At 40.5% G+C, this 141,887-nt stretch overlaps 2 protein-coding genes across 6 annotated transcripts; one reads left to right on the plus strand and one right to left on the minus strand.

The window, feature by feature from the left end:
* Positions 1-11,443: 11,443 nt before the first annotated feature.
* Positions 11,444-101,264, plus strand: LOC139472522 (RNA-binding protein Musashi homolog 2-like). Of its 5 annotated transcripts, XM_071254996.1 has the most exons (16): positions 11,444-11,603; positions 11,788-11,828; positions 12,265-12,346; positions 13,691-13,775; positions 15,018-15,059; positions 35,832-35,924; positions 48,781-48,829; positions 80,977-81,059; positions 81,519-81,603; positions 82,349-82,411; positions 84,194-84,298; positions 88,086-88,220; positions 89,900-90,103; positions 92,459-92,658; positions 93,742-93,800; positions 95,167-101,264. In XM_071254996.1, the coding sequence occupies exons 1-15, from the start codon at positions 11,539-11,541 to the stop codon at positions 93,781-93,783; spliced, it is 1,374 nt and encodes a 457-aa protein (XP_071111097.1). In that variant the 5' UTR covers positions 11,444-11,538; the 3' UTR covers positions 93,784-93,800; positions 95,167-101,264. The 5 variants fall into 5 exon arrangements, with proteins under 5 accessions (XP_071111097.1, XP_071111098.1, XP_071111101.1 ...); XM_071254997.1 differs by lacking the exon at positions 93,742-93,800; XM_071255000.1 differs by lacking the exon at positions 88,086-88,220.
* A 15,830-nt stretch (positions 101,265-117,094) lies between these two features.
* On the minus strand, positions 117,095-131,543 carry LOC139472210 (major facilitator superfamily domain-containing protein 4A-like). The gene is made up of 7 exons (XM_071254584.1): positions 131,400-131,543; positions 131,185-131,271; positions 130,336-130,414; positions 129,288-129,376; positions 126,870-126,971; positions 118,660-118,945; positions 117,095-118,035 (listed from the first exon to the last, which is right to left on the minus strand). The coding sequence occupies exons 1-7, from the start codon at positions 131,541-131,543 to the stop codon at positions 117,095-117,097; spliced, it is 1,728 nt and encodes a 575-aa protein (XP_071110685.1).
* Positions 131,544-141,887: the final 10,344 nt, after the last annotated feature.

Consider the following 141,887-nt stretch of genomic DNA (forward strand, 5'->3'; position numbering starts at 1 on the left):
TAGTGACTGAGTGAGTGAGTATGGTTTTACGCCGCTTTTAGCAATACTCCAGCAATATCATTTCACGGGACACAAGAATATGGGCTTCACACATTGTACTCATGTCGGGAATTGAACCCGGGTCATCGGCGTGACGAGCCAACGCTTTAACCACTAGGCTACCCGACCGCCCCTGACGTTGTATAACATTGAGATTATGTTAAATGGGTATGACGTTGTATTACATAGAGATCATGTTTTAAGTATATGGCGCTGTATAATATAGAGATAATGTTATCCGGATATGACGTGTAATATAGACATTATGTTTTATGTATATGACGCTGTATAATATAGAGATTATGCTATATGGATATGACGATTTATAATATAGAGATGAGGTTATGTGGATATGACGCTGTCTAATATAGAGATTATGCCATATGGATATGATGTTGCATAAAATAGAGATTAGTGATAAGGATATGATGTCCTATGAGGGCGTGAATAGAATATATAAAACGCTTTTCTTTCGAAATTATCTAATCTGTGATATATTTAACCTACGACATTTGTATTTACTATCTCGCTTATATATCTAAATTATGTGTAAGTGTCTTTGTTCTTTCCTTTAAGATGTTCGTGTGATATCTGGCTAGAATACCTCCTGTAAACTGTCGCCAAGTGTGTTTCTTGTTTATTTCCACGCTCCTCAATATTCTAGCCTAAGCCGACCGTCTTGAAATAACCAGACAACCCAGTGATTAATATTATGAGCAATGGCCAATGTCGTTGGGGTATACGAGGCACGCAATCAACCCTATACCCGTGAAGATCCGGGGTAGAATGGGTCTTCAGCAACCCATGCTTGCTGTAAGAGGCCACTATGCTTGTCGAAAGAGGCGAATAACCGGATCGGGTGGTCAGGCTCACTGACATGATTGATGCATATTATCGTATCCCAGTTGCGCGGATTGATGCTCATGATGAATTGTCAGGTTCAGACTCAATTATTTACAGACATCCGTCATTTAGCTGGAATATTGCTGAGTGCGGCGTTAAACAACAAACAAACAAACAAACAAACAAACCAAACATCCGAACATGACCACCCGATCCATTTAGTCACTCCTTACGGCCAGACAGGACCTACCGTATTTGACGTAATAAGCGCCCAGGGCGCTCTTAAAATTAGGAATACGGGGTTCTTATTAGAATATAATTTTGGTGGGAAAAAAACAAAGTTAAAAGATAATAAATTTCGTTGATTATGCGGAAAATCCTGAAAGATATAAAAGAAAAGTCTATGCGTTTTATACACGACAAACATATTTTTCCAGAATTTAATTGCTCGTCATTAAGGGTGCATATAACACACGAGTGTGTATTATACACGAATAAATAAGTCTTGTGCACATTGATCAATCGGAAAGGGTGCAAATTGGGATTGTTCACCAGCAAATTATTAGCAAATATCACCGTGGGCGCTTATTAGTGCCGGGCGCTTATTACGTCGAATACGGTATTATAACTCGGAACTGTATAGGATCCCCCCTCTGACAAAACGGAAACGTCTAATTAGGTAGCGAAGTGTTCACTGCCGGATTGGGAGCACACTACGTCCGACTTCCCTCTATGATGCAAGCTACAGGTCGAGTGGCTAAACATATTACGTAGAAAATTACGTGTAGAGTACGCGCTACTCGCCCGGGGAATTCTGGCATTCGTTTCGTAAAATCAGTACCACGCGTCTTCTGATGCAAAGCGATAGATACATGATGGCTGAAGGTACAAGAGACTTACTAGACTTACTAGTGGAATACATGAACATGTTTTAACAATCTGCATATTTTCTTTTTCTTATGATCGATCTCGGAAATAACTGCGCACTTTATCGCCGGTTGCTCCTTCGCAGTTATCGTCTAATCTTCAGCTACGAATGCAACCCTTATGCCAACAATATCTTACGAACGTTGAAATTAGTTAATGTTCATATGTACGTGAGTAATAAAGTATCACACCCGCCCTACCAGATGTTGTTTTGGTGCAACTCGTTTTCTGCGTTAAATACGCTTTGTTTGTTTGTTTGTTTGTTTGTTTGTTTGTTTGTTGAACGCCGCACTCAGCAATACTCAAGCTTTAAAGCGGCGCAATGTTTATATTCTAGTCTGAACCAGACAATCCAGTGGTTGATATAATGAGCAACGATCTACGCTCACTCCAATATTAGACAGAGATGTGTATTGAGCTCGTTGTATTTTTTTCCAAATAAGTTATTCACCATAGTTTAATACACCGCAAAAGCAGTATAAAATATGCGAAAACAACTTCCAAATGCAGTCGTTTTATTCCCCTGATTCATGTTAGCGGTGGGCTACTTACTCTTAATACAATCGGGGCCTGGACCACAAAGCATCGTAAACTCTATATTTTAACATAGACTTACGAATGTCGTAACACTACAAACACTTTGTGCATGTGGTCCCACCTCCTTTAGTGCGATGCTACCCCTCTCTGTGCTGTCATAAGAGAATGTTATCGTATCGGGGCAAAAAAATCTGATTTAAATGAGATTGAGCTACGGGAATAAATAAAAGAAAAAAAAATAATGTACTCTCATCAAGCAGCTCTAAATTGCTTTTCGACCCCACATGAAGTTTCAATGCTTATTTCGTATTATTTTAGTCCATTCCTTAGTGAATACTTAACGAAGCAATGTGTAATATTAATTATTAATTATCAAAAAACATGAAAAACGATTCAAACAAAACTCGTTCTTCAGACCCATTAATTTTAGTTTGTTTGGTTTTTTAAAAAAAGAAAAGAAACAACAATACTTCCACTGTACCAAATTAATTTTAAATTGTCATCAGGTTTAACGACCTCGCGAATACATGGTGATTTCAAACCATTTGTATTAGCAATACCTGTTTATTACATAGCCTTAATTTTAAAATGTTAAAATTAGAACTCTAAACACTGTTTTATCGTGTTTTAACTTTACAGCCAACGCTTTGTTAGTAGAAATTTACCTCAAATCATAGCTTCAAAACGTGTTTACATATGTTATTTTGCCTCCCGTGTCGGCTTATAAAACAAGATGATTAAACGATCTGGCCTTATAAATGACTTGAGACTAACATATGTCTATCAGTTCCTCCATTCGCAGTTGTATACATGTATAGATTATGATACCACGAGAAAGTATCTCAACATCCCTCGTTACAGGAGTAAGGCGTTTGCGTGTTTGAACTGCCCACTTGCTCACGAGATTCTACCCATCAACAGGAAATCTGCCGGAAATATGAAATGCAAGCTGGACTCTTATACAGCCTTCCATCTCATTCTGTTTTCGTTCCAAAAATGATTTTGACTTTTAACATTCTTTTGATCGTTGCCGCTCCGTCAACAACTTGTCATTTATCGACATGAATATTCTATGCAAATGTTATTGGCCCCGTCTGTGTTGTATATCAATCTGTAGGATGACAACATTTCCCACATCAACGCAATTCTTTGACGCGGACCTGCAGATAATCTGTTTACACTTTTTTTCAAACAAGGCGGGTGATGCTTTATGAGGCATTTACATTATAAGACATTTTCTTGCGCAATTTGTACTGTGTAAGCTGATGTCGTTCCGCTGTTGTCATGGTAATATAATATTATTTTATGTCAGGCGATCACAAGGTTACGGACGCGGTACACCAGCTGTCACTGGGCTGTCGATATGAAATATATACACCGCATTGATGTGCTAAATATACAGAGTAGAGCCGCGGTACGCTACGGACGGAAAAAAAATAATTGATTGACAGGAAGGTGTATATTTCACTATAAGGGGTAGAGTGGGGATGGATATTCTGTTGCGCTCAGAGGGTTATGCAAAGATGGTGAAAAGTTATATACTAGCATATAGTGTTGTGAGCATTTACCTAGACTTACACAAGTCTCTAAGGCAATAATTATTAGTTTAAATCATATTTTCTAGTTTATGTAAATATAGGAACACGTTTTCCCTAGAAGGGACTGAGTCCTTCCACATATCTAGACTTGCCTTTAGGATAATGGATTATTACACATCCATGGACTTTTCTTTCAGTAGAGCCCTGGAGCAAGGCTAGCATATATAAGCGTTGGTCACAAATTAAACATGTTCTCCGCAGACATTAATATCGTGACGTCATATTGTCACGTGTCCAGCTATTAAGGCATTTTGTTCCTCTGTTAAGATGACCAATTATAGTTTGAGGACATGATTGAAGACAGTACATATACCATTGGCAGTGGCATATTAGCACCCGGTGAGCTGAAATAAAAATGTATACGTTTGTTTGGTTGTTGTTTAACGCTACACTCAGAAATATTCCAGCTATATGACAGCTATATAATCGAGTCTGGACCAGACAATCCAGTGATTGACATCATGAGCATCGATCCACGAAATTGGGATACAATGACAAGCATCAACCACGTCAGCGAGCCTGACCACCCGATGCCGATAGATCCCGTAATTTATACGATTTGATGTTTAGTTTGTTGTAAGTTAATCGATTGATAAAAACATATTAAACTCGCATTACGGATAGTTTTGTTATTTCAAAGTTTATAAAACGGTTGCATAAATACAAAGTTTGAAAGTATAAAATTAATATTGAATTCTTCTAACCTGTTTCGGCTTCGATACCAAAAATATTCTCATTCCACTAGGTGATATATTCAATACATACTATTTATATACACTAGGGGGCTGAAACTAAAGTAAGTGATATTTGATTCTGAATGCACTCACGTTGATCTGATCACTATTTTGGTATTCAACACGCCACTTGCAGTTTCACAGTATTCAGGTGACCACAATGAAACCATTGGTTTCGTAAATAAATATCGAACGGCATTTCCATTGTTTTCCATCTTCGATTGTTTCATCTCGTCATGAATCATGATTCAATATCCATATCAATAAATATGATTGGTTGATGAAGACGGAAACGTAGATGCCTCATCCCTGTACGTACTTTAACAAAGAAACGGGTCAATGTTCTATTTATAGTTTGCCTTCACAATACACGTTGTGAGGTTAATCTAAACTTAATGTGTAGAGATCAATATCTCAGCAAATGTTTGAATTCGTATATTACAGGTGATGGGAAATGGGGTCTAACTTCGCGTTCAAGAAGGGACGTGCATGCACATGTGTGTGTGTGTGTGTGTGTGTGTGTGTGTAGCTGCTATACTATCAGGCAAGGTAACAACAAGTACCATATTTTGGTATGATGTGGACAGGGGATCTCCTTAAGCATTTGAAATGTACTTTATATTTAGCGGACATATATTTTAAAATGAGATAACTTCATTTCTGGGACTATTTGTTCATCTACCAGAAGATCGAAGCTCTACGGCCAGACGTTCTATCCACTAGACCACGCACGATATTAATATACGATTTTTTAATTATAATAAGAGTTTTTGTTAGATATTATCCCATTAAAACATTGGTATTACTAACCTGAATATTTAATTATATGAAGAATACATGGATATTGTGAACAGTAATGCGAAAGTTCTAGATAAATATGTTTGTTTTTTATACAAGTCTAATAGAATAATTAATTTGATGTGTATTTTTATATATTATGGAACAACATGTATGATGTCATAAATACCGTATTTTTATAGATATGTCATGAAAATAATGACATGGATAAATATGTGTATATGTAAGTCCTAATGAAACAGAAAATTGGATGGGTTTTCTTATTTATAGAACAACGTATATGAGAATGTCAAAGATAACTTATTATAACGGTAGTATAGAACACGTGGAAAGATCGCACCTGCAACGTGGCAATATTTTGACTGCTATCAATGAACGGACCAGGTGGCAGCCATGATGTTTAGAACCCTCTCCCCCAACCCCCAACCCCCTTGATTTACTGACTGACAGATATTGACATATATCTATATAGTATATAGATCACGCGCCACTGATGGACGGAAACTTCGCGGCCGGCAAAACGCGCACCTGTCAACACAATAAAAACAACATTGTATTGGCGTGCCTGTATAAACGACTGCTGGACAGTGATTAGTGATTAGAAACCTGACAACACTTATTGAACATCCAGGCATCCCAATCAGAGGGGATATAGATTTCTCCTCTGTACGTACATTAATATAATATGTAGAAAGTACCCCCTCCATTTTCTTCCCATGATTCAAGGCCGGGTGTAAGTAGATTGTTAGTACTGGCTCGTGTTTAGTAAGGGGATTTCAGTACATTTAATCAGATGATTGGGAAATTCGGATAAACAGATATATGTGAACACCATAAATCCATTATCTTATTAAACGATTATTTCTGATAGTAGGGGGCATGCATTTCATGTCGATGCCATGTAGCTACAGATGACAATAGCGTGGGTGTTCCCGCAGAGACGTCAAAATGCCGTATTTCTCAGATCTTCCAAGAATTTAATTCCGTCCGCTTCAGCAACTACCCTAATTCACTAATTCCCGTATGGCGTTCAGCGGAGTCAACATCTCTTTCTCTTCACCTATATTTAATCTAATATATCAATCTGTGAATTATGTAAAACAATTTGTAGTGATAAATATGTTGGTTTTTTTTAAAAATATATTAACTTGTGGAAAAAATAAAAAGAATGAGGCATATTATAAATCATAAACAATATACAAACAACAATGTATCAATAAGAACTGACATTAAAGCGCTGGTAGAAAGGAAAACGACAGCTTTTAGAAATTTAAGAAACGAAAATCTGTAACATAATGAAAATAGAAGAATACCGTTGTGTGTGTGTGTGTGTGTGTGTGTGTGTGTGTGTGTGTGTGTGTGTGTGTGTGTGTGTGTGCGTTGCATCACTTTATCGAATTGATGACTTTTATTGATTATGTGAGTGGCGGGTGATATCAACGGGGCAAGACATGTTTTCCCTTTTCGCGGACACCTACTGTCGTCTTTAATTTTCAGTGATCCATTCACATAACTGTCATCATTATTTAGCCTTATGCGCCCAATGGATTTGATTCATCCGATAACCGAGACTTATTATCTGAAGACGTTTTGTATTTATAGATAACGAAAACCATTAACCCACTACATAAAATTGATTTTACACAACAATCTTAGCGGGATGGTAGACCCGTGGAGATCCGGGGTAGAATAGGTCTTCAGCAACCCATGCTTGCCCTGAAAGACGACTATGATGGTTGTAAGAGCGACTAACGGGATCGGGTGGTCAGGCTCGCTGACTTGGTTGATGCATGTCATCGATCCCAATTGCGTAGATCGATGCTCATGATGTCAATCACTGGATTGTCTGGTCCAGGCTTGATCATTAACAGACCGCCGTCATATAGCTGGAATATTGCTGAGTGCGGCGTTAAACAAGCATCAAACAAACAAATAGTGGGATGGTATGATTGTATACACACACCTGATATAAACAGGACATTAAGTTCATAAACATTGTACATTTATCTTAGATACCAACGCACATGTGGAACCTCCGACCACACCCTCTTTCAAACTTCAATTTCTCATTTGTGACAGCAATGACGGCAAACCCGATTTTACCTTTGATGTCGTTTCACCCAAGGTCAACGACAGTTGTGTATATTCACGAGTCTTTGTGCTACACCACATAGCAAATCAATACAGTCGAGAGCTTACTCCAACACACGACATATAAAAGTCCCGCCATGCTCAAACTCACACCATCGCAATTCATCCCTCGAATAAATTAATAGCCGCGTGTTTAGCACTTGTCTGTTCTTCGGGGTTACCGTGTATGTAGATGTATGTAACACGGCCGCGGAAAGCGGTGGTCACAGGCGTGATAAGCAGAACTGGACGCGGTCATATATCACCACAGATCAATGCTCATATGAGGAGTTACGCACTGGAATCGTCACATGGAGGATGGTGATTGATGGACATCGTATTAACTGTTCATCGGTAGGCGTAATGGTGATGACATACTCGCGGTGTATCACACACGACGTCAACTTGTATTCGCGTATTCGCTAGTGATATTCGCATCACAATGGAAGATAAAAACCCTGGGTGTGAATATACCTGAAATCTACCGATTGAGGAACGCGTCACCTCAACAGATACTGCTTTGTTGTCGCGATCGGGCTATTTTATCTTAGGAAGAAGATTACTTTTCGTGAAGGCAGCCACACATTCTGTTGGGTTGGATATCAACAGAAATAACCACCGCAATTGATTTCTAATAAATCCGGGACATGCGTTGACGTTAATATCCAAACTGAAGGGGAACTGTAGAGCATAAACATCTAAATAATATCAACAATGATTATAAGCTACATAGTAACAATAACAAAATTGATTATTTTTTATGAAAAAAAATTGGAAAACGATGGTTATATTATTGCAAATGATAATATAAGATAATTTTCTTTCGTAATGATAATAATAATAATAATAATGATGATGACGACGACGATAATAATAATAATAATAATAATGATGATGATGATGATGATGACGACGACGACGATGACGATGACGACGATAATAATAATAATAATAATAATAATAATAATAATAATAATAATAATAATAATAATTTAAACGGAAAATCATGTCGAGAAGAAATCCTAGAGAAATTCAAATCCGGTGCGAACTAACCTACATTTGATGAAATCCTTTGAATGATCTAGAGGATGTGTGTCATAATGTTATACAAGTGTAACGAGCGCGGGAACTGCAGCGTGAACTGCGAGGGAATGTCAACATGCGTCACCCTATACAGCGACAGATGGACGCTATTTGTTTTCTGGGCGGGGCGAAGTCCCCAACATGGGAACCTGTCGTGCGGTGCAGTGACTCTCAATTACTTTCAATTACTGTGCAGACACACAAGAAATATATGTCTGCACTTGGAGCATAGTTTGGTTTGGCTATCATCATCATCGTCGATGTCGTAGTCGTCGTCGTTGTCGTCATTCGTCTTCTTCTCATTACTATTATTATTATTATTATCAATATCATTATTGTTATTATAGATAACCACTAAGCAAGGCAACAAATGTGGTAAAATTATACAGTGTTCGATAAAGGCCAATAGCGCGCACTTTCAAATGATATTTTCAACCAAATTTCACGATAACTGAACGCGAATTGCCAAATCACATTAAGCAACCCTCCCTTTCCAAATCTGCTGTATCCGCGCTTGCTAGCATTGCTTGGAAAATATGAGTTGATGATTTTTTTTTATGTGTTAATATCCAAATAAAATATTTTCAATAATTAACTCCTTTGGAATAATTCATTAGTAATCAGATGAAATACTTTGAACTAGGAACATTAGATTGGACGGAGTGTTATGATAGAGTCACGTGATGAAGGGCCGGAGGTGGCAGTATGGTGGTCGTTTCGGAACCCGATAATAATGACAATCAACGGTCATCAAATTCTAGTCAGCTTTACTACATCCATATTAGATTAAACTTTAGAAATAAAATATAGGTTTCTTTTTACATCACATCATTACGTGGTTTAAAATAATCACTAACGATTTAATCACATTATAATGTTTTGAAACACCCAATTATGAATCAAAATTATGGTCTATTCCCCAAGATGTCGATATCCTCGAAATCATGTCTCGTGAGTGATTGCTCGTGGCACGTGCATGTGACGCAGAAGCCCGAGATTTGTTATTGTGATGGACGCCGAGCCTTACTGCTGACAGACGGGATTCGGTTTTCTTTCAAGGTCATTGTTTTGTAGTCAAAGAAGCGAGACTGGTCGAACGGGTGGGACAACAGAATAGGGGGTGGGGGGTGTCGCTGGTGACCTCTAGTTGATTGTAGATCTGAGGGTGCAGAACGCTAACTGTCAGCGTCCACATGATGAGGAGGATACGGGTCAGTGCCCCGCAATACCGACCGGCTACATTGTCCTAGGATATGCTAATTGGGGCATTAACCATCATCGTTAGCCCGCCAATCATTTTGTAAAGAGAATCACGAGCGAAGGTCAAATCAATAATTTGGCCCTTTCACCGTAAATACTAATGTTATGAATAAACGGATATTTCAATCTGGGTAGACATTTTGATAAAGTAAAAGATTGTATCTACATCTAAATACATAGTAGTTATTTATCAATTCACATAATCATTTTGTGAAACATTTCGTGAATTGTGATTGACACGTGGAATAAGCAGATTAATAAAAACAATCTTTTGTAAATAATTCAATTATTATTTTATGATAACTTATTATTGGCATTCTGTCCCATATCAATACAAGATATGTTATTGCACTTGAAAAAATCAACGCAAGTAATTGGATATATATATAATACACTTGTAGCATTGAATGAAGCTGAAAATCATTTATCTGTATTTCCAGTTATACAATGTGTCATAGATTGACATATTGTATCAACAAAGACTGTGGTTTTGTGGTAAAGCTGTGTAACTATTATTTATTATGTTGCATACATCAAAGTGTTAGTAAACAATGTAGTTTCACATTTACAAACAAAGCTATTGAATACGGCTATGTGTTATAGGATTTCGGCAACGTTTAACCACATAGTCGAACACAGAATCGCCCGATGGTGTGCGGTAAATGTAGTTTACACCACATAACAGATTATTTGGGTTTATCACAGCTGGTGAAAACATCTGTGTATATGCCATATCGATTTGTTATGTGTTCGTAAATAGTGATAAATACAAAATCAGAAAATGTTTGATTGTCGGTAGACGCTTGTAGGATGTGTTTAGGCGGAGGGATGAAACATGTTCGTTATGGGATTTACATCTCGGTGTCTGTGTGCAATTCTTCATCTATCGACAGGCTAAACCTTGCATGACAATAGGCAAGAATGCCATCACCAGTAACCTTTGCATGAATTCTTCCTCAAGCTCACATAGACACCATGCAGCAAACCGATCATGCCATTTTGAGATTAATCGGTAATGTTTTTACGGTTGTAATTTATCTATATTTTTTCTCTAGTTAAATTAGCACGCTTGAGTTGGCCAGCATTTCCCAGTACCAGGCTCAAGGGACCCGCTCGCATTGACTAGGGTTTATGTGAATAAATCGTACGGCAGATTATTGCCATTTCTCTCTGCGATCTCGCACAGAGGCAAAAAACAGATGCATTCAATAGGACTTGACGTGTGTAATCAAAGCAAAAGCGCTACCGAGCTTAGGGCCTCGGCTTGTCATTGGCTGCTATTTTCTAACATAAGCATGCGGGGCGGGTTTGTTTTCATTGTGCTGCATAGACTCAGGGCGTAACGACCAGTCAAATATTCCCATGACGTCAGTGTAAACTGATATCAGTTGCCCGGCAACGACCTGACAGCCAATCAGCATATCAGGATGAGGTGTCAATCAGCAGTCCTTCGCGCCTTTGTGCGACGCGCGAAATGCCCACCCACGACGAGCCAATAGATGTGAGCGGGAGACTATCTGGGCAGCAGGAGCCCACGTGCGACTCAGTCAGTCAGTGGAGTAGATAGTTAGGAGTAGCCGGATAGAAATATGAAGATGGACTCTACCCAACAGTCATCACCAAACAGCACGGACGAAATCCCTAATGACCCTGGGTAAGTGACTATCGCCATCTTAAAAACCCCGATCTTGCTGTCTGACAGTTGGCCGACATTGCTCTCTCTTTCCTTGTAACATTTGGAAGATTTCTCTTGATCGAGAACGCTAAACTCGTCCAATTAGGTCAGCGTTTCAACATGGCCAAACTCTCTCGTCACACCGTTTCTCTTTCTTTTACAGGAAGATGTTTATCGGAGGCCTCTCGTGGCAGACGACTGCAGGTTAGTGTGTCTTCTTCTTCTTCTGTTATTGTTTCGCGTGCTGTAGTCTTGTGTACTCGCCCGTCCATTCATGGTGTACATCAACTCAGCCGTCGGCCCGGCACGCCGAGTGATCTCGCCTTCCAAGTTCACCTACACTGAGGCGGTGGGGAAGGGACTTATTGAATTGTGATTTGAGTTCTTTCGGAAGTAAGCCGATCTCTCTCGTTATGAGATGAGGGAAATGGGTTCTGAGAACGAAAAAGCTATTCTACAACCGAGGTGACTTGCAGTTTAACGCAGATAGCGGTCAGAGATGACTATAAACAATTCACTAGCGTGATGCCATCATTATCTCCCATGGTCTGTCTTTCATCCAGCGGCCTGCATCCTTAATATCCAAACTGTCAACGCCATATTTCTGTACGAAAATAACACATGCAAATGTCGTTTTCAGAGGGCCTACGGGAGTATTTTGGGAAATACGGCGAAATCAAGGAAACAATGGTGATGAAAGATCCCGCTACCAAGAGGTCCAGGTAGGGTGCTTTCACCATTTTGCTACTGTGTGCACGTCCATCAGTCAACTGCTCAATGAACGGCTAGAGTCGCCCAGAGGGACCGGGATGCACCTCGCGTCCAGCGGTTAGATTAGAACTGTAGTGTAGATTGTACGAATGCTAGAATTTCCTAGTCAAATGGCCCTTATAACCTTCATGCACTCTGTCCGGTATCCACCCTGACCTTGCTTGTGTCTACGGGACTTGGTCGCTACGCTATATGTGTGTCTGCAGTTACTTACATCACCTTGAAAAATATACATACATTCCCGTGTGACCCCCTCCCTTAGAAATATATAATCATTTCCAGACGATGCATTTTAGAATCGAATGAATATCAATAACAATGCTTACTGTTTCCCTTATCTTTTGACCCCAAACGAAATTTACATCGTGTAAGATTGTCAACTTACATATGCCCATTCAATGTGTCTGGGTTGCCAGATTGTTTACGTTTGGAGCTATACAGTGTTAATGACGCTAGGAGTTCCTTTCTGTCCTAACCTACAGGCAGAGGTTGTTGTCTATGATGTTCCCACAGCAAGGGCATAAAGCGTCAAGTCAAGTGTGAAATGAAGCCGAAAATATCCCGACTGTGTGCTAGCAGAGCGGGAATCCCCTCTCTAATGAGCTAGCTGGAATATTTTCCTCTCACTTCCAAACTCACACTCCGAGCAGGAATTCCTCACCCAGGGCTCACACACCTTCTGCTTTGGACAGGGTTGTTTTGAAAACCGCTTCCTGAAAGCATTTTTTCTGTGAAAATATTTGACCTAAAAATACTTCAACTGTTTCGGTTTCACACCCTTTCTTTTAATTTGATGTTTTTTAAAAATCTATTTTTGTGTTAGGTGAATATCATTTTCTATTTATGTAATGTTTTGACTTTTATGCAAGTCTTGTGTTCTTAGACATAGTCACACATGAATTAAGAATGACTCTGGTTTTAAAATAAAATATCCAATTATAAATAGTAACTCATATTCTCAAATAACGTTTCTGAGAAAAATCTATTTCTAAATGTGGAATTTTTTTATTTTCCGACAGTATTCTCAACATAGATAAATATAAATCCAACAAAAGTATATAGCAATTTTACATGACATTTTTTCAAGTCAACTGTTTCTAGTTTTCATACAAACAGTATATGACTATATTCCCCTGACCATGTGTCCCCTGCATCCTCACTATACCATGTTCTCCACCCCCTACTACTCTGTGCAAAGGCTTGTTGCAGTGTAGCGTGGTCATGTTGCTGCTCCTACGACACCCCTGTGAAGGCCTAGTATTCTGTATACTGACGTGTAGTGGTCTGTTTTTCAGGGGATTCGGCTTCGTAACATACCGGGATCCTGCTAGCGTAGAGAAGGTTTTAGCTAGCGGCCCTCATGCTCTAGATTCGAAAACGGTACAGTAGCTTCGTTCTTCATTGTAGTTGGTTGGACTACGCCACAAAAATATGACACCTTGAAAAAATAGATATATCGACAAAATTAAATTTACAAATTTATATATTTATGCTCATTTTTGGGAATATGGATGAAGCCAGTTGGTCATTCTGATTGCCAAAGATTACGACGCCTTGAAATTATAAGATGTTGACAAAATGACATTGCAATTTTAACTCTTTGGAATAGAGATGAAACCAGTCATTCTGACTATCACACAAAAGTTCTTGGAAATTTATGTGATGTTTTTTTTGAATAATGTGTGAATTTTGTTTCTTAATGAATTAACTTTAAAAAAAATTATGTTGGAATTTCGAAGTAATTTCTGGCTGTCACCATTAATTTGTAGCACTTGTCATGACATATATCACATCATGGCTTATTGCCTTGTTGAAAGGTTAGTTGACTAGAACATAGCATGTTTAGTAAGCCTTCTCAAAGTTGCCATTGATGTAGTTATTTAGCTAAATACTTGATCTTATCCACTGTTTTTGGTGTAGCTGTAGTACTCATATAACTATGACTTATCAAGTTACCGCTTCTTAAAGTCCCAGATACTTATCTTAATTTGCTGTGGCATGTTAAGAGTTTGATTCAGAATAATTTATTCATAATTACGATGTTCATTTTTGAAGCTAAAGGTTTTATTTTTGTGGCGTATAGTCCAGCACCCAATTCGTAGCATTGTCCTCACGATGTATAATCATGTGCTTGTCACCTTTACCTAGAGGCTTCGGTCGTTATCTTGTATCCATAGACTTCATGTGTTTGTAATACCTTCAATTTATACCTTTTGTTATTCACACCTCATTTTAGATAATATCTTATTGATTGTAAACACAACAATTTACCACAGTTCAAATTCTATGTTTATGTGTAGGCCTAGAGTAGTGTTGATTACATCACACCTTATTCCAACTGTGTTAATGATCGTGTATTCAATAGCACAAGCTATAACCGAACCGTATTGACGCTAAGCTTTCTCCAATCTCTGCTTTTGTGCCAGTGTTTGCTTATACCGACCTGGTAAAGAACTTCTAATGGTATTTGCCTGCACCAGAGTGCCTACGCCAGCGAGTAACATATAGCTGCATATTCCATTTCTATCAATCAGTCGGGTAGGAGTAGTCGAACAGGTTTCACATCCATCCTGGCACAGATACTGTATGATGGACAACTATTGTTTTCTTTTCCCCTCACAGGTAGACCCTAAGGTGGCGTTCCCGCGGAAGGCACAACCCAAGGTGAGTTTGTTGGTATATTGATCTTACGGGGAGTCGGGGAATTGTTCAACAATCCCGGGAAGTGTCCACGGGACTGTTGTCTGCTCTGGCAATGTTTTGAGCAACAAAACATTCCCACAAATCAACACCACGCTTTTTGTTGATATGCAAAATCTGAATGCCGAGAAGCCAGGTGTCAATTTTTAGAGCAGGTTTTCAAAAACTGATCCAGTGGATTGATCTGAAATGTGTTCGTCTAATAGCAGTCGTTAGCATGCTGTGAATTATGGGTAGAATAAATATTTGACGGAAGCCACTGACGTCAAAGGTACCATTATGCGGTAGGTCTGATCCGAGATCGGTGGCTGTTTGCTAAGGCCAACTGCAGCGCTCACATCCTTCATTTGCGAAATTACAGCCATAACTATAAACTACAGTGGAATGCATTCCAAACTTGAAGCAGTCGAACAGGAAAGCTGATGGCTTATACGAGAATATTGATTTTGTGCTGTGTCTAATAGCAAACTGTAACTGACCGAGCGACACTGACGACTAGCCGGAGACTAGCCTGTGACTGGGTAGGCACCATTGATATAGTAATCACAACTGCCGGATTGCAACGAAAATACATCGGTGCCACTCGGAACATCCTGGCTCTAGCACAAGGGACTATTCTAAGTAGTAGTGAATATATCGATGTTGGTTTCATGTGATTATGCTAATAGAAGTTAAATGACTGAAATCCATTGCTTAGTTCGGTTTGCATTCTTAAATCTTTTGTAACCATGGCAATTTGATTATCAGTGTTATTTGTATGGGGCAGAAGCCAGGCAAGGCATTTGTTGTTTTTTTAAGATCATTTGTTCCCGAGATGTTTGAACGTGTAAATCGAGAGGTACCTAAAGGATATCATGACGATAGGCTCCCCTTTGATTCTAACAACTGTTAAAGTATACATGGGTTTAAGTGAGGGCAAACTGCCTTGAACGCTAGCACAGGAAGCTATTACCCTCACAATGAGCATCCTTCCTCAATTAATTCACCACGGCCATAACTACAGCTGAATGAAAAGTCCAGGTTGGGTGAAAAGAGTGTCATTATTACCTCACGGAACCACTCCGCCCCAGGCTATTTTCAGTGGGTCAGTTTAATCAAGGTCAAAAGGTCATGTTGATAACCCTAAAGGGTGTGGTGTAGACAATATGAGGCCTCGGGCACCAGCTGTGATGCAGGGTCTTACTTCACGACACAATGTCGACCCAGGGACATTGTGTCGACTCAATATGTAAACAAAAGTTTACAGGGATAGAGCATGGTAGGGGGAGATTATCTAGAACAATAATAGTGCCCACTTATTGTGCACATTGTTTCTTGAGTGTTTGAGATGCTAGGCCTCTGACATATTACTCAACCATCTTTTGAAAAATACAGGTACACCTGTCACTGAAATTTTTGCGATTAATATTTTCGTTGCATTTGGACCCCTGTCTAGATTCTCGTGTCAAAATGCAGCTGTTCATTTACGACATGGTCAGTGAGGGGATACTTGTCAGATGAATTAATATTTAGACTGAATGGTTTTGAAAAACGATACATTTGGTTTTGTATAACTGTTTCTTGTAGTGTGATTGCTTAGTGATGATTAGTGTTGGAAGGTTGAAGGAGTCGGGCTTGTATTGTATCACAAGTTGATATAGAATTGAGAATTAATGAGAAGAATAATTTTTCTCAGAGACGTACAAGCACATTACTTATTTCTTGCCCAGCATCAGCCTTTGAAATTCTTGTTTCAGAGGACTAGTGCAGAGGACTAGTGTAAAGCTTCTTTCACTAGATATCAGAGTTTGTAGCTTGAACCAGACAAAAATGTTTACTATGTTGACACTTTCTGTCAATTTTATTCTGTTTCCAATTGTAAACAAATCAAAGCATTGAGAACTGGTTCAGAATTATAGCCCTCAAATGCCACTAGTCGATGAGGACTCTCTTTGAATTTTTGTCTTGTCCTCAGCACAAATTAGTAGTGTCTGACAAGAAGATTTCAAAGGCTGCAGCATTTGAAACTGCACAATAGCCCTAAAAGTTCTCAATGGGAAAAAGACGTCCTAGGAAAAGTAGAAATTACGGAAATTGGACAGTGTTCCTCATCAGTGTCGCTAGACAAGAGACACTGATATTCTATTGCTGATAACATTAAGTAATTTTGTAAAACGAACAATCCAGATACGATGCAGGGCTGAGTGTAAGAGCTGTACAGGGTTATGCAACTGTGAAATGACTGGTGTATAAGACGGCAGACTGGGTGGACTATTCATCCCCTCTAAGTGCTCCATGTGTACGAACGTGTATGAAACCACCGCCCAGACACCAAAGCAGTGCATGTGGCGGCTATAAAAAACCTGGGCCTGTGATCCAGGGAGGTGTTGCGAGATTAGTCTTCTCACTGGGACCCAATTCACAGTTTCTAAAGAACATTGCACTATTTGAATTGGCTGGAACAGACACTGTCTTTGTGTAGCCTGAGATTTGGAGATGGGAGATGGGGAACAGGTTTCTAAATTAGTGTGGGGATGGGGGAGGGGAGCAAGAGCTGTCTGTGGGGAGGGGAAAGCAAGAAGTCTGTATGGGGGAGGAGGGAGGCAGCAGAACTGCTCTGTGTGTTGGGGGGGGGGGGGGGGATGCGAAGAAAAGAGAGGAAAAACTGGGGGAGGGAGAAGCAAGAGCGCTGAGGGGGGAGGGGGGGAAGAGCACTGTGTTTGAATGAAGGGAGGAGTTGATACCTATATGTATTCAATTTAAGGTGAACATACATCAGTGTTTGTATCACAACTATTGGAAGGTGTTGGTCTGAATTGAAAGTGCAGGTGTTCTGTGAGAACCTGATCATGGTATAGAAACCTGTTCTCAGTGCGACAGAGATGTGACGAGGTTGGAGGTGCATTCACAGTATTTTGAAATAATGAATAGAATCTGTCAGAAAGTGGATTGACTTGAATTTGGAGGTGGCGAGGCTAGTTGCGTGAAGGAGACTGAAATAGAAGTTAATATTTAAAAAGATCTAGTAATAAGCTGGATATGGTGTGATTTGTTGTAGTCGGGATGGTCACTTTTCAATTTAAAATTTTTAGGAAAGTTTATACTAAATATTCCTGTTCAACGTGTATTTTTCAAATCAAGTGACCTGGCATGATAACTGCTATATTAGCGCTGCTGTATTTTCTATGTATGGCCGAGTCTGGTCGGTTCTCTGTATACCCCATTTGTGTATTTATAGTGTGTATACTGTATGGGTATAGTGTGTGATTCTGCAAGTACAATGAATAAAAGAGCTTGGTGAAGAAAAACTTTAAGACCACCAGTATAGGCGGTTGTGTGTTCTTCTAGAGCATGGGGGCAGTCAGCTGATGGTTTGGGCCATGTTTGCTTGCTAGCTGAGTTGGGGTATCAGTACATGGGTGTGGCTGTGAAAAGTCTAACCTTTGACCCAGTGCAGCTGCCAGCCTCAGTTTGGCAGACAGATGCATGGTGGGAAAGAGCTCTTCAGGGAGGAGGGAGAAAAGTTCCATTTCTAAGTAGTTTACGCCTCATTTGTCGAGTTATGAATTCCGCTTTATGAATTGAAGAGCTAGTCTAGCACATGAATCCGAAGGACTACTTCAACTGGCTGTGATTGATGCTTCCATTCAGAGTCCAGTGTCTCTTGTACTCTTAATTTGAGCTTTCTCCCATATATCACCAAATGTGAGAATGTATTGACAAAAATATAACTGAAAGAAATGGTTGGAAGGCAGTTTTAAGTTATGTATAATCTGAGAAGGGTGGCTGTTCGTTCTGTAAAAGTGGGGATGTTCAGATATCCTGCACCACGAACTCATGCATCATACATGTCACCTACGGACAATCACAGAATGGGCGCCTACGGACAATCACAGAACGTCTTTCATTCATAGCGAGGCTATTTCTATATCAGAGTGTGATGTCTGTCAGTCACATGACACTTTCCTGAGCGCTAATTATCTAGATTGGTAACACTTATGCGGCAGTCCAGATGACGTTATCCTCAGCACTAATTATCTACATCGGTAAAGCTTATCATGGCAGGCCTTCCCACCATCACTGCATTGCCTTATCAAGCTGACTAGATTGTAATCACTGGCCCTTTATCTCAGATTAAATCTCAGGGTGATGGAATGGAAATTAATTATGCAGACGATGTTAATGATTATGGTTTGGGGGGGGGGGGGGGGTGATAGGATATCGTCTCTTGGAGGGTAGGGAATAAGAAGGATGGTACACACCTGTTTGGGGAGATATCAGCAGCTAAGTTAATACCCTCATAATGGAACCATTAGTTAACGGACTGGTAGTGAGATAGGATTTACTTCATTTGACTGGAATTTTTGAACAATCAATTAATTGGACTGTCTGTAATTGAAGAGTTTGATTGATGTGTAGCAAGTGGGCTTGAACTATAAGGGCGATTAACGATGAGAACGAACAGCATTCCGTACCCCAGACGGTGTAGCTATTTCGGTGAACTTGTTTCTTTTTGAAGTAGAGTGGTACCTGGAATCTTAGAAACTGATAGGAGCAAGTTTAGAAAGTCAGAGGTGTATGAAGTATCGGTATGAGATTAGCTGTCTGAATATAGCCATGCACACCCCACCCAGTTATATAACAAGTGGTAGAACTGGGGTTATCAGTGACAGGGATAAGGGAGACTGGTAAGCTGGGGTGAGGGTGGTGCATTCATTCCTTACTGGGCATGAGATAAGGTCGGTGTCGTAGTATACAGATAGCAGTTGGACGTGGAAGGAATAGGGGTTCAGGGTCATAGAGGGAGGCATGGGATGGGATATTTACAGGGGGATGACATTATAGAGGCAAGCACCTGTTGTTTATGCTTACCAACATCTAGTCTCTGAAAATGAACATATTTTACACATGATGCAGTTATTACATTATGGTTATGAAATATAATAGCTAGGAGCCCAGAGACTCTTTATTTTCAGAGACTTATCAATGCTATAAGTGCTGCAGTAGCCTAGACTTGCCAGGTATTATCAACTTGCATGGGCTGTTTTGGATGTATTTGTTTCATGGTCTGTCTGTCTGTATTGTATGTAATTTGGGACAAAACTCATCGACAGAAAGTAAGGGGACCCCTTGATCCTGATAATTCAGCCTAGATCCAGTTACAGAATTATTACTAAGGGTGCATGCAGTCCTACCCAGGTCACAAGGGTAAATATGTTAGGTGTCTGAAACAGGAGGGCGTGCACTGTTGCACCCACCCACACCTACACCCACACACACTCCATCACCCCACCCCACCCCACCCCACCCCACCCACGCACACACACACACACCCTTCTCCCCACCACCCCATGCAACCTGTGGATCACTTAGGAGCACACTACAGGTGCAAATTGTCCAGCGTCCACGTTCGCAGGTCATCAGGTCATTGGAGGCCCTGGTTATGACTAGTCTGGTGGAACCCTGGCCTCCTCCTTGGCCTGTCTTGAGGACCTGTAGTGTTGGTAGGAAAGTGTCAAACACACATTATATCAGAGGGGTGATTTATAAAGCACCGGGAGAACAAAGGGCGTGATTGAGATAGCTGTGTGGCTAGGGGCTGTATGTACATATCTGAGGCTGACCTGGCATTATGGGTGGAGTGACTGCCTTTTCCTGTAGAGGGGTATTCCTCTTGAGGTTAGCGTCATTGTTGGGGTGGGGCTAACCTCCCTGTAGAGGGTTGAAGTTATTTAATAGGTGTACTGCAGGTGGTAAAACAGGGTGTAAAAGACAGTTAAACAGGGTGGTACTATAGACAGTTAAACAGGGTGGTACTATAGACAGTTAAACAGGGTGGTACTATAGACAGTTAAACAGGGTGGTACTATAGACAGTTAAACAGGGTGGTACTATAGACAGTTAAACAGGGTGGTACTATAGACAGTTAAACAGGGTGGTACTATAGACAGTTAAACAGGGTGGTACTATAGACAGTTAAACAGGGTGGTACTATAGACAGTTAAACAGGGTGGTAAGTGAAGGTTGTCTCCTAGGGTGGTGCACTTATTACAATTTAATGGGGTGGATATGTCGTGGGGTCAAGTATTTCTGAATTACAATTTGCTGGGTTCAGCAAGTCAGATAGATCTGAGAAAAGGAAGATGGGGTTCACAGTATAATATTCTGACCAGCTGTTCAGCTGTGCTGCTATATGCTTCATTATTGCACAGAATGTGTCCCACCAGACCTCATTATTAGGTGATCAAAAGTGGTATCTCTGCAGAGTAAGACCACATCTAGACTCAAGCATTCCAAGGGCTAGAAACTGCAGCCAAAATGATTACCATAGTTGAATCCAAAGATATTCCAGTTCTGATTATCATAAATATGAACTTAAAATCCTAGTTATACATTGCATTGAATTAAAAAAATATATAAAAGGTTGGAATTCCTTAATAAATAATAATAGAAGCATCTCTTGAAGAAAATCAGTGGGTTTTTTTCCCCTAATTTGCCCACACTGGCATTCAGATTAGGAAACAAGATAAATTCCTGGTATTTCTGGTGCCAGTTCCTAGGTGTCCAAGAGAGTGGGAGGATGTGCTGGGTTACAACATACCCTACAGAAAATCACTGGCTGGTAATTGCCCTATAGATTGAGCACATTTCCTTATGTGATGTGGAGGGTATCACTGTGCCCTGACATGCCTACTGAGCTTGCCCTGAAATCTGACCTGTTTAGGACGAAGAGTCTGAAGGCTTCATCAAGCTGTGTCAATCCTACCGCCACAAATCTGACACTTCCCAAACTGGTGGGACCCCCCTAGGCCATGGGTCTGGCCTAATTAGACTGTGGGGGAGAGAAGGGGGAGTGCTAAGACTGCCAGTTGGATGTTGTGTTGGCCTCTGTTCAGACTCTCGTTGGTGGCGGAGGAGTCCTGCTCATCACAAGTGTCTCCCACGCTTGCCCAACTCATACACTCTTTAGAATTTAAAGAGGAAAAACAGGAAATGAATAAGTCCCATCTATGTTATGCGGGGAAAGAGGGCAACGGGTTATACTTGGACAAAAAGTTGTCCAACGTCACATGTTTCTTGTTCTTATGAATGAAATCAACTGGTTCTTATGAACAAAATCAACTGGTGGATTGTGTTGAAATTTAATCCCATTTTTGGTATTATTTCATCCAGCAGACATTTTATTATACTCTGGCTTGATTTAAAAAACTTGTCGTCTGAGATGTGTCGTGTGTTCCGTGCAAATAGTCGTGATGAACAAATCGGAGTGCATCTTTTAACTGTAGCAGGTTTGTTTGTGGTGAGAGTGAGAAGTCACGGAGTGTCCACACATCCCCGGAGTGCATTGTTGCAAGGTTGTTTACCTGCCTGTACTTAACAGCCCGGCTACATTGAATCTAACAACATCTCCCGTCACCTGTTTCCTTGGCCGTGATGACATGCACTTTTTGTGGATGGCCAAAATTTGAGTCAATAATCATATTTCTAGAAATTGTGTGCTTGTCATGAAGTTTCCAAGAATCCTTGTATTAGCGAATAAGATCTTAATGAGCTCCACAAACAAAGAAATATATTCAGATTTCGGGAAAGGTGAGCTCAGGGTAAAAGGTTGTTGCAATTTCAACAGAAAATAGGTAATTTAACACCACAGAGGAATAGCTGGAATTCCCACGTGTATGCTTCATGTGCACTGGGGACTTCAGAAGCTGAGAGTTGGGAGTAACTCCACTTTCCGCTGATAAGAGGAGGCTCAATTACATGCTGTTAAACAAAAGCAAGTAGTGAGACACTGAAAATATATAATGCCCCAGTTTTTTAGGTCACACTGTAGTTTCACTTATGGGGTTTCTACCTAACGGAACAAATGCCTCTATATCCCTGCTGCTTGTGGTTGATCGTTATCAGTGTTATAACATACTAGGATATAATCACCATATTTGTTATTATCCCTGACGGTCATGTGTATATAATGATTTAACGCATACCGAAAGTTACATTTAGGAACTAGTGTAAACAAGAAAACACAAGGTAAACTTTTGGGAACAGTGTGTAAGTTTGTGCGACATGTAAGCAAGCAGAGTTAGATTTGAAGTGTGCAAGTCTGGTTCTGTTGAATGGAGCCAAGGTAGGCAGGTTATCAGAATCGTGGAAGGGACTTTAGTGGTTGAGGGAGCTCGTGACTTGACGTCTGCTGAATCAACACAGACAACAACTTAGCTTACATGATAACATTGTTCAATACTACCCTCGTATTTGGCCTGCAAATGTTGCTTTGTCCTCTTGAAACCAGCTTTTAATTTATTACTGTGTTTATTGACATAAGATCGCTCATTAACCGAGCCTGATAAGGCCGATATGTACTAACACTACATCGTGTGGGCTGATTTCAGCACTAATTGCCATGGCTAGCTCTGATATTACTATCTGAGATTGAAGTTCAACTGATATCCACTTTGAAGTTCTCACAGACCTGGTTCTTGTCCGGTTGGAGCTGGAACACACCGCTAATTTTCAAACCTAGAAAAACTTGTTCCAACGTCACAGAAGGTCACATGACACGCCCTTATTTGTAGTGTAACGTAGATGCCATCTGAAACAGTCAGGCTCTTATACAGTTTATTCCAAGACATTCAGAAGAAACATCTGCATTTAATATGTCAGGGAGGGTGATAACAAGAACTGGTTATAAGAAAACAGGAAGACAAGGAGCCGTTGAAGTTTTATTTCCAATAGCACTAATCACTACTACATGCCTAATAGGGAATTATTGTTGAATAGCATATGTCATGAGTATTAGTGGTGTATAACAGATCTATCTAGGGAATGTCTATTGTATAGTCTGTGTGTGTGCATATATATATATATATATATATATATATAATTGATGATGATGATGATGATGATGATGATTTTAGTGTTGTAAATCAGATCTAAATGGGTAGTTCCTGTTGTGTGGCATGGCTTGGTAGAAACTATCTGATATGAAGCCCATCTAAGCATCACTTGACTACCATCCGGCACAGGGATAAGCCATGGTGCAAGAAGAGCGTTGTGGAAGCTGATCTCCATTAATGAGAGGTTGACATGACTGTCAATGCATCAATAATTGACCCATGTGAATGTTTAATCCACGTCGGGCTGGACATGTGGTGGCAGGGTGTGGATGTAGCGTGGGAGAGCCTGCTTGTGGGCAGAAGGTGATGGGGTAGACCCCAGCACACAGATTAGGCTAATCTTCAGACAGAGATTTCCGATAGTCAAAAGGTAGCACTGATTAAAATGATGCTGAGAATACTTGAATGATTAATGTTTAACACTTTTGTCCTTAATTGTAATCAGTTCTGTGATCCTGTGAAGATCCAGGCTGGAACTGGTCTTCAGCAACATGCTTGTCTTAAGAGACAACAGTATCAGGTGGTCTGGCTTGGTTGTCATGGCATCCCATTTGTGTAGGTCGATGCTCATGATGTCAGTCACTAAATTGTCTGGTCCAGAATTGATTATTTACAGACTGCTGTCATGTAGCTGGAATATTGCGAATATGACGAAACAAACGAAAATGGGGAAAAAGGATGAACATAGAACCAAGCAATAGAAATGCAGTGGAAACAAAACTGACATGACTGAGTACAGGTTTTCTTTGTAGTAAACTGTATATCTGTCCAGGTACTGTTGATGTTTTACTACACAACTGGCTCTATTACCTGACTATGCCGCCTACAGCACATAGTATGGCATTAGACAACAAACAAACAAGTCTGAGGACTTGCTTCCAGCATCTAGAGACTGAATACACTTGGAGGCTTGTTCTGAACAGTGTCAAGTCGAGCATCATGCACTGTTTGTTATATGGTGTTGCATAACGTTTACTTCACACTCCATGCCAGTGTTCAGTTTTGTCAGTTCAGCAGCTGCTGAAGCTGATCAAATGATGACTTAAAGTAATGTACGAGGATTCGATCCACATGAGCGAGTATAAACAAACTTAGCCTAACGCTACCGTCAGTCAACCGTGCAGCATCGACCACTGCCAGTGTCAACATACCTTCGCTCCGTTTAACTCTGACAAATTTATTTTATGAATAGATTCCCATTAGCAGTAGCTGTTTTGAGGGTAGAGTTGATAAGGCTAAAGTACACCTCAACCTGACGCTCCTACGTTTACTTGTGCAAGGTGACGGGACAGAGTAAATATACAAGCACCTGTACTAGAAATATGTACTCAGCCTTGGGGAATATTCATCACGACAGTCACCTGAATATGTAATGAGTGAAATGCACCGAAGCATGCTGTTTGTTCACTGTAGACCAGTGGATGTCGACGCTGAATGTTGCTCTTTGTTGTAATTAGCAATGACCCTGATGGGATATGGGAATATATGACCTTAGACGTCAACAACCCATCAGGTTATAGTTATTTTGACGCGATAACGTTGTTGTCACAACTTTCTGATTTGTAGCTATTAATATTTCTGATTGAATATCGGGTTATTCTATTCCTGGCATTAATGAACAAAGTAAAAATATATTTGTTCAACTTTTAACAAATTGTTTGAGAGTTTTATGGCTCCAACCATGTGAAATTTGGGCTCTTAGGGCTTAAAAGGGGGTTTATGATAGACATTGTGTCACATTGTTATATATGCAGTGAAAGGGCCAAGTCATCCGTTTCATGGGCCCCGATAATGCATTATGTCTGCTAATTGTTTTGAGGACTAGTGGTCCATTATTGATACACTTGTAGTGAAAGGGCTGAGCGATCATTCTCAGAGGCCCTGATTAGGAATCTTTATCAGCCATCAGCTATTTTGTGCTCTGTTTGGGGCTAGCGGACTGTTGGCGGACATGCTTGGTGAAGCTGAAAATGTACCTGGTTTTATCTGAATAGTGTGTCATCGAGTACAGCCGGGTGTCACATGATGCATCTAAACATGTGCAACAAGACTCGCAAATGAAGCTTTTATTGCCTGACGGATTAACATTCTTGCTCCCATGATTGTGTGATGTGATATTGGATAGAGTAGAAAGTCTGTTAATGCGTTAGTTCAAGAACTAGATATTCATTCAGAATTGAAATGAATTACACTTGAAATCTAAGGGAGGTAACTGTGACTAGTCCATAATATAAGGGCGTCCACCTTAGGAGGTGCCTGTGTTGATATTGCCGTTATCATTTCATCTGTGTGGGATATTCTCTGCTTTATTGTGTTTAGAAAACATGCCCCTGTTTAGACGGCTGGGATTAGTTCACAATACTTTCATGGCAAACATCAGACAAAGAGTCTCTTAACACCTGAAGCTTTTTATAGGTTTATGACTTGTAAACAAATTAATTGGTGGTTTTGATATGGCTGATGTTCCAGTTAGTTGTACTGACAGTAACATCTGGGTTTTGCCATCTCCCTAACAACAAAATGGCTTGTGGCTAAGTTAAGCCACACCCAACATAGAATTGTCATATGACGAGCAGCTGTCAATTAAAACAAAGTAGTCTGTCTCTTTGGGTCTTTGAGGATTTCAAATCGTGGTTGACTTGTCAGTTTCTCATTATAAAGCAACAGGGCCCTGGAGTGATGGTGCCGCTTGACTGACTTTAATGTGAGCATGTCTCGTGAGAGGATGGAATACGGACGTATGCCTGTCAGCAAGATACATGTATTGTTTTCCACGTTATTGGACATGAATGTCAAATTCAAAGTTCAATATTCTGCTATTAGTTTGATGAATCCTGATGTTCTAATTGATCCCAGTAACAGCAGATTTGTTACTATTATCCTGAAGCATAAAATATCCTCAAGATTACTCAATCACTCGAGATAATGCTAATTTAATATTGGGAGGGGGAGGGGAATGTATTTTTGTCTTATTGGCATGTGCAGCAGTTTATCACCTGGGCTGACAGTTTCTGATAAGAGAGGTTGTAAATCTGTTGAAAAAACGGAGCTCAATTTTCTTTGTATTAACCACAATAGAAGTGTTAGGTATGGAGGAATGCCGTGGCCTAGTGTCCGGCACCTGGTGTTTGGAATATGTTTATCTAGGGTCCCAGCCAGGTAGGCATGGGAAGGGATGTTAATTAATGTCGCTAGTTAATGACTGGTTATATAGCTGGCATTGTGCCAATCTTGTAATTGTACTAGCCTGTGGTTCATGGAGTGATGAGGTATAGCTGCAGGGGGGGGGGGGGGGGACATGTTGAAGAATTGTCGTGGAAGTGTTACTTGAATGCTTGTCCCTAGGTCAGAGAATGGTTGGTCATGAGTGTTTTGGTGGTACATATACTATTTAACTTTTGGGACAGGGAGTGTCTTGGTGACAGGTTGCTGCGATATGTAGTCATACAAATAGTATCCGATATGGAAGCATGGGCTGCTTCATTCATACACAGTGCTTGCAGTAAAAGGTGACTACGATTGTCGTAAGAGGCGACTAACAGGATTGTGTGTTCAGGCTCGCCGACTTGGTTGATGCATGTCATCGATCCCAATTGCAAGGATCGATGCTCATGATATTAATCACTGGATTGTCTGGTCCAGACTCGATTATTTACAGACCGCCGTCATAAAGCTGGAATACTGCTGAGTGCTGCGTTAAACAACCAACTAACACAACCAACAACATAAATACACAGTTCAATAAGTTATTACCATATTATGTCACAGTATGAAACGTACCATATGAAATATCTCATATCCTTATCAAATGTTGAGTAGTTTATGTATCTCTGGACAGGGTGTAAGCCTTTCTCCAAGGGTTGGAAAACGTGAAATTGGAGATACTGTTTTCAGTAAGGCTGTTGGAATCAACCACTTTAGGGTAGTGATTGTGGGAAAGTGCACACCCTGTATTTGTATATAACAATGTGTCACATACTCCACCCCATAAACACAATGTGGGTGATAACTGTTTTTAATGAGTACATTAGCATGCGTTAATTGACTGTCAGCTTGTGGTACACAGTATAGCTCAATGAACTCTCCCCTTATCATACTGATCGTCTGAGACAAGCTGAGACTAATTACTGTATATAACACTTTCTGAACTCCAGGAATTTCCCCATCTGGATAGAAAGGGTTAATGTCACCGCCCAGAGCAGCGATGAACATCAAGGGTTAATGGGGAATGCCATTCCTAAGCTAGGTTGGATGCTCTGTATCTTGTTGAGGGTTAAAAATGGGACTTTTATTCTCTGGAATGGCAAGGTGGCAAAACATTAGCAGCAGTTTATTGTCTTTGTGTATTAAAGAATACTTACTATGGATATGCACACTTGTGTAATCGTGTTAGTTAGGTCTGGTTTTGCAGCATTTTTTGAGTTGGTTTGTTCAGAGGATGAAGATAGAATCTGAAGAATGGTTGTAGCTATAGACTGGACTGGGGTTTTGAATGGGGCTTACGGTGGGTTTGAATGGGGCTTATGGTGCTGCTGGTTGTAACAGAAGTAAATTATCAGTCTTTTGTTATTATTGACAAATTTGAGGTGGCGAGATTTATGCTTTTTCTGCAAGTAGTACATTATTGCATTTGGAATTTTCATGAAAGAATACCTTTTGGAAAAACTTTTTGATGTATTGTCTCAGGAATCATTTTGATGTTGTGGCCTGGGTTTGCTTAATGAACTGTCTTAGATATTATTGTTCTAAGTTGATTTTTTTGGAATTTAAAAAAAGGATTTATTTAAGAATGGAGAGACTTGAGAAATGGGCCTTGAGGTGACACAGTCCAGGTGTGGGGTTAGCTGTACAACTAATTATAGTGACAAGCGACATCACTGTTGGTGTCCCATGGGGTAGAGGTTGGAAGTAGTTGTCAAGTTAATCTCATGGGAGCTGATACCCATGGAAACCGACAGTTGATAACTTGCAGATAGTTGTAAGGAACATGTTGTTTCAGAAAGCTGATGTACAGCAGTTTTTGCTTTGAAAAAACTATTTTGTTTTTGTTCCTGATACTTCAGACAGCTTGTTGTGAAAGGATGTATTTTGTGAGGGTTAAGGATCGTAATAATTCTAATTAAAACCAGAGAAAAACCTCTCCGAAGTGTTGGTTTCCACATATCGGTGAAATCATATCATCTCCTCAGCATACTTCAGAAAAAGAGATTCCCCTCAAGAGAAACTTATGATGGAGAACCATAGCTTTTCTTTCTTGGACAGAAAATATTTCAGATATCAATTGCTGACATCCTTGTCAAATTCTTCATTTCATTTCATTGCGATGTGGCTGTGGCACTTGCAGCCCGTGAAAAATCCCCTTAATTATTTTTTTCTCTGATATCAGTGGCATGGAGATGCAATGTGTGGCTGTTGCTATCGTGTGGCACAACCAATCAAATTTAGTCCCAAAGTGACACTTTCCGCAGATTCAATATATAACCTGTATAATGTTGCCGGCAGATACGGTGCCTGCATTATGCAACTGGAATGCAATTGTGCTTGGTGTATTGCCTGGTGGAATATGAAGGTTTATTTGCCGGGCAGTTTTGATTTGTAACAATACTGCTACCAACGAGGGCTGTTGCTGCCAACAAAACATCCCCCAATCAATCAGTTGATATTGGCTGTCGGGAAATTAAAACTTGCATTTGAAAAATCGAAATGATTTCCATTTTTATCACTCATTGATTTAGGTATCAACAGCAGCTAAGAAATTATTCCTTTAAATTATTCTTTTTATTTCTAGAGTGAAAAATCTTGTTCAAACTCAGAAAATGATGTTCATTATATTGTCATTAATATCTCTAGTTTGACATATTTCCCTTTGCATAATGGGGACAGATTAGATATCTATTCAATGAAGGAATACTTTGTCCTCCATGAATAATTCATATACTATCTGCTCAAGTTCCATTATATCCAAGTAAAACTTACGAAAACTTTCTGGACAACACAAATGAAGAAAAAAATATGTGGGTTCTGTATTAGAATTGATTCCACAACTAAACTGGTTGTTAGAAGTGACCAAATGGATCAAGTGGTCAGGCTTCGTGATTTGGTTGATGAGGTCATCGTACTCTGAGGATGTGGACAGTTGCTCATACTATCAATCAACAGTTTGTCTGGTTATTTTCAAGCCGTACCCAACAGCTGAAATATTGCTTATTGAGTGTTAACATGAGGAAAACTAGATAAACATAGAACATAATAGAAACACAGTTACAACGAAAAAATGACACTATTGTGTATACTTGACTTGCATAGGATAGACAGTATGCATGTTATACCACACCACTTGCTGTATTACCTGCCTATACAGCCTACAGCACATAGCAGCAGGGTTCTGATTGGCTGTTATGGCTGCCATACCAAGATATGGCCTCTATTGTAATTAACAGGGTCATGTGTTGGATCTCACACCACGGCTCTAATTAAGCCTTTGTGTATCACTGAAGAATTGCGAGGCTGTTAACGAGATGGTTTATGGCTGGTTCAAGGTCACAAGGGAAAGATAACATGCTCATATACCTGGATATGACATTGCTGAGAATGCGTCAGTCCTTTGTTAGATGGTTTCTGTCTTAAATTTGTGTCTTTTGTTCTGAACACATAGTATCATAAATCGTGAATCGAAACTGTTGTGGTAGGCCATTTGTAGCAGAGATGCCTGGAAAAGTGCAGTATGTCAGTGTCTATCATTTGCTAAGGACCACACCTTAAGTGCTATCTTTGGTTCTTAGCAAATGGTGAGTAGTATATGGTAATAATTGTTTACCATGATATCAATGTATTGCGGAGTAGGACTGTGATTGGTGAGATGATTACGGAAAGTTCTGAGAACTGTATGTTAGGCAGATTGAGGTCCAAGGAACTGTATGATGGGCAGATTGAGGTCCAAGAACTGTATGATGGGCAGATTGAGGTCCAAGAACTGTATGATGGGCAGAACTGTATGATATGAAGACCTGTATGATGGTCAGGTCATAGTAGTCGTCAGGGACATCCTTCACTCCATGATACTAACCAGGTCCTGCTCCCAGTCAGTGTTGGAGTCAGTCATCACAACAGTAGTACTTGGCTAGGGAAACAGTACATGCTTGATGTATGAGACAAGATATCAGCATTGACACTGTGTCACTATTAGCTGTGCTTGATGGGAAACAGTTATGAAACATCAGCATCTGTGGGAGGAGGTGTCTCCGACTAATGTAGTCGTCACTTTCATGATATTTTAAGTAATACAGGATCACCCTGCATGAAAACTTGCATTATCTGGTTATAACTGACAGATGTATTCATGTTCCTTTTTTTCGAAAGAGCAGTATGTGTTGTTTTTAAGCTCATAACTGTATATTTGGATGTTCCGGAACTGTTTTCATGAGTAGAGCTATGACAAAGCCCTACAGCTTTTATTTCTAACACTGATTGAGACAAACCACACTGTCAGAGAAATTATCATCAGTTTTTTTCAACTAACTCAATTCAACAAAAGTAATGTGACCATGGAATGATGAAAGATGGGTTGTCTTGTTGTAAAGGAACACTGCGAAAGCAAAATGTATCGTTGAGGACTGGTGTGCTCTAGATTTCCCCTGGGACTTGATTTGCTGTTTCATATTGGATATAGTTTAAGAATGTAACGCCTTGTGCTGATCAATTATTCAAAGGAGCTGCTACTACAGAGCTGAAAATACTCCAACCTTCCGAATATTGAACAAGAAAACCCTCTTTGCTATCTTCCTGGAGAGCGTCAGTTTACTGCATATAACTGTTTGTTCTTTTGTGCAAGGTTTTGTTTATGTTCTTTGATATTCAATACGGCTGAAATGTGAATTGATCTGGGCTTTGGAGACGTGGAGTGTTGCAGGAGGTGTGACTGTCTTCTTCTTCACTCAGTGGTCGCTTGATTGGCTACTGCAGAAGAGATTATTATGTCAATAAACTTCTCTCATACTTACTGTGGGAGCATGGGTGGCCCAGTCGTCTAAGGCGCTGTGATTAGCTGTGCAGAGTTGCATCCCTTGGCATGCGATAAACTTATAATTGTGGGTTCGAATCCCTGATTATGTTTCTAGGTTTGTCAGCACCATACCCATCCTTGTGTTTCATCGAAGTGGTAAACCTCTAAGACCTGCATCACTTCAGGCTATCCTCCCACATTAAGCTGACACGCTGTGATATAACTGGAATACTGTTAAAAGCGGCGTTAAACCCAACTCACTCACTCACTCTTACTGTACTTTCACTCTCTCATATCCTGTACTCTCATACTCTCTCGTATCCACTGTTTTTGCACTGACTGATATTCCCTCAAGATGTCCAACTCTCTTGCACCTCTTCCCTTTCACCAGTGCATTGTGAGTTTTCGATAGGATACACGATACGTTTTTGCTGTATCAAAACAAGACAATACACTTTCTAAAATAAGTTACTGGCTGCTCCGTTAATGACGTCCCAGTTAATGAGCGTTTTTAACAGTCAAATATTGCAAAATGTATTGTAGTTATCTTTTCAAGATCAAGAGCTGCTACGAACATGTGTCTACAGCTTGCTTTTCCTTGGGAACCTGCTCTGAAATATTTATAGTCGAGAAGTTTCCACATGATTTGACGTAAATATGTGTAGGGCGATACATATCGTATCGTGACCTAGGTTTTGTGATATGTATAGTATCATCCACCATTAGCCAGGCTTCAAACAAAACTCCCCACTAATGTAACAATACCCTTCTGTTAACAGAACACTGCAACCGTATTCAGATAATATTAGGGAAAAAATCCATTTTCCAAACAATAAAAGTGCATGAATTGTATTCTAAACAAGGTGTATTAATATTAGATCTGACAGAGATGCATTAATGAGGCGTATCGGGAAATAACGTGGATTTGACATGGCAGCTGGTTTGTAGGACCCTGACAGTAAAACACAGATTTCATATTAACATAATGATGATTAGGTGCTTCGAGAGACGATAGGGGGAGTGGCTGGAGATGGGGAGCAAGTGAATGTCTCCAGCTCTGTTTTATAGTACAGACCGGAGATGTGTCATTTATGGCTAGGCCGGCAGTGGTTTAAGGGGATGCAATATTCAGAGGTAGATTTGATGATGGATACATGGATATTGACTTGGGTAGTTATTTGTGTATTGGTTGGGTGAGGGTGAGGGTGGGGGGAGGGAGGGGGTTTCCAGGTTGCCAGGTGCAACTGCGAGACAGTAAACAAAAGAGTCTTTACACGGAATATGAAGTATAAATGTCTCAAATGCACCTCAAATCAGGTCACAGTTGGCAGTGTTTGCCCGCCCTTGCTGAGCTCTTTTATACTGAAGGTGGGAAAGTTTGCTGCGACACAAGTCTGAATAGGCACGAAGGGCCTTCTATACAATGTATATACCTTTCTTTTGTTCACTGTTTGATCGGCCGGCTATGTTGAGCTGCGTAGATGAACGGGTTTTGTGTATGCATAGGGGTTGCCAAGGTGATGCCTTTCTCTGCATTACAAAAGGCCCAGCATTTTCCAATAATGTGGTGGTAGCAGTGGGATACACTGGGATAGACATTTCAGTCTGATTCAAAACCACGAGAAGTGCGCAATGTGGGTGGGGTCAGCTAAACCTCAGGTGAGAAAAGTTTAAAAATTGCATTTTTCTCGCTTCATCAAAGACAGTAGTGATGTGTTGTTAAAGGCTAGGTCGGTCTTAGGCCGTGGAGAGCTACCTTTGTCAGGCAGTTAAAGTTATCCTAGCTCGGATTGATAGATCGGAATTCAATCACGCTTGCTAAGATGAATGTTCCTCACATTGGTGATTTACATAATTGAGGAGGTTGGTGGTTCAAGCATTGATAAGGACTGAACGCGGACTTGTCTAGAATTCTCCTTCTCTGTGCGGATCTAACTAAATGGTAGTATTTCTACAAACAACAGAGTAATGCTTCACTGTCAGGATTGATTTTGTGTCAGTGTTAAATGTGTGAGAAATGAATTGTATGCGGTGTAATTCAAGTCGGAATATCATATGTAGAAAAAGTAGCTTTTGATAGTTGTTAAAATAGGAGAGAGGCTGAAATCAGGTTGACACTTTTCCCCCAGCATACTGCATTTTACAGGACGTGATGTATCGCAATGTCAGTTTTTTGTGCAATTTATTTCTCACAATAACAGATTGGAATATTTTAATCCTGAAACAAGCTTCTCCTTATCTTGGGCTCCTTCATCAACCAGATAATAGCCCCAAACCTGAATTATGTTTGTATATTTTGATGCCAAATGGTTTGTATAGTCAATCAGGGAATGTTGCTATCATTTGTCATCAAATGCTTCTACAGAATGCGTGTCAATTGTTAAATGTCTTTCTGCTTCAGTCGTGGAGTTATATAACATATTAATGCTGAGATGAATTTGATTCGAAAACTGTCTTGTAAACAAGCTGGGAAAGCAATGTTCCTCGAGCTGGAAGATAGGTTAGCTGTGGGTAGGGTAGGGTAGGGTAGGAGTTTATTGTACAGAATGTCCTCTTGGGACATGGTATGTAGTTTATGTAATGTATATTTGGTCCAATTATACATTATATATTGATACCAAACTAGACATAATCAGTTCATGTATAAACAAGTTGGAGGTATGTGGAGATACATGGAGTGTTTTCTAATCTGGTAATGTGTGTAATTGTAGATTATGCCGATGATCTTGAAATAAACATTTGGTGTACGACATTTGAAACACTTTAGCAGCAGGAACAGAAATGAAAACATTGTTTTGAGATGTGAATTTAAGCTTTTGAGCGATGATTGTTGGCAAGATCGGAAGGATTGATACAGGAGATACCATTGTAGAAAATGTTCGTCTTCTACTTCACCACTTGTGCAGCTGTGTATCACTGTTAGGTGTCGAGGAATGAACTGATAAAAGACAAGCCATTAAATCTTAAAATGACTTTCTTTCTAATCGGAATTTGATCTGCTGTCGGTTCTCCTGTGAACTACAATCTGTCGATTTGGTTGTTTCTGGAAGAGAAAAGCCAAGGCACACCTCATTCATATGTAGAGGCACGATTGACTCAGAGTGATATTGTGGGTAGGGTAACTAGATGACCCCTGAAAGAGTCATCAATACTTTCACTATGTGCAATGGCCATAGCTGCAATGTTTGAATACTAAATTTTTATGCATGAAGTATTTGTGTATTAAGTTTTACCTTTAACATCAGTCAGGCAGAACAAATTTAACAAAATCCTTTAATAAGAATATAAAAATATTGCCATGTCATCTTCAGAACAGCCATAAAAACCTTACGCAGAGAAGTAAAAAAAGAATTACTTTGAACATCATTTTAGTTTTATTTAGCAACAGTCGTGTGGTGTTATGCTGGGAATGTCTCATTCCAAACTAAAACTGTTTGAGGCCAATTGGGAAAACATTGTTATTTTGTTAGTAAATTCGTAAATTTTGAGTTTTTTTAAATTTGCATTAATTTCAGTAATGTAGCACTCCAATGTAAGCCTCTTCCTCTCTGTTGGTACAAGCTACAACCTTATTAACATGAATTAGGAAATTATATTTCCAATTTGGAAAGTTCAGTTTTTGTTTGCTGAGAATTAGGGACCGAACATCGGCCTCTGATCAGGTCTAGATAAATACCTGGCATATAATGTGTAGCTGATTAAAAAAATAATTCAGGAAGAATGATAAGAAATGAAAATATTTTGGAGTGAGAAATGAATGTCGGATAGTGATGTACGGTTCCAACCCACTATGGCCCTTCTCCCATGATGCTCTTGATGCGGTACTAATTGGTCACTAATGGATCTATTCTTTTACTTCAGATGGTGACTAGAACCAAGAAGATATTCGTGGGAGGTTTATCCGCCTCAACGACAATCGAAGATGTCAAGAACTACTTCTCCAAATATGGCGATGTGAGTACAGAAGTAGCGTGTTAATTCTGGAGACAGTGATGAATGTTCCTCCACATCGGCTGATCACAGCGGGCTCTTTTTCTGCCATCCTGATGCTACTGTCCTATCAACTATGTTCGTTTGATAATATGATGTATATATACCATAAAAAACCCAATGTTTCAATAACATACGCAGATCGGGGACGAGAGTGTACAATTTTATTTTGTCATTTGTGATTAGTTTTCTTTTGGTTATTTGTACTGGGTAATAAAGGCTTACCTATCTTCCCCAAATAATTAGAATAGAATTGTGAAATGTAGGGATTTGAATTAGGATTTAGGTATCTTAAAATCTGTAGTGAAATGCCAGTAAGATCTTTTTTTATTCCCCAATAATTATTAAGTTTTATCTAAAAATGTTTTCCTCAAATCATGAATAATAAAAATACTAATTTCGAAACAGCATTTAATTGTGGTCATGTAAATATTTTCCTTGAGACTAACATCAGTGTAAGCTTGTGCAGGTCCTGCCATCTGGGCTTGTTTTATTTATGGTAACACAGGTGATTGTTAGTTGCTGATTAAAGGTAATGCAGTCACGCAAGGTAACACAACCCAACTGCATGTTTTAACGATAGGCTACCTCTGGCCTTGAAAGTTGTGATTAATTGACACAAAGCATGATAAGCCCGACCCTAAAAAAAAAAATCAATAGATGGTGAGAAGTGAAGCAAGCCATTCACTGGTTTGTAAACTTACGTCATCACACTTATTGTGAGGAGCAGTAGGAAAGTAGTATTTTGACTTGCGTTATGAAGGGGAAACATCTTGGTGGTGGTAAATATATGAAGTAATTTTTTGGGTCCAACGCGTGTACAAGATACTGATTGCATGAGTTGATAACTTCATGAATCTCCAGTCAGAAAATTTAGTTTCATTTATTGTCAGTCTTAGGGAAAATAGTTTATTGTGTCGGCCATCTTTTTGCCCTATTTGGTAGACAAAATACAGAGGTTGCATTGTGTGTTCAGGATACTGGCAGGGCATGACTGCTCTTGTTTTGTGTGAGAACAGTGCCTTACTGTAAGAAGCTCAAATTCATTAGCTGTGCCCAGAGAAGTGTATGGCTTTGAGTTTCAAATAACACACTCAGTTGAAGTTGATTTTTCTAATTATTAAAAGATATTATGTTAACAAAATTTGATTGGGTAGAGTTTGCCTCTCACATATGGTGAATTTTGGACGTTTATTTTATAATTGTCATCATTGTGGGATTTTCAAACAGAAGGGACACTTCTAGTCCCAGTCATGCCAATTTGTTTCAGGAAAGTAGCTTATTTACTCACGGACAGCCATTTTGCATCTAAATTGAAAGAGATAAAATTCAGTTATTCGGATCAGGCCAGGGGCTGCCAACTGGGTATCTCCCCCAAACTGGGTAATGTTCTACAGTTATTAGGGACTTCTCTCAATTAACTCTACTTTGCTTACACAGAGTGCTGCAGAGTGCATGTGAGGCAAAACTAGTCACTCTACTAAATTAGACATCTTATTGAAGAGCTAATCTGGTGAATTGTAACCAGTGCATCACCACCAGGCCAGCCAGGAAGACTACAATTCCAATTCAATTTGTCCCCTGTTTTAACCTCCGAGAGTGACAGTTCTCTGTGGATTAACACTGACATTTAGACATACCATAAATCAACAACTGAGTTCAATTGCGGGATAATTTAATTTATTTTGGCTACAAAAATGTTAAATTTCATTCAGGTCAACTTTCGAGTAATTTACCAACAGTTTCAGATGTTTAAAACTACCATTGCACTAGCACCAGTGAAGTAAAATCAATTGAGCTGAATGAGAGTTGAATTCAATTATTATTTACTGAGGAAAAGTTAATTTTCATCTTCTCCTCCTGTGGTATAAATAGAAGCGGATCAGCCTGGAAACCCAAGAGTGGATTTGATTCACTGCATTTTCCATTGAATCAATAAATGCAATTATTCCGATTTCTGTAGAGCAGCAAAAACCTGGTAGCTCGTGAAATTCTTGATACTACAGTTCTCGCTAGATGTTCCCCTTGATATGGGATTGACTCGGCGCGGTGCCCCATACAGCCAGTCAAAGGAAGGCAATCTTGCTCATGCAAACTTAAAACTCAGTTTGGGAATTCCTGATAAAACAATTTAGCCTTGTCGTATTCGTTGGTGAAACAGTTATGTGATAGTGCAATATTTGACGGACATGTTTGCTGTGATCTGGCGGTTTGTCCTCCAAGTTTTTATTGCAGTGGTTCTCCTGCACTGTAGGTCCTGGTGTGCTTATACAAGTATGATATAATACCCTGGAACTAGTCAATACCTATATTGCTTTTCTTCAATCATAGCTGCCTCTGAAGCTGATCTAAGAGTCTGATTGACCCGTCATTGTTGAGTTATCTCCCTTTGTATTTACACTCTTTATTACAAGTGTCCATTTCCGTGTGGCTCGCGATAGTTTTGTTTTGTCAGCTACGATACTTGGACGGAAAGATTGAATTTCGCTGTGCCTGATGAAGACACGGGGAATAAATTGTCATGAAAGAAAGTAGATTTATCTGTAGTAGAAGTAGCATAATTTTTTGTGACTTGAAGACGTTAGCCATCTGTGCTGCGATATGCACATCAATCACAGTGTCTATCAGGAAACAGGAACACTGTGGTTTTTCCGAAGAGATAAAATGATTAAAAAGGTTTCTGAATGAAGTCGTATTCTTGAAGCTAAGTCACCAAGCAGCCACCTAAATGAAATAATTTTCCAGTATTTGCAAATTTTTCGGTTAAATAATCGTCAAGAAAGCTGACTTCAGCACATTTGAGAATGTTACTTGTATAGCCATCTTGCTCATTTTAACCAGCCAGGACATCTCGTGTTTTTGTCACTGACCTGATTAGTGTGGAAGCACTCCCTTCAGTTTGCCTGTCCCATGAGCCTTCGCTGATCATTCAGTTTCGACTTGATGGCACATTTGGTGAGAGTTCTTCTTGAATTGCCTGATTTCCAACCCTCCTCTATGCTCAATCAGACTCCAAGACTTGTGATGAATTCGGGCTGCGATTTAATTTGGCCATCATTGGATGCCCAGATTGAATGTTGTTGGGTCACTGCAGGGGGCAACCACTTCAAACATGGTCGCCTGGGCCAGCTCAGGAGATGAAACTCCCAACATGGTGGCCATCTTGGACTCATTTTGTTGTCCTTTCATGTGAGCCCATGTTCGCTCTTCTGTCTTCCGTCATTATCAGCGGAGGTAGGGGTTGCAGTTGTGCACTGTGGTGTGCTCCCGCCACTGCCATCATGGACAGCCAATCAAGTGACGCCATCGAGGGATTTGCCCCATTCAGAGGATGTTGTTTTTTCTCAAACGAATTTTCTAATTTGACGAGCAAAATGTGCATTAGTTTATACAGAAATGAGCACTTCTTGTTAAAACACATTCTCCAAATCCACTGACTCTGAAAAGTCATTATTTTAGATTATTTTTTAATGATAAAATTTTGGAAGGTTTACTGGTGGTAATCATATAAATGAATGTTTCCTTTTAAAGATGCAGTAACTGCGATTCTTGTGATAATGAAAATATGCTGAAAATAGATTAAATTTATTGCTCTGATTGTCATTGAAATAAGACCTTTGTGGTGTTGTGAAGTATTTTGTACAATACATTTGTGATAGTCCTTTGGTGGACAAGGGACTGAGGCTAGGGCCCTTGTCTCCTGAAGTGGGCTGATTAGCTGGTGATGACCAGTAGACCCCAGGCTTGTGATGTGCCGACTGCAGTGGCTGAGGGTTAGATGTTCCTTCAAGTGATCAACCAGCAAGTGTCCGTGATTGTTTCTTTGCCAGAGGGGAGGATGTTTCCGTGGACATGAAGAGACCTGTCGGGAGTGTTGACACTGACAGAACAGCTCTTCCAGTCCATTGTCTCTAGGGGAATTGGTTCTCAGGAAATCTGTATGTTACTTGGAAACTATATTATAGGTTGAGGGTAGTCAGATTTTCAGTGTTAGAAGGGAAGGATATAGAAGAAGAAGAAGATTTATTGTACATAAACACCCACAGGGGGCATGGTACAAAACAAAAACATGACTAATTAAAAACATTGATATTCACAATACAAATACAAATATTGCTTTGACTATATTGTGTCAATAGGCGAAATTTTGGGAGGTACTGCTCTGTAGGGTTGTGGCCAGATTATGGGTGTGAGGTGATAACAGGAGGGGCAGGGGCGCGGGATTGGGGAGGGGCTTGTCTGTAGGCAGGCTGTGGTGTGGGGGGAGACAGGCATGTCCGAAGGCTACTGGGAGGGGTGAGGCTGAGGGCGCCCACCTGGAATCACAGCACTAATTGTCCTCATGTGGAAAGAATGGACATAGATTGTTCCAATATCAAACTGAAAGGAAAATATTTTTGAATGGAAATTGCTGCTTAGACTTATTTGCTTGTGGATACTGATCGCCTGGTGTTTAGACGTGTGGACAAGTGTTAGTAGATAGAGAATGATGAAGCTTGTATGACACATGTACACTGCCCCATGAGGGCGTTATGTACAATACAACTGTTCTTTTCTAGTGAAAACACAAATGGGTTGGTAGCATTTTGCTATTATATTAAGCAAACCACATGTTTCAACTTGAAGAGCACTTTAAAGTGAGAATTTGCTTGACTATAAAAAGTAATCAAGACTTTAGTATGAACGTTGCACATAAGGTCATTGCAGTGAGAACAAGGCCTCCGGCAATACTTCACCAGTAAATAAGTTTCAAATTTCAAGCTATCAATTATTCAGTACAATGTGGGGATAGTTAGCTGGAAGGAGAGTTGCTGAACTTTCTTCAAAGTAGGCAGCCAAAAAACACCTTGGAAAAAGATGCTTGTTCAATTCCAGTAGTTTTTGCCAATCTAAGGTGCCCATGCGTCATTGGCGCTTCATGATCACATTCTTAAAGTTGGCTAAATTCAGATTGAACAATAAAGGGCTGATTGTCAGGCTAAGATATAGTGCAAGTGAAGGTATGTTTGTACATGTTATTAATACCGGTGTGTGATAAGGGCCGGTGAATACGGCTGTTAATACACAAGGCAGTGGCTAGGTCAGGGAAGTGCAGGCTGGGAGGAGTGTGCGCCGCGACACACCAATACCTATAGTCTATATTCTCACTCATATCGGGTGTCACCACGGAAACGTGATCTGCGGCAGCAGTTAAACCATTATAACCGGGGAAGTATGGCAGAGCAGGCAGGAAATAGGACTAAAATGCCACCGAAATTACCCCTTGTGATCTTTGAGAAAAAAATGTTAAGGTTGAACAAGGCCCATATTCTGACATACTTGCTACACTGGTAAATATGGAAGCTGATAAAGTGTAGAGCTTGAACATGGACCATGAAGTAATGAGGTTTGTGAGTTAGGCATGAATGGGCACAGAGAGGGTTATCCCACCACCTTGTAAAGGGCTAACACTGGGACACCACCCCACAAGGGTCACATTTGTCATCATAAATTTTTGTCCCCGTTTCATGTTGTTGCTTTATGGCGGGATGCAAACTGCCTCTTTATCATAATCTATCTCTAGTTTCACCCTGACCCCAGTTTATCAAGCTCCATGCAGTGAATTGCCCGGGGCAGTCAGTTAACATGTAGATGTGCCTGTATGCTACTGTATTGTGTGAGGCTCCGTGACATTGATGTCTACATGGTGTTTGTCTGAAATTCACACAGGAGATGAATCACAGCACTTGAGATGTTGTGAATAATTTACAAAGACACTTTACAAATGACATCTTGACCCTCTTTCATGAAACTTGTTATGTTCCCAAAAAACTCATTTATTCAACCCTTTGTGTGAAAATAATAAGAGAAAACTCAATGCCATCTTGACCTTGTGTATATCTTGTTTCATGTGAAAAAAAAAAAAAGATCAACGAAAAAGAAATTTATTTTGCGATAAAATTCTTAAGCAGTCTTGACTCTTGCATATGCTTTGTTATTGTGCCTAAAAATAAATTAACGAATAGAGGAAATTATTATGCCTGTTAACTACTAATGCATCATTGACTATGGATTTTAGATGATTATGATATTGCAGCCAACGTTTGTTTTTCTTGATTCTGGCGAAGTTTTGAATTGTGCCCCATGGGAGCTGCAAGGCCCATCTGTCTAGAGCTCCGCACAGTTGTAGTGCTGTGGCTCTCTGTGAGCGCTTCTATATTTTAGTTTGAGGCAGCTGTTCTTCCCTTTCAGAATATTCATTAATGATCAGGATTCTTTGTAGTTGATCAATATCCTGTCCTTGAGCACACAGGGTGGAAACATAGAGGCTATGTCCCACGAAGGATGCGTCTGAAATGGCCTTGCAATACTGTTCATCAACACAGGGATGATTCCTTAGGATCTGAGAATTACTTGACAATGTGTCCAATTTACATATGCTAAATTTCTCAGTTAGCATTCCGTTTAAGGAACCATATTCGAAACATAATCAAGAAATGGAGCTCATAATTGAAGTGAACAGAAAATTGGGGATACAGTTAAGTTAGGTTTAAAGGTTTCAGGCAAGTTACAGTCAATGTTGACATTGAATAAATTTGGAGGCATTAAAAAAGATGATTTTGATATGAGGCAGGGAGATGGGAAGCCACCTAAGCACTGATTGAGTGCGAGTGCGAGGCCTGTTTAACGTTTGCAGAGACAATAAATAGGAGATCCTTTGAGGGTTATTGGCCTGATGTCATGTCCCTATTACACCATGATAACTACATCGCAATAAGTGGCATAGAAATACTGCTTGATTAGACGTGCATTCATTTGTTTTCAAATAAAAGCAATGTATATGATTTGAGCTAATTCCTGTCAGCTTGCAGGGGATGTCTAGTAGATATTCCGCCATGTTACTTGCAGTCATTTAGAACCCACACTTGTCATTCAATTACCTCCGCAGGAAAGAGGTGGCAAGTTTTTATACGCGACGGTAGAAAACATATTGAATATTGTCGTCCTGTTACTGGTAGCAATGATTGGAGCACTTCAGTTTTGGAGGAGAAATTAGTTGCATAAATTTGTGAGGTATGAGATAAGATTGGAACATGTTCCTTGAAGTGCCTGGTTATTTGGTTTTTGTCTGCTTGTTGTGACAGAGGTTGTACGTCTCCGTCTAGTTCTCGAGAAACCCACACAAGTTCTTGTCCTAGATCAATGCAAAACTTCACAGTGACACATCTATTCTCGAGCATCCAAGAAAGTATTTATTTATTGCTATGTGTTCTGTTCAACCAAACAGTTCCACATTAAATGTTAAAATGTTTGGTTTGACAGAAGAGACGTTTGTTGTGGTAAAAACAACTGACAGATTCCTTCGTACTTTTTGTTGTGCCATTCCACTTCTTATCAAATACGAAATTGATAAAGTATGGAGTTAATTGAAGCAGAATTTTCATTTCAGAATATGTTATAGCCATACTTGCTCACCCATAGTAAAATAAGATTTAACATACCTTAAAACTTATTTTTATCTTGATATCTAACTTGTCAAAAGAGGATAGTTTTTGGCCTCTTTGCGACTAAGATATCAAAAGAGAAGCATCACACGTCTTACACCCTCTGGGGATTCTGGGTTGAAATTTGTCCCCATAAGAATCTGGTGATCTAGGTTGATGACTTGGTAAAATGTGCGTTGTACCCCGATGACGTGGATAGCTGTTGACAGTATTGACCTCTGGATTGTCTAGTCCAAACTCGATTATTTGTAGGCTGCGCCATAGAGCTGGAAAATGCTGACTGTGGCGTTAAACAACAAACAAACAAAACAAAAATCATGTGTCTCGCCTACCAGGTCTTGAGGTGATCACATTAAACACAAAACTGTCCATCTTCCCGTGCACACGTGTTCGTAATGCTTGTTTTGCCTGGTATATACCCCTGAGGTGGTGGAAGTGTAACCGGGGTTATGCTAAGTAATCTGCAAGGTAGTATTGTTTACAAATTCCCTTGGTAAAAAATACGTTCAAACAATGAGGATAAAAACGAGATGCTATCTGTGTGGAAGGTTATTTATGATGTTCCCGTAATGACAGCATTTCTGGGAATAGCAGTAATTGACGTGGCAGTTGGCTGAGAGGTGCATTGTGGGAGTAGATCAGGTTCACTCGGTCAATTGCTGAAGTTCTCTGCATGTACGAGAGTGCTTTATTTTGCATTCATCTCCATCTTAACCCACCCTGTAGGGATTCCAGAGCGGAATAGATCCACAGTACTCATATTTTTGTCATAGTGTTGATTAATATGGGGAAGGAATGGTTTTAATATGTACGTGCCCTGCTGGCTTGTGTGTCTTTGTACTCTGAGGATGTTGGGCGATGGTCAACCACTGGTTTGTTTCGTCAGGGTTTGCCAAAATACAATTGAGTGTACCGTAAAACAATATTCATTCAAGCAATGCCAACAGTGAGAACAGACATAGAAACTTAATAATATGTATTCATTTTAAGTGGAGCAGTGCACACTAATCTGGAACATTTGCAGAATTAGATTTCTGTAGAAAAATGTCATTGAATTATGTCAGTATTAGTTACTATTTTCTGTGACTTCCCACAAAGTCATCGTTAAGTGTCTTTACAATAGTCATCTATACATTGACTTGCTGAACAGTTGTTTGTGTAGAAACCCCTTATTAGTATAAATGAATATTTCAGTTAACATGGCCCGCTTGTTCAAAGCCATCTTGGCTCTGAGATGATCGTAACTCCCAATCTTTAACATAAACTTAAATAGTCTTACTGCTAAGGTGATCGTAACTCCCATACTATAAAATAGACTAAACTAGTGTTAGCACTAAGACTGCTTTGTGCAAGTGGTCCTAGTTGTCTTATGGTTGTCAAAATTGTCTTGTTAGCAGGTTTTGACAAATAAATTGCATCAGTGTTGGCTGGTATATCAGCAGCTCAATCCAGATCTTTCACCTTTTCTATATATTACTCCCTGACCCCATCAGGACAAGTAGATATCATGACAACATTGTCACTTTTATGTCGAGACTGTCTCCTCCGATCCAATCCTTATGAATATGCCTTTGTTCTTGTTGGTTTTAAACGGTACTAAATGTGGGATGTGCTGTTGGGCTTTGAGAAGATCTCAGAGGGATTCATCCATCATAATCTGTCACACGCCTGCCATTTGTGTCATGCGATGTAGGAACAGTGTTGTCACAGAAAAGATCCATGATTAAGCTCCCTCCTTGATGGATTTGTCCATACTCTGATACAACAGTAAGTGTGACTTTGATGTCAGGGACCTAAGCCATATTAGATGCGTTCAAATTAAATGCTCAATAAAATACGGGTTCATTTTGGGTGGGACGATTGTGCAATTGTAATATTCCATGAGCAATATATACAGGTACATGTTTTTGTGTAATATTGAATTCAGTCAGTGGAACCTAATGCTTGAATGAGTGTCAGTATTGTGTTTCACCAGTGCAAGGAATATTAACGTTGCCATGAGCAACAACAAAAATCATTCTAATGTAGTTGGTAGAAAGTAATTGAAAGATCAGCTTTGAATAAACACTGTTAGCAAAGGACTTGGCTTGTTGACTGTGGTGGGAAGTTTAATATGGTAGGGTTGTTTTGGTCTCTCTCTCGGGATTTGCCAGAACAATATCTTGGCTCCCGAGCGCTCTACTGCATGGAGGTCAATAAAGGTGGTGATGCTGTCAGTCCAAGTTTGTTCGTTAATTCGGGCACCAAGAGGAAGGCCAGCATACTAACACAACAGTGCTGCCCTCCAGTAGCTGAATTGTGTTTGTCTTTTTCGGGAAATCGGGAAATGTCTTTGTAGATGAGTTTGTCAAGTCCAAGATGAATTTTGTCTATCCATCCAATTTGGCACGGGCTGTTTGGACAGCATTGTGAAACAATGGAATATTGTGAGCTGGCAAATTATTTCTCATGTGTCGCCTCCACTGTGAATGTTGAGAAAAGACAGTATTACATTAACAATTTCGCCATCCAGCCAAAAAGGCAATTTTGAAGTTGCGAAACATTCATCAATTGGTGAAGTATTATTAAAATTTGGTGCTCCCAATCTGTCAAGTGCTGAGGGCCATGGGGAATTGGGGAAAAGAAATCAAAGAATAAGAAAGTGTGAAGTAAAGAATTGAAATTACTTCATTTTGTTTTAAATTTGACAATTTTAGAAAGTGAGTATTATTGTTCAAAATAGAGAATTTTGAAAACAGATGTGTCTGCTGTATTGCGTGAAAATGCAAAGTTTATTCTTTATATTAACTGCCTGGTAACCTGGTAGAATGGTAGGCCTACTCGATTGCAATAGGAAGAGTGGGTTGGCTTCAACTATCCCCATCACGCAGACCCACAGACAAACAAGCTGATATGGCACCCCTGCATCTTTAAAGAACACTTGCCAAGAAATTTTACTAAACATTGTACTTATGGAACATAAACAGATAGAATTTCGGAGACTGATAGACTCTTTATAGCACGGTGAAGTTGAACTATGTCTGGCAGTGATAGAAGCTGTGGGTGGGGATATGCAAGTATATACCACTCACAGAACCTCACTAGTTCAAGGTTATGTCGGGCAGGATGTTGTTGAGGATTATTGACAGGCATTGTGGTGACTTTTCATGGCATTCTGAACAGATTGTTGCACAGCCAGATTGCTGTGGTATTTCATGGTCGGATTCATGGAGTACATTTCATGGTGATAACCTTCCAGCTCTGACCTCCTAGAGGTCACAGGCTCCAAGCAACTCCAGCAGTAGTTAGACCCTGTGAGGAGGCATGCATTATATATGACCACCTGGTGTACGCCCAGACAGAATATTAGGCAAGAGTTGATTAGGAAGCAGAGACTATGGTGTAACATACAATCAGGATGATGGGGGCGATATCAGCGGGCTGGGGACTTGTGGTCCAACGTATATGCCAAGTCTCAGTCTTAACTAGGATTTCAGGTGTGAACTTAACTAGGACTAAGGTGAAAACTTAACTAGGACTAAGGTGGAAACTTAGCTAGGACCTAGGTTGGAACTTAACTAGGATTTCAGGTGGGAACTTAACTAGGACCTAGGTGGAAACTTAACTAGGACTAAGACGGGAACTTAACTTGGACTGAGATGGGAACTGAGATAGGTCTTTTGTTGTGAACATTCCTATTCCTATTTCTATTCCTTAGGGATGGGAATCGGAGGGTTACAGTGTATCACAATATTTTGTGATGCACACGACCATATTGCAATACGTATCATGATATATTTCTAAATTTTGAAGCAATCTGATACATTGAAGTATGAATTGAAGTTCCTAAATGGAACAAGACAAGATGCTGGTACAACATAGTTTTTACTCAGTCAATAAATACGCAGCCATCTTTGGGACCAGCATGCATGCTGCCGGGCAGTGAAGGCATTTGGCAGGAAACTAACATTAAACACGTCATAAAAATCACTATTTAAAATCACTCGATATATCGAGCTTGGAAAATTAATATTGTGATATGTATCGTGGGAAAAATGTACCTCAGTGTACCGATATACCGATAATACTGCACACCCTTACTATTCCTTGATACTCTTCACTTGTCAGATCTTGTCTGGAAGTTCCATGATTGCTGATGATAAAGTATGGCTTGTGTACTGTAGACTGAGCTGTTAGCCAGCCAGCCAGCTATGCGTGGGTCTTTGCCTTGAACCTTTCTTGACAAAACCTGAGTCGAGGAAGCACCGTTTCCATTTAAATGTGTAATACCATGAAGAACATATTCTTCCTCATGTGATAGTTTGTGGCATATATCAACCATTAATCTCATGTCATCTCCATATATACCAGCTTACCTATATCTGTCTATCAGAACACAATGCCAGATACATGTTAGCCAGTGTTTTTGAGGGGATGTGATAAGACAGGTCACTCTTCTCACCTCATGGGATAGAAGCTCCAGCGTTCAACACATCTGGCCACCCATTATCTTAATCGTCCAATCAAAAGGTCTTTAAGTCATTGGTACATTTGACCTGGTTATACACTAATTATGTTGGATATATTCAGCAGTTATAGGCCGGGAATTCCTGGTGAACTTTCCAGGAAGGCAGTACATCACCCACACTGCAATTCAAATTTTGCGGAGTCCACTTAAAATGTGAACTCTTCCATTTATCCCGCCTTGTTGGCTGACCTACATTATGATTGACAGACGATTATCCGATAAAAGTGCAGTAAAAATGTAGCTGCTGTGGGAATTTCAAACTGACAAACCTTATGGACTGTTATGGCAACTCCCTTTTTTAAACATGTAATAATTTTTTCCCAAAAAACATTGCTCATGGAGATATAACTTTGAAAAAAAATAATGTTTTTTTTGTTTTGATATACAGCCTTTTATTAACATAAGTTAAACATTTAGTATTTCATTTAGCCTTGCAGTTGACTGGTTTGGTTACAAGAGCATGATTGTGTTGGATTGTGTAGTTTTACTTGGTAAAATGGTAAAATGACAGTTCTGATAACTTGAAAGTCTGAGTTATGGTTAAGGACTTGTCTTGAACAACTGTAGATACATTTTGTAATATTGTAACTTCTTATCTGGTGTGTGTTGATGAATGTAGCATGTAGTATTTTTATGTCTTTTTTTATATCTTTATAACTGTTTTGCAAATGCTGTTTAAGTGTTAATGAAATAGAATATCTGGAAAAGGGAATCTGTTGATGTGTTTTGGCACAAGGAAATGTTTTGATTTTCTGTGATATATGTTATGTTTTGTGAGACTCTCAAGAGTTAATGCAGTATCTTAATAAGTGGTCTTTTATTTTTGCAGATTGAAGACGCGATGCTTATGTTTGACAAGACAACCAACAGACATAGAGGTTTGTGTGTTAACATAGCAACTGTTGCATCATGGGTACTCACAAATAAACAAGATGGCTTGTAAGATTGGGACAATGAGATCCTATTCACGTGAATGGGGAGAGGGGGTCTATCATTTTGGCAATGGAGTGGATCTATCAGTTGTATCCAGCAACTTCGCTCATCAACAGCACTGAAAATAAAGAAATACATTAGTTGATGAGGGAAAGTTTCGGAATCATTCTGCCCTTAATAGGTTTCTCTGTCCAATGCGTAACATACATCTGATTTTACACTCCATAAATAGAAGCCCCGGTCAGAGATGACGGAAGAAGAAAAAATAGCATGAAACATGCTTCTGTTCTAGACATTTTTGTAACCTTTCTCACCCAGTCTGAGTTCCCACGAATAGTTGCATCTGCAGGGGGGGTACCGCCCACTGAAACTGAACACACTGAGAAAAGCAAAGGCAAGAATCAGGATGTTGCTTTTGTGTAAGACAACCCAGCCCATGAGACCCTGTGTTGTAGGACTAGCATATGATGATATTTGGACAAATGTTCACCCCTAACCCTAAATATTTCCAGTAAATGTCAGCAGGAATTTCAGAAACAAAAAGACGGGTCAGTTTCAAGGGAAGATAACCTGGGGTGCGGCCTGGTTTGGGGGGTTATGTAAGGAGATGACAGGGAGGGAGTTGCTATTCCACACTGAGTTCTTCTGGAGCTGTAACACTGACAGGGTAAATTAAGAATTTCTAAATATTTACACAGTAGCACATAAACAGTGCAAAGAAGAATTTTATATTTTTGGCTGTGTAGGAGAGTGATTAGGGTCAGGAAAAAAGTGAGGAGTTGTAAGGAAAGTATTATCTGAAACTGAGCTATCAAGTTACTAAAATTGATGGGCAACTGCTGCCAAGGCTGCTGATTATTTCTGCAAATGGCAGAAAGCTTTATCCCAGGAAGTTTATGATTTGAACGGCAGCTAGAATAAACAGCTGGTGTTTAAACTTGGACTAGGGGGAGGAGCAGGAGGGGTAGGGCCAGAGGGGGAACCGGCTGGGTGTGGGTTTGCTTGTAGCCAGATCTGTGCCAGACACGCAGAGGAACCTCTAGCAGACGTGCACTGTATCATGTAGGTTGCTGCTGCTATCATGATGTATGGGCAAAGTATGTCTCCCCGAACTGAAGAGGTTATTCCCCAGTGTTAAACCCTAGCGTTGCTCCCTTATCCTATGTTAACAGTAGCAGTAAGCATCCCAACTGTCCTCTAGGAGGGTCGGTGCTGGAAGTCTCGGACTGTCGACTGCCTCGTTACTAGCAGCTTTCTCTCACATTCTCTGCATAGTAGTTGGTAGGAAGACAGCACTTACATACCATGCTATTACTTCTAGTCAATGCTCACTGCATCCCTCCGCTAAATGTTCATCTTTTACACATCATGCTGCTGAGCAAGGTGTATTATATGCGTGGATGAGGGGTGATTTGTAGTAGGCATGCTTATTAGCTGTAGAGGCAATATATGATCAGCTTTGCTGACAGTCTGGGTAGGAGTGAGCCAAGGAGACTGTACCCCGACAGTAAGGCACTCCAGTTCCGCTCGGAGTTCGGGGGAGTTCCAGGCCCAGTTCGGCTGCTTCTTGTATTAGAGATGCACTTTAGTTGTAGATGTTTCTCATTGTTCTAAAACCTTACATGATGTATATCTGGTGATTGCTGTAGTTGGGGTAGATGACGTTGCCGCCATAGTGGTGGTGTCGTAGTTGTAACAGCAACTGTAGTAGACGTAGCTGCTTTAGTCGCTTCATGGTTCTGTAGTCCTAGAAAGGTGATGACTGTAGTCTTCTTGGTTCTTATAGCTGATAGTTGTAGTTAGATCTAGATAGACCATTTCAGGTTTGTGATTTTCTCATGGAGGATATTCTATTCTGGAGTACTTAGGCTGCGTCGTTCCTTGGAGTAGCGGGATGCCTGGTGTGGATTGTAATGAGAATGGTGTCAGATAATTACTACGATCATGACAGGCACAGAGCTGCAACATGTGTGTCCTCCTCGTATGCAGCAACTATTAAGAGTCCAAGTATGTGCCACCTCTAGGTGTTTGCCATTAAAGCATCAATTGGCGTCATTCTATGACTCTAGTTAGTGTCCACGTTGAAGATGATTGTTTGGGTGGCCGACTTCATGTGATAATCTTTGGAGTACTGATCGTGAGGATGCAAAAGCCTTTTGCAAATGACAGAAAACTGAGCTAGATTGAATTAATGGCCGAGACAAAGCCAAGTTGTGATTTGGGTTTGGAGACAACTGTCAATGTTTGTGAAGGAAGTAATTTTCCACAAGGACGTCACATCACTTGAGCTGGAATTGATCGGTGGTTTTGGCGTCTGGTTTTGGATGGCAAATCACAATATTTCGGAGGAGTCTGAGCGACCATCTTTGCCTGGAGATGGAGTCAATATCGCGGTGTTTGCCCAAGTTGACAGCGTAGCGAGGTGAGAACACCATTCTGTCTTCTGGTGGACGATGGCGACGACATCTGGGCAAGTCTGGCTCCGCTTCACGCTTCATAGAAAGTAGTTCCGGTGTATGTAGAAAGTAGTTCCAACAATAGCATATATTTGAACATTCATAATGTTTTCGTTATGTCAATAAGTCATTTTAAAGAGTAGATTTAGATTGTCAGAGTTGGCAATATGCATGATAGAATTATGACATGTCTTACATATTTTCATTTATATCTTTTTGAATATATTTTTGCATCAAAATGAAAATGAATTGGAAAACATCAAGAGACCAATGCAATGCATTTTATTTTTAATACGATTATATTTCATTTTTGTGAAATTGTTCATACATAACAATGCATTCAGTGGGGGATAATGGGTACTTCAAAGGAACAGGCGATGTATACGATCCTGACTTTGTGTCTCGCAATACGCTGTCGATTGATCGCTTCTAGGTACTGCTTGAGACACAACTGATTCCAGTAATAGAGTGGGTGAGGCAGACAGTATTAGCAGAGTAAACAGGCATACCACCATAGATAAATGGACTAAATCAGGTTATGGTATTGGAACGTGTTCATCTAGATGGATGAGTGTATTCTATTACACAAAATAAGCAATGGCGGGCCACAAATGAAATCTATTCCAATTCGGACTAACTATCCATGTGGATGCAAGTCAGCATTTATGCAGGATACCTACCATGATTCATTTACATCCAATATTTCTCGATAAATTTATTGAAACATCATTCGTGAAGATAAGTACTGTTTCGCCTGCGATCCCACCGTTTGACAAGCTAGGGTGGTATATATGAGGACCGGAAGGGCTTCGATGCATGTGTAGAGATGTTGATTTCTGAAGAAAGATGCACTGATCAATATGGTGTAGTTCTAGGTGACCTCAATACGATCCGAGGCGGTATTCCCACTGGGGCTAAGTACGTCATGATGGCCATTGATTGGGAACTTGTAATTCCCCTGGGCCCGCTCTCTTGTCTGCCCGACATGCAGCTTTCCCTACAACAGGTTTTGCATTAGTGTATATATGACCTTCACTCCCACCCACAAATTGCTAAGAGACATCTATTTCGAGAGCTTGCTCAGACACCCTGTATGGCAAATCTAGAACATGTTCTCAGACCATTGAAAGTATTGTACAGATTCTGGTCAGGTTTTTCTTTTGTAGGAATAGTCACTATTTGTTGTGTGTGGCAACATTTATTTGAATCAGTGCGCGAGTTGGGTAATAATTTCCTGGCGACTGCTGCTGTTATTTGCGTGGAACTGTTCGCCACAGCTATCAAAATAAAAAGTAAATATTTTCCTAATTGATTCAGTTCAGCGGTGTGATTAATTTCTGACTTTTGTTATCATTTGAAGTTGTCAGCAACCCAGTAAAAATATCGTTAAAAGTTAGAAAAGTTGATGAAGAAAAACTTCACAGGAAAAATCGTAATGGAGAAATATGTTATCTAGTGACAAGAAGTGGAATCTCTAGTGATGTGTCTCAGACTGTCCCGTATGTATGCTGAAAATATACAAGACCTGTGTAAGCCATATAACAGACGTATTAACACAGCCTAACAAGGTCGGGAGAAAGCATAAACATGCATAGAGCCATATAACGGATATAGGAACTACTAGTCTCTCAAGATAGGGATTGAATAGTCTCTCAAGATGGGGATAGAATAGTCTCACAAGATGGGGATAGAATAGTCTCACAAGATAGGGATTGAATAGTCTCACAAGATGGGGATAGAATAGTCTCACAAGATGGGGATAGAATAGTCTCACAAGATAGGGATAGAACTCAAGACCAAGTATAACAGAGGTGTAAACTCATATCACAAGCTCCGGAGGTCAAAAGAAAGGAAAAAACGAGCCAGCTATTTTTACAAGCATCACTGAACACCAAATCCTGAGACACATTGTGGACAATAGGCAGAGTATAGGCACACGAGTATGGGTTGTGCTCCATTGCCGTCGTCTTGTCGTCCACGGATAAAGCGGCTTGCTGATCAGCCCTGCATGGGGCCCATCGGCCTTGCTGGCATTGTCACCCATCACAATGGATCCTCCTCATCCACTGATATGTGCTAACAGTCCTGCGTGGAGTTTAGCTTCTATTCCTCTGTCATAGGGTGGCTTTTTGTGAAGGTTATTTGAACTTGCAAATTAGGATAAATTGAACCAAACCTGGTGTTAGTGTTGGTGAAATTGTTTTGAGATTCTTACTATTGTTCTGGCTTCGTTTCAAAGGTTTTTTATGCATACATCACTCGAGATTTGCTGAACTTTGTAAAATGTCCCTGTCTGGAGGCAGTTGCAATTCCTATTGTGTAAACAGCAGTTGTTAGGAAGTCTTTGTCAGCAGGTGTCCCACTCCAGAGACTGTAGCCAGAAGAGGTATGCAAATTATTGCCAGGTGAAAATCTGAGGGATAAAAATCGCACAATATCCAGAGGGCAATGTTACGAGTTTAACAAAATTTGTTTGGAGATTTTGCGACAGAAAAAGATGAATAAATCTCTTAACCAACACTCCAGGAATTTGCACCAAACAGATTGGCCTTATAAAGATAGTCTTCAAATATTTGGATGATAACATTGAAAAAACTGGGTGGTATTGTAACTGGGAAATTGAGCTGAACTGTTGCAGGCAATCAGGAAGGGATATCAAGTGTTTATTACATGGCGATGCGGGCCATTAGTGAAGGAATAGTGCATGGCAGGGAATAATAGATGGTAGGGAAAAACAGACATTTAGATTATAGACCAGTAATAACATGATATATTTGACAGATAGTGTTCAGTTATAGTGATGGCGTAGGAACTCTGAAGAGATAATTGTGGCTGTAGTTTTATGCAAGTTTCTATTTAAGTAGCCTTGACAACAAGCAGAAATGGTCAGCTATGATTTCCAGATTGCATACAGATCATGCTGTTATTCCAGTACGGTGGCCTGTCTTGCTAGGTAGGGAGGTGTATCCAATAGACTTGGACTGTGCTTCCAGGACGGGAGGTGATGATGGATGGTCTGCAACTGTCAGTGTCTGTTGATGGAAGATAAACAATCCTCACCTGCCCCAGTCTGTATCTCTTTGAGAAGTGATGCCAATATCTCACTGGTGTGAAATGGCGCCAATGTCTCCCTGGTGACATGGTACCCACTTTCCCATGGTGTGAAATGGCGCCAATTTTCCCCCCCCCCGTGTGACATGGTGCCCATATGTCCCATGGTGTAAAGTGGTGCCCATAAGTCCCATGGTGTAAGATGGTGCCAATGTCTCCTTGCTTAGATGGTGCCAATATATCCCTTGTGTGAGATGGTGCCAACATCCTCCTGGTGTGAGATCATGACAATGATACAGTTTCTGTTTCTGGATCAAAGGTTGTCCACAATCATGTCTGAATTAAATTTTCATTGATATGGATGTCATCTACATCCATCAAGACAATGACACAATGAGGAGGGCAGACCACAACCCTCCAGTGATATTTGTCAAAATACCAACTTCCCAAAGTTGAAGAATTCCAGACACCTGCCCCAAATTTAGGTTAAATGGTAAGATGATGCACTGTGGTAATATACATGTGTAGGAACAAGTTGCCTACGTCAGTGAAGGGCAGGCTATTAGTGGCCACATAGATTTCGGAGCTGATGAGGCACATCAACATTCACAGATGCAGCGAACTTGCACAGCCCTACCACTTCCTGTTTAAGAGCCGACACATGACCTTGAACAGATACATCAAGGTCAAAGAGTTCAGACATTTTGACTCATTAGCAAGAGTTAAAACATACATGTCTTGTAAAGCTAGATCCAGTCAGCTGCATCTCTAGGCTGCTGCCTCGCCTCTGTATCTACGCTGCTGCTGCCACTCCAGCGCTGCCACCAATGTGTTCATCAACATAACTGTATCAGCTTCATTATAAGCAGGTTCATGTAGTTAAATATACTTTGCATATTTAAGAATTGCATCTGTTCCTCAATGGAATGTTTCCTGCAATAAATATTATCTTTTATGTTAACAAAATGTCCTAAATTCCTGTTCATTTGTCATGGATGGATGATGTCTTGAAGGTCTTAAGGACTATTGTTGTACTCTCTGCATCCTTTTCGTGGACTCCCATTACAAGACGCAGAAGAGACGTCAGTGCTACTACAGTAGGGATTCCCTAGCTGACAAGGGCCTTCATCATAAATGTCCATTTTAATTTCCATCTTGGAAAATGTGAGTGCCTTTCATCACAATGAGTAAAATTGGAGGCCTTTCATTCACCTTTCATCCTGTCAAAAAACATTAGTTAATAACAAGAATGGGAGGAAATCAGCAGAAGTGTGCCAGAAATATAAAAGAGTGCAAGCCTTTGGTCTATATAGACCTTTCTTAATTAAAGACATCTCTTCTACCTCATGTCCTGAACATTTTGCCTCAGGCGGTTTGTGGATTATGTTATTAACATCATATTTTGTGATATTGCCATTATGGCAAACAAAATGTGAGTTCTTCCTGATCCGAGCTTCCTTCCTAATCAAAGGCATCTTTTTAAATTACGGATATCTGGGAAGAGATTACATCTAAGCTGGGAGCATGGTAACATGTGCGTAAATTGGCTTAACTTATACCCTTCTGCTGCAGTTTGCAGTCCCTCCAATGTCAGTGTGTAGCTTGGCTAATAAGCATATGTCGGTTTGCCCTCTAGCAGCTAAAATGAATTTTAACAGAACCAAGCCATTGAGTCTGGTTAAACACAAACCACCTTCTCTCCATAGCAAAACAGTGGCTCGGGACAATTTTTGTCCATCGCACGAAGAACTGTTGATTTTCTGACATTTCACAAGGAAAAAATCAAAACTTGAAAGCGCAAGTTGAAATTGTCCTGTCCCCATTAAAATCTTGGGAATAATTGCATTGCCTATGAAATTGAGAGGCAGAGGGATGTGGCTATTGGTTCATCAAATGTCACAAACCGTTTAACCTGTAATCTAATGCTAACTTACTTCATTAGAGAGTGCCGATTAATATGCGGGTCATGTGGAGAGGGACATGCAAGGTTGAGGGTCAGGTTGGCTTGTAAGTTGTGTGCTAATTATGGATGGGAGGAGGTTTTCTGCAATGTTTGTCAAGTATGTTAATTATCATGTATTGTACATTGGCTGAGATCTGGCTTGAGGCGTTTAGGAGAAAGCACTCAATGAAATTGATATGGATATTTCACCAGCAAATTGAACAAGTTGATAGGACTACCTTGCAGTGAGGGATCTGTGTAAGCCCTTGCATTCGGAGTTAGGCATATCTCACTGAAACCTCAATTCATCTGTACGTGTTTGGCTTTGCACAATTTCAAAAATTAGATTAATAATACTTGAGGAATGATCCCCTTTATTGGCTGGTTTCTATGGCAACCACTAAGAAGGGGCATGTGGGCTAGATATGAGAGTGCGAGATCCCAGGAAACAGGCTAGATAAAGATTTAGTGTTGGGTGTTACTGTAGAATAGTAGGAATGGTGGTCTTGAGCAAATGGATCAGTTCTGTAAGCGTGTGACGGTTGTGTTGTCTGTCGTACTGCCAGCCGGCACAGAATGAACTAGGAACATCGTATTGATTTTGAAGACGAAGAAGATCGCATTTCTGAGCCTCGACTGATGAAAAAGTGACTTCCAGTTTATCTCTCCAGTCAAGTAAAAGCACCATTTTGAAATTGATTGTGATACTTTTTCATTCTCGTATATGCCAAGGTGTGAAGAAGACTTTAGTGAAGAAGGTTCTTTGATGCAAATTAAGGGCATGCCAGGAGTGCAGGAATGTAGGCCGTCACTCCGCCTAATTGATATTGCAGGTTAGATGTGGGGGTGCAGGTTAGAGGTAAAAGATGGCTGTTGTTGGCACACTCAGCAAGCAGAATAACTCCTCTCAATTTAGATTGGCTTCAAGTCACTGACGTCAGAGAAGTTTACTCTGTGGAAAAAACAGATGCCCCAGTTTGACAACTGACAATAATTCAGTATGTCTCGTTTTTGTTTAACACATTGTTTCCTTTAAAAACAAGTAGTTGTGCATCCCCCATCAGACATAAGGTTGTGTTGCTTTCGTCAAGAGGTATGAACAACAAGAATGTAAGACTCCAGAGGGTTGAAATTCAGGAAGTCTGTTCAAACTAAGACGTGGAATTTAAAACAGCTTTTGCCTCTGTATCAGGTAGTGTATTTGAGGATGTGAGACATGTGCTGATGATACTGGGGTCGATTGTTGAGGATGTAAGGGGCATTTGCTGATGCGATTGTTGAGGATGTCAGGGGCACATGTTCAGGACATAAGGGGCAAGTATTGACTTGAGAGAAAGGAAATCTGGAAAGTAAAAATAAAACGACACACATCTGCAGCTCAAGTTGTGCAGTGGAAACTGGGATCTGTATCAAGTTTTTGCACCCGTTAAAAAGGAAGTGCCCCTCGTTCCAACTAGTTAGACAGCAGTTAGCTAATGTGTTTCTATATTTGAGTTAAGAATGTTGGTAATGACGTTAATCATATTGGCTGGGGAATATTTCCTGTACAAGGCCCCTGGTGCACATTTAACAAGCTTATTGTTCAAATCTGTGCCTGGGGCTAGCAAGAGGGCTGAACAGGCCACTACATTACGAGAAACGGCTCAATATTGGACATCGTAACGCAGCTAGCTAGTGTGAAGATTTGTTTTTGGATTTTATTGACATTTGTCATTAGTTTGATGGCGAGGAAATACTTCTTGTTGATAAACCTTCTTACAGAATTGAATATTTGAAAACAAGCCCTCTGTGACTGTCATCTGGAGGAGGTTGACTTCCTTCTCATGCAGCGCGTCAGCAGCAACCTTCTCCACACTCATGTGTTAGTTATCTTGAGAATTGGAAGAAAGAAACAGATATTAAACGTTTGCCATTTCATGAAGCACGCAACTCACATTATTGCAACGTTTGATTGTTTGTTTCATTTAAAGTTTTGAAACTAAATATGTTTAAATTTTGAATTAATGGGCTTGTTCTTCCGAAATCAATTCATGATGATTTTGCGTGAGGTTGATTGTGTGTTTAGTTTGGTTTAAGAGACGTTAGTAACCCTGGGACGAGTATTCCAAAAGACGTGGGTAAGCTTAGGACAAGTATTCCAAAAGACGTGGGTAAGCTTAGGACAAGTATTCCAAAAGACGTGGGTAAGCTTGGGACAAGTATTCCAAAAGACGTGGGTAAGCTTGGGACAAGTATTCCAAAAGACGTGAGTAAGCTTGGGACAAGTATTCCAAAAGACGTGAGTAAGCTTGGGACGAGTATTCCAAAAGACGTGAGTAAGCTTGGGACGAGTATTCCAAAAGACGTGAGTAAGCTTGGGACGAGTATTCCAAAAGACGTGAGTAAGCTTGGGATAAGTATTCCAAAAGACGTGAGTAAGCTTGGGACAAGTATTCCAAAAGACGTGGGTAAGCTTGGGACAAGTATTCCAAAAGACGTGGGTAAGCTTGGGACTTGTATTTTAAAAGACATGGGTAAGCTTGGGACAAGTATTCCAAAAGACGTGGGTAAGCTTGGGACAAGTATTCCAAAAGACGTGAGTAAGCTTGGGACAAGTATTCCAAAAGACGTGAGTAAGCTTGGGACGAGTATTCCAAAAGACGTGAGTAAGCTTGGGACGAGTATTCCAAAAGACGTGAGTAAGCTTGGGACGAGTATTCCAAAAGACGTGAGTAAGCTTGGGATAAGTATTCCAAAAGACGTGAGTAAGCTTGGGACAAGTATTCCAAAAGACGTGGGTAAGCTTGGGACAAGTATTCCAAAAGACGTGGGTAAGCTTGGGACTTGTATTTTAAAAGACATGGGTAAGCTTGGGACAAGTATTCCAAAAGACGTGGGTAAGCTTGGGACTAGTATTTTAAAAGACATAGGTAGGCCTGGGAAGAGATATGCTGAACACGCGTGAATGTGTCAGTTGGTGTCTGTTCAGTACACTTCCTGAAACCAGCTGGAACTGTACACTAGAGATATCTGCCTGTCTTCTGAATAATTCACCCACCAAATTATATTTTCTCAGTTGGCTTGGCCCATGATGTGAATATTAATCAATCCAGTCTCAGGAAGCAGCATTCGTTTTGAAGGCAGTCTTTATCAACGATAACAGAACTATTTTTAGCTCAACTGGGCAGATTGACAAGCGTGACAGGGTTTGTGAATTAAACATCGTTTGGTTCATTACTCATTAGGTAAGAGCAAGCTAAATATGTCTGATAATGAGTGGAAGAAAATCAATTATAGTAGGCACGAAGTGAGGTTGGTTAAAAACTGATGAATACCTTGATGCGCAAGATCGTGAGATGAAGGGCACAAAGGTTGTCAAGTGTGGTACCTTCTTGCTTGTATCCACAGCTTCTTTTTGTGGAGTTCATCACCAGCCCTGAACATGAATAGGGTAAAAAGTTTAAACTCGAGTTTTGCAGGAAGACCATGCTTGGTCTGATGTTTGTGAGAGACAGATTAGATTACAACTTACTTACTGTGTTTATTTATTTTTATCTCCGAAAAGCCGAGAGATTTATTTTATGACAAGGTTGTACATAGAGCAGGGTGTACTGAACAGAATTACATGCATGTTGATTTTGAAACAAAACAGTCTCGGGTTACAGGGAACTGGAATGCCCCATGTTTTTTTTAGTGGGTTAAATTCCATTTTGATCCTATGGTATTGATCACATCATAGGGGCCAATTATGTCTCTTGACAGAAGGGGCAACAATTTCACATGACATGAGGGGCACCGATTTTTCATTGCAAAAAGGAATAAAACACTCCTCGGTAATGGCGCTCGTCTTCTAGTGCTAATGCAGGTTATGGCATCAAATGAGATTCTCTATCTGCAGCAATCATAACATTTCGGAAGCTGACAAAAGAAAAACTGATCATAGATCGATGATTTGAGAGGCACTTTCCAGGCTGGACAAGCTATGGATGATCAAGATGGAATCTTTCTCATATTGACGTCTTCACATCAAGAAATTTTCGAAATCGATATTCATCACTCAGTTAGTGTTATTACTATGATGAAGACCAGGGAAAAGCCATTTGATTTCTTTTGCAGTTTGCTCTGTGCCTGTTCTGTTTTCTTCTGCATGTAATATAGACATCTGTGAAAGGAACACGCTGGGAATTGACGAATCGTCTCCATCTCTTTGGTCGTTATCCTCGGATGATGTGCTGCGAGAAATTACATACCTGTTTATTTCCTTGTTATGCAAACTCCGTTTTCTATTAATGTTGGCGTTTGTTTGACTTATGTGTGCGGTTGTTTGTTGAAATTGTGCCGTGGACTGTCACCGTCGTAGGAGGCTGTTTGATGAAACTTTGATGTAATTGATGTTAAATATTGTCAGTCGGTATGGGATAATATCAAAATAATATCCCCTTTATGTAAACCAACCGAAATACAGGTTTGGTGGGTTCGTCATGTGGTTGAATTTAGAATCAATGACATTGCTGTGGTGGGCACCAAATATTAGCGCCGGTAACGAAGTGGAAAGTTGGTAATGTGTATGCAGACAAGTTGTGGCGAGGCATTATTATGATTATCATCATCATCATTATTATTTACAGATTAAAATTAAAAATGCAGCAGTGATTTTGGCACAGTTAGGCTCGTCAGCTCAGGGCCCCCCTCTACACGCTTATTCTATTATTATTATTATTACTATTATTATTATGTGTTTGGGGAGGAGGGTGTTTGGGGCAATCAAAGATTGGATAGATTTCAATATTTGATGCAGTGAATAAAATAAACCAATCCTATATCTGACGAGAGGGTCATGTGGCCCCAAACATCAAAGGAGTTGTTGCAGGCAGATTTTCATCTTCATGAAGTGGTATATGACACAACCTGTAACAACCGTGCTCGGATGTCATGTAGTGGGATCTCAGTGGTATATTCCTAATGGTCTTGGACATGTTGGTTCATATCTCCATGGCCTGCTGAAGATGAACATTCCAAGCTCTGGGTAAATCTCCAGGCCTGGTGCTATCGATCACTATTATTTTTGACTATCTATAAAGTGATGTTATCCCTCGTGGGAATGCTCGTAAAGTAGATGATTAATGAAGTATGGGATAAGATGGTGGTAGACACTGCCAGTCTAAATGAGCGCTGTAAGGAATCTGGCAAAGAATAGATCCATAGATGTAAGATATTTGTTGAATTTGGAGATTGGTATTTAGTTTAAGCTGTTTTATGTTGAATGTATGTATGGCAATCCATCACTGACACTGCCAGATCCTAAGCCAGTTTACATTGTTGGACAGCTGCATAAATATGTATATCTAGAGGGGATTTTATCACCGGGAGGAAATCTTTCAGAATTAAGGATATATTTAGAATTAAATCATGGCTGATGAATAATAGATATGTAATAACGGCTGTACTTGCCCCTGTCGTTATCTGCGTATCTAATTGAATATTGACAAATGTTTTGTGGAAGAGAGTCCTTACATTCCTGTGTGTAATCATAGTGACTGGGAATCTCCATCCGACCTGACCTGCCCTGGCCTTCAGTAGCAAGCACCTGCTTATGCTGTTGTTAATCAGTAATGAGCTATTTCCACTTAATCAAAAGCTGGATACCACTGCTCCTGTGTGTATACCTGCCTCTCACTTCCTCACACCATCCTGATGATGAGATGTGATGGGTAGTCATTATGATCAACTATGCTGGGTAGGGAGGGTATTGGGTGAAGCTTGTCACGATTCCAGGGTTTAATTCTGTCGGTCAATGTAGCTCATGTTAGGTTGTAGCCTAGTTGTTAAGCGCTGTTCGCCATGCCAAATTTTCGGCTTTGATTTCTACATGGGTACAAAAGGGTAAGGCCATTTCTGGTGTCACCCGTTGGGATATTGCTGAAAGATTGCTAAAAGCAGTGTAAGACAACTCACTGGCATGCTAATGTTAGGTCTTAAGTGTCCTTTCCAAGATGTATGTAGGGGCTGATATGATATATAGCTTACATCTAGCATTTGCAGGGATGTTGATAAGGAACATTGATCCAAATCTGATATTTTGCAGGCTAGGACATAAAACACTTAATCACACCTTTATGCCCTGAAATGCGAGATCAATGAGGGAATATTTTACATTTATCACATGAAAAGTATGATACCATGTCCCCCAGCACAGTTTCCAGTCCGATGTGATCATGGTGATTATTGGCTCAGATGAAAGTATAGATGACTCTGCAGCAGTTCTTTGCAAACCCGTGTGGCTAGGTGTAATTGGGCCATAGAGGTGTCAGAAGCTAGATTCTGCTGTATTGAGCATGCAGTCATTGACCAGGCTTATAACGCCTTATATTGCCGTAATAAAACACAGCCTTTCAATATCCAAGCCAGGCCTTTATCTACCCATAACAGTTAATGGGACAGCTTTATCGAAGGCTAAGCCTCAGAGATTATTCCAAAGTCGGAATTAAATAACAAGTTTGTTGCTCGGTTTTGATTAATTATTACACTGAATGTTTATGCTTCATAAAAAAAAAAAAAAATTGAATTGACAGCATGTCCTACATCATGTGATATATACAAGAGAAGCTTACATTTATCGAGTGTCAGGCTGGAAGCTCCTGAGAGTTTGTTGGACTATATGTAAATTGTCTATGAGGATTTACCAATCAATGCTTGTGGCCTGCCTGAGCATAATGAGATTTGATCCGAAGTCTCGGACGGCACATCAGGTCGGCCATGTTGCTTCCCCTCTTGGTCTAGTGTTATTCCATGCCGATAGTTTGCACCATGGGAACACTTACACTTGTGCATTTCCTGGCTCAGTGGGGAGAGAAAACTTAATCACTATTTTGTACTGCATGATAAGCAGCCATTACTTTCAGTTGAAGGTATTGCCAATTGTTATAAAGTAACACATTGAATGGAGGGAAATGGAAGGTAGAGTATTGATGTTGTCCACAGGCTTGAGGATGTCAGCTAATAAAAGCAGGCAGGAAAGAAAGTGGTTATCAAAATTCCCATCTCGAAACAGTCTCTGCTATTTCCATAGTAATCATACTTGAGTACTGTAATCACATGACCAAATACCCCTAATCACATGATCATCACATGACCAAATAGAACACACTAGCCGTTGTGGCCTCCTTTTACTTTCATTGCTTTCCCGCCGCGGACCTTCAAGACTGAGATGATAATGCGACTGTGATAAAGGTGGCAGCACCAGGCCACAGCAGAATGTCTCGGTATTACCGGCCAAGTCGGCTTTGCAATTACTGCCTTCCATTGTAACAATCGCTTCCCTCTCGCCATGGCCGCCATTATCCCCTCCAGCGAATAAACCCTTATGAATATAAATTGACCTTCCAGCTCACCGACTTGAGATTGAAAGTGACTTGAGTGGAGCGGCACATTAGACATGGTATCTAGAGGCATGTATATCACACTGGTGTTAACCCATGGAGCCTACATCCCATATATCCCCCCCCCCCCCCCCCCTCCCATCCATCCTTGCCCAGCTCAAAATCATTTGACAGTTACCTATTCGGAATTTACACTGTTGACATAATAGGTAGTGGCAGAAATGACATCCCTCTGTTGCTGAGTGGGATGAAAATATGGCATAAGCTGACTTGTGTTATTTTGTTAATGTTTGGGCTCTGTACTCCCCACAGACTTAAGGATTCCTCTCACAGCGGTGTGTGGAGAAGTATGTGTATTCCCTGCGTATAACACAGTGTCTTGTCACAATGTAACCAGTGCATCATTGCTTGGAAATAAGAATAATGACAGGAATTCCTCTTTTCATTTGCTGTGATTTATTGAACAGCTAACCTGTGTGCGTTAGGTGTCCTTTAGGTTAGGACTGCATAGCAAACTTCATATGTTCGATATAAAAGTTGCATTTCATGTGGAATAAAACACAAAGTGGAATTTGATAGCTATTGATCTTTAGGAATCATGTTCTCAAATTGGGCTCAATTAGCCTAACTGGTTCCAAGGTAAATCATGCTTGTTGTTTCTCATGATGTAGATAATCATCAATTGTTTTTATTCCTGGACCATGATCTTGCCTGTAGTCAGCACCAACATGGATTCCAAGATGGCCAAGTTGTTCTGTAGCAGCATACTTGCTTCATTCTAGTTTCAACTGCACCCAAGTAATATTGCAATCTCATTTTGCTGCAGTAATTTCATTTCATGATTGGTTAATCATGTGGATGGTGTGTGTGTGTGTGATGCCTAGAAATAGTTACATTGTTCTCGTCCCGCGTCCCCCCAGAAACCGTGTCCCCCCTGAATGAAGGTCTTTACTGTGACTGGTCAGAGTCTAAAAAGCAATGTCATGTTCTGATGCTGTGCCACAACACGCTGACTAACATCAAAGAGCATCTGACAGGTGAATACTTTTACACTGGCCAGATTACTTGTGTTAACAACCACCAGTCCATGTTAAAGTAGGACACTATGGGACTAGTAATAATTTAAATTACACCGCAGAAAAAAGAAGTAATAGTGATCTTCAAAAGGAATTAGATGAAGAACCATTTTCTAGAGGACTGCTTTCAAAACGTATTCTGAATAGAAAATAAGGGCTGTGCTTTTTCTCAAAGGAATGTAAGCTGTTCTAAAAACCTGTTAATATGATTAAAAGGGTGGGAAATTGTTTGGCTATTTCTTTCACGACCAGAAAATGAAATGTTCATCCATATATTCATGAATATGGCATCAACTTTGGCCAGCTGTTTCATTAAATCAGGTGTTTGGGTTCTGTGATAGAGATGTGTATATTTCTATATTGGTGTAACACCTGCAGTTCTGATTTTGACACAGAGATATGGAACCAGGTAAATACAAAGTGTCTGATAACAGTGTTGTGACACCAGATCTTTCCAATGTTAACAACAGTATATGATATGAAGGATATACTCCAGTGTATGATACAAGGGATATACTCCTACACAGTTGCCAGGGTCAGGGGTCAGTGTACTTGCACTTCATGCTTGATTGCCTCTTTATTTCTACTGGGTGATAAAGGTCTTTATCACTCCACCATGTAATATAGTTCCTCGTGCAGTGGCAAGAGGATAGGCTCATTGGACATATCTATGATTTTACTCATTTTAGATGCGATTTCAGTGCTGTGTTTAACAGTTTACCAAAACGGTTGCATGTCGGTATGCTTTGTTGCCTGAGGACTACAGGGGTTAATAAGTCTAAGATGTTGTACACAAAGGAGGCGGCAGGTGGTGAAAGATAGGCCTATAATATTAGTAAGTTGGACAGCCGCCAGTACACGAATATTGGAGTGTTTATGATGGGCTGCATGCGGCTTGGTGATAAGGGAATGTTGGGATTGATACACAGTGTACTGCTTCCCCACAACTGATAACACTGACTGGACGGCACTCAAGCGCTGTTCCGATTCCCAACCAGATGATGCTTCTTTGTGATAGTCTTGACTAGTTGTGGGGAAAAACATCTTAAGATTTTCCTTTTTTTTCAAAAGCTTTATGCTTGAGAAGAAGTCTCTTGAAGGGCTGACTATGCGTCTCAAAGTGCTTCTAGATCTGTATTATGTGTTTATATGAACGGGTGATGATATTAGGTTCTGTACTGGTCATGACGCTTCACAGGCAGACCATTGTTACTATGGGCTGCGATCAGGATGATTGGGCATGTGTTTTGGTTGCACCCAGAGAGAGTGACTGGGCGTACAAAAGGTTCCTGTATATGTGAAGCTAGGACATCTGTGTGCTATCACAGAGGTCTGATGCCCGACACACGAAAACATATCTTCCACAGAAACTCAGAACGGGTGAGTTCTAAAAGGTCACTGAAATCTGCGGGTCAAAGAAATGATTGAAGAAATGTATGAGAGTCCATGAGGCTGGGTTAAAGTGACTTCAAAACACTACATGTGTATTCTATATGGAAGACTTTCCAAGGACAGACCATGTGGGCTTTATAACACAAGACAGTTAGTATGGAGGGGATGGAATAACTACGTAATGCCTAACTGTGGAATACCACTGGTGCACCATGAAAGGAGTTAGGTGTTGGATAAAGAAATAATAGTTGTGTGGTATGCGGTATTCAGCTGTAAAAGTTAGTACCATAGATATTTTTAGATCTACCAGCTAAGAAATCTAGCAAATTAGAAAAGTGCAAAATACCTGTTCGAGCTTATGGGCTAAAAGTGTTACGTCATGGGAGAGTTGAAAGATGCATGAAGGTGTAATAATAGTCTTGTGGTATGCAATATTTATAAAAGTATGTGTATTTATGGTGGCCTAAGCCAGCTAACCAACATTGTTTCGAAAGTACATCCCTCTGAAATAAAGAAAGTGGATGTTTGTGACGAAGGGCTGTGTGTCTGGTGGGAGTGTTTACATCTTTGTTTATCTTCCCCATACCGATGATAATACCTGCTTAAGCATCAGAAACAATGCCAATGTAGGATCTGGTGTTTAGTCTCCTGTAAACTGTGCTGCAAGTGTAAGGTCTGCCTTGCTGAAATCATCACCATCTTGAATTAACAGCCCTACATCTGTTTGGTGGGTAGAGAGGCATTGTGGGTACAGAAGAATTGTGGGTACAGGACAATGGTTAGTAAATAAGTAGTTTGAAATCTTTCATTGTTAAAAGGACTTAGTTTGCTAATTTGTGTTTATATCAAAAAGAGACTAGTGCATATTTTGTAGCAAGCAGCATTGTGAGTAATGGGGTAGTAAAGAGGCATTGTGGGTACAGGGGCATTGTGGGTAGAGGACGATTATAGTAAATAAGTATAGTTTGAAGTTTTTCATTGTTGTTATAGGGACTTGGTTTGCTGAGTTGTGTTTGTATCAAAAAGAGACTAGTGCATATTTTGTACAAGCAGCATTGTGAGTAATGAGGCAGCAGGAGTCAGGTGGGACCAGTGTTAATTATTTATGGCAATCTGTATAAATAAACTTGCCATTCCAGTAGTGTTCTGTGAAGAGGGCCTATGGGTTTTGACTGGGGGGATGTGGTGTGCAGTCCCTCTCTTGATGGGTGAGATGGACATGAGAGAAAGTCAAAACATAGATCAAATAATCATTAACAAGCGCCGAATGTTCCCAGAATGAAGTGTAGCAATGGAGTGGAGCGGCACCTTGAGAGTAACAGTCTCCTTGCATCAACAGGAACATTAAACTGTTAGAAGGACTTCACTTACCACCATATTCCACTCGAGGTGCAAGCCTCATTTTATCAGACTTATAGTTATGTATCCCTCTCATGCCAGGGGAAAAAACATTTATCTTATCAGTGCATGCTGGGCTGCTAGGTTCTTTAGATGAGTGGGGTGGTGGTGTTTGGACAAGCTGCGTAATTTGACTTCAGAAGGAATGTTTTTTCGTTTTTTTTTCCTATTTAGAGCAAATCTATTTGTGCTATCTCGAAAGATTGGTACTCTTTGGTAGAGATGGGTAGATGCTTGATAAGGACAGAAAGATGGAAATGAACTCTCCATCTGAAAGAATGCTATAATGTTGTTAGAGATGGATAGAGAGAATAAACACATCATTGACAGAGTGGGGGAGGGAGGGGGGAGAGAGAGAGAGAGGGGCGGGGAGCTTCTTGGTGTGAATGTTAGGGCAAAGTTAAAAACCAGATGACATGATAAAGCTAATGATGATGACTTTTAAATCTGCTTTCAAATTCAAGTCAACATGTACCCAAACTGTTTCTCAGGCATTAATGTTTGAGATATGGATGATGGTTCGCCATGTGGTGACATTTCAATCACATCGTTTCATCCATTAATATGTTTCCTTTTGTACATTTGTCAGCCAGGGAGTCCCATGTTGCTTTGTTCTTTAATGTGAATCTATTAATTAGATGATAGAGCTTGCTGTCAGCATCTCTTAATACTGTGTTTTTGAGCAAGCAAGGAGCTAATTTTCTCCCCATTACCCATATACTACTACCCTGTCAACAGATGCGAGTAAGTGCACCCACTGCTCTGGCTTAATGTGAACATGACATAATATACTTTTTCCACAAGGATTCCACCAATTTTGTCTCCACTTTGCCATGTGGCAGATGGCTGTTCACGGCCCCCAAGAAAGTATATGATTAACCGATGAGGTTTGATTGAAAACAGGACACAAGCCATGTTGCTTGGCGCTGAAGATGAAATGACATGTTGATGATATGAAAAGTATTTGTTCCTGATGGAAAGGTTGCAATTAATGTCAGGTAGTTGTCAGGGTTGTAGTGCAGCTGTATTGAATGAGAATTCTTTTTTCAAGGAGTGCAGGTGAATGTGGGTTTGTTGACTCTTCAGTTTCATTAACACCATTTTGTCTGAGTTGGGTGCAGATCAGTAAAAATACTTAAGCCTCAAACACTCTCTCCACTTCTACTGGATGTCCTCTTTGGGAAATTAAATCTCTATTCATATTTGACGGTTTGGGGAAGAAATGTGTGTCGTTAGACAAAAATGTGATTTATTTGATATAGATAACATGTGTTATTGTATTATTGGTGGCAGACTTGCTGATATTGTCCGTAATATTAGATTTATGTTTGAAATAAAACAGTCTGATAATTGCAACGTGGTCGTGTCATGACAGCCGATCACTCTCAAGTGATGCATCACATCAAAGACTCGTTGTGCACCCTCCATTCTACAAGAAAATGTTTCCAAGACGTGGCGGAATCGCTCCTTTTGATGTCGGCATATGGTAATAGGCTTCCCCACTAGTGGGCGGAGAGGACGGGAGATAGATTCAGACTTTACCTCGCACACAATTGTATCAAATTAACTCTAATTTGTTAAAATTGCTGGTACTGTATTTGAGCGACTGCTATGTTGCCAGTGGGAGACTGTACTGGTAAATTGAATTAGTCAATATTGATAATTTTGAAGTCTTGGATAAAGTGGTGGCTGTGTTCTGACTCACCTAAGAGAGATTGAATGTTCCCATCTTCCATGCTATATCCATAAGTTATAACCTAGTTTGTAGGCAGACTTCATGCTAATGAAGTCCATATTTGGACATGTCCAAGTTGTACAGGAACTGGGTTCCTGCTGTGCTACTTTGACCTTACCTGACCTTTGTTAGCAATCTGGTTAAGGATGTACATGGTGTGTATTGATAGTATTTAACTGTGATATGTATTTCTCAAACCTTTGCTGTTAAATCTGTATAAAAAGGAAGGAAAAAATGAGAGTAGTGTGCATTTTATTGCACAAAGAGCTCTTGTTAGCTGGGAGTACACCAGCAGACGTCACTGAAGAAAGTTGCAATGGCTACAATGCAACGTCTCAGTTGAAGAATGTTTCAAAGATGTTCTAACTCTTTGTATGTTATGTTAAGCTGTTTATCGGATGATTGACTTTCAGTCAGTGCTTCATTGCTTCATATTGGAAAAAGATTGAGTTAAAATATGTTGTTAAATGTCTTTCGATACACGATGGTTTGAGTTGCTCAGTGACCACAAAACCATACGAGCAGGCGTCCTTAAGCTGGCCTTGACTTACTGAAAATAATATATTATTTTGTTTAAATATCCACTTTGCAGGAGATATTGGATAATGCTGGACATGTTGCAATTGATTTAGACGGACAAATCCCTATAGAGCCTGGAAGATGGTTTCAGAGCAGATTATCTGTAATGAAGAGTAAGTGATGCGTGTTAATATATTATTGATCTATGTCGATGTTGGTAGTGAAGACGATAGACAGCGTTGTAATTGTATGTGAATATTTTAAGTAGCCTGTCAGTTAAGCCTGATTGCTTCCTGTTGCTAATGAGTACTGCAAGACGCCAGTTGACAGAGAATATCATGATTAGAAGGCCAGGATACAGCTCAGGCTAGTTAATCTTGTATACAATACACAGCACTGAATACTTTCCATGAAAGTTGGCTCCGGGTAGTGGCTTTAATGGATTTAGAAGTGCTCGGCCATCCACCCCCAGCTATGTTTATGGGGTAGCTAGGATTTTAATATCATCATTATCGTATCATCAATCTCACTTTCAATAGAGGCATTGATTTATTGGTTATTTCTTCAATGTTCTAATTAATATGAATAATACAGGTAGGAAAATAGGAAGTAGGGAATTATGAGTTATATCGGTAATAGGTAGGGAAGTATGAGTTATATCGGTAAGTCAGGTGTTGCGAAATGTCTGCTAAAAGTGAGAAATTCCACCAGAGCTCCGTGGTAGTGTATCTGGATAATTCGGTAGAATGTCGGTCATGTACCATCGGGGCTCTATCAAAGTTTGGGGGAGGCTGGATTCTTCCCCTTTAACCTTTTATCCATTTGACTGAGCTAGGTGGAGGTGAATTATCTTCAGGGGGTTGTGGTGTTTTTGTATGGACATCAGGTAGTCTGGTTTGGGTTGACCGGTGGGGGGGGGGGAAAGGGACACAGATTAATGTTGAGTTGAATCTGCTGGCGACTGGCTTCAACCAGACCCCCATCTGTTGGCAAATGGAGATGAGAGACTATCAAATACCAGGCAGGTGCTTGTTCTGTCCGAATGTCAAGTGCATTCATCCTCTAACGGGCCTCGCAGGGAGCACCGATTGTATTGGGAGGGAGAAGCAATTGTATTTTGACTGACAATCCTGCATACTGAGCTGGATTTGACCTTTACGGAGGAATCCCACCATATTGTCTTTTATTTGTGTTGGCCATAACACTGTGCACAAATACGCTGTCATGTGATTAGTTTGAGGGTGGAGCTGTGTGCTGCTACTGCCAGCTTCCTTGTGGCTCGGCTTATCCTCATGTGTCAACATCCAAGTTAAGTCAGCAAGTTCCACTGCACTGCCAGATAAACTTGTGTTACTTTGTAAGTTAATCTCTGAGGTGGTATAACAGTATTGAATACAGACAGACCCAATCTTCATATCACTGCTAGAGGTTATGAAGAAATTTAATTCCCATCGGTGACCTAAAGTTGAGTTATATCAATTTAATTGGAACAATGAAAGAAAATACATCATATTGACATAGGAGGTATTCATAAGTGCTCTAATACCCTTTATGTGGAGTATAAAAAATGTGGCTTCTCCTTGAATCGAGTTGAAATTAAGTTAAGGTAGAAAACCTGTAAAATATAATCAACTTGCTTTTATGAAAAAAGGAAATGCAAAAAAGAGGTGAAGGTATCTCAACTGTCCTTTAAACCATTCTAGGCTCAATAAATGTCGTCTGTCGCGGGGTTTCTGGGCCTGGCTGTCATCATTGTGATGTTAGTGAAACATGTACTGGCAGGAATGGCTGTCTCGCTTGTGACTTAGTGAAAAGAATACACATGTGACCTTCTGCAGAATTTTAGTTTTTGTGGAGAAAAAAGTCAAGATGAAGTGTTAATTCAATATGGAGGAACAGCTGATGACAACAAGACTGGTGCAAGTTGTCACTTGTGTTGCCTGGTCACCTTCAAGTGACTTACTGAGTAGGTGTGAGAACTAAGATGGTCGCTGATGCCCAGTTGTGACAGACAGGACACGAAATGTCTTCTGTCAAACTGTTGCATTGTGTGCAACGTTCATGTCTTCCTCAGTCTTCATCTAAATCACCTTACATAAACCCCAAAACTTGTAAGACTAATTTGTCACAGAACCTACCTCAACCCCTCCCCACCCCTCCCACCCAACCCACATCCCACCACTATTTAACCACTAGCCCTTCAATGCATAGTCCGCATTCAATCCATATCCATCTGTTTCAGTGAAAGTATTTGAAAGTATGGCAATATGTTTTTCTGGATTTGTTGAGTTCATAAGTTCAGCTTTGGGCTATACATCATACTTTCCCCACAACTGATTGTCTTACTTAATGTTTGTGACAGCTCATCGGCATTGTAGACAATGTGGATATAAATTTCACTCGACTGGGCATGGGGTTGAATTCTAACCAGGCAGTCTTTTACATCAGAGCTGGCGATAAAGGAATAAAGTCGGAGTAATGTGGGAGATTATTTTGGTCTTATGATTTCTCTGTCAAAAAGCCATAATTGTTGAATTATATGAAGGTGAATTTGCATTTAATATATAACTTCACATTTCTGAGTAATCGTAATAAATATACAGTAATTGTTAAGAATATTTTGTGAGTTTGCTTTGCCATTGTACTGGACTCTTTCTAACAATGGAATGGACATGACCTTAGTGACTCTCTTTAGGAATTATTTGTCTTTTTGATGTCAAAATTATTGATTTGAAAGTGACAAGAGACGCACTGATGGGAAGGTGATACGGTGGATGTTTTGTCACGTGTCGAGAGATTGGTCCTCAGATAAGTCATCATGTTGGGTTTTTCTCCATCTTGTCGTCCTGCACAGTTAGATTGTCCCAGGAGGCTGCCGCTGCTCCTATTAAAATTGTAGCAAAAAGTATTTTATGTGTCTCTTCTCCTCAGCCGTGTTGACTGGTGTTAGTTTTGATTAATTCCAAATACATGACTGTTCCAACGAAATATATACATGCACATAACTCGGCAGGCCCGAACAGAGCAAGTTAAGATTAGAGAATACTGTCTGTATGGAAAGTTGCAAGAGGAAGCATAACTAATTGAAAAACACTTCTGAAAAATCTCATAAGTTTGAAGAGGTTGTGTTTCACTTTATTCTGACTTTGTTGTTGAGTGTGGTTTTGCTGATGTTTGCGCTGTCAGAAATGAGGCACATGTTTCTCTCCTGAAAGTCGACAACTGACAAAAACTCCAACCATTGCCTATATCTCCTCCTGTGTTTGCTCTACCCTGCCGTGACAAGACTGGGATATAGCTGATGGCAGCCTAACCCCAAACTCGCTCCCAGTTATGCAAGTAAAAACCAAACAAACAGTGTGATAATTGTTTTTAGGATGGTGCCTTGTTTCAACTGTCTCCCCCCAATTTTGAGGTGGTGGTCGGATAGCTTCATGGTTAGAGCATTCGCTCGTCATGCTGAAGGCCCAGGTTCATTATTTGCTTGAATCATAAATGGTTAATTCAGTACTTACTATGTTGATGAGGGCAGCTTGAGTGGTATTAACAGAAATATAAGGCTCATTTATTATTAATAAATGACAAATCAGTGTCCCTACTCTGACACAGTATGTCTTTAGGGTAATAGTTTGTTAAATTAGGTTGCGATGCCTAATTTCAAAACTTAATACTTAGAACTGGTGGGGGAATGAACCAGAAAGACAGATGGTACCGACATATTACCGATTCCCCAGGTATGGCCTCCCACATTCATCATATAGCTGCAACTAAAAGCTTTAATGGTGTAAAGTAGTACTTCGAAAAACACCATTTTTATAAATTTTTGGGATAATTGATGAAGCATGCAGGTTTTTGAGAGTCGGGAAGAAAGTCGTTTGTTCCTGAGGGAGATCGAAACAGCAGAGTAGCCCTGGTTCACCCGAGCATCGCTTCTCTCCATGAGGCTGATGGATGAAGGAAGAGCTACCATTTACACACAAATTGTTTCCTTTGCACAGAGGAAATTGTTTAAAAAGCTGCCCGAACAAGGGTTAGAGTTTGCAGCTTCCATGTGTTAAAAATGTCACTGTCAGCCAGCGAGATATCACCCAGGGAATTTAGCTACTTTCCAAGGTATTAAGTTAAAAATCAATGCCCTTCCACTTAGGAATTTGTAGATTGTCCCTTCATGTTGTTACCAGCGTGATGTGCTTTGTGTACTTGATAGGTGATATTGGTTGTTATTGTATAGTTGGGGGGATACGGCCAATAGTGCCCGGAAGTTGACCTGTGAACAACGCTGACCATGATGGGTAGAAGTCATGCATTACATTGGCAGAGAATTTGTGGTTACTATACTACTCAAGTTAAGGACCAAACAATTCTTTCTTATTACTATGTTAATCTTTCTTAATACTGTAGTTAATATGTAACATCATGATGGATTAACTAAAATGATATGGAAGAATTGTGAGTTCCTTAACTTCTTTTGAGTAGTTTATTTGAATAATATGTTTTAGATCTCAGACAAAACTGATCTTCGACAGAGGTGTTTGTCATTTCAGAATTGCTGATTTGTTTAAGGGATCAAAATTTAATGTTCTCAGTATATGAATGATAAACTGGGTGTTGTGTGGGTGGTGTCAGGCGCCCTCTTTGTTTGTGTGTTGACTGTCAAAGAAGAACACTTGTCACATGGGTCAAACAAAACCTGTTTGTTCCTTGCCGACACCACAGTAGCTTCTAATGTTAGCATGCCATAACAACCTGCTGTCAACAATAACCACTAGAAATAGAATATTTGGGAACTAAATAATGACACTGTTTTTGTCTTGTTTGTAATATTTGAATAGTCCCACTCCCTGAAGAATGGACTTGTCTACTGGAATGTTGTGGCCTTGGTGCATTGTGTTGCTATGCATCTGCTGTATCAGAAGAGATTTATTACTGCTATGTTATGAGCTATATTACTGCTATATAATGTAGAGCTATGGTCTTGTTGTAACATAGGGCCATATTACTGCTGTATCACATAGGTAGAGCCTGGTGTCATTTAGAGCAGATTTCCGGTTATATGAGATGATAGAGCTATATTCCTGCTGTGTCATATAGAGCTATATTCCCGCTGTCATATGGAGCTATATTCCTGCAGTGTCATATAGAGCTATATTCCTACTGTGTCATATGGAGTTATATTCTTGCTGTGTCATATAGAGCTATATTCCTACTGTGTCATATAGAGCTATATTCCTGCTGTGTCATATAGAGCTATATTCCCGCGGTGTCATAGAGCTATATTCCTGCAGTGTCATATAGAGCTATATTCCTACTGTGTCATATGGAGCTATATTCCCGCAGTGTCATATAGAGCTATTTTCATCCTATGTCATGTAGAGCTATATTCCTGTGTATCTTGTGTTACGTCTGTGACGTAAGAACACTTCAAGTCTGGCCTGACATTTGTCTGTGAATGAAACCCCTTCCACTTCCCGTGGTCCTGTTATATATCCCATGTATTGAAAGGTCAAGGTCATATTGAACTTTAAAAATCATTGAGTTACCACAGTGTTATTTCCAGAAGGAAGATCCATAAGCATTTGTGAACGGCTCTCTGAAATCCGAAGTTTCTGAAGAGCTTCATAATGAGATGGAGTAATTAAATCATATTTGATCAGTTGTGAATTCTTGAGATGATCCCCTTGTGATAGTAGACCGGTGCCTAATGGTGTTATTTCCCACGATTCTCAGACATTGCGGGGAAGGAGGGTGGGGGGGGGACCAGAGTTTGAATCGATGCTGCGGAGCTATTATGGCGGATGCCACACCAATCAAGGGGCATTTGGTCTTAACTCATTTATTAGTGGGCTGCAATCAGCTGGCTTGAGCATCCAGCCTGCAACCGAAGCTCAGGCAATACGCCATGAAGCATTTGTTGTTAGACCCGTAGCTCTGAGAGACTTTACTTGATGATTAACTATAAATAGCTGTCCATGCAGTAAGAGGAAATATATTCGCTTGTATTGGCGAGTTGGGTTCAATATCTGGGGAGGTTGAGTTGTATCGTGTGTTGACATTAGGCTGTGCCAATGCAGCTCGAGATGCCTGCAGCAGTGGCTGGCGAAGTCATTTTGCTGATGAGGCAAACAGTTATGTACAGATGTACCATTGATAAATTGATTGGAGGTCGGAGGTTACAGCTGCCGAGTACTAACTGCACATGCGGAATATGTATGGCCTCTGAGAACTCGTCACACAACATGGCATGGTTAATGTTGCTTCCGTCATTGCATGGGATGTTCACCTGTACCACAGGGAGAATTCATTACGATCTCACCTGTACTGCAGGGAGAATTCATTACAGTGGATTACTTGTCGCAATCGGTTAACATACTTACTGTATATTCTTTCCCGTGGTTTAAGTTTCGTTTCTGGTGTACTTCCTGCATGGTTTATTTCCCGCACTAATTGTAAATATGTTGTGTACTGGTTGTACAAGACGGGTGTGGTGTTCCATCAGTGTCAGCCATCTCAGTGTAGCCAGAAGTAGATAACAGGCATTGAATACCTCGTTTTACAGCCAATGAATTGTTATCATGGTGGAAGAGATTTCTATTGATCTTTGTTTAATAGAGTTGGTCTGTGGTGTAATTAAACTCCTTTGGATTGTTGTCATGGGAATATCTGACATACACACTGGTAATGAGAGTGGGCATGTATTATTTACCAGGCCAGTGTATACGGTTGTAATGTTTGAGTGAGTGTGGGGCTATATCAATGTATAGTAAGAGGAATATAGATATTTTTACCAGGTAACAACATAATTTATCATCCAAAATTGCTTCCACAATGAAATTGCATCAAAATGCTTTTCTGACCATTGTGATGTCATTGGTTACCATGACGTCACAATGAAATGACATCACTGATCTCTCTGCCACTGAAGCTGGTTAGCTGTACATTAAAGACACTGCTTGTTGCTGTTTAATAGCTAAAAATGTTAGAAGAATGATGTTGGATGATAAATAGAATCTCCACCTCGTGTCTTTTGATATCAAATATATCAACACTCGTCGATGTAAAAGTTAAAACTTCGAGGCTTGCCAAGGAGTTTTAAACTTTTATCGACTTGTGTTGATATATTTGATATCACAATACTCTTGGGTGAGATTTTTTATTTGCATTTAAATGCCTTCATTATGTGATAGCAGTGATGATTCACTGGCTTTTTCCACTATTTATATCGATACGAGATATCAGCTTGATTAGATAGGGAATATTTCAGTTGAAATTGTAAATTGCCTATTTGCCTTTTTGTGATTTTTGGTGATTATCTGCCACATTATCATTTTATCATGTGGACTGAAAACCATCTACACTTGACTGGGATGGTGGAGAATGGGATGTTTTGTCAAGGGTTGAGCAGGAAACTGTATAACAGATCAATACAGCTATGAGTGAGGAGAAAAAGTTGCCCGTCCATTGACAGTGAGCGTGTATCAGTGATGTCTGTGATCGATGTGGTGAAACTAAGCATGTTTATGTGGGAGCCAGCTCCTGTTCTCAGTACAGCCGTGGCTCCTCAGGATCTCGTCAATCATGGGATCCACGTCCCTAACTCGGACTGATAACATACCATACATCTGGTTATACACACCAGCACAATTAAAGACTGAACGTTAACATGTGTTGAAATGAAATAACTGATTTTATATCTCACTAGGAAACCCAAATTAGATGACCGAAAGTCTGGCTAATTCTAATTGACCTATGGTTGACTTGTATTTCCACGTTTCTGTCTCGATCGTACAGGCCATAGGTATAGTCGATATCTGTCGCTAGGGTTACACGCTCAAATTGTAAAGCCTAGTGATTTATCTACATTTATATTTACCAGCTGTCAACGTTTCTTAAAGCTAGAGTGCTGACAACTAGTCACAACAAAGTTCTGGCGACAACACCTTGATTGGGGACTGTCAATAAATGTTTGAGAGAAACAGTTCTGTCGATATGCATATAAGTTTATGGTATTGTGGGCCTATAAAGACCAAAAGTAGACATGTTAGTAGGCAATTGGAAATCAGTGAACGGAACTCGGCGAGATGAGACTGTTCGGGGCTGTAGGGATCAATATGGTGGCTGTATAGACCTCCCTTCAGCCATGATCACATGGAGGGACCTCGCATAGAAATTACTCCGTCCCTTTGTAAGTCTACACAAGTATTGATACAGGAGCATCTTGCTTCACACTTACAGCACAATGTCATCATAGCAGCTTGTTGTATCATCACGGCAGCAACAAAGTATAATAGCATCGATCAGTACTGAGTTGTCAACAAAGCAATGCTAAATTGCCTGGCAGTTGTACTATATTATGACGACAGTCTGTAAATAATAAGTTTGGGACAGATAATCCAGTGGTTGATGTCATGAGCATTGTTACACACAATTAGGATACAATGACAAAAATTAACTCAGTCTGACCACCCGATCCCGTTAGTCGCCTCTTACGAACAAAGGGTTGCTGAAGACCCAATCTAACCTGGATCTTCATGGGTGGGCAGTATTCTGAATTCTCGTGGCAGTAGAATAGAATTTTTTTCTGAAAGACCACAGCATATCTTGATAATTTGTCATGGTAGTACTGAAAAGGTCATCAAATTCAGCACTCAATTCATGTCTCTATTTGCTGAATTGTCACGACAGACTTCCTTATTTCCATTTGTTTCACATGAGTCAAGATGTTTATTGTATCATTTTTATGTGATAAGCTGTTTTGAAACAATTACCGTTGGGGAAAAAATAGCTTTTTGTATGAAAGTAATGGACTATCCAGACTGTGTACCTTTGCAGTGTTTGAGAGCAAGATTGCTTCAGACTGGGATGCCTCTCTGGATTGACGACCTTATTGCATGACACGACTCCTTAAAGTGTACAAATGAAACACAGAGAAATTTTCTCTTGCCTTGAGCGTTGTCATTTAGTGTGGCAGTGGTTCTGTCTAAATTGAAACAAATTGAATATTCTCACCCACTCAGTGTGCTCATGATCGAAAACGATCTTGCATTCTTAAATGTTTCAATTTTCCCTGCTTGGAAAAAGGTTTAAGAAATGACACCGATTTTATGAGATGTTCCTTTGGTGAGGGATGGTTTAGGGACACTTGTGCACGAGAAGCATAAATGTCAAATAACATCTTGAAGAAAATGGCTAATGTTGTCGGAGGATGTAGTACACCATCTGAAGGCGGAAGGCGGGTTGACAGGAGCCTACCGCCTACACGCAGAAGGATAATAGGCATATCAAACAAGCCCGGCTTCTGCTTTTTGCTCGGTTAGATTCTAGTACAGTTGAGACAATTAGCAAGTCAATGACGACAAACCGTAGGCATGGTCCATTCTGGCCAGAGTGAGAGTCAGGGAAATTGTAGAGATCGCTATTTAACACATGGGTAGTAAAACAGCAAATGCTGCTGGGAAATGACAACTTGATAGTGGTCTGGTCATATTGGCGGCAACGGTGGCGGCTGCTGCAACTCCTGGTGGAACATCTCCATCCCTATATGCCCCTGGGTAAACCATCTCGGTATGGATCTTGGGTTAGGGCTTTTAATGGCTTGTGTGTGCCTCGGAGAAGCATCCAATCATATGCCATCATGGAGTACAGCTTAAGTGTTGAAATGTGTGATTGTATCTAGGTATTGGCATTGCCTCTTTTCTGCTGGTGTTGGCTGGTGTCCATGTTGTCGATGGAGCTGCTGTGGACAACGATGAGGGTATTTCAGCTCCGCCTTTGACTACCCCTCCTCCGTCACCTTCTTCAATAGCTCCTGATAAAGTTGTGTCATTCCTGGTCTTGGATAATCATCACAACAACGCCTCTCTTTCCTTAGTCAATGAGATAATGTTAAGTTAATCATCATGCCATGATGAGAATACTATTGAAGTAGTTTGACTGTTGAAAAAGCGATAATGTCTTCCTGTTGTCTTAAAAATGCTTTTGGCCTGTGCTATGCTGTAGTCTGTGAATATGCAAATGTGTGGTATAGTATTCTCTCTAAGAATATAGTACTGGGTTGGTTATATAGTTTGCTGTCTGAGAATATACTAATGGGTTATAGTATGCCCTCTGAGAATGTACCACTGGGTTATAGTATGCTGTTTGAGAATATAGCACTGGGTTAAAATATGCTGTTTGAGAATGTACCACTGGGTTATAGTATGCTGTCTGAGAATGTACCACTGGGTTATAGTATGCTCTCTGAGAATATACCACTGGGTTATAGTATGCTCTCTGAGAATGTACCAATGGGTTATAGTATGCTCTCTGAGAATATACCACTGGGTTATAGTATGCTCTCTGAGAATGTACCAATGGGTTATAGTATGCTCTCTGAGAATATACCACTGGGTTATAGTATGCTCTCTGAGAATAAACTAATGGGTTATAGTATGCTCTCTGAGAATATACCACTGGGTTATAGTATGCTGTGTGAGAATATACCACTGGGTTATAGTATGCTGTTTCATTCTTTTGCATTATAACATGCCGTATTCACCCACCCCTTATAATGTGCAGTTTTCTGCCCCATGTGCCATGACACCCCCTATGTGTCTTGAAATGCAGTATTCCGCCCTAACATGTGTTATAACATGCAGTAGTCCCCTGCATCATATGGTATAACATGCAGTAGTCCCCTGCATCATATGGTATAACATGCAGTTTCCCCTGCCGCTGTCTTGTGGGAAGAACACCACCTGATATATTTACCATTTACCTCTCACAGACAACTCTGGAATTGCCATCTTGTTTATTTTGTTAGCAAGCCGTGATGTCATCAGTTGTAGTGTTGGTGTATATCAGTTACTGGGCCATGTACCATATGTTGAGTATGCCAATTTATACCATGCAGATATAAACAACACACTGTGTTATCTCTGCAAGGGGCAGACTTCTCGTTATAGTCAAAACTGTGAAAAAGCATCAAGTCATTTGTTTGATGCTCATCTTGGCATTAAACGTAATCAGTTAGATTTTTTCAGGACCTTAACATTTACCCCTGTGAAAATATCAGGAACATCATTTTGAAACAAAGTAACTGTTTATTAAAGAATATGGTACTGGATGAAGATATATACACAATAGAGGAGTTGTGATAGATTGTTTATTTTTATATTTTATCTTTGCAGGTTTTGGGTTCGTCACGTTTGAACAAGAGGATGTAGTAGAAAAAATTTGTGAAATACATTTCCATGAAATCAACCAGAAAATGGTGAGTCATCTTTTAACTGAAGCGATTGGTAGAGCAAGGGAGATAACTCCTGTTTGTCTAGACTTCATTTTGCAATAATATCAGACTGTTTTTGCTGACTCATATTTTGCAAATTGTTATGTTGAATTGTTTTTGTTTTGAATCCATATGTTCAATAAAATTAATAACTGGTTAATTTTATATAATTCCAAAGAACTAATGTATACTTCTATTACTTGCCAATGTTCAAAACTTAAGGGGCCTGAGTCATGGAGGTTTGTGTCATTGTATTAAGAGTCTGCAGGCCCCTTAATTTTTTAACTTTTAACATTTGGGTTGTAACAGTGACCCTTTACTTCCATTCGAAATCTCGAACAATTTATGTCGATGGAATCTTTTTGGTACAGTTCTATTTCTTTTTTAAAATGGCTGTTTGTGACATAATTTCATTGTATTATTTGTTGATTTATTTTTTTTCAGGTTGAATGTAAAAAGGCCCAACCCAAAGAGGTTATGTTGCCAACACAACTGGCACGGGGGCGTGGCCTTGCTCGGGGAGCTTACGGTAGGTACCGCTGTTGTTGTCTGCACCTCTGGACATCATCCCCTTGTACCAGTGACCTTTGGCCTCTGTTTCCATGGCAACCAGTTTTGCATGCTACTTAGATGAAACATAGCCATAGAAGTTTTTTCCTAGACTAAAGTTAGCAACGTGATTTTGTGTAGTCTTCATCACCGGGAAATTGTTGTTTAGAAGAGCCATATGTTAATTCTAGCATGGTAGTCATGGTAACACTGGTGGCGGTGGTTTACACAAGGGAGACTACTCTCTTGTACTCCTACGTACGTATTAGACATGGCGGTTTTTTCTCTGTAAGTAGATTTATTCCTACTACTACTGGCACGCTCACTAAGAGCCAAATAAAGGTGCAAGGGGCACAATGTCCAACCTCTTCTAAACACATGCCAGCCACTTCGCTTATACACACCATATTTCACAGCAGACATTGTTCTGAGTTTCTGACTTGTTTTCTTTCCACGAACCGTGTAGCAAGAATATAATAGCCGTTTGTACGTACGTAAGTACATCAGCAGTGATTGGCCACTATCCAGCCCTACCAGCCATTCAACCTCCTCCAATGGAGTACGTTGACCAGTGAATTTGTCTGTCATATTGTGCACTACTATCAAGTCGTAGGCCATGAACCTGTTGTGCTCATCTCGGCCACACATTCCTGTCCTGACATCCAGTGTGCTTATCTGCTCTACTGCCATTAAGACTGTTTCCCTTTTTTCTAATGATTCTGTAGTGACTGAAGAAGGAGAGGTCGTATGGGAAATTCCCAATGATGTTGTCGGTCTGCCGGAGCTGTGTAAGTTGCACTTTTGGCCGAGCAAGCAAGCCAGCAAGCAAGCGAGAGCGAGCGAGCAAGCGTCCACCAACCCCTACCCTGCTTAGCTCCCAAGCTACGCCCTGTTCTGCTTGCTCTCACTCTGCTTACCTGTCCATTTATGTCAACTTGTGCATGTCACTTTCCACTGTCTAACACTCGTTCTAACCGTCTAGTGACTAACCAATTCTGTATGTATGCTTATGCTTGTGCTCATGCTTAATGCTTTTTGCTTATGCCTGCTTCTAACTATATAACTGTTCTGTCAAGTTCATGTTTCGAGTAAGATCCATCATTTCTACTCTTGACTTTAATTTTTAAAACCCTAAATTTTCTGTCTACCGTCTTAAGTATAACTTTAATTTCCTTCATTAGAATAACATTTTATAGACATTTCCTTTTATTAAATGATGTTTTGATAAAAGAAATTTCTCTTGAAGAACATTTATGACAAGTTATTGTATTGATACCTCAAACCCGTTGGTCTTTCCTGAGAGCATGCCGCTACTTAAATACTTACCTTAACCCCAATCAAAGCATGCCTCACTTAACTTACTTTTAAAAATCCCAAAGGGAGATAACTGCATGTTCTATGTCTTGCTATGCATGATTGTTTCGGTGTCCACGGCTTCTGCTTTTCACATGTGTGAATCGTTGCCATGGAAACGCCACACCTATCACTTTTGAAACATGAGAAGCCCTGATGGGAGTCATGAAAAAGTTCATTACAAACAACCAACAGCCTATATGATTTCAGTTGGTTAAGTCGGATTAGTGTGTTGCTTGAATTTTTTTTTTTTTTAATTTAATGTTTATATTTCCTTGACCATTTGTAGATGATGTGTGTATAGAATTGTGAGTGTAGCGAGACGAGGTAGGGCCGAGGGTGACATGCATGCCTCCACTCGGACTCCAAGCTGCATGTATCTCTTCAGTTGTTTCCGACTTTGTCCAATGACCGCTTAACGTTGCCATGCCGATTGCCTTGCGGGACAATGTATCTGTCATGATCTGTGCCTGACTCTCTACTGCCTTCATACCTCGGAACCTTGCCTGTACATACTGACTCTGTTCTTAACTCTCCATCCCTTTGTCCCAGAAACTAGTGACACATTTAATTGTGACACTGTAGTCTGTAAAATTGTGTTGTTATTAATATACAAGTAATGAATAATTTATCTGCTGCATACAGTTATTAATTTGATTTATAACAGACTTGCATCGTGTGTAGATTTTTTAACTGCTGCATTTGTATCATTGTTATGAGAATATGTGCAGCCACTGTAGATTTTAGCAGATTGTTAGCATCGATTTTGGAACTTGCATGATTTGCCACAAGACCAGCTGTGGTCAGGCATGTGAAATACAACCCTGTTTTGTAATGCCATCAAGACAAGCATGATGACGCAGATAGTGACTGGCCTAACCTCCTCCTAGAATAGTCTTCCAACTTTCTCAAGTCTTGAAGAACAATGCATTTAGTGCATGTGTCTGTTTGCTACTCTGTAGTGTTCGACATTGTTAACTCCCCTGGTTAACACTTGGTACAGGTTTGTTGAGTAAATAATACCAGAATGAAACGTATTAATTAACAATCATACATGTCAGTTAACCATTAACATTTTAAAAATAAAGTATTCAAACATTGAAACATAAATATAGATTAGGAATAATAATAAATGTCTGTTCTTAATGTTTGTGTGTGGTGTGTAGCGTGTGTGTGTTGCCCCCGTGAAGTGACACGTCTCCCTTTTCCGCCTACAGGTTACCTTCCGACCGGTTTCCCTGGGTTTGCGGCTGCAGCTGCGTACGGCCGTGGGTTCCCTGCCTTCAGCCCAGCGGGGTACTACTACCCCGGGATGACTACAGGTATGGAGCTGTTACAACTGGCGTCGTGGTACCCAGAATCTCATTTAGGATTCTAGATATGGCCTAGTTAAGGCAGCAGGTTGTCGGCCTGTGGCTGATCGCCGTGCTGCTCGGCACAGAGCAATATGTGGAAGGTGCGGCTGTTCTTTATGCAAGACGATTTTTAGACATATCAACTCGGGATGAGAGGAAGACGGAACCAGATGGACCCAACGATGTCGTCCATGCGTTGAGTCAATGGTCGTCCTTTGAACGTGGATCTCGTTCCCGATGAACGAACGAACAGTCAGCACAGACCAATCCAGACGACCTCGGGAGACCTTCAACGCTCCATCAGACTAACCCTGTTTAATTACACTACCCCTTTTGCCAAAATTTGCGCTGCTTTAAGATTGTTCTTACCCAATGCCAAATAAGGTTGCATTCTCTCTGTTGTCCATGGCTTGCTGTGATCAGACTAATTAAAATACTCAAGCAGTAATCAAGGGATACGATGGAGAGGCCTTTGTGATAAAAACGTGGCATTTTATCAACGATATCCCTCAGGGTTCTCCAACTGTGATACTAGACTATATTCGTGTTGATCAAAACTGTTTCAATATTGAAACAAAAGCTAATTTATGCAATTTATATCTTTATATTGCAAATTTTGAATATACTATTTATTAATTTTTACATTTACTCTCGTCTGCGCAAATCCTGCCATTGTAGAGCAGGAAGTGGATATGCATTGTGGGTGTGGTTGATGGCGTGTTGAAGGTCTGGCAGTGTTTCCTGCACTCTCTGATAAAAGTCAGATATTGTGCCAAACGCCTATTCTTTACTGTCTTGATATAAATGAACTTTTTGTATATTTTTATTATTTTGGCATTTTACGGTAGCCATTGAAGGCTAAGACTGTTTATAATTGGTTGTGTTTGATCTGTAGACATTTTGGCTTTGATTTTGACTTCAAAATACTGAATCTCGTTAAATCTGAGTCTTCATGTGTCGCAATAAGAAAACCAGAAAACCTCGCCGAAACTAGATGATTTGGTTCTTGATCGGCTGAATTTTGTTAGATCTATTTATCATAGATGAAAAGTTTACTGGCCTAATTTTTTTTTCTGAATCAGATTGATGAGTGGTTACGTGCGTCGATTGATGTCACATGACCCTTGTTAGTCTGATGTTGTTCAGTAGCTACCGATGCCAGGATTGCATGCACTATATGACTCTGTCAATGTACATAGGATTGTATGTGTTCTGTGAAGACGATGTGCCTACAACATTGTATCCTTCACACATACCCGTCTCCAACGTTCCGGCTGTGCCGGACGTCCATCCCACCAATCGACTGTCCTGATACACCCAGTCATTGGCAGCCTCACTTTCATCTAGATTCTCGGAGAGTAGGCAGTTTACCCAGATAGGTCCTAGAACGTAGACATATTGGCCAATCGGATGTTAGCACTTAAGTTAGATAAAGTTCATGACTATTCCAAATTATCATCCATTTGTACGATGACTAGATTTAAAACTAGACTTTTTGAAGTAGGAAAAGTACAGAAATCTCCCAACTCCTGGTGGCTGGATAAATGGCATTCCTCTGATTGTCCTACTCCAGGAGCCAGCATCGGAGCTTGATGCCCCTTCATCCTCAGGGTGTGGCACACACGATGAGCACTCAACAAAAATTCTCAAAACATTAAATACCTTTTCATTGATAAGTGATATGGACTTCAGAAATTCATGTCCTCTGTGGTTTTAATACAATTTGCTATTTTTGATACACATATTTTAACCACAACTAGTTTTCCTCCAACTAGTCTCTGATTGCATCTACTATGCTACATACAGGCTCATCCTCATTGTGAATGTTAAGACGAAGTCATCCAATGGACATTTGTGACAAAGAATATTTTCAGGGTACTATATTTTTCCTGTGGTTTTCACAAACAATTAAATTTATCGAGTCATCGGTACTTACGATCATTTATGTATTCGTGCCACTGCTTAATAAACCAAGTATGTTTACCAATATGAAGCAATAATTACCTCCCTTGAACACATTTCAAGGCAGGCCATGCAGAATCGAACAGTGATAGTCGTGGTGATATGTGTTACCATTTTATTGTTATGTATCGTAGTCTTATATTCAAGTCTAGATATCACTCACTCTGTGCCAAATCGGCAGTTTTAATGTATGCAATAATATTCCTCATAATTGTGTAGATATTGTTACTAAGTATCCTTTCATCCCCACAAAGTTGAATAGATCTGACCCAAAGTCCAATCAGTCCTGGTTTACCAATGCTATTGACTTATCCAAGGGCAAGTCTATTTGATCTGGAGGGGGTTTAAGGATGTAGTGGCCATCAGTTGGATTGTAGTAAACATGTAGTGTTGTGTATTGCACAGCTTCCAATAGGTCGAGTCGCTACCACTATAACCTAGGCTTCAGTGCAGACTAGCTCCGTAGTCGGAACCCATAACACCATCACGATCGTGAACAGCGGTCTTACGAAAATGGCAAATCTTTGCATGTTTATTTGTCGAGATGCTGGCCTGAAATTACCTTGTGACATTGTTTGGCAGCTCTCTGGTTAGGTGTGTGGCTTCGACGGGTGTAGCTAGGTGTAGATATTTAGCCGGTTATCCTCACTCAGTATTTATTATTAACTATTGTGTTCTGTTTTTCCCTTACCTCCACCTGCCGGAACAACGCGATCAGGGTTACATTTATGACGTATCTGATTCCGGCAGCCTAATTTACCCTATTTTTGAATGTAAGTTATTTTAACATGGCAAAAGTTTTAAACTGAGATCTTTAAGTCTTAAGAAATTAATCTTTTATTGTAAATATATGTGGAGTATCCACAACTGTTGTTGTACTTGTTGTGTTTGAATATGGAGAATTATGCTGTACACCCAGATGCACCATGGGATTGGTAGACAGGCTCTCGCTCTTCTTGTCTGTTTGTTCTGTAGCAGTTATCTCCCTTGTTTGATTACCATAATATCAAAACATGCTTTTTTGATGGCAGCACAATTTCAGCATAATATTGTACTTGCAGCTGGGACGACCAAGATTTTGGCCATCTTCTTCCTGAAAGTCTGTCAGTTTTTTTGTGCAGAATAGTTCCATAATATCCCTGTACTATATATACTGTTTTAAGTGAAAAGATCTGAAAGTGCCAACTATATCTCTGGCCACGACTTTTTCCTGAAGATGTCTGCCAAATGTAATCTACCAATCGCATGGTGCTCTGTACTGGATTATACGACTTTCTGTGCCAAGATCATGTAAGTGCTAATGTCTAGCCCATCTCAGAAGTCTAGACATAAAAACATTGTGGGTGTTCGTGTGACTGAACATACGTACGCAAGTGAGCGAGCGAGGGAGGTTGCCATCCGGCCTTGACCTTGTCGTCTGGTCATTTGATGAGGTTACTACCAGAGTAGAGCAGTCCCTATAGAGCGTGCTACATTCTTCACATCACCAATCATCAGCTGTGATGGATTGAATGAATTTTTGAATAAAGAGTTTCATTGGCACTATATCTTGACCTTGTGATTTCTGTATCTGACCTTGGTCAACAATGGATTACCTCCCTTCATGACCTGGGTACCTCCTGTTGTATAATATGCCAACTTAAACCAGTCTGTAGCCCATGCCCTTCTTCTTAGAGTGACAAGTAGTGTTTGCATGAGTTGTTCTATTGAGGCTGTTTGTTTGTTTGCAAGGCGATTTTTGAGGTGATTAACAGCCAATTATTAGTTACACGTATTTATTTGTCACATGCAGGAATGAACACTACAGCCGCTGCTCTGAGTCTTGGTCCAACGGGCGTGGCACGTAGCGCGCCTACATCCCGTAGTTCTGTGACTGCTTGTGTCTCCCCTGACTCATATCTTGGTGCAATAACCGGTAGATCACCGGGTAAGCCGCCTCCGCAGTCTTGCGTTCTCAGTCTCACTCTAGTTGGTTGCATTTTTGCCTTTAGTGGTTTGTAAGAGGTGTTGTGATTGGCCGGTCTTTTGTGCCAGACCTGACTAACATGCCCTCATGGGAAGATCTGTTTGCATTGCACGTTATGTTTTAAGCTTTACTGTTTTTAAACCAGTTGATTTGCTTTTGTCTTGGCCAGTCTGATATTGCACAAAGTTACTTTGTTGCACATTACAGTAGGACTTTAATCACCCCATTTAAATTCCCCCATTATTTGTGTCAAGGAATGTTTTTTTCACATCTGTAAAGGTTTTGGCACCTTTCGTAACAGTTCCTTTGAACAACTTGAACCCTTAAAACTGACCTTGAACTTGAACCCTAAACCGACCTTGAACTTCAACCATAAAGCATAACTTTGAACTTGACCAATCCAAATTGTCTTGGCCATGAAGAAGCATGCCTGGTTCCGGGATGTGTTTCATGAAAGTAGGAGTCTTTTTTCCTGTGACTGAACTGCCCCTAGAAGATTATCATTCTATTTTGCCTTGGTGTGATCATATGGTGGTGATATTAATGCGTTCCCTATGTTTGAATACTGAACACTTGTGTGATGTGTCATATATGTGTGTATCACCCGCCTAGCTAGCCAATAGTCTTACAGCTTCTCATTAACCGGGTGCCATGGTATATGGTGGTGTTATTACATACCGTTGTATAGTAGTTTTAACTTTCTTGCACACTTCTTGCATACCATTCATATTGTTTTGAAAATGATAGCTTTCAAATTTGACACAATTTGGCTTCAAATTTTGTCAAGTTACTGTTTTAGAGGTGTTTGTTTGAGCTTTTATCTCATGTTATTTATGAGCTCAGGATCACATTGTACATTGTTATTATTGTGTTGATTTTGTAAATACTGATTTGTAATTTAACAAGATTTGTTCAATGTTTAACACCATCCCATGTGCTTTTGCCATTAAAAAACCAATGGCTCTTGTTACTGGGTAATTGTGAAATAAATCCAATTTTGGTGGTCTGCCAGTCGTGGTTTCCCTGGAGTTGCGTCCCCTGCATGTCTGGTATTGTCACGCACACCTCACTGCCTGCTTGTAGTAGCATAGAGAAATTGACGACTGTCTGCATGATGTCGTCACGCTAAAAAATCCGGCTCATTTTGAAGCCAATATTATGCTACCATGTATTCTACTAGGTATCATGATCCTTGTTCAAATCTCAAAATTTCTCACTAGAATAATATGCCTACTCTCATCAAGAAGCTATGAAGATGTTGCCACTTTTAGTTTGACCTGCATGGTCAAACTTTCATGTATGCAAGGGTGGATGCGATTGGTTGTAGCCACCTTATGCATGCAAGGCCTCATCTGATTGGCTGTAGTTATGTAGATGTAGAATTAGTGTGCTGTGATTTTGTCTAGACTGCTGGACCAGCCCAGGGAAGCCAATATGTCAAAATTCAAAAAGAAATATCCAAAACTTGAATTTGCTAAAGTCTTTCTTCGATATCAAGAGGGACTTTTCTTCCTTTGAAACTGATTGAATGTTAAAACAATCTAAAAGGTCTTTCTTCGACGAGAAAGACTTTTTATTTGAAATAATTGAAGCTATTTTTGGACCAATCAAATTGAAGTATTTTCTTGTTGTCCTGCTAGGCTTCCCTGGTTATGGCTACTTGCCTGTCCCCGCCACCCCTGGTGAGCGAACCACCTCCCCGGCCATTTATGCTGACTTTGGTGCTGGCCCCCCCAGTCAGCTGACTGCGGCCGGCATCCAACGGAGTGAGCCTTCGCCCATTCCTATATCGAGCTCGCCCATCCACCGTGACCCTGGGTCCCTGCATCGTAATTCTGGAATAGGTGGGTACCTCCAGCCATATTGTCCATGACAGCTAGTCTCTCATCTTAACATGCTTGTCTCATTGTATTAATCACATCCTGAATGAAGATGATTTGAAAAGAAAGATTTGATTATGAATAAGCTAATATGAAACTTGTGGAGGTTTGCAAAAACTGATTTTCTTGTTGCAGATGTTTGATTCTTGTTTTGATAGTTGTGATAATCATCATCATGATCATTTGCATATGTATGTTTACAAGTACTTTCTGTTGTCAACACTGTCATGCTATGGGAAATTGTGAATTTAAAGCACAGTGTTAACAGCTGTTGGTACGACCCACTTGTCTAGATAGCGCACTGGGGAACTAAGACCAAAATAATCATTTTTTTTTTTTTTTTAAATTTTGAATGTTTTAAAAAAAGTAATTTATTGGTTTTTGAACTTTTTTTTTCTTTTTTTTTACATTTGGCTTATTGCGATAAGATATGTTTGTTTTGACAAACTATTTGACAATTATTTGAAATATAAAAAAAATAAAAATTCAAAATCCGTTGTTATAACAAGATGCCTGTTGCCATGTTGAGTGTATTGCTCCCAGCTTGTGTGCATGCATGCTATGTTTGCTATACGGTCTGTCTGCTCCTTGTCCTCTAGTAGCCAGAAACACACTAGAAGTAGAACCCACTTTGAAGAAGGAAGTAGGCATATAGTCTCCATCGCTGTATTTCTGTGGGTAGTTCCGCAGTTTATTATACAAGTAGGAGGTACCACACTGATCTCAACTCATCATCTGGAGAAGGTGTACCTGTCTGTCTTCAATATTCATGATTGTCTTTTGTTCGGACAGTTTTTGATATTTTGGCAGATAATGACTAAAACTTGAATCGCAAGAGTATTGAAGATGGAGCATGTACGTCATTCTGACTTTACCTAGCGGACAGCACATACACAACTAAAGATAGTCCCTAAATTAATCAGTTTCCAGACGTGCTGATTTATTTTTATTGGAAAGGTTGGTAAGTTTTGTCAACTTTACATGATTCGGCTGTAAAACAAGTCCCTAGTACCTCAAACTTGTCATGATGTGTTAAGTCCAAAATTATTTTCTGGAGAGGGGGGAATAATGTTTATTCCAGAAAGTATTTTCAAATTTGTGATACAATTTATGCTTTTGAAACTTTTCGGAAACCCAGCTTTTGCTGTTTTTCTGTCTAAATTGAGAAAACTGCAGATTAGTGATACTTTTGAAAATGATTATGTGCAATAGGCAGATGTATATTGAGATATGCGTATCCACAGTTGTGTCTGTGCTGGTCCGTGAGTAGAAATGAACATGCAGACAAGCCTATTCCACAGCCGGAGAACCCACAGTCTCCCTGGCGTGTCCTGGTGGTCATCCTGCAGAGATCATAACACACACATTATCAGAATTTCACAGGAGGTGCACACATATGTTTGTCTCAATCCTTCAACAAAATCCTTGGGTGTAGGCTTAGAGAGACAATGAAATCCTTGGGTGTAGGCATTGAGAGACAATGAAATCCTTGGGTGTAGGCATAGAGAGACAATGAAATCCTTGGGTGTAGGCATTGAGAGACATTGAAATCCTTGGGTGTAGGCATTGTGAGACAATGAAATCCTTGGGTGTAGGCATTGTGAGACAATGAAAACCTTGGGTGTAGGCATAGGGAGACAATGAAATCCTTGGGTATAGGCATTGAGAGACAATGAAATCCTTTGATGTAGGCATTGAGAGACAATGAAATCCTTGGGTGTAGGCATTGAGAGACAATGAAATCCTTGGGTGTAGGCATTGAGAGACAATGAAATCCTTGGGTGTAGGCATAGAGAGACAATGAAATCCTTGGGTGTAGGCATTGAGAGACAATGAAATCCGAGGATATACGTGTAGAGGCACAACAAACATGTAGTGGACTTCTTTTGTAGATTTAACACTATATAGTCACCAGGCTCACTCACTCACTCAAACACTTGGCATCAGAGAAGCGGACATGCAGAAATGGGACTATTCATTCAGAAACCTTTTTTGGTTATTCCACAGTTTTTCCGTTAACATTCTGTCAAGTTTATCTATACATTTTATGAACGCATCATCGCAAACAAAGTAGGAAAGGATTCCATGTCTGGCAGCTTGGTAATGTCAAATTCCAAGGTGTCCGACCTTGACATTGCTGTGCCAGACCTTCCTTCTCCAGGAGAGGGTGATCAACCGAGATCGGACACGACCAGCGTTCACTGCCGACCTGCGATTTGACGAACTTCCCGTTCCAGGTGTCACATGACCAACACGGCATAGAAAATCTTGGGTGGGATGCCTAGGCCATGTTTGCTATTCTGTTATTTGTTTCAGCAGCAGCGGCAACAGCTGCTATGATCAACAACTTTGGCGCCCAGGCGTTCCCGACGGCCACTTCGCCAAGCAGTCGCTCGTTTCCCCCGGCTAACAGCCCTGGACCTATAGATCTGTACACCTCCGGACAGGAGGCTCTGAGCTATGTACAGGCCACCAGCCCCCAACCCTCGGCTTTTGGGCACAACATTGCCGTCAGTCGGGTAAGTCGTCGCATAGGTTTCCAGTTTCAATCGCTTATTAACAACAGCACATATGGGGATGAGAATTCTGACATGGCTGATTTCCATTTTTTGTGATAAAATCTTATTTTTTGTAAATTTTGTAAACGTTTGTGAATCTTCTGATTCTCATTCCTCAGGTCAAGTGAGAGCTGTGGCACTCCTTTACAAATCTTGTATAACATTGATTAATACATTCCCTGCACCAATGTCTCATTTTTGCCATTGTCAATCTGCTTTCACCAATCTTAGCTGGTGTGATTTGAATGGTGGTCTGGAGTGTTCAGAAACATGCTGTGCGGATATAAAGAATTGTTGATAAGATGTGGGTGTGTGTTTCGAGAACACTTCAGTTTGGAGTTGATGAGATGTGGTATTCATACACCCGATACATCAGTAGCAATTCACCTGTGGCCATGTTCAAAAGCACAAGGAGCAGTGTAGTATTGATGCCAATGGGCGAGTCAGAACAAATGGTCATCAAGATATGTCATATACCTTTTAGATTTTTCACATAACTAAAATTAAAATGTATCAACTATCAACACTTTCAACTATGAAATTTAGAATTGAACTGTTTTTAATAGCCAAAGACATATCCCAATTTTAGTCTTTTGACCTTGAAATTGATTCATATAAAAATAGCATTAATTTATTTATTAATACCAACCTTAAAATTAGTGGTTTCGCAAAATATGTTCAGCAAGTTATTTCCATTCCTGAAAAGTTGCTACAGGGTTGATGAGGTACAGGGTTGGGGAACACCCCCACATTCCTGAAGCCAAAATATATAACTAACTCATTTGTGATGCCTTTACAACCAAATTACACAATTTCTGACCGCGAATTTCCAAGTCGCAAAATGAACCCCTATTTTTCCTTAAAGATATCTCGTTATTCTCGAATTCAATAAAAAAAAAATTGAAATACCATCGTACTAAAAGATTAGATCTGTTCTCTGACTGTGCACTGTGGGTTGTGATTGCTGCTGGTGTTGTGGGTGTGTTGTCTCCGTGTGTCCGTGGTGGCCGTTTACTGTATGTATCATCCTGTTGTTGTCCCCAGGGACCACTGATCGCGGCAAGCTTCCAAAATGGCTACCATTGAGGTGTCACCCCTACCAGGTACTATATAAGCCAGGATGATCTCATCCTGTAGCCTTGCATCCTGTTATCCTACTAGATCGAGTAGTCAGAAACATCTTGCATGCATTTGTTGGAATTTACGTTTGCTGTACATTAGGGTGCCGTTCGCTTGTCACACCAAAGACCCGGGTTCGATTCCCCACACGGGTACAGTGTGTGACGCCAATTTCTTGTGTCCCCAGCAGTGATATTGCTGGAATGTTGCTAAAAGCGGCATAAAAAACGTACTCACTCACGGCTGTACTTTATATAAAGTGAGGGTGAACGGGTGGCGAGGCTGTCTAAGGCGCTGCAATTCGTGGTGCAGAGTTGCATCCCTTAGGCGTGTCAGGAACCTGATCATGGGTTCGAATACCAGTTCGCCCTGATTATTTTTTTAGGTTTGTCAGCACTATACCTTACTTGTGGCCCTCATCCAAGTGAAGACCGTCTAACTTCAGGCTTCAGCTGATTCGCTGTGATATGGTTGAACTACTGTTTAAAGCAGCGTTAAACCAAACACCCTCACCTATTCGCGTTAACAAAATTATATTTTGCTCCATAGTAGAAAAAGAAGAACATGCTAATTTTTCACAAATATTTGCACATCTGCTTTTATCATTATTCTTGATTTATATTTTCCTCCCTGCATGTCATTGTATATATACACACACATCCTATAGACAGGGCAGAATTTGATAAAATGACAGGCTTTAATAATTGACATACTCTGGGCTTATGAAATTATTCAAATTAAGATTGACAAGTAATGACGGTTTGAACTATCTACTTTATTGACCTATTTTTCTTGTTTTGAACGTTGAGTAATATGCTATATGCTTATGAGGCATTTAACATGGGGGTCTTGGTAATGGACTATGTGTTCATGAGTTATTTTTTCTAGGTCTCAGTGATGCACTTAATATACTGAGTCAATTTAGGGTGCATATTATTGCTAGGCATAGATCAGTATTGGAATGAGTTGTCTGTCCCTGAAATAGGATGTGTGTTAGAGTAGTCTCCCTTGCTTGATCCAGGTCTCTGTAGTGTTTCAGTTCTATCTGTAGATAGAAAACGTACTGTGGCAGTTGAGATATGATCTTGCAAAATATTTCTTTCTCACACCAAAAACAATATACTGGCAAAGGATATTTTTGTATTTAGAGAGTAAGTGATTTCAAGTCAATGTTTTTTACGAAACCCAGAGTTGGTAGGAATTGAAGAATATTTTGATTCACCGATTTCTTGTATGGTTAAATTAAATGTTAACACGTGAACCAACTCGTATCATGTGAATTAATTTAGGGAGATGTTTAAACACTTTCATTGGAGTTCACTGATCATGATGAAAATATCTTCCTTTCAGCCAAGCTTCGGAGGATCCATGCTGACTGGTCAGAATTTTTGAGGTGAAAGACCCCAGTCTTCACCGGCCGCAACAACATGTGGATGATGTCACCACGACAACGACACTGTTGCCGAGGCCTGATGCAACTCTCGTCACTATGACGACTTGACTCTGAGGTCATCCTATACTATTCATGTCATACGTATTGTTCATTGTCATAAGTGGTATTGTAAATATTTTTGCGTAAGGTTAATGATGTTGCCTCTGGTTTTCATTGTGAAATACCCATTTTGGGGTCTTCTTATTGGTTTATTTTCAAATTTTGACTTGTTTTTAACTCGTCTGACGTCCATGTTATAAATGTTGTGTAGATGTAGTTAGCTGTAGACATTGTAGACATATTACCGAGCTCTGTCATTCATACGCTGACATGGCTCGTGATCTGAGCTCGTTCATACATACATATGCTGATGTAGATTATCAGTTAACATTTGTTTAATTTGTTTTTATACCAATTTTTATTGTGTTCATGACATTAAACCAAGATCTTATATTTTCATGGATTTTTAAAAAGAAATGTTAATGTATTTATTTTGAGCATTAGCAAGCTTGTTTCCCCCGAGATGGCATGGTCGGTCGATTTAGATTCGGCTGTTGTCAGACTCAGCTGCGAGTACTTCCTTATGAAGTTAATTGTTAACTAGGTATAAACAACCTCTGCAAATAAGGCCTACAGGCTTGCACAGTTAGAACGTAGACTAGGAAGGAAGTATTTTCACCTCAAACATTATTTAGATGTTTTTAATTAGTAAGCTACGTTTTTGACAAATTTACACTGATAGCAATACATTTGTATAAAGTTGTTATGATGAAACTGTTACTTGATGTTGGTGGGCGTCGCCCTTGTTTATGCAGTGTATATTATAATTTGGCATGTTTAATATTAGAATTTTACTCGAATTGGCAGGTCCATACTTATACTATTTTAGCGGTTGTTTTAATGGTTGTTTACAAATGTGGACATATTATGTGATTCTCAACCTTGATGGCGTCGTCTCAGTTCAATTTTACACTTCATAGATTTATCTTCCTCCATCGCTATTTTGCTTTATAAATGTTTACAATGTAGCTATTTTTTGCCTTCGTTTAACAACTTATTTTTTTAGAAATCCCACCATATAAATTCATTACAAGAAGTTTTATTTTTATGACGTGACGTTTCACAACTGCAGATGAAGTCGAAATATTTATGAAATGTTTTTCAACCACTTTGTCCAAAACCTGTGTTTTCATCTTCCATCACTTGAAGTTCTGAACAATCGAAGATCAATTATTTCTCTACTTTTTTCCTGTTACCATTTTAACAATGTTTATTTTTCATTTTATTGTCAGAGTTTATTTTTATGGAAGGACATTTTACTTAACTACCGAAAGTCTCCCTATGTTGTTTTTGCCCCACTGGAGGAAGCCGTGTCTCGAAACCGCATTCTATTGCCGACTGCCATTCCTGACAAACTCTCCCTATCCACTGTCCTCAAACCGACACCAGCAATTCCTTGCCTAGGGTTCACAGCCCTCAGTCTGGGACATGAGAGTCCTCACCAAAGGACTTGATAGTTCCAGTGGACACGGTGTGTCATATCTTGGAAGAGCCAAAGCTGTACAATGTTACATAATGAGTTTGGTCAGTACATGATCCGATGCGAGTGTTATACAACCAGAGGAAGGTCGTTCAGTGAGGACAGGTGTGGTGTCCTGCCAACAGGTGTTGCATGTTACCCGATGACAGGTGCTGCGTGTTACCGGAGGACAGGTGTTGCGTGTTACCGGAGGACAGGTGTTGCGTGTTACCCGATGACAGGTGCCGCATGTTACCCGATGACAGGTGCTGCATGTTACCGGAGGACAGGTGTTGCGTGTTACCGGAGGACAGGTGTTGCATGTTACCCGATGACAGGTGTTGCATACCACCTGAAAAGGAGGTGTTGCCACCAATGACAATTGGTGTTGCCACCTGGGGATATGTTTAAGGGAATGGTAGGCAGGTAAAGGTGTACAGGGTATTGATCCCCCTCCCCTCACTGCGACTACAGCGGTCACGTCAATGTTCCAGTCGACTGCGACTACATGGACGTCGTGCACCGCTGGTCCCGCTGCTGCAGTCATCTGTATGGCAGGGACTACTGTGAATGTGTGTAATTATTGCTTCTACTTATATGACCACTGTTTACTTGTTGGTTACCTCTGTACAGACCTGGATGTTGTCAACGTCAACAGTAGCGTAGGTTTTGATGTGGTTTTCACTGTTTTTGCACTATTGTGTGTGTAAATAACCTTAATGTAGTTTGTAGCTCTATGATCTCTCCCACGATTCGAAAAGTCTCTATAAATGTACAAAACTAAGCAACGAACAAGTTGAAATAGTAGACATTGACGTAAGAGGTCACTACATAGTTAGCTCCCCTCTCTAGATAAGCAATGTTAGCACCTACAAGATGGCTGCCGTCCGACTGCCATCTTCCAAATGGCATCATATTCATTGCGATGTGGTTGTACGAGGATGTATGTGTGGAGCGTCCTTCCTACTCCATTGTTAAGGAGAGTTGAAGATGGAGGCGTTTGTTACAAGTATTTTATCTGGTTAGTCTATGTTTAATTTGTAAATACTGATTTTTACTGTTTTTACCGAAACTTCGGCAGCACCCCTGATTGTCATCTCTTGGTTGTTATTTTTCGTATATTTAAATGCCATGGACAGAGCGGTCCAGTCTTTTCAATTTGGACCTGTGCCGAGGTTGCCATGACGACGGCCACATTCCTCAGGATCTGTAGTTCAATAGTTAGTCGTTAGAGAGGCTCGTTAGCTTCGGTTGAAGATCAGCGCAGTCAGGTCATGCCGTCACTGAAGGTCAAGGTTATGGTGAAGGTCATTTGATGACCTCATCGTTTATAGGCATGTACATTTGTAGACATCTTACTCCCTGGCATTGTATTTTAGCAAATATATTTAAATTATTGGCACAAAGTTTTAATTAGCTTCGCCATGACATTGGTCATACAGCCATGTATTCATCTGATACATCGAAATTTCTATACCTCTTTGAGATTTTAAATTTAGATCATTATTAAGCTTTTTTGGGTGGAATATCCGGGTGTACATATGTTGATCATTGACACAAGAAAAGCTAGCCATTTTAGCAGAGTAGACAGTTTCATGTTACCAAAAATCTGTCTCTTTGTGTGTGTACTAGCTAGAAAGACAAGTAGCCACTCTGAGTACTATCATGGCCACGGGTTAAACGTAGACAAAAATTATTCTGTACATTTTGATCCGAGTAGAGTAGACGATAGTAGAGGTGATATCCTAATTGTTCATGAACTAGAACATGCAATAGTTTCTGTTGGATCATTCTAAATTATTCCTTATTGACTATTGAGAGATATTTTATTGAAAGGATGTCATTATTTTGTATTTAATTCTACAGACCCCATTACATGACATATCAGTTTTCCAAAGTTGAATTAGGTACCTTGTTAGCTATAACAAATTGTACTTACAGATCTGAACATAGCTATACATGTGTGGCAGTTCCCTAGAAACTGCCATAAGTCATCCGTCCCAAGTTGATACGTAGCTAGTTACTAGGTAGGAATTTGACATTTTAACTTTTGAAACCAAAGTCTGCGAGTGATGCATTTCAGTGGCAAGTACATCCAAAGATGCACCTTCATATTGATTAACATGTGATGTCATTGAGAGGATTAATAAACACCATTTTCGATTACTGTGAAAAGACATGGAGCATATTTGATTGAGCGGACATGTCACTTTTGAAATTTGACTGAAAGACTGATTAGTTCACTGAAGTGTACATATTCACTGCACAGATGGAAAAGTTGCCCTCAGGTAGAAGTGCTGATGACAGTCTTGTACGGAATGCATCACAAGGATATGTAGGATATACGCCATCTCTGGCATAAGGGGTATGGAATCTCAGTTGTCTCCCCTGATCAAACTTCGTGTGATCTGACATCGCTGATCTGTAGGCTAGCTCTAGGGAGAGGTCAAGGTCACACGACCGCGACCTGGATCGCGTGTATACATAGGATGTCTCGATGACTTCTTACAGTGCTTCAAGTGTACAGAACTAAAGCGTGAGTCTGTATAGAGGTTTTTCCTACTGTTATTGTTAATTTCATGTTTTAGACAGAGTACATGTCTTTGCAGCTAATACAACCCTGTTAACTCCTGTTCAGGGTATCTTGTTTTGTCTGGGGGAAAACATTGGAGGAAAGAACATATTTATGACTTTATTTCCACCTTGTTGCTACTGCTCCTGTTCAGACTGGAGCAAATATTCAGTGTATCCCAAACCACCAACGATTAAACCACACGATCTCCTGTTGAGGGCAACAACTCAGTTGTGTTATCTACCTCTCAACTCATTAACATTATTTGTAAATAAGACATGTTCTTGGTACACCAGCTAACTTGAGCATGTGAAAACCACAGCTTGAATATGACAAGGGAAATGTCCCAGTCCACTAGTTAGAAACTACACGATATAGTATAGTATGTACTGAGTTGTTTCCCTTGTGATGTCAGTTATCTCCCTTTATAACCGTTAACTATGAGGAAGGCTTGATTGATTTGGGGTTGTTGCCTTGAACAGGATATGTTTTGCTGTGTAAGCACAATACCATTGATTAGCTTACAAGTGACTAGTTGAACTTATTACCAGTGCAGTCATGCTGGGGTGATTGTAGCAATTTTTTGTGTGAAATATACAAGTATATCAAATGATTGGATGTAAATATTTTGAATGTACTACGCAATCAACTCAGTGCTATTGAAGGGACCAGAGACAGCTGCTCACGAAACGGGTCAAACAAGTTTTAGCATTTTAGATTTTAAATTGTTATCTTGCACAATGTATGAAGTCTTCACAATCATGCAATAAAATTTGTTATAATCTTGATAATAGCAATAATTGGTGGGTATCAGTGGACGTAACAGTTGTGATACCACAGCGCCACCTGGCACTGCATCCGTCAGTAGGTCAAGGTCACCCGTAGACATGTGCTCTGTTTATGTGATTTGACCGACCTTGACCTTTGTGTGCTGACATGACATGTCGGGCACAAGGCCTGGTCGGAAACTTGTTGTAGATATTGTCGGTGAACACTCAGTCCCCACACACACATCCATGTCAACATCATTGGAGGGCATAATATCTCACTGTGAAGTTGGAGTGTTTTTGAGGGACTTGATGTATGTAGTGTACTAGAAAATGAAAACAAAACAAGAGAGCATGATGGAAAAAATGATAAAACTGAAAACATCAATCCTAACAATTTGAGCTTGAAAATATATTACTCAACATTTCTAAGGACCAAAATAGTCATCTTCAGTCAAAGGTGTGGTCCTTAGCAAATGTTGAGTGGCATAATTTAAATTAAAGATTTTACGTGCAACAGTGCTCTGTAAGCCCATCCAGAATCTTTGGAAATTGATTGATAAAACTTCAAATGTAGTATTTTGGTGTTGGGTGTGAGTGTGGAACACTGATGATTGTGAATCGACGTAGACATTCAGTTGTTAGGCTTAACTCACCTCTAGATTCTCCAGCCTGTGTGAGACATGGTGCTGTGGATGTGGTATGCCAGGACTACAGAGACCCAGCAGTGTCGATAATGTTGCAGAAGAAGCCAAGCGTCGGTCCTGACCCAACACACATCCCCAGTCACCTGTCATTGTTTAATATAATCTAGCAACTAGGGTAAACCATTATCTTTGAACAATATTGACAAGTGCCAAAGACCAAGCTGACTTAATATTTTTTCGTGTATGTTTAGCAATAGGTATAACACTTTCATGTAGCTAGCATCTGGCTCTACACATCAGCTGATGTTGTGCCCCCTCCCTCTCCCTCTACCTCCCCCCTCCCCATGGTGATATAGGCCACTGACATATGTACACTTCTTGTCCATCGTAACCCATGTATGTATGTTTGACTGCCCAGCCGGCACATTACAGGCCTGTGCCTCCTTGTTGTCGTCTGTGGCTCGTGTTTTGTGCACAATTTTTTTCTGAAATAAAAATGGTTGAATCTTTATCACTGCTTTTGTTCTGATTTAGAGGATTTTTGTGTGGCTGAGAAAATTTTCTTTCATGTTGTGAGTACATACTGCTCAACTTTGTAAGGTTACTGAAAAATCCATAAGATTTGACTGTGTATTGCTTTATTACAGCAGCTCGTTTCACATGTACACACTCACACACACATACATTTATATATAAACTGAGGGGTAAAATCATTATTTTTAAAATTCAAATTGAAATAAATTGCTAAATTTAATTCTCTATTTAACCATCACTCATTCCTGCATCAATTTGTAAAATTACCTCCCAACAAAAAAGCAATTTTATTGATTCTCAAAGATAAGATGTCTAAGATTCCCATCTGCAGTTGTGTATTATGTGATTCTTTTTATGATGTCTAAAAGTTTGAAATGAAATTAGGTTGTAAAAATTAAACCATGTTGAAGTATTCTTTAATTGCCACTCCTGATTTTTAATATGACATCACAAATTTGATAAAACATGATAAATCACCTGAGAGGTTAAGTTTTTTTTACCATCAACCTGTTGTCATTACAGCTGTGTTACAGCAGCCTGTACATAGTCATTATTACAGATAAATCACAGCAGCTTGTAGTCATTATGACAGCTATATCACAGCAAATTGGAGTCATTATTACGGTTATACTACAGACACCGGGAGTCATTGTTACAGCTATATCACAGCAGCCAGTAGTCATTATGACAGCTATACCACAGCAAATTGGAGTCATTATTACGGTTATACTACAGACACCGGGAGTCATTGTTACAGCTATATCACAGCAGCCAGTAGTCATTATTAAAGCTATACCACAGCAATCTGGAGTTATTATTTCAGTTATTTCACAGCAACCTGTAGTCATTATTACAGCTTTATCATAGCAACCTGTAGTCATTTTTACAGCTATATCACAGCAACCTGTAGTCATTATAACAGCTTTATCACAGCAACCTGGAGTCATTATTACAGTTATATCACAGCAGCCTGAAATCGTAATTACAGCTTTATCACAGCAACCTGTAGTCATTATTACAGCTATATCACAGCAACCTGTAGTCATTATTACAGCTTCATCACAGTAGCCTGTGGTCATTATTACAGCTTTATCACAGCAACCTGTAGTCATTATTACAGCTTTATCACAGCAACCTGTAGTCATTATTACAGCTTCATCACAGCAACCTGGAGTCATTATTACAGCTTCATCGCAGTAGCCTGTAGTCAGTATTACGGTTATACCACAGCAATCTGGAGTTATTATTACAGATATATCACAGCAACCTGGAGTTATTATTATAGATATTTCACAGCAACCTGTAGTTATTATTACAGATATATCACAGCAACCTGTAGTCATTATTACAGATATTTTACAGCAACCTGGAGTTATTATTACAGATATATCACAGCAACCTGGAGTTATTTTTACAGATATATCACAGCAACCTGGAATTATTATTACAGCTTTATCACAGCAACCTGTAGTCATTATTACAGTTTTATCAAAGCAACCTGGTGTCATTATTACAGTTATATCACAGCAACCTGTAGTCATTATTACAGCCATATCACAGCAACCTGGAGTCGCCATTATTCCAGCTATATCTCCGCAACCTGTAGTCATTATTACAGCTAGACCACAGCAATCTGGAGTTATTATTACAGTTATTTCACAGCAACCTGTAGTCATTTTTACAGCTGTATCACAGCGGCTTGTCATTATTACGGCTATAAAAGAGCAGCTTGTAGTTATAATTACAGCTATACCACAGCAACATGGAGTCATTGTTACAGTTATATCACAGCCGCCTGTTGTCATTATTACAGTTATATCACAGCAACCTGGAGTTATTATCACAGCTATATCACAGCAACCTGTAGTCATTATTTCAGCTATATTACAGCAACCTGTAGTCATTTTTACAGCTATATCACAGCAACCTGTAGTCATTATAACAGCTTTATCACAGCAACCTGGAGTCATTATTACAGTTATATCACAGCAGCCTGAAATCGTAATTACAGCTTTATCACAGCAACCTGTAGTCATTATTACAGCTATATCACAGCAACCTGTAGTCATTATTACAGCTTCATCACAGTAGCCTGTAGTCATTATTACAGCTTTATCACAGCAACCTGTAGTCATTATTACAGCTTCATCACAGCAACCTGTAGTCATTATTACAGCTATATCACAGCAGCCTGTAGTCAGTATTACAGCTATATCACAGCAACCTGTAGTCATTATTACAGCTATATCACAGCAACCTGTAGTCATTATTACAGCTATATCACAGCAATCTGGAGTTATTATTACAGCTTTATCACAGCAACCTGTAGTCATTATTACAGCTTCATCACAGTAGCCTGTAGTCAGTATTACGGTTATACCACAGCAATCTGGAGTTATTATTACAGATATATCACAGCAACCTGGAGTTATTATTACAGCTTCATCACAGTAGCCTGTAGTCAGTATTACAGCTTCATCACAGTAGCCTGTAGTCAGTATTACGGTTATACCACAGCAATCTGGAGTTATTATTACAGATATATCACAGCAACCTGTAGTCATTATTACAGCTATATCACAGCAACCTGTAGTCATTATTACAGCTATATCACAGCAACCTGTAGTCATTATTACAGTTATATCACAGCAACCTGTAGTCATTATTACAGCTATATCACAGCAGCCTGTAGTCATTATTACAGCTTTATCACAGCAACCTGTAGTCATTATTACAGCTTTATCACAGCAACCTGGAGTCATTATTACAGCTTCATCACAGTAGCCTGTAGTCAGTATTACGGTTATACCACAGCAATCTGGAGTTATTATTACAGATATATCACAGCAACCTGGAGTTATTATTACAGCTTCATCACAGTAGCCTGTAGTCAGTATTACGGTTATACCACAGCAATCTGGAGTTATTATTACAGATATATCACAGCAACCTGGAGTCATTATTACAGCTTCATCACTGTAGCCTGTAGTCAGTATTACGGTTATACCACAGCAATCTGGAGTTATTATTACAGATATATCACAGCAACCTGGAGTTATTATTACAGATATTTCACAGCAACCTGGAGTTATTATTACAGATATATCACAGCAACCTGTAGTCATTATTACAGATATTTTACAGCAACCTGGAGTCATTATTACAGCTTTATCACAGCAACCTGGAGTCATTATTACAGCTTCATCACAGTAGCCTGTAGTCAGTATTACGGTTATACCACAGCAATCTGGAGTTATTATTACAGATATATCACAGCAACCTGGAGTTATCATTACAGCTTCATCACAGTAGCCTGTAGTCAGTATTACGGTTATACCACAGCAATCTGGAGTTATTATTACAGATATATCACAGCAACCTGGAGTCATTATTACAGCTTCATCACAGTAGCCTGTAGTCAGTATGACGGTTATACCACAGCAATCTGGAGTTATTATTACAGATATATCACAGCAACCTGGAGTTATTATTACAGATATTTCACAGCAACCTGGAGTTATTATTACAGATATATCACAGCAACCTGTAGTCATTATTACAGATATTTTACAGCAACCTGGAGTTATTATTACAGATATGTCACAGCAACCTGGAATTATTATTACAGATATATCACACCAACCTGTAGTCATTATTACAGCTTTATCACAGCAACCCGCAGTCATTATTACAGCCTTATCACAGCAACCTGTAGTCATTATTACAGTTTTATCAAAGCAACCTGGAGTCATTATTACAGTTATATCACAGCAACCTGTAGTCATTATAACAGCTTTATCACAGCAGCCTGTAGTCATTATTACAGCTTTATCACAGCAACCTGTAGTCATTACTACAGCTATATCACAACAGCCTGTAGTCATAATTACGGCTATGATCTACAGTGTACCTGGATTATAGCTGACTGTGAAGCAACGTTTGCTCACTAACTCGCATTTAATCCCTATTCGTGTGTATCAGTATCGCTGCCCAATCTCATTAAAATCAGACCTTAGTTCTCACTCCCGCTAAACAAAGATCTGAGGACATCCCATTACGGATCACGTTAGACCGACTTGCGCGAACTTTGGCTGACCAATGGAATGACCAATCAGAAGGCAGCTTTCTCGTGCTTTACAGCACTAATTTCAAATTGGCGACTACGCTTTGAAACATATTTTGACAAATTCTCGATTACAAATTTGAAACCTGAATAAAAGAACATTCTGGAATGGGTAATAGATGGTCTAGATTGTATGGATTCAGTCGTTAAACCTATAACTATCGTTCGGAATACCCCGTGTTAAAGTTTTCGAGGTTGTATGATAAGAAATCACATTCCGACTGTCATTTTCATGATCTGGTAAGCGACGCTCTGATTGGTCGGATGAAAGGTCATTTTGACGTGACCGCTGATGGGATGTCTTCAGATCTTTGTTTAGCGGTAGCGAGAACTAACGTCTGATTTTAATGAGATTGTATCACTGCCTAGTATTACCTATTTAATTAAAGAGCATCTCCCAACTGTGAACAAAGTGAGATACTTTAATTCGTTAGGTGATACAGATTAACCATATTTTTTGCCAGTCTTTTATAAGTTGTGTTTGATCTGTGCCCGGTTTTTCAATGATATAGAACGTAGGATTCAGTGTATGTTAATAAAATCGTTTGACCTAGAGTTTATTTTGCATTCTTACCAAGTGAATAAATGCTAAAAAGAATAAGAACGCATTAAAAAGATTAACTTCTCCATAACATGAAAAGAACAGAACAGAAGTTAATTCAAAACGAAAACTTGTGCTACAAGTCCCTCGTCTTACAATTTACGTATACATGGCAGAGGATGTCAACAGTAATTAATCGAAGCAGTTTTTGGTCAATTTTGCTATGTTGGTTGGTTGGTTGTTTTATGCCGCAATCAGAAATATTCCAGCTATATGACGGCGGTCTGTAAATAATCGAGTCTGGACCAGACAATCCAGTGATTGATATCATGAGCATCGATCCACCCAATTGGGATCGATGACATATGCTTCAACCAAGTCAGCGAGCACACCATCCGATCCCGTTAGTCGCCTCTTACGACAAGCATAGCCGCCGTTTACGGCAAGCATGGGTTGCTGAAGACCTATTTTAACCCGGATTATTTTGCGACGTACATGATAAGAGTTGTACTATTACTCTTAAACAACTGTTTCATTTTATCCTCACTTGGGTTTTGCCAGTAAAATTCAGTAATATATCTAACTCTGTAATTATGAAACTTTGGACAAATTAATACGAAATGGCCCTTTTCAATTTACAAACCACTTTTTTCAGATTACGTAAGATACCTCTTTTACGACAGAAAAGTCACACATGTCGTATATGTCGGGTAGCAGGCTCCCACAGCAGCACCCCAATCTCTTCAGATTTGTACAGAGGGCACGAGTGGCCCAGTCGTCTTAGGCGCCGCGATTCGTTGTGCAGAGTTGCGTCCCTTGGGCACGCCAGAAACCTATGATTGTGGGTTCGAATCCCGGTTCGCCCCGATTATGTTTCTAGGTTTGTCCGCACCATACCCGTGCTCGTGGGTTTCACCGAAGTGGTAAAGGTCTGAGACCTGCATCACTTCGGGCTTTCCTCCCACATTAAGCTGACACGCCGTGATATAACTGGAATACTGTTAAAAGCAGCGTTAAACCCAACTCACTCACTCACTCAGATATGTACAACTGGTCCAGGGGATTGAGAAGTCAGACGGTGATGAGCTGACCCAGATAGACTTGGCGCTGCTCCCCCACACAGGAAGAAGGTGCGCAGGGAGTCTCGGGGAGACTGCTGCGTCTGAAGGAGAAGTTGTGCACTGGACAGAAGACTCCTTGAACTTTTGGATGTGGTTGGTCATTTGATAAGGCAGGGTTGAGCAATAATAGTTTGGTTCTCAGCTGTCATTTATCTAGGGCTGTTCCACTTTACACTTAAGTAAACACTGAACAATTAGCAGGGCACTCAACCTGACCCAGTCCCGTCCGTCAATTGGGAGGTTGCCGTGCAAAGTGTTCGAAGCGCTGTAAAGAATGGATCAGTCTGTTGTTATTTTACAAGTGCTTCAAAGAACTTTATAAGAGTTACCTCCCTTACACCATCTGCAGCACATTTATCAACCATGAATTAAAAAGCGTGCAAAGACCAATGTATATGAAATATCAGACGCTCAAAATAACAATGTTAAAGTATTACATATCATATTTCTTTGTTTGTTCTTTAACGCTGCGCTCAGAAATACATGTATATATTCCAGCTATATGACGGCGGTCTGTAAATAATCGAGTCTGGACCAGACAATCCAGTGATTGACATCATGAGCATCATTCCACGCAATTGGGATACGCATTAACCAAGTCAGCGAGCCTGACCACCCGATCCCATTTGTCGCCTCTCACGACAAGCGTAGTCGCCTTTCACGGCAAGCATGGGTTGCTGAAGATCTATTCTACCCCGGAATCTTCACGGGTCATTTCATATCATGAATCAGAGACGAAAAATCTATATTAGGCCTGGCATGTTCGACAACAGCTGGTGGTAAAACTGGTGGTAAAACTGGTGGCAAAACTAAGGTCGCAGACAAAACGTTTTTTCTGAATGTTCACTTAAGGACTGAAGTTGACGTTCTTCAGTCGTGACGTCATCCGTCACAAACATTTTATTGGGAGTTACGTCCCTTGGTGTTACAAAAGCCATACAATGGCGGCAAATGTCATTCACTTGAAATAGAAGTTGCACCCGTCACGCCGAAGACCCGGGTTCGATTCCCGACAAGGTGTGAAGCCCATTTCTGGTGTCCCCCGCCGTGATATTGCTGGAATATTGCTAAAAGCGGCGTAAAACCATACTCACTCACTCACTCAGGTTTATAAATTTGATCCATCCACCCGTTACAACTGACCCATGGTTGGGTACGATTGTAACACTTGCTAGTATCGCCTTTCATCCAAAATAATTGATGTAACGACGGGAGATGGAACCTCAAATGATACTGAATTTTAAAGCTACTGTGATGATGTTTCATTCAGCATTAACTAACTTGACGTGAGTTTTTCTGGTGTTGATTTGCATTGATTTAAGTTGCAAATGTTACATTTGTCCTCGGTCTCCCCTTCTGAGTAGGACCCGGGTACCCACAGGACTACCCGGACCCATGGTTAGTCACGTGATATAGTGTTTGATAACAAAAACTTACTATAGCTCAGTGGTTACACTACAAGTCGCTAATGTTCGCATTTCTTTCTGACGATGCAGACGATGCACACATTCCCATTGACTTGTAAATGTTTGAGTAACGATAAAGATTCAGTCAACTTCGGTGAACGCATGATCTGATTGTTTGATACATGTATCTAAATAGTTTTAGCCAGGGCTGCGCTGAAACAATTACCAATCAGACATTTTGTTCCCTACTCTTGAGACTTGCAGTGGGTACCCGGGTAGGATCGGGTAATAGGGGGTCGGGTAATAGGGGATCGGGTACCCGGGTAGTAAATTTGGACTCGTTTACTCGTTGAGTAAATTATTTTATCTCCTATTTCCTCTTCATTTTTTACCACCCACCCCCACACGAAAGTTTTTGTTGATGTGTTTGCCGTGTGAAGCAAGCACATATACCTCACCGTTTTCGTCACTTTTATATTCAAACGATGACATTGTAAGGTTATTATGGAGTGAGTGAGTTGTGTTTGACGCCGCTTTTGACAATATTCCAGTCATATCACGGCGTGTCAGCTTAATGTGGTAGGAAAGCTGACAAACCTAGTAACATAATCGGGGCGAACCAGGATTCGAACCCACAATCATAGGTTTCTGGCGTGTCAAAGGGACGCAACTCTGCACAGCGAATCGCGGCGCCTTAGACGACTGGGCCACCCGTGCCCCCCAGGTGATTATGGAACTGTAAACCCCTAGACACCATATGTGTATCATACAGCTTGACAGCGTTTGATAGGTGACCTTTCGGCTTCATTGAAATAAACAGGAAGTTTTGGTAGATCAGACATTTTAATAACCTCTTTGTGCTGAGTTGGTCACCGCTCTACACCCTGTACTTCAGCAAACCATCTAAGGTCCAGGCCTAATTCGCTTTTTGAACTTATCGTTAACAAGGTCTTTCTGTCTACCGATGAAAGATATATGACGATTGATGGCAGCAGGAAGTTTTTTCCGTGTTTTTTTGTGATATTCTTCACAGTGTGACGACTTTTTTCTCGGAACCTCTAGATTTAGCCTCCCCATAACAATTTGCCATCTTCTCACCAAGTGCCCCGAGGATACAGCTTCCATGTCGGGGACCTCGTTTCGTTTTATTACGTCCATTCGATAAATCGAGCTGTTGTGTACACCATGATTTTGATAAAGTTAGATTAGTTGGATTTAGGCTCATTTAGGAAAACAGTTAAAAATATTCTCATTCCTTGAATAATTCTTTAATTCACTTTGTGTTTTTCTTTGTTGATTCAGACTGATTCTATGACTCGTATTTCATTATCTGTTCTCGGTAGCCACTTTGAAACGCTTCTGTACTTTATTTGAATTTGAATTTTTCGGGGTGGTAAGTTGTCAGAGACTGCTAATTAATCTTTATTTCCTTGTTTGGAGACGACAAATATATATCAACCCCCTGGCCCACCCATGTAGACACATATAGCAGCTGAATCGGTGAATTTTAGTTTGGTTGCAGGTTCCTCCCTTCCATTCCCATGTTCCCTTTATTCTCAAGCTCTGACGTCACCCCCGAGCGTCAATACCAAACCTCAATGAAATCACTGCAAGCCTGACCACCCGATCCCGTTAGTCGCCTTCGACAATCATGGTCACCTTTTACAGCAAGCAAGGGTTGCTGAAGATCTATTCTGCCCCGCATCTTCACGGGTAGAATCTATCTTTAAACGTCAAACAATTGTTCGAGGGCCAAATAGTCTGTGATTACTTACAGGCAGTCATTATAAGGCTTGGATATTGCTGTCTGTAACATAAAACAACAGACGCTTACTCACTAACTCGGCGTCGATACTATTCGTTTATGTCATTACATGCAAATTAGAGGTTATCACGCGAAATATCCTGCGTTAGGAATAAACATTGTATTAAGCGAGCCTTGGCGAGCTAAATACATAGTGTTTATTCTTATTACAGGATATTTACCATCCCTACACACACTAGCGTGATAACCTCTTTATAATATGTCATTCTTCAATTCTGTGCTTGAAAATCGCTTCCCCTCACTCACAAACATTACCTAAACATTCCGAGTTTTCCCGGAATGCGCGCATTAATATTTATTACGTCACAGGGTAAGTGATGTGTCAGTCGGACAGTGACAGTAGCTAATATAGTTCCAACTGAAATCTGTTTCTTATACAGTGGCAAAGCAACATATCCGCAAAACAACAATTGTTTTTACTTGCCTTTCGCGGCAATCCATCTGTCTGTCCGCTAGAGTAGCTGCCCTTTATCAAAGGGAAGCTACTCTAACCCTAGTCTATGAGACGTCACGGGCACGGTCAGACGATGTTGACAGTCGGCATGTCCTGCCATAACGTTAAGAAGTTCAGTCAGATGTACACACAGCGCCAAAACGAAACAAGGTAACAATTCATACATATTTCGCTTAAATCCAACTATTTTTATCTGTAGAAAAAGTTTCAAGCCGAAGAGGTCTACAAGCACAGATATGGCTACTGATCCCACTTGGCAAGGCCTAGTGCCCTCGCAAAATTGTTTCGAAATTTACATCTCCAAAGTTGTCAAAACTTATAAAATGCCTTAGTTACGTCGCAGTTCGCCACTGATTTTCAGTATATAAGACTGTTTTTTTAATAATTGTAGCAATTATCCCTGCAGTTTATCCAGATTCACGATGGTTAATTCTGACTCGATCGCCGAATGACAAGTGCGACGCCATGTTTGTTTATAAACACTGAAAGTAGTCCCTACTTGACCTTTGATATTTGCACCTCTATCCGCATATGACCCCAAAGGACATCGTTTTTTTCGTTGGCTTTATCCTGCCGAGAAACCTACCCATTATATGACAAAGTGTTCGAAGCGCAAGTGAAGGATTTATTATTCTGTTCATATTTTAAGGGCGCTTTAATGATTTGAACCTCTCAGAGTTACCTCCCCTGCGCCATAAATAATCCAATCTCGAAAACATTATCTGTACGTTGATCTGACTTTTACACTTCACGCTCGATAGACTGACATAGCGTTAAAGAACAGACCGTACAATCTCCGAACACTTGATGATCTATAACAGCTAGATCTTACTCACACTCTCTGTTATTCTAGCAGTGAAAATGTAACCGCCACTAAAACAATAACCCGTTACCAGGGTCGTGCTCCATAGACAATGTTCTACTGACACGCAGTGAAAACGCATAATCATATTTTCAAGCATCAGACATGATATGTTTTTGTGCTCAACGCATCGAATGAGATTCAACTTAATTTGACTTTTGTGTCCATTTTGAAAAAAAATACACAAATTCGAATATGCGTTTTCAAAATGTTTAAGTTTATCAAATTGAAGAGCCTAGCGTCTAAACTGTGTGTCAACACCAAACATTATGGTAAAATACAACAATAATTATGTTAGTCATTTACAAAATCAACTAGACCTGTGAAAATCCGGTGTAGAATAGGTCTTCAGCAACCCATGCTTGTCGTAGAAGGCGATTATGCTTTTCGTAAGAGGCGACTAACGGGATCGGGTGGTCAGGCTCGCTGACTTGGTTGATGCATGTCATCGTATCCCAAATGCGTGGGTCGATGCTCATGATGTCAATTACTGGATTGTCTGGTCCAGACTCGATTATTTACAGACCGCCGTCATGAAGCTGGAATATTGCTGAGTGAGGCGTTAAACAACAAACAAGCAATCAAAATCAACTCTCTTCAAAAGAAAACTTAATTTCGGATTATGTGCTACAATACTGTTTTGACTATTTTATCATTTGAAGTTGTGTTGTTGGAATACCTGCCTGAAATGTATGGTCATAACTTTTACCAAACTATAATGACACATAGTAAGTGCCTAGTTAGTAGTGGGCTTCATCAGTAATCTTCCGCTCCTTTTGAAGATGAAAATTGTTGATCGGCTTTTGACTTTGGACCATGCCCCTGGACTCTCTCAAAATGAACTCACACACACACACACACACACACACACACACACACACACACACACACACACACACACACACACACACACACACACACGTCGCTATATATGTAATTGTTATTGTTGAAATAAGATAATATTACGGGCAGATAAAGTTGACACGGTCACCATCGCAGTCCCGCTTTGGCTGAGAATGAAAAATCTAGTGCACACTGATCCATTAACCGGGGTAATAATCTGTAGCGACCAGAGCATGCTCCTGCATGGAGCACAGCATCGCACATCATGTTGACAAGCAACGTGTCATATTAGGTAAATTCCTTTAAATGTCAACGATACAATTTCCGGAATGACTTGGCCAAGCCTTTGATAATGAAAACCGTGATTAAAAAGCTTAGCTGTTTGCAAAATGTCTTTTCGTGAAAATTGAGTATTATGTACATGCTCTTCAGTACCTAAGCAACTGGGTAGTATTATCACTCTTGTCAGTAAGCTTGTTACACCCTTAAATTGTCTCCCTTTTTCGTAAGAATTGTCTTTATGACGATTGTTGGGAAAAACAATCTTATTGGAATTCTCAAAACACATATGCGGTTTTTTTTTTGAAGAGTGTAGTTATACCTAGGAATTCCGTCCCTTCGTCCATCCGTCATTCCTTCCAAGGACATTTTTTGTGTGTGACCTATAACTACTAGATTCTTTTCAAATTTGGTTAACACTTTTAATACCTATATACCTATATTAGGAGAGGTGCAATGCAAAGTTTGATTTCAGTATTTGAGATATTGAGATATTTGAGTCTCCATGTGAGACCAGGGGTTTGTTAGCTGAGATATTTGAGTCTCCATGTGAGACCAGGGATTTGTAAACTGAGATATTTGAGTCTCCATGTGAGACCAGGGGTTTGTTAGCCGAGATATTTGAGTCTCCATGTGAGACCAGGGGTTTGTTAGCTGAGATATTTGAGTCTCCATGTGAGACCAGGGATTTGTTAGCTGAGATATTTGGGTCTCCATGTGAGACCAGGGGTTTGGTAGCTGAGATATTTGAGTCTCCATGTGAGACCAGGGGTTTGTTAGCTGAGATATTTGAGTCTCCATGTGAGACCAGGGGTTTGTTAGCTGAGATATTTGAGTCTCCATGTGAGACCAGGGGTTTGTTAGCTGAGATATTTGAGTCTCCATGTGAGACCAGGGGTTTGTTAGCTGAGATATTTGAGTCTCCATGTGAGACCAGGGGTTTGTTAGCTGCAGCAAAGTGTCATAGCAAGAGGAGAGAGAAATTCCAAGACAAAGAGAAGAGTGAGAATTCCCATCAGAGTAAACTGAATTGCAAAACGGAAATGACTCCAATCTCCAATATTTCAAAATGTCTTTGATGTGACTGTTAGATCAGTCCCTTCTTTTCAGGAAAAAGAAGACAGGAAGACAATGTTTTCTTGCATTTTGAAAAGGCTGCAACTTTTGTGAAAGTGCCAGAAAACACTGGACAATGTTTTTGTAAAGTATGTTATAAGGAGTCTATACAGCACTATCACTTGAAATTGTGATGAGGTGAAAAAGGCTATTTTGAAGCATTATGAGTTGATGTAGGCGAACAGATATGGAACTTCAACCATCCCCGAGGCCCGTTGCATAGACCTTCTCGCGAACACCTGGTCTCTTCACTATTTGACAGGACCCGTGAAGATTCCGGGGTAGAATAGGTCTTCAGCAACCTATGCTTGCCGTAAAAAGCGACTATGCTTGTCGTAAAAGGTGACTAACGGGATCGGGTGGTGAGGCTCGCTGACTTGGTTGATGCATGTCATCGTATCCTAATTACGTGGATCGATTGTCATGATATTAATCACTGGATTGTCTGGTCCAGACTCGATTATTTACAGACCGCCGTCATATAGCTGGAATATTGCTGAGTGCGGCGTTAAACAACATACCAACCAACCAACCAACCAACCACTATTTGACAGTGATTCACAAACACATGCTTATGATAATAGATATAGCCGGAAACTTACAATTAACTGGAGATTTCTCATGATTATGAAAAGGGTTTTTCCACTTTTCTATTGTTCTTCTAGAAGAGTCCCATTCTGATGACAGATCATTTAGCTTTAGGAGTCCGTATTCATAAGGTGACATTTCTTTCAACTCTAAGGTAATGCATTTTAACATCTTCTAAGGTACATTTTTGTCTCTCTCTATTTATCGCAATGGGTAATGTGTGCTTGATCTAAATTACTGACTAATCCTGCTACCAATCACCAACGGCAAACCCGTGAAGATTCGGGGTAGAATAGGTCTTCAGCAACCCATGCTTGTCATAAAAGGCGACTATGCTTGTCGTAAAAGGCGACTAACGGGATCGGGCGGTCAGGCTCGCTGACTTGGTTGATGCATGTCATCGATCCAAATTGCGTGGATCGATGCTCATGATGTCAATCACTGGATTGTCTGGTCCAGACTCGATTATTTACAGACCGCCGTCATATAGCGGTCTGTAAATAATCGAGTCTGGAACAGACAACCCAGTGATTGACATCATGAGCATCGATCTACGCCATTTGTTGATCGATGACATGCATCAACCAAGTCAGCAAGCCTGACCACCCGATCCCGCTAGTCGCCTCTTACGACAAGCTAAGTTAAATAATGTGGAGGTATAGATGGAATATCACTGACTGTGGCGTTACTAACAAACAAACAATTCTGTAATCATCACAAGCAACTTCATATTTGCCACGGCGCACATTTAAAATACCCTAACAAAAATCAAAATTCATTTACACCACGCAGTAGATGCACAGTAGAAACCATATTCATTGATCAAATATTTTGAAGCAGTTGGTTGGGGTTTAGAGCATTAGAAGTTCTGGAATGGTAATGAAATTAGTTTATTGCTGAACCTGCGTAAATTCCATTTGTTTGTTGGACATATATGCAACTACACTATACTATTAGTCACCAGTAGGATCGTTGTATTCTGCATTCTTTTGGGTTTTTTTTATGAGCTTTCCAAGGCAAACTAGACATAGGAATATCATTATTTGTATCACACCCAGTACAGCAAAAGAATAATGCAGCATTTGAGGACCAAAAGCTGACATCAGTTGTCCCATAGAAAGAGAAGTTAAGGACAACCCCGCATAATCAAGGAACATGATGATAGTGTAAACTATATTGTTCACAGTGACATTTTCCGCCGACCATGCTACCAGTGAAGCGACTAGAGGTGCATAGGACAGACCGAGAACATTGGAACCTGCCCATAAGAACACCAAGCTTGTGTCTGCAGTACATATCAGAAAAATGGACGTAGCTAGAACCCCAACCAACACACAGTGACTAGCCATAACTGTGATATTACTAGGCTCACAAGCACGCCCCCCAAACGTCCAATACCGTGACCAAATATAGTGCTCTGATCATCTCTTATCATGCATATGGAAAACCATTGTGTGTAAAAATATGTAATCTTAGACACGGGAATAGACAGGTGTGCTGAAATAAATATATCAGTTATTAAAAACATAAAACACGAATAATTAGTCCCTATTATCTACTGAAACAGGTCCCATTACATACGATCAGATCAGAACAATCATGCAAATGAAAAGGACAGTTAAACATACGATCCGCATACCATATACTAACTAACTATTTCATAAAACGATTGATGATAAATGGAGAAACAAGACAAGAGACAAGACACATATTTACATGACAAATTTACATCACATACAGATATGGAAGCAGCCACATCACAATGCCTTGATTGGTTGGTTGGTTTGTTGTTTAACGCCGTACTCAGCAATATTCCAGCTATATGACGGCGGTCTGTAAATAATCGAGTCTGGACCAGACAATCCAGTGATTGATATCATGAGCATCGATCCACACAATTGGGATCGATGACATGCATCAACCAAGTCAGGGAGCCTGACCACCCGATCCCGTTAGTCGCCTTTTACGACAAGCATAGTCACCTTTTACGGCAAGCATGTGTTGCTGAAGACCTATTCTACCCCGTGGCCCCGTCCAGACCCGATTATTTTCAGACCGCCGTCATATAGCTGGCATATTGCTGAGTGCGGCTTTAAACAACAAACCAACCAACCATCCAACCAAGCAGTTTAGCTTGATAGCGGTATGGGTAATAAGAAATCCTGAAGTGGAACTGAAATAAGTTGATTTCTGAACCTGCGTAAATCCACAATCTAACAAACTGAAATCATCCCAAGCCACCTATAAACTCCCCAAACAAAAATTCAAATTTATTTACACCACACAGTCGATGCGAGGTGAAAGGTACATATTCATTCATTGTGAAGATCCGGGGGAGAATAGGTCTTCAGCAACCCATGCTTGACGTAAAAGGCGACTATGCTTGCCTGAAGAGGCGACAAACGGGATCTCTGACTTGGTTGATGCATGTCATCGCATCCCAATTGAGTGGATCGATGCTCATGACATCAATCACTCGAATGTCTGTTCCAGACTCAATTATTTACAGACCGCCGTCATATAGCTGGAATATTGCTGAAATCGATGTTAAACAATAAACAAATAAACAAACAACAAACACAGACTAGGTTGTTGCTGAACTTGCGTCTTTGATAGCCACAACTGCAGGACATATATGCATCTATAATATCAGGTACCAGGAAGAGCCTTGTATTCTTCATTCTTTTGTTTTCGTATCATCTTCCCAAGGCAAAATAGACAAAGGAATAACATTATTTGTATCCCACTCAATACTGCTATAGAATAATGCAACATTTGAGGACCAAAAGCTGACATCAGTTGTCCTGTAGAAAGAGAAGTTAAGGATAACCCCGCATAATCAAGGAACATGATGATGGTGTAAACTATATTGTTCACAGTGACATTTTCCGCCGACCATGCTACCAGTGAAGCAAATAGAGGTGCATAGAACAGACCGAGAACATTGGAACCTGCCCATAAGAACACCAAGCTTGTTTCTGCGGTACATATCAGAAAGATGGACGTAGCTAGAACTCCAATCAAACACACACTGACGAGCCATAACTGTGATATTACTAGGCTCACAAGCACGCCCCCCAAACGTCCAAACACCGTGACCGCATAAAACGATGACGTCATTAGGGCCATGGTCTTCTCCGATATTTCCAGACTGCTGTGAGTTCCAAACAGGAGGAGCAAACTTCCGTACACAACATGAGTGGGAGCCGTTAGGAAGATTAAAGATGCAAAGAAAATAATGAAAATCAGTTCCACTTTTCCAAAGTTGTCCTTCATTTTCTTGGTATGAGAATCATGCTCGGTATTGTTGTCCCGACAAACACGTAAAATAGTCAGGAAAATTGCGACTATAGTTCCAAATGACGCAAAGATCAGATATGCATAAACTATATTTGACTCGGAATTTTCACATTCTATTGTCATCACCTCCAAGTCCGGCAAGTTTGATGTGTTGTCAGGGCGTATTGTGTTGCTGAGAAAAGGGGAGATAACCAATGCCCCTAGGACGTTTCCAGTGCATAATGCCAGTGCCATCATGTGAAAGGGTATAGCACTATCTTGACTTAATTCACCTATTTTGGCAGTGGTGGCTGCAAATGAAAGAACACACAGGTATTATGTTAATGATGCATACATGGTAAGCAAACGAGCGTTTGTTTATTGCATAACGCCGCACTCAGCAATATTCCAGCTATATGACGGAGGTCTGTAAATAATTGAGTCTGGACCAGACAATCCAGTTATTGACATCATGAGCATCGATCCACGCAATTGGGTTGGTTGTTTTTTTGTTTTACGCAGGATACGATGATATGCATCAACCAAGTCAGGGAGCCTGACCACCCGATCCCGTTAGTCGCCTTTTACGACAAGCATAGCAAAGGAGTGAGGTCACAAGAGCATGTAACGTGAAGTAAATAATATTGAAAGAGAGAATGAATGTTGTTTAACACATATTACAGTCTTGGCGAACCAAACAAATGGCTTATAGCATTATCAGCATCCCGAGCCTCACAAACAACAAAATCACATCTAACCACCTCTTTCCGTATGTTGTGGGCTTCTGTGGCAAAATGAAGTACTTTGGAGGTATGTCACGAAATATTGAAGATAATGCAATATTGACAACATTTACATATCTGAAGATATTTGGATTAGCAAGAGATCCAAAGATATCCAACAGTTCCAGTCCCACAATAACAATCTCTACTTACCAGTCGTTAAAACCCCTTCAGCCAACCCAAGTCCTGAGCTTGTAGTTGCAGCCACCCAGAACGAGGAACAGAGAGGTATTGCCAACACAAGGCAACTGCTGATAAGGACACACACGATCATCAGCGTAAAAGCATTGACCTTTACATGTAACGGAGCATGCATCGCACAACCTGCTGTCTTGAAGCCACCATACAGAGGGATCAGGATGCTGATGGTCTGAACACTCACAGAGTAGATACATTGCAGGTCCTGCAGACTCGGCCCCAAGAAGCTGTCAGTGATGCCCTGAGAAGAAGAAACACCCACATTGACAAGTTACTTTTAATACATATCCAGGGTATGAATAGTTCCCTCATGTATGAATTAAGAGAAATTCTGCTCCAGCACCCTTGACCTTGACCATGAACGTTTAATTATCTGCAGGATGTCTCCACAATCCTGAACTAGTATCCCACTAAGCTAGTCAGGACCATCTCCACCTCACATTAGCTTAAATTCAAGCCGAATCACGCTACCCTACATTGGCAAGACTTTGCAAACCAGCAATTACTTAGGCAGGCATCGATACAATCTTCACATCCCTAGTGCCATCCTGTGAGCCAATGGCCGTAACGCCCTCACCCCAACCCCTACACACACCTAACAAGCAAGTGATCTATGCGTTTAATTGTGACTGGTGACACGTACATGGGTGAAATCTCTCACCCTGTTGTTATTCGCATCAAAGAACATGATACTTCAACAGCCAAAGGAGACAGCAAATCAGCCTAGTACTCAGACCACCAGCAAACGTTCCCGAGCTACCAAATTCAGTTTGACAAAGTCCAATTCTTTTCGACCAAACAGGAAGTCACAGAAGCCATAGCAATCAGCTGTCACATCCTTTGATCAAGGGTATTAATATATACATCCAGTCTGCCTATGAAGTTTTATCAAGCAACAGACTCTTTGTAATTTATAGTATGCAATCTGCTTGTTAATCCTTGCGGTTCATTTGGCTTTATTAACTGTGTTGTATTTGTTAGTCTAACTGTACTGTAATTGCTTTATCCAATTATCTGTGAGCTACTTGTTGAACAATTACCTGTTGTTAATTCCCCATTCCGCATATAAAGCAGCAGCGAGTTCACTTAAATTTTTAACAAGTTGGCCTCTGTCAAACTTGACAGCCTAAAATTTGATTTCGATCTGGACTTCTTGCTGGTCAAGGAAGTATCTTGTTGGCATTTTGACGCAAGTATCCCAGAACAGATTGGATCTGGGAAGTCTAGCATTACATCTATAAGATCAGGTCGAGTGGCCACGCAATTGTCAACATGGGGTTTAACTACCATAACCGGGATGTCATGCTGAAATCGAGGTCCGTTCAGATTACCCTGCACAATGATGAAGTCAAGTTTACAACTGGAGCAACGATTTCTTATGGTCCTGGTTGAAATTGCTTTGCCTGCTTTGCCTGCCTCAACGACTTCATGGAAGAGATACTACACAATGTGATTGCTCGTGGCATCGCGGACCAAGAAATACAATTTGACCTGCTCGGTGAAAAGAACAAGGACATGCCATTAAAGGAGTATATGGAGGCCAAGCAGGTCGGGAGAGACCGACGGGATGTACGACGAGCAGACAGCAGGCTTCGTCGAGCTATGCACGGTTACAATGGCCAGCGTTGACAAGTTACAAACACTCCCCCTCTATCACCACCTGTACAATGATACGTGCAATAAGTGGATGAAACGCGTGTCCACCCCACAGCAGTACGTCAACCTCACTCTCACCACTGAGCGTGAAGATTACAAAGTGCTAGGTTTTGACCTGAAACGCACCCGCACATTATCCCTGCCCGCTATGGCTGACACGGGGTGCCAGAGCTGCCTGATCAGCATTCAGGTCGCCCAACAAATGGGCCTGAGTACAGAGAACCTTATACCCGTACCCATGACCATGAAGGCTGCAAACAACAAGGGAATTTGTATTCCAGTCCTGGTTGTAACATTCGCCGATAACAGTGACGACGCTCAGAGATTGGAGACGCGCCAAATCACGTTGTGACGGACAATTCGGACCGCATATTCCTCTCCCAGGCAGCCTGCGTGTACCTAGGTATGATCTCGGCAAAGTTTCCAACACTCGAGGAGGTGAACCTAGCGACCTCAGAATTGTGTGACTGCCCGCGACGTGCGGAACCGCCGAAAAAGCCAACAACACTCCCCATGCCACCGACCGAGGCTAATAGAGAAGCACTACAGAAACACTTGCTCAGGATGTGAGCTCAGAGTACATTCAATACGTGCCAACACCAACCCCTACCGAGAATGACTGGGCCGCCGCTACGTCTTATGCTTGATGAGGATGCGACACCGGTTGAGTGTCACACTCCAATCCCTGTGGTCGTACACCGGCAAGACAAAGTAAAAGCAGGCCTTGACCAGGACATTCGTCTCGGCGTGTTGGAGGAAGTACCCATTGGCACGCTGGTGGCGTGGTGTCAGTGCATGGTAATCTGCGCAAAAAAGAACGGCAAGCCGTGACGCACATTCGACTTCCAGGCCTTGACCAAGCATGCGTTCTGCAAGACCCACCAAACCCAATCCCAATTCACCAGGCGTGACCCGTACCTAAAGGGAAGTGCAAGACGCATGAAACGGTTACCACAGCGTCCAACTACACGAGGACGACCGCCACAAGATGACCTTCATCACTCCATGGTGGATGTAACGGTACCTATAGGCCCCACAAGGGTACATGGCATCAGATACGGTTACTAACGACGGTACAATGAGATCGTTGTGGATGTTGACAACAAGACCAAGTGCGTTGACGATGCGCATCAGGGGACGGTTACTCACGACGGTACAACGAGATGTTCGTGGATGTTGAAAACAAGACCAAGTGCGTTGACGATGCGCTTCTATGGGCAGATACGATTGAGGGGGAGCTACTTCCAGGCAGTCAATTTTGTAGATATATGTGGCCGGAATGGAATCATCCTCAACCCAGAAAGATTTGTCTTCAGCGCAACCACCGGGGATTTCGCCGGCCTTCACGATCACCATGACAGACGTGCGACCGTGCAGCCGCTATCTAGGGGAAATCCATGATTTCCCACAACCGCGTAACTTCATCAACGTCAGATCGTGGTTTGGACAGGTCAACCAAGTGGCCTACGCCTTTAGCTCAGCCGAGCGAACGCAGCCATTCCTGAAGCTCCTGAAAAGTTGAGAACGTTTCGATTGGTCCTCGTAGTTAGAGGCCATATTCCGCGAGTCGAAGGACGTGATCGTTCAAGAAATCGACCGCGGTGGCCGCATCTTTGACAAGACCAAGCCAACCTTCATTGCCACGGACTGGTCGATGGAGGGACTTGGATTGTGGTTGTTTCAAAACCACTGCCGATGCATGCCAGTCAGACCCTTCTGCTGCACCGATGGATGGAAGATAACCCTGGTCGGCAGCAGATTCACACACGCAGCAGAACCCAGATACGCGCCTATAGAGGGTGAGGCTCTCGCAGTCGCGGACACCTTGGACAAGGCACAGAGCATTTGATGACATACCAAACCCCTGCTTCAGGAAGAAAGGAGAAAAACCTGAGTTATCGCTTCCGTATCATACATATTCCGGGCATGATGAACAAGGCGGCAGATGCCATGTCACGTAGGCCGGTTGGCACCATGCGACCATCCCTCATGAATCTTCCGGATGACAATGCCGCCATAGTTACCCACCCCCCACCCAGCATGCACACCGCTGTCCTATCTCTCCTACGCTGAGCCGAGCTGGAAGATGACGGCAACGTTGAGAAGGACAACCTGGCATGGTGCGCTGCGGGCCTCGAATCATTCAGTGACATGGGACCGCGTCAGGGAGGCCACCAGCAACGACAGAGATATGCACATGTTGGAGGAAATGGCATTCCCGACTCAAAGATTACGATGCCAAAGACAATTCGAGACTTTCACCAGTACTGCGAGAGCATAATATCGACAGACGGATTGATCCTATACAAGGACAGAGTAGTCATACCACCCTCACTCTGCGGGACCCAGATGATTCCGGGGTAGAATAGGTCCTCAGCAACCCATTGCCGTAAAAGGCGACTATACTTGTCGTAAAAGGCTACTAAAGGGATCGGGTGGTCAGGTTCGCTGACTTGGTTGATGCATGTCATCGATCCCAATTGCGTGGATCGCTGCTCATGATATCAATCACTGGATTATTTACAGACCGCCGTCATATAGCTGGAATATTGCTGAGTGCGGCGTTAAACAACAAACCAACCAACCAACCAACACTCTGCGGTGAGGTGCTGAGCGTCCTACACTCTGCCCACCAGGGCATATCGACCGACCGACCGCGCAGAGTCCTCTTTGTTCTGGCCAGGCATGTGGGCTGACGTCAGTGCCACTCGGAACAACTGCGAACACTACCACCGGATGGCAACATCATAGCCTGGAGCGCCGCCAACCCCACATGTCACGGCTGTTTACTCCTTTCACGCAGTGTGCTCGGACTTATTCGTACACAGGGGCGTACACTACCTCGTTACGGTGGACCGATACTCGAACTGGCCGACCATCTCGGTATCGACAGGTGGTGACACTGGCCTCATAAACCACTTACGTCGCGCCTTCGTGACATACGGGACGCCAGAAGAGCTCGCATCGGACGGAGTTCAGCTCGACCGAGACCAGGTCCTTCCTGCGCAGATGGGGCGTACAACACCGCCTATCATCGGTGGCCTTCCCTCATAGCAACTGTCGTGCGGAGATTTGGTGTGAAGACGATGAAACGACTTATCACTGACAAAACCGGCCCGCAGGGAGAACTTGACACTGACGCTGTGCAGAGTGAGTGAGTGAGTGAGTTTGGTTTTACGCCGCTTTTAGCAATATTCCAGCAATATCACGGCGGGGGACACCAGAAATGGGCTTCACACATTGTACCCATGTCGGGAATCGAACCTGGGTCTTCGGCGTGACGAGCGAACGCTTTAACCACTAGGCTACCCAACCGCCCCGCTGTGCAGAGAGCGATACTACAATATCGTAACACACCTGGCCCTGACACGAAGATCTCCCCGGAAATGTGTGTCTTCGGCCGCCCGATAAGCGATTTCATCCCGATTATCCCCGGGAAGTACAGACCACACGAGACTTGGCGTGAGACACTCAAAGCAAGGAAGGAAGCCCTCTGCAAACGCCACATCCGCATATCTAACACCTGGGCGGAGCACACTAAACGCCTTCCGCGGTAGGGGACTTAGTCCGCTTACAGAACCAGACCGGACCCCACCCCAACAAATGGGACAAGACGGGCAGTATCGTGGAGGTACGCCAACACGACCAACACGCGATCAAGTTTGACGGCTCGGGCAGAGTCACACTTCGGAATAGGAAATTCCTGCGCAAGTTCACAATGACCAGCCGCCACCCCGATCGATCTATGACGACATAGCAACCCGCATCACTGTACCAGCACCCGTCATGACACCGCAGCTGCCTGCCTTCGACAGCAGACAGGAACCACACGGCCACCGGTACTGACGTCAGTAAGTAACCCCCGGCGCAAGACACCACCCGATTCAGTTACGCCAGCAGCACCAGGGCGAGGCACACCGAGGCGCACGATCCTTCAGTCGCAACCACCGGCCCCTGAGACCCTGTGAGCCCCACCCCCACCGGAGCCTAATGTGATACCACCAGCACCATCACCGGGTCTGCACCGATCTACCAGAGCGACCAGCATGCCTACTTGGCACAAAGACTACTCCATGGAATAGTCATATGATGGGTTATATTGACGTTCGTTCACATCCATTAAACTTTATAATTTCTTAGCCTTTATCCATTAGCATGATAAAGACTCGGAAGGAGATAGAGAACATTGTACTATATGGCGCCCCTGTGTAATAGACGGTCCCAAGTAACAGTGCACATGCGCATTCGGAACCGGAACCAGATATAATTATAAACACGCCCGTGTTTCAACCTGTTCGATACTTGTTTGGTTATTGTCATTTCACGCTGATTTTCTCAAGTAAAGTGATCGAAGAAATGGAACTCTTATTTATAACCCACCTGGTACTCATCATTACGTTAAATATTAATTAAATATCTCACTTCTAAATTAACATTAATTTCACCCGTGACATATGTTACCCCGGTCACAAAATATCATGTTTGGAAATTCAACAGAATCGAAAGCTAAGATATAATTACAAAAATAATGTTATTCACTTCAGGAGAGTGATGTGTACAGGCTATTTGTCATTCGACTTGCAGTAATGTAATTAAAAGCTTAGGCAAACATATGATTTATGTTTTTTTCGTGTGGTATCATGCCTGTTTAATAGATGATGAGAATGACATGTCTCATTACAAGCTGCATAGATCATATGCCGTGTTATTCAGCAAAGCATATAAATCTCCTTCGTCGCCTGTCTAACTTCAGACCGCCTCCGTGGTCTAGTGGTAGAGTGTCCGCCCGCAGAGCGGAAGGTCCGGGGTTCGATCCCCAGCGGCGTCATACCAAAAGACCTAACAAGACTTGTACTTGTTGTTACCCTGTCTGGCGCTCGGCATTAAGGGGTTAAGGGGTCGGCTCGGAGTCAGTATACTACTTCATGAACTAAATCATACAAAATACAATCACAAGATTTGAGTGTTTATACTGTACATGAGACTACATGAGACCGATGACAACACTCAGCATTTCCATTAATTAGGGAACACGCTGGAGAGTGAGTGAGTTGGGTTTAACGCCGCTTTTAACACTATTCCAGTTACATCGCGGCTTAATAAGCTTAATAAGGGAGGAAAACCAAAAGTGATGCAGGTAGAAAACTAGAAACATAATCGAGGGGAACCGAGATTCGAACCCACAATCATAGGTTTCTGGCGTGTCCAAGGGACGCAACTCTGCCAGACGACTGGGCCACCCGTGCCCCCAACACGTGGGAGAAAACCACAGTCGGGGCGAACCTAAATTTGAAGCACAGTCAATGTGGTCAGGTACGTTTTTCGTCCCACAGATTTCCTGCCGAGCCCCATGATAACTGACAACTCATTTAAATGATTTGTCTCAATAGGAATATTGGAGGGAAATGTCCGCTTGCGTGTCATACTTATAAGCAAATATAAGCTATTGCTTATGAATAATTCCTTATTTATTGATATAAATCAAAGCGACAATACTCTTTGCATATGCACAAAAGAGGATTTACAATTCCGACTATATCATGAGCATGCGTTTATGAATCACTATCAATTATAGCTAAAATGGATAGAATTATCATAAAAACGCCCGCATGTTATCAGAAATGAGCGGGCCACTGTAACTTACAATGCCCTCATATTACTTGACGACGGGCCATTAGCACGCCCGTTGTTAGGTGACGTCATAGGATAGGGATAGATGACGTAACGTTCAATAGTGACGTCATCCGGTTCTATGACGTTTCCATATTTGTAAAAGTGGGTCAGTGACATTCGTGTTGATTGCAGTAAATGTTTCAAAATCGACATTGTTGTTTCTTTTTATTTGATAACAAATGCCATCCATTTTAGCTATAGTAACGGTAACTATTTTTCAGGGCATTATCATTTGCAGAAGCCCTCGGTCTTTTCAACTGCCCTCCTTCGTCGGGCAGTTACGGAAGACCTCGGGCTTCTGCAAATGATAATGCCCTGAAAAATAGTGTTACCCTTATAATAGGGATGATACTAGGTGTATATCCAATTGCGTGGATCGATGCTCATGATATCAATTACTGGATTGTCTTGTCCAAACTCGATTATTTACAGATCGCCGTCATATAGCTGGAATATTGCTGAGGCGTTACACAACAAACAAACAAACAATGGTGGCAGCCATCACAAACACATGAAAAGGCAAGTCATCTGAAAAGACACGGGAACATATGGTACACTTCAAAGTAGGAAATTGCATCGGTCATCGTTTCAAGGTGATGCATGTCATCGTATCCAAATTGCATAGTTCGATGCCCACAATGTCAATCATGAGCTGTCTGGTCCGGACTCGATTTTTCAAAGGCGGCCGGCATATAGCAAGAATATTGAATTATTGAATGCGGTGTCAACAAACAAACAAACAAACGAAGAACAGGGTCTTGTCTGGACAATTAGAGCATTTGTCAGAGTCGAATTCATGGATGAAAAGGATTGAAATGATGAACATATGTACTTACATGGAAAAACGACAAGGCAAGCATTAAGCTAAGCTCCATGTACGGATATCGGGCAGGTGTCTCTCCTAGTTTTTCCATTGCAGGTGAAATACAGCGTGCTGCCTTATGTGTAAAGTGAACATTGATTACCATGAACAAGCACCTCATATATATATATTGGAGACGGGACAGCTGGTGGGCATCATTACAGATACTTAGGCCAGAACAAATGATCTTTTTGCCAATCCTTTTTTTTTAAAAATAATTGGTTAATATTCCTCTTGTTGTGTTTGTTTCTTATTATCATTATCATGGACCCGTGGAGATCCTGTTTGTTTGTTTGTTGTGTAACGCCGCACTCAGCAATATTCCAGCTATATGACAGCTGTCTGTAAATAATCGAGCCTGGAACAGACAATCCAGTGATCCAACCAATTGGGATACGATGATGGGATGCATCAACCAATTCAACGATGCCGCGAAAGGCGACTATGCTTGTCGTAAAAGGCGACTAACGGGATCGGGTGGGCAGGCTCGCTGTCTTGGTTGATGCAAGTCATCGATCCCAATTGCGTGGATCGATGCTCATGATGTCAATCACTAGATTGTCTGATCCAGACTCGATTGTTTACAGACCGCCGTCATGTAGCTGGAATATTGCTGAGTGCGGCGTTAAACCACAGACAGACAGGCGGCAAATGCAGTAACAGCATTATGAAAACATAGCCAATCATCATACAGTATATATCCTTACATTTAAAGACCCGCTGGGATTAAAAAAGATCCCCAAGAACCTATGCAGTGACCTTATGGATCTTGTGGTCAGGTTCGGTGACTTGGTTAATTGCGTGTCTTCTTAACCTGTCTTTAGTAGATCGTCGCTCACAATATCGATCTTCAGCAACCCAAGCTTGTCGTAAGAGGCGACCGACGGTATCGGGTGATCGAGCTTGCTTGTTGATGAATGTCATCGTTTCCCAATTGCGTATAAGGCCTATAAGGCCACTACTTATGTATAGGATAGTGGGAAAGTAAGACTTCAACTATAAGACTTTATTTTATTCATTTAGATATTAATCCTCTTAATCTTTTTTTGGATATTTGTACATTAAATTGTTTGGAACAATGACAAGGATACATGGATTGCAAGGGATCAAAGCAGACTGTGCTTGTTTGAATTTACGACAGATTTATCAGTTAAAGAATATAACAATCTGGCAGCCACACTAAAAAATACCTTTGCTGACATTTCAAGCTGTGTGACGACTAAAGAAAAAGTTGCGGCGTTCTTTTTTGTAGTGTTTTGTTAATCTGCGTGTTGTATGAACTGTCAACTGATACGTGATGTTTGGAATTTGTAAACTGAGAGTGTAATTGGTCGACCTCCATTAAGCTTGCTGTCTATGCCATGTTACAAAAAAACTTTATTACACTATGATGTGCAAACAAATCTATGTAGTGCATTATAAAGTATTGCAGATAAAGGTAAGGATGTATGCAGTTGTGTGGCGAACACTCATATGACTAACGTAAGAGGCGACTAACTGGATCGGGTGGTCAGGCTCGCTGACTTGGTTGATGCATGTCATCGATCCCAACTGGATGGATCGATGCGCATGATGTAAATGACTGGATTGTTTTGTCCAGACTCGATTGTTTACAGACCGCCGTCATATAGCTGGAATATTGCTGGGTGCGGCGTTAAACAACAAACCAACCAAACCAAATCATATGACTAACATTCTCCTCGGGTAATTTGACGTTATCGGTGTGTCTCTGTGGTTTCCGACGCTACATCATATACAGAATAACGTTAAGCGTATTGCTAACATTCAAACAAAGCTACAAGACAAGTCCGAGCCCAATTAAAGGTATTGTCATCACACAAACCAAGCAACAGGAATCGTCCTAGCAAAGTTCAGCGTTTTGCCAAGAGTGTGTGAGTGAGTGAGTATGGTTTTACGCCGCTTTTTTAGCAATATTTTAGCAAGATCACGGCACGGGACATCGGAATATGGGCTTCACACATTGTACCCATGTCGGGAATCGAACCCGGGTCTTCGGCATGACGAGCGAACGCTTTAACCACTAGGCTACCTGACCACCCCTTCACTGTTATTTCCTCAATTATAGGCATTCACTCAGAATCTTGATGAGCCTTTCTTTGTTTTCAACATTTACAAGGAAGGATTCCTTTTTTGACTGTAAGATCATGTCACTGTCAAATTTCACTGTAGCTCCAACACGTCCACCTGTTCTTCTTAGACGTGTAACGTATTTGGTGGATGTGCTGCTTGAGTATCCATCAAACACAACAGTGGCCTGTCCATAATGGGTTGAGACATCGTTGCGATACATGTTGCAAAAATGAGATTATGTGACTCCACGAGGCCAAGGCAAACAGAGAAGCAAAGCTCCTCCATCAAGTACATATCAAACGTTGTATGGAGGTCCAGGGGTATCAGCATCCGATATAGGGGTGATGAATGCAGCTAATGCAGGTTTGTTGGCTTCTTTCAAGAACGCAGCTGAATCAAAGAGAACAGGTCGTTAACTGCAAAGTTCAAACTTCAGCAATGTTCCAAGTACTTCTGTTGAGCGTCCAACTGCTGTCAAAAACCTCTGGAATAATAACACGGGGTCCACATATCTGATCTCCTCTTGGTTGTCAAAGTGCTTGCATTCATTGTCACGACTTGTTCTTTATTTTATTTTCTACTCTGCTTGTCGGTCACAGAGTCCAGTATGTGTACGCCAACCTTATATGTATTATCTGCATTTACAGATTTACTAGCTGTGACAACATGTGCAATATTTCAGAGGTCAGGATCTGGCTGAAAGGGGTCTCTGTCTTGAAGGAAGCTGGGGAGTTTACATGCATCATTTTGGTCCCGTTCTTGTCTGGCACTTGACATGTCCTTATGACGATCAGAATGTCTGTTACCATCATTGGTTAATTCTCCCATGGCATTACTGATCTCTGTGCATGAAGGCATCGACATGAGCCACACCAGCCTTGGAGTTTCAGACATCCCTGTTCCTCTACTCAGTCCACCGCTTGTCTTGACAGTCCTCATTAGTACTTGCTCGATGACAAGATCTGTGGAAAGGCCTCCCCAGTAGTGATCGGTGCGTCGTACAACATAGTGCCCAGACTGAAATAACTCGAATGTATGTGGATGTTTTTCTTGCAGAAATCTCATCATTTGAAGATAGATGATAGATTCTCACAGACTTGGTGTACCGGTTGTGACCACCTGCCGCAAAGAATGGCAACATGTTGGACATTCACTTAAGATGTAGTTGCCAATTTCCTATTCGTTCAGCTCTAATGAAACTGCGTAAAACATCAACCATGCTTATGTACTGGATCCACAACTGTGCAGTTCTGATGTCTCTCATGACATTCTTCTCCATATCTACCCTTTGTTGTATACTCTGCAGAGAAGCAGATAAAGAGACCTCACTGACAGACAAAGACTCGCACATGAGTTCATCATATAGAACTGTTGCCCTTTGTATATCCTCATAATCTGTGTCAGGAAGAGAGCTCGCAACTGGTTCATCTGTGGAAGACATAAACACATCAGGAAGAGTAACCCCCAAAAGTTCTTGAAACCAACATTGCATTAACGGCTGTATCAATCAGAATGTGTGCTCACATAGCTCTTGCTACTGCTTTTCCAGCCAAAATATGCCTCAATGTATTACTGGCATATATCACCTCAAGTAACTCAAATAGACCTGCTTCAGACATGTTGTGGCCAGTACATCTCAAGAAGCTCATCTGAGTGTGCAAGACCCCAAGTCTCAGAACTATGTTCTTTAAATCACTTGATGAAGGTTCACTTGTAACTATCACTGTAGTTTTCCACCATAGAGGTTGGTCAAATGTGATGATTGGTGTCACATTGTAATTGATCGCCTGTTTGCTGACAAATGTCAATGTGGTGTATATACAAGATAGATCACTAGTGTTCATGTCAATCATGGGTAGATATACTACTGATGCTTGTCCTGGATGACTTCCATGATGAATAGCTTGCATCATGCCTGACCAGGAAGGCCTGGCAGGTCGGAAAAGCCAAACACTCTTCCATAGTATGTCAATGCTTGAAGTTGGATCCTCTGCAGCTATGTTGATGATAGGATGGTACTTCAGATGTCGAAATCCTGAGGTTGGAGGTTGGTAAAAGTGGATCTTGATCCCTATGGCAGCGATATCATCTGCTGTTACATCATTTCTTGGTATTGGTCGGAATATTCTGCTTGTCGGTGCAACAGTGGCAATAATACCCATTCCATGCAAGGTGTTAAATCCATCTAATGTTCTTACATTGTGGTCCACATAATCAGCCGAGTACTGAACAAACTTCTCAGAATCCTTGATTGAATGCAGCGCTGTATTCAAACTTCTTAACTTCTGTGTAAGAACAACAGAATCCAAGATCATGGAGTTGATCAACAAGGGATCTTGAGGCAAATTGGTGATGAAGATCTATTTCAAGTCCTAGCTCGGAGAAGATGTGGTCGTGCTGCTTGCACAATTGCCTGGCCAATAGAAGCAAGCCCCAGGTCTGTATCTTTACCGACAAGAGGAGTTTCAAAAAACAGTCTCACAGATGCAGGAAGATACTGTAGATTCTCCTGAATGTCTGACACTTCATCTGGTGATGGGCAGAAACTATCAGGCATTGTCATGGATTTTTAATGAGCTTTGATGCTGTCTCAATGAGTCCATTTTTTCCCTTTTCAGGGTCTTGTTTCTTTGGAATACAATATTGACCATGTAAAATGCTGGATGCTGTAGTTCTGAATGTGACAGTGTTGTGTTTGCCTTTGACTTCTGAAATCAGTATTTTATCTTCAAAATGACTTTGGAGTCTCTGTTTCATAATGTAAAACCGTAGTCACAGTCAGTACCATCCAGCCAGTCTCCCATCTTTGAAATGAGGTCCTGAATGGTAATCTGCTCATCATCATATTCTTCCAGATACTTCACTACAGAGTTGAATGCATCTATTTTCCGGGAATCGTTGTGCCTAGTTTTGACTTCTTACACTCATCCTCATCATTGCATACATAAGAGCGAGGGGTGCCTTTGTGAGTCCTGAAGTTAACACCGCAAGACTGATGGTATACACATCAGAAGCGTTCAAGTCCTGTGCATATTCAAGTCTTGCTTTAATCTTGGTAGACCAACTGTCATTACACATAGTACACATGTTTTCTTGAAATGTTTTGGTCCACACTGGGATAACATCATATCCTCTTTTTTTCAGAATATTTGGCTGCCGTCAGTTCTAAATGAAAATGCTTTTTCTTGTGAAAGCAATTATCTGTTTTCCGACTCACATAGAGAGCTTAATGTCAGTTGTTGTTTTTTCCAGCAAGAACGTCTCTTGGGTTGATGTATTTCCTTCAGTATTTGATGTGAACAATTTGTCCTGGCTGCACAATCAAAGACTCACCACGTTCTTTACTTGCCAAATTAACGCTATCCCGCCCAATCTCACGTAACACCACTGTTGCCTCACCATTATTCAAAGGCTGTTGACAGAGAACACATTCCTCCATGTTGTACCATGAAGCTGAAATATTTTGAAAAATATGGATAAAAGTCAACAAAATTGTAAATATTTATATTTAATTAATATAAAAACATCTTGAGCATCTATGATTCACATTTGTGTAAATATATTTTGATCTCATCAATTGCAAACAAACTTGAATTGAAATCCGTTTAAAGTCCTCAATAAATAAAAGTTGTTCTTAGGAAGATAGTATCTTAAGAAAAAGAATTTTTGTTTTGTTTTTTAAATTCAATTTCATATTCAAAATGTTCATGTTGTGTTTCATTAGTTTTACTCCCTTATTCTATTAAGTATTAAATACTTCATTTTTTTGTACATCAGATTTGTGTTGTTTCTTTATTTCTACAGATGTATATATCTCACACTATATCAACACTTTCCCCTTTAAGGAAATTCCCCTTGTATGATTGGAAAGGGTGTTATGAATACAAAAATAGACACTAAGTGAATATGGTTTTAAGCTGCTTTTAGCAATATTCCAGCAATATCACAACTGGGGACACCAGAAATGGGCTTCACACATTATACCCGTGCAGGGAATCGAACCAGGTTATTGAAAATGTCCCTGAAAATGCTTGAAAAAGAGAATTATGCTTCAGACCTTTAAAATAGAATAACACATTATCGACCACTAAAATAACGTTGTCCCAAGGTGTTTTTTCAAAAAACAATTATTCAGGTTCATAGTTTATTTTTTTAAAATATCTGGTTTTGCAGCTGTAGCCCCGAACATCAAATTGTCTGTCCCTAACATGAGAGTAGTGTTCATTATCATATGGTATTCATCTGCAACAAATTTCTTAATTTTCTTCAATTTGTGCTCTTATCATGCATGTGGAATACCATTGTGTGCTCAAATATGTAATCTTAGACGCGGGAATAGACAGCTGTGCTAAAATAAAAATATGAGTTATTATAAACTTAAAACTAGAATAATTAGCCCCTATTATCGACCAAAACAGATTCAATTTGGCGTCAAAGGTGAAAATATCGGTGAAAATTGCATAAGATCAGATCAGAAAAATCATGCAAATGAAAAAGACAATTAAACATACGATCCGCATACCATATACTAACTATTTCACAAAACGATTGATGATTAATGGAGAAAAAGATAAGAAAAACACATATTCGTAACTCCAACCGTAGTTTTTCTAGGCTTTCCTCTACCAACCGTTTGTCGATATCGGCCCTTCTGCCCGGATATCACACCTTTAGATTTACCAAAGTGACAACTGCATCCTGTGATTGGCCAGCTTCAATTATGCCTATTACGAGCAAATTTTCATTTCTGTCGTGTGCAATTTTGGAGGCATTTTCCTTCGTTGGACATGTGCAATGTGCAATGTGCAAAGTTTGAGCGAGTTTAATATACGCTTTCAATAACTTTGTCTCGTGCATTTCATTCTTACAGCTAAAATGACAGGGTCCCTTATTTGTTCTTGTATATATCCATCACTTTGGACGATTATTGATCCTATATTTATTTAGAAGAATGGAATAAAAATTGCATGAGCTTTTGGTTTTAATACGTTAACTGGCCCCTCCCCAAATGATAGCAAGTTAGTCTAAAGGTCATAATTATGATTTGTTTAAAGACTTCCTACCATTCAAAAGATTGTTTACTATATTTACTTTGTAGGTATTCTGGTAGATGACACGAAGCTTGTTCGACTGTCGTCAATCTGATATGATCAGAAATAGCCCTTTTTGTAAGTTTTAGAATATTCCTAGATGTATTTTCTCTCATTAATGTTCCTATAAACCTCTGCTTGTTTCTTTGTCACCGCAGTCAATGTGTAAATAGACATCTTCTTCCCAACACTCAATATGTTTATCTATGAATCTGTACTTTGGAGATCATATAATTTGTCAAAACATGTCCCCATTTTAGTAAATCCATCAGAGCGTCAATCAAACAGGCTTAATTCACTTCAAGTTACATTCTGTGTATTCAAAAACTGCATCTCAACTCTACTCTCAGCTCAGGCTTATTCTAAAAACAACAGATCGTAAAATATAAATGTATGCATAAGTATAAATAAATTTGTTATTTATTTCATATTTTTGTCAATGATTGAGAGGATTTTTGCGAGCTTCTTATGATCTGTTACTTTTTTGGAAGCAAGAAGGTTTTTAAATGTCGTGACGTTAGAATAATGTGTTTACTTATCGGCTATGGGAGAGGTTCTATGATCATTATATGCTTCACATCTAAATAGGTAGAGAAATTCATCAGCTACAGCTAGCGATGTGCAGAGTTTACATATCCGGAGCTGTCTGTCTATGCCAAGCCAGCGGCAAACTTCTATATGTATATGATTCATACATGTGCGGGATTTCATCATATGGTTGTACTTATGTTTAGGTACAAGGAGGATTTTTTTTCAATGACGGTATATCTTTTAGGTAGTTATAGTTATTTCCTTTTGAATTCCGCGCAGTATCTGACTATTGCTTGTAATTCAAAACCTTTCACTTCATTTACTCTTTAACACAAAATTGTGTTACCGTATTTCGCAAATCCCCGATTAGCCTCAACAGACATGCCACAGAATTGCTAGGGATTATCCGCAGATTAATCTGAAGTAATTGATCCTTTTATGATCCTCATTATGTTTATGATCCCTCAGTACACGCATTGTGTTGGAAACTTAAAGCCATTTATCAGGTTCAAGCATAGGCTATGATTAACTGTTAATTTTGGTGGATATATATATTTTGATTAAACTTTCTTCATTATCTCACCCGATTCCCCCTTCAATCTCATATATGAAACTTCATATTAGATATTGTATGACCAGTAGACAGAACTAGAACAAATAATGAATGACCTATATAGATTAAATATTGACAAATGGTTGTCAGTGTTATCGGTCACTGTTTGGATTGTCCAAAGAATGATTTTGGTGACCGTGTAGATTTATGCTTAACACCGTCACATATGCGACCTTAATCATTAATCCGTAACGTGGCATTTGTAGATCAGTATTTAAAAAAACACCACAACCGTTTGTTCTGGAGCTTCTTCCTTTCTTCGTTTGAAAAATATAATTTTAGTATTTACTTGTGAAATTAGTCAAACAGAGTATACTCGTGCCTCTAATACCCTGGACTTTGGCTAAATGAGAATTTGGAAAAGAAATAGCAAAATCTGCTAGCGGAGATCTTAGTACTGTAATAAGTAAACTTAAGCTAGACGGAGGAATGCCTTATGACAGTACTTGATGACTTAGTACAGCCCATTTCCTCTTATGGTTCTTGTTGTTGTTGTTGTTGTTGGTTTGTTGTTTAACGCCACACTCAGCAATATTCCAGCTATATGACGGCGGTCTGTAAATATGTTCGAGTCTGGACCAGACAATCCAGTGATCGATATCATGAGCATCGATCCACGCAATTGGGATCGATGACATGCATCAACCAAGTTAGCGCGCCTGACCACCCGATCCCGTTAGTCGCCTCTGCGATTCTGCGATCTGGGAAAGCAGAGTATTTAGACGTATTAAGAAGCTTCAAAATATTAATGAACTAATTTAGTGGAAAGGGCATACACACAAATGAATAATAATGCTCTCAGGCTTCTCAGCTCCCAGCTGCCAAATGTTTCACACAAATGAAAAATCACAATTTGTTGTGTGTAGATGGAGGCATACTCAGAGTATGACAAACACTTGTTCAAACAACCAGCCAAACAAATTTACATTGCCTATACAATATATATCAATGGACACCACCTGTGCACAGACAAGCTGTTAGATACAATTATTTTCGTGTTGAGGCTAATTCAATTTGTTTCCAGTTTTACCGCCTGTACTTTTATTTATGCATTATTATTTTGCTTAATGTAATTGTTCATGTCAGGAGTGCTTTCGAACTGTATGTTTGGGTGCAACAAATGGTGTTACAGTGTCCCAAACTCGTATGTATAAAAACTCGCTTTAATATATCTCGCCCTCATAATCTAGCGTTTTAACATTTCAGGTAGATGGCCTGACATATTTGATTTCTGTTCCATTGCTTGCACCATCACATAACTGATTATATGAGTCTTTAAATGTGACATTCATATTTCCACATACTGGTCCGTTTAGCCGATGTGTGGATTGCAACAGCCAGTTTGTTTGTTTGTTTGTTTGTTTGTTTGTTTGTTTGTTTGTTGTTTAACGCCGCACTCCGCAATATTCCAGCTATATGACGGCGGTCTGTAAATAATCGAGTCTGGACCAGGCAATCCAGTGATTAATATCATGAGCATCGATCCACGCAATTGGGATCGATGACATGCATCAACCAAGTCAGCGAGCATGACCATCCGATCCCGTTAGTCGCCTCCTACGACAAGCATAGTCGCCTTTTACGGCAAGCGTGGGTTGCTGAAGACCTATTCTACCCCGGAATCTTCACGGGTCGAGCCTTTATGTACGCAATAGGGATCGATGACATGCATCAACCAAGTCAGCGAGCCTGACCACCCGATCCCGTAAGTCGCCTCTTACGACAAGCATCGTCGCCTTTTACGGCAAGCATTGGTTGCTGAAGACCTATTCTACCCCGGATCTTCACGGGTCTCAACAGCCAGTGAATCTTCCACTTATCTTGCTTACTGTTGGTAATATTCGGTTTTGTCTCAATCAAAAGGATTGTTAATAGAAGCTATACGAAATACGTCAATAAACAAATGGTTTATGCGCCAAAACATCACTTTTCAACACAGCTTGGTTTCATTGCACATGTACTAATGTTTACATGACCTATCTTTGTATTTTTGTGTGCATATGCGTTAGTATATATTTGATGTGTGCATGTTGTTATATGTGTAGATGTTTGAGAGTGTTACGTTTGTATTTAGGAGCCGATAAGGGGTCTAGGATAATGTAAATGATGTAAGTCTCTCTCAATAAGGATTTAGAAGAAATAATAATGGTTCGATCTAAAGCAACGTGTAAGAAATATGTAAAAAAATATCCAATGTTTCTAAATCGAGATACAATCTCAATAAATCAATAAATCGAATAGAAGATAACCAAGGTAAAATTATAGACCAATATAAGGATATTTTACACGAATCAAGCAAATTTTAAGGAAAACTGTACTCTGAACAAGTATTCAGTTAGAAACATTATTTGGTAAATTTAATGTAAAATTTGTCTTAGTAAATCGAAGGCTAACTGAATTATGATAAGGTCCTCGAAGCAGTTAAATGCCAGAAAAACATTCTCAACATTTTTCTGAAATAATATTCGTAAATATTTACAAAGATCTCTCAATTTTGCGTACAGTACTGGTGAACTATTCATCTAATAAAACAAGGACTAATAATGTATTCCAAAAGATAATAAACCAAAACAATAAATGGCGTCCTTTTATTATCGTCGGTTTTCTATTAACGAAGAGCAGAAGGATTTCAGACAGATATATGATCTTATGCAAAATGTGGAAAATTATCATATTCCAGCCTTGCTATTGTTAACTGATTCTGAAAAAAGTAATCGATACCAGTAATTGGATATGTTCTTTTTAGAATCAATGATATACAGTAAACTACGGTTATAACGAATACGCTTATAGCGAACTGACGGATATAACGAACTTACTTTTTAGTACCGACTATTTGCTGTAGTTATGCTGTATATATGCTTATAACGAACTATGGTTATAACGAACTAAAATAGAAGTCCATTTGAGTTCGTTATAACCGTAGTTTTCTGTAAAATGAATGAATAAATACTTTGTTCAATGGCATAACCTCAGAAATTCTTGTCAGTGGTTTTTTGTCCTTGTTCCTATACACATTTCGACAATGCAGTCAAGGGAGATAACTTGTCACCTTACATGTTCATTCTTTGCATTACATACCAACACTTTTAAGACCTAACCAGGATGTGAAGGGAAGAAGATGGGTGACATTAAGTATCCATGCTGGCGACACAAAAATGGTTCGGATCGAAAAGTCTATGCCTTTTTTGACATTTTTCTCGCGTTGATCAGTTTAGATTTGCCAAACCGAGCAGAAATTCTGATTCTTATGCATAAAAAAAACAGATTTCAAAAGTAGGGTTTGGGCTGGGATTTTATTGACCAAAATAAATTGTTTCCGAAATGTCTTGAAAAGAATAATTATGCTTGTTGAAACAAAAGAAGTTGCCAGCTACAAATATGACATTGATGCAAGGCGGTTTTCTTTAGAAATGCATGGTCATAGTTTAAATTAAAAAAATACCTGGTCTTGAAGTTGAGGCTGAAAAAATGTCTAATCCCGATACCAATATGTTAATATGTTGTTTCAATGAAGAAATACACACTTTTAAGAACATGACCATGAACAGTTAGATACTTTGAATGAATGTAACCGGCGACATTTCTACAATATACGATAAAAAAATTCAATCACACATGCTTAATATATCTCCATGTTGGTATATATGTATCTGTTTATTCGATTCTGATATAGGGGAATTAACACACCACGTTGTCTGGATTGTCTGGTCCAGACTCGATTATTTACAGACCGCCATCATTTGGCTGAACTATTGCTAAGTGCAGCGTTAAGCAACAAACAAATTATTTCTTTAATACCCATTAATTCTTGATCCCTTTGAGCTCCCCTTTAGAAAAAAGCACTGATCACGACAGAGGTATTAGAAGATATGAGGTCGTTTCTAGTGTGACGTCATATCGATGTTACAGCACATTATGATTTATATGACGTCAACAATGCCGTCCAGATGATGTAAACAATGCACTGGTGCGCGTGAAGTGATATTTCCACGAGTGAGGTCGGTTATTTCAAAACATATAGGTAATAAAAGAAAGTTATCCAATTCATATAAGAATCTAGCAGTAATACCTTAAAGAAAATGTTACCATTTGAGTGAGTAGGATTTACCTCATAACTTTGACCTTAAGTGGTTGGTTTGGTTGGTTTGTTGTTTAACGCCGCACTCAGCAATATTCCAACTATATGACGGCGGTCTGTAAATAATCGAGTCTGGACCAGACAATCCAGTGATTAATATCATGAGCATCGATCCACACAATTGGGATCGATGACCTGCATCAACCAAGTCAGCGAGCCTGACCACCCGATCCCGTTAGTCGCCTTTTACGACAAGCATAGTTGCCTTTTACGGCAAGCATGGGTTGCTGAAGATCTATTCTACCCCGGATCTTCACGGGTCTGCCCTTAAGTGATAAAATGAGATAACAACATTCACTCAATGAAACTGAGTGCGGAAAGGTTAATCATGTCGTTGTAGGCATATACGTGCTTTATTCTGTGAAGATTCGATAATTGAATACACTCGTAATGCGGATGGAATATCGCTGACTGTCGTTACTCACAAACAAACCATTCTGTATTAATCACAAGCACACAGTTGATGTGAGGTATGCAGAGCATTTCACTGATTAAAAATGTGCAGTCTTGAAACAGTCGAGCTTGATAGTGGTATTGATAATAAATTTTGAAGTGGTATTCAAATTAGTTGGTTGCTGAACTGAGGTGTTTCGCATACTGTTTATATGCTGTGTACATGTGCTAATTTACAAGTTTAATGAACTGAGGGTGCATTCAGCCACGAGAAGCTACCGTACCTATCTTTATTAAATATAAAAGTCATCTACATAACTTCAGCAGGATTCCATTTATTTTCACAGGCCCATGAAGACCCGGGGTAGATTAGGTCTTCAGCAACCCATGCTTGCCGTAAAAGGCGACTATGCTTTTCGTAAGAGGCGACTAACAGGATCGGGTGGTCAGCCTCGCTGACTTGGTTGATGCATGTCATCGATCCCAATTGCGTGGATCGATCCTCGTGCTGGATTGTCTGGTCCAGACTCGATTATTTACAGACCGCCGTCATGTAGCTGGAATATCGCTCAGTCTTTGTCGCTTTTATTAACACTCTCCTCTGGTAATATGGCGTGATGGGTTTTCCGGTGCACCCGATCCCGTTAGTGGCCTCTTACGACAACCATAGTCACATTTTACGGCAAGCATGGGTTGCTTAAGACCTATTCTACCTCGGATCGTCACGGGTATCTTGATAAAGATACGTTACGTCCCAAATTGAAATGAGTGAGTGAGTGAGTGAGTTGGATTTAACGCCGCTTTTAACAGTATTCCAGTTATATCACGGCGTGTCAGCTTAATGTGGGAGGAAAGCCCAAAGTGATGCAGGTCTCCGACGTTTACCACTTCGGTGAAACCCACGAGCACGGGTATGGAGCTGACAAACCTAGAAACATAATCTGGGCGAACCGGGATTCGAACCCACAATCATAGGTTTCTGGCGTGCCCAAGGGACACAACTCTGCACAGCGAATCGCGGCGCCTTAGACGACTGGGCCACCCGTGCCCCCCAAATTGAAATGAAAAGCTTCACCCCAAAATCGCTATGTACATACCTCGATTGTAAAATCAGTAAATAACAACAAACTTTTAATGAAATACACATAAGGTGTATCATGAAAGGCAATACAATGGGTGACAGCAGTAATATAAAATAACAGGCAATATTACAAACATGTGAGTCAGTGCACTCACGTACATATGTACTACCGCCTCTGTTGTCTAGTGGTAGAGCGTCCGCCCAGAAAGCGGCAGGACCGGGATTCGATCCCCGGCCGCGTCAATCCAAAAAAATCGCCAAGTGATGGTACTTGCTGTTACCCTGCCTGACACTGGATTGTCTGGTCCAGACTCGATTATTTACAGACCGCCGTCATATAGCTGGAATATTGCTGAGTGCGGCGTAAAACAACAAACCAACCAACCAGATCTATTCTATCCCGGATCTTCATGGGTCTATTGACATCATGAACATCGATGCACGCAATAGGGATCGATGACATGAACCAAACCAAGTCAGCGAGCCTGACCACCCGATCCCGTTAGTAGCCGCTTACGACAAGCATGGGTTGATGAAACATCATTAACTTGCAGAAAGACAATGTGGTGTTTCGAGTCGGTGTACATGCAATTAGTTCCCTGAAGAATGCGTCACGTGACTGGTGCAGTAACAATTTGATATACGTCATATTTTATGCATAAGGATATTGGCGTAATTTTAGGCTTCAAAGCGTTGGCATCTCTGCTTGCGTCTATATTTTATTAGCGCCTCACGTAGTACCACAATAATCACCAGAAAACACACAGTTTACCAGATTCACAATCTTGTTGATCACATTTTTTTTATCTTTGTACAAAGTTATCTAGAAATAAAACAGTATCACCAAATTTTTGTGTGATCCATTTATTCATTGACACTGACAACATTTTTAATATTTAAGACATCTCTGCGGCGTTAAACAACAAACAAACAAAACTTAAAAGCGTTGGCATCTCCGCTAGCGTCTATATTTTATGAGTGCCTCACTTACTGCCACAATAATCTCGAGAAAACACATAGTTTACTAGATTCACAATCTGGTTGATTGCAAT

The sequence above is a fragment of the Haliotis cracherodii genome, unplaced genomic scaffold, assembly GCF_022045235.1.
Source record: "Haliotis cracherodii isolate W230 unplaced genomic scaffold, xgHalCrac1.p SCAF_24, whole genome shotgun sequence".
NCBI lineage: Eukaryota > Metazoa > Mollusca > Gastropoda > Lepetellida > Haliotidae > Haliotis > Haliotis cracherodii.

Excerpts from the sequence above, each read along its gene's own strand:
- LOC139472210 (XM_071254584.1), bottom strand. The coding sequence starts at position 131,543 with ATGCCTGATAGTTTCTGCCCATCACCAGATGAAGTGTCAGACATTCAG. Across the intron at positions 130,415-131,184 it reads CTGATTATGTGGACCACAAT|ATGAACCAGTTGCGAGCTCT; the intron begins GTAAGAACATTA and ends TGTCTTCCACAG. Across the intron at positions 126,972-129,287 it reads CCCCTGGACCTCCATACAAC|GCAGCACGCTGTATTTCACC; the intron begins GTTTGATATGTA and ends TTTACACATAAG.
- LOC139472522 (XM_071254996.1), top strand. The coding sequence starts at position 11,539 with ATGAAGATGGACTCTACCCAACAGTCATCACCAAACAGCACGGACGAA. Across the intron at positions 11,829-12,264 it reads CTCGTGGCAGACGACTGCAG|AGGGCCTACGGGAGTATTTT; the intron begins GTTAGTGTGTCT and ends TGTCGTTTTCAG. Across the intron at positions 81,060-81,518 it reads ATGAAATCAACCAGAAAATG|GTTGAATGTAAAAAGGCCCA; the intron begins GTGAGTCATCTT and ends ATTTTTTTTCAG.